Source organism: Nycticebus coucang, chromosome 17 (assembly GCF_027406575.1).
Source record: "Nycticebus coucang isolate mNycCou1 chromosome 17, mNycCou1.pri, whole genome shotgun sequence".
Lineage (NCBI taxonomy): Eukaryota > Metazoa > Chordata > Mammalia > Primates > Lorisidae > Nycticebus > Nycticebus coucang.
In genome coordinates this window covers 83574965-83719143 of record NC_069796.1, presented here as the reverse complement: position 1 = coordinate 83719143, position 144179 = coordinate 83574965, and the positions used below count along the sequence as shown (strand labels likewise).

General features: G+C 45.7%; 1 protein-coding gene and 1 pseudogene across 12 annotated transcripts; one reads left to right on the top strand and one right to left on the bottom strand.

Annotated features, from left to right (window-relative positions):
* Nucleotides 1-29432: 29432 nt before the first annotated feature.
* Nucleotides 29433-129310, bottom strand: RASGEF1C (RasGEF domain family member 1C). Of its 12 annotated transcripts, none has more exons than XR_008375215.1 (16): nt 129175-129310; nt 63720-63784; nt 62119-62301; nt 61837-61959; nt 60640-60777; nt 56977-57177; nt 55892-56236; nt 41236-41325; nt 39702-39804; nt 39169-39248; nt 38991-39086; nt 36887-36982; nt 35579-35594; nt 35356-35479; nt 30445-30517; nt 29433-29949 (listed from the first exon to the last, which is right to left on the bottom strand). XR_008375215.1 is itself a non-coding variant. In XM_053566583.1 (15 exons), exons 1-15 carry the CDS (start codon nt 129209-129211, stop codon nt 29925-29927), a joined length of 1779 nt encoding a protein of 592 aa, XP_053422558.1. In that variant the 5' UTR covers nt 129212-129310; the 3' UTR covers nt 29433-29924. The 12 variants fall into 12 exon arrangements, 4 of the variants coding, with proteins under 4 accessions (XP_053422558.1, XP_053422561.1, XP_053422560.1 ...); XR_008375213.1 differs by adding an exon at nt 77680-77825 and having other exon boundaries at nt 35356-35594; nt 63614-63784; nt 129175-129273; XR_008375216.1 differs by adding an exon at nt 77680-77825 and having other exon boundaries at nt 35356-35594; nt 129175-129273.
* On the top strand, nt 46545-47759 carry LOC128568745 (pre-mRNA-splicing factor RBM22-like; annotated as a pseudogene).
* Nucleotides 129311-144179: the final 14869 nt, after the last annotated feature.

Here is a 144179-nt window from a genome sequence, read left to right as displayed (position 1 = left end):
CGTGTCACCGGTGGCCTCCTCTGGTTGCCCAGGGAGACAGGGGGTGTGGCCTCAGAATATCCAGAAGTGAGCGTTCTGCCGTTAAAGAAAAAACGGCTGTTGATCTACCTCCAGGGAACTGCTGCTCTGGTGTGGGCACTCAGGCGACCCTTTTCTCCTCTGTCCCACGCCCCAGAGTCAGCACTGAGCGGCCGCAGTTTGTGCTGGGTCCACACCCCTTAAGAGATCCCCCAAGAATCAGAACTCTTGGGGGATGGGCCCCCAGACCCCTATTGGGAGTGGGGTGGGGGGAAGCTAGAGTTTCATTCAGTTTCACGCAATACTACGGTCCGGGGAGGGCTCCTGCACTGCACCGCAGGGAAGTGCCGCCAAGGCTTGATTTCCCCTCAGCAGAGTGCCCTCTCCTCGCTCACGTATCCCAGAGTCAGCGCTGACCTGACGCAGCTCAGGCACTGTGCTCTCCCCTTGAGAAATCACCCAGGGAGCCGAACTGCTGGGGGATAGGCCCTCAGACCCCGAGTGAGAGTAGGGGTTCTCAGCTCTCAGCGGGGAGGCCAGAGTCTGATTCAGTCTTGGGCCCCGTATGCCTGGGGAGGGTTGCTGCACTGCACCGCAGGGAAGTGCCGCGAGTCGTGACTCAGCCCGGTGCCCTCTCCTCACTTGCGCGTCTCAGAGTCAATGCTGACCAGTCGCAACTCGGGGACTGTCCACTCCCCTTGAGAAATCACCCAAGGATCCGAACTCCTGGGGGATAGGCCCTCAGACCCCGAGTGAGAGTAGGGGCTCTCAGCTCTCAGCGGGGAGGCCAGAGTCTGATTCAGTCTTGGGCCCCGTATGCCCGGGGAGGGTTGCTGCACTGCACCGCAGGGAAGTGCCGCGAGGCGTGACTCCCCCTCAGCCCGGTGCCCTCTCCTCACTCGGCGCGCCTCAGAGTCAATGCTGACCAGTCGCACTCAAGGGGACTGTCCACTCCCCTTGAGAAATCACCCAAGGATCCGAAGTCCTGGGGGACAGGCCTCCAGACCTCAGTGGGCGGGAGGGGAGCGCCGGGGATTCAGGGTTGCCAGCAGAGGATTCCCAAAGTTTTATTCAGCCCTATGTCCGGCAGGAGAATGCCACGGCACCCCAGTAGGGGAGGTAGGTCCAGTTTTTAGAAGGTCTCTCCCGTGGAGAGACCGTGGAAATTAAAGGGCTCTAATTTCTGCCCGCTTGTTCAATTTCTGCCAGCTTGTTCAATTTAGAGCCGGTCTCATGGGGGAGGGGGACTCCCGTCCGCTTGGTGGTGGATTTTTTACCTTTTGTTTGCGTCCTTGTGATCACAACTTGCCTCAGCGGTGTTGATGTGCGTTCTTCAGCCTTCTCTCTTGGTGAGGCTCAAGTCCACCAGGATACTTACTAAATTCCTGTCTCTTAACTCTCCTTCTGGACGGGAGCCTTTGTTGAAAGCTGGCTTCAGTCCGCCATCTTGTCTCCCCCTCTCTAGGTGGGTTTTGAGATAACATAAGGGTGTGTTAATCAGAGACAAACTACCAGACACATACCCAGACTCAAGTTGTTTGTCATGTATATTGAGGACCTTGCATAGCCTTAGGTTTGTTCATGAGTCAGAAAGGACATCTCTAAGAAGGCAGGGGGACATAATGAGGTATGTCTGATCTCCTTTCTCACGGCTAGCAATTAATTTTTGGGGTAACCCCTTGGCCAAGGGGGGGTTTCAGTCAGTCAGCCACGGGGATGGAGGGAGCCTTAAGATTTTATTTTAGTTTACAGTTGCTTTAGAATGTGGGCTAATTGCCAGGGGAAACAACCTTGTGATTTGAGGCTTGGAACTTTGAGTCCTATCCTCACCCTCCAAGGCAGGGAAAGGCTGGAGACTGAATTTAGTTAACAATGGCCAATAATTTGATCAATCATGCCTATATAATGAAACCTCCATGAAAACCTCCATACGACAGGGCTCAGATAGCTTCTGGGTTGGCGGACGGAGGTGTGGGGGATGTTCCCAGAGAGGCTTTGGGAGCTTAGGCCCTATCCCTACCTTTTGCCCTTTGCATGTCTTCCATCCATTTGGCTGTTTCTGAGTTTTATCCTTTATAACAAACCAGTAATAAGTGGTGGAGATAAAGATCTCAATCAATGGAGGTTCAGTAAGCCAACCTCAGGAAAAACACAAACCACAGATAAGTGTGTGACTATTTTTCCATAGGGGCATTTGGGAGCTTCAGCATTTAAGGGAAGGCTTACAGGAAAAAAATAAGTAAATAAAAAGGAGGGAGAGTAAGACAAATGATTACACTCTTGTGAGGTCCAGGAAATCTACATCTTACAAAAGATAAGGTGAATGAGCAGAAAAGGTGATAAAAGGAAGAATCAATTGTGCAGATGTCTTTGGATGGGTGGAAGAATATTTCATCCTATCTTGTGTCTGCTCTGCACCTGGAAAGATAAGCTTGAAATCAACATTATTAGCGGGGAATCAAATAGACTTTAGTTTTAGGAGCTAGGCTTAGATTACAGAACTGAAGCTATAATTGCCATGTCCTTGTTTAAAGGAGGCCAGCAAATAATTCCATTATAAATGGTCTGTGGGGGAGTCTTTTGCAAATGCTGAGTGTGAGGTCCTGGCATAGAATCAGGGTAAGGATCTGTAAAAAGGAAGAGGAGGACAGTCCAAGAACAAGGAAAGACTTTAATAGAGGGGAAAAGAAGAATGGAGACTGACCAGGTGTCAGCTCAGCTCCCACACAGTTACTAAGGGCTTTTATTAGCCTTATCAGTGTAGCTGAAATGAGGAAGAGAGCTGGAGTCCTGCCTGGGGCTTTTCTCTAGTACAGGCCAAGATATGAGCATATCCTTAGGGTCAAGATATAGGTGGAGTGTTTCCAGGAACTCTGGCCTTGAGTCACTCCAGGAGACTGGGGAAGGGATTGCTGATTTGTGACCTGCTATTCTAAAATGACTGCACTCCTGTCAGGGCTATGAGGATTCCTTTCCCACACAGAAGACTTTTACCTTTCCATGGGAATCTGGCTGATGCATAATGTTAGTAATAGCTATTCATTTGGAAGGGGTGTTGCATGACTCAACCTCCCAGCCTGACCTTCCTTTTGCATAGGGAGTTGGGAAGGGTGGTCCTGAGATTTTTATTTCCTTTTGCATACATGGTTTTCCTGAGTCCTGTAAGTCATTCTAGAAAATTATAGAATCTGGGGTGGCACCTGTGGCTCAGTCGGTGAGGCGCCGGCCCCATATACCGAGGGTGGCGGGTTAAAACCCAGCCCCGGCTGAACTGCAACCAAAAAATACCTGGGCATTGTGGTGGGCGCCTGTAGTCCCAGCTACTCAGGAGGCTGAGGCAAGAGAATCGCTTAAGCCCAGGAGTTGGAGGTTGCTGTGAGCTGTGTGATGCCACGGCACTCTACCGAGGGCCATAAAGTGAGACTCTGTCTCTACAAAAAAAAAAAAAAAAAAAAAGAAAATTATAGAATCTGAAGTAGGGAAGATTGTAGGAACCCCAACCTTGTAACCAAGTCAGGAGGAGGTGTGGGTAATGAAGGAAAGTACTACCAAATCCAAAAAGGGGGGGGGGGACCAGCCATGTAGCAGCACCTCTCGCCCCCTACCATAAGAATGTGACCTTTTGTAACTGTCCTAGGAAATAGCCCTGAGCTGAAGCAGATAACCGGTAATTGGTTCTGAGAAGAAAAAAAAAAAAAAGCTAAGCAAATGTTTAACTGCTGATCTTGTCTTAAGACAGATGAGTAATGAACCAGAGTTCTTCTTATCTGGAAAAGCCCCTGCTATGTTTGCTACCCATCCCTACTTTGTGGTTTTTGCCTTTATAAGCTTATAAAAGCTGCTGTTCAGGGCTTGACTCCTCTGCTCCTAAAAGAGTTGCGAGTTAAGCCCCAGCATGCTGGAATAAAATCCTCTTGCTGATTGCATCAAGTGCCGTCTCTTGCGGTTGATTGGGGTCGTCGTCATTCAGGACAGAGTGGGGGGGGTCCTGCCCCAAGTCTTTCAGTAACAGTGTCTGATATGTGGACTGCCTATGGAACAGGGACCTTAAAACTGTTGAGTGATCATGACTGTAAGTAGTTAATGTCAGAATTGGATAGAATTGTAGGACAGGCTGGGTGCAGTGCTCACACCTGTAATTTTAGCACTCTGGGAGGTGAGGTGGGTGGATTGCCTGAGCTCTCAGGTTCAAGACCAGCCTGAGCCACAATAAGACCCTGTCTCTAAAAAAAATAGCTGGGCATTGTAGCAGGCACCTGTAGACCCAGTTACTTGAGAGGCTGAGGCAAGAGAATCACTTAAGCCTGAGAGTTTGAGGTTGCTGTGAGCTGTGATGCCATGGCACTTTAGTGAGGGTGACACAGCCATTCACAACTCTGTCCCCCAGGCCCTCTGTTCTCATAGCTGTAAGCATGTCCGCAGCAGGAGGGAAACGTATTTCCTTGCTTCTGTAGGACAGGAAGTGAGAAAGAATTCCCTCAGTGACAGGATAAAAATCCTCATCTTCAGCCAATTTGGATAACTGCTCAACCACCCTGGACAAATAGGACCATCAAGGAATTGCCAAGACTGATCAGTTGCGGCCTGGGCCCCGACTGAGAAAGGAGGTAAGATCATGTCATAGATTGGCTGATGTGCTCCCACCAACCTCATGGAGGAAGGGGATCATGTAAGGGGCTGTGTTTCCACCCAACTGGGTTGCTTGCCTGCTGCACAGGGAAGAACTGATACACTGAGGCAGTCGGAGTTGCCATGGAGAAAGGGTTTAATTCCACAGAGTTGTTATGCAGGGAGACAGGAGGAATTTCTCAAATCCACCTCCCTGAGAATTTGGAAGATGAGATTTTCAAAGAAAATTTGGCAAGCAAAGGACTAGGCAATTGGGTGTGCTAACTGGTTAGGTTCTAGGCAAAATTTATGGGTGTATAGAAATCATTTTCTGTGTTGAGTCAGTTCCTGGGTTAGGGTCACAATTCCAGTTGAGTCTGTTTCCAGTTGAGTCCGTTTCATGGTGTGGTCTGCTGGCCTGGGCATGTCAGCCAATCCACTGGAATGTGGGGCCTGGAAGATATCTCAGAAATTATCTTTAGGTTTCAAAAGGGTGACCTTGTCTGCTGGGTGTGGTGGCTCACAGCTATAATACTAGCACTCTGGGAGGCCAAGGTGGGTGGATTGCTTGAGCTCAGGAGTTTAAGACCCACCTGAGAAAGAGTGAGGCCCTGAGCTCGGCACCTGTATCTCAAGCGGCTAAGGCGCCAGCCACATACACCAGAGCTGGTGGGTTTGAATCCAGCCCAGACCCACCAAACAATGACAACTATAACCAAGAAGTAGCCAGACATTGTGGTGGGTGGCTATAGTCCCAGCTGCTTGGGAGGCTGAGGCAAAAGGATCACTTAAGCCCAAGAGTTTGTTGGCTGCGATGCCTCTACCCAGGGCGACAGCTTGAGACTCTGTCTCAAAAAAAAAGAAAAAAAACAATGGGCGGCACCTGTGGCTCAGTGAGTAGGGCGCCAGTCCCATATACTGAGGGTGGAGGGTTCGAACCTGGCCCCTGCCAAACTGCAAGAAAAAAATAGCCTGGCGTTGTGGCGGGCACCTGTGGTCCCAGCTACTCAGGAGACTGAGGCAAAAGAATCACCTAAGCCCAAGAGCTGGAGGTTACTGTGAGCTGTGACGCAATGGCACTCTACCGAGGGCAACAAAGTAAGACTCTGTCTCTAAAAAAAAAAGAAAAAGAAAAAAAACAAAAAGAGTGAGATCCTGTCTCCAAAAATATCTGGCATTGTGGCGGCTGCCTGTAGTCCCAGCTACTCAGGAGTCTGAAACAAGAGGATCATTTGAGTCCAAGAGTTTGAGGTTGCTGTGAGCCATGATGCTCCAGTACTCTACAGAGGGCAAGGGTGACAAAGTGAGACTGTCTCAAAAAAAAAAAAAAAAAAAAGGTGATGTTATATATGGACAAGACAAAGTGAAGAATCCTCATGACCACCAGTTATGTGACTCCAGAGTAGCAATTACAGAGAAGCAAATAGACGGTGGCTGGTTATTATCAAACAGATAAGGGGACAGTGGTTGCTGCTGCTGCTGATTAGTGAGGCCCGTCCCTTTTCTGAGTTTTAGGCCCTTACTACAGTTCTCACCTTGTACCCTTTTATTGATTTGTAAAGGGTGGTTTCAGCTGCATCCTTGGGGTGGGAGTGGGGGCGGGGGTGCCCTCAGTGTTGAGCTGCCATTGCTTGGTACGATCCTGACTCACGGGAAGGAGATTCCCTTCCTTTTCTCTCCCACTTTACCGTCTCTCCTCCTCACCGTACTATTTTTCCATCTGCTGCCTCTTTGCCCTCTCCACTCCACATATGTATTCCATCAGCTAATTTAAATGGACAGAAACCTTAGCATTGGCTGTGCAGACTCAGGCAGGTGACTATAGCTTATCAAGCCTCAGGTTCTTTATCTTTAACATAAGAGGATCAACATTGGTCTTACTTGAGTAACTGAGGAGATAAAGTTATACTTATTGGTTCTGCAGCTGGTCAAGGTGGGGGTCAAACCACTGCAATCAATCTTTCTCACTGATGACAACATAACCTCTGGACAAAGTAAGCAGTAACCAGCTTCAGACTCTGGAATGGTGGCAGTAGCAGGTGGATTAGGGAGAAGAGAGGAAACTTGAAGAATGACTCCTTCAAGGGCAAGTTTCCCAGTTTCTCTTCTTTCTTGTGTTGCAGGAAAATGAGGCCCAATGGAGAGAAGGAAACACCCAAACACTTGTGTTTGAAAGAGGAAGAGCTTTATTTCAGCTCCTGGAGCCACATCAAACTAGAGCAGACTAACCCAAAATGGCTTAGCACCATGACCGCCTCTGTCCTTTCCCTTTACAGGGCTCCTTGTTCATTGGTACCTTTCTCATTGGTTGAGCCCGTGAAGGTGGGCATGGGCTTTTACAAAAGTGGGAGCAAGCATTAGTTTCAAGGTCCCAGGAAGTTAAGTTTCTACAAATTCTTAAGAGCGGAATCGCCACGGGGAGGACTTTGCAGGAGTGTCCTTGGGCTCCCCTGAGAAGCCTTTTGTTCTTTCAGATCTTACTTTTCCCAGGCATCCTCTCTCACTTGTTTCCCAGTTTGGAAGTGAGGTTGGCCCCTGTGCAGCAGGCCTGGGCAGAGAGACACCAGAGAACCATCTGTGAGTGGACCAACCCCAAATGCGTCCCTCTGCTCTCACCACGCAATCAACGCAGAAGTCTTCCATGACCAAATGTGGGAGGCAGATTCCCCTAAACGCCAGCAAGCGAGCAATTCTGCAGCGGACACTGCTGGGTGTCCTTCATGCCAATTCTGACACTACCTACCTGGAGACAATGTCAGATCCCAGTTCTGGGCTTAGTCCCCAGGACTGCCCCTCATTTCCAACGACCACCACAAGCACCAGGGTGTTTTCTCTGTGCTTCCAACCAACTGGCTACAAGTAGGGGTTTCCACAGCCTCCTCTTTGACTCGGTTCATTTGCTGGAGCAGCTCACAGAACTCAGGGAAACACTTACAGTCACTATCTATTATAAAGGTAATTAGAAAAGATATAAATGAAGAGATACAGAGGGTGAGTTATATGGGAAGGGGACGGGAACTTCCAAGCCCTCCAGAAACCTCCCCAGGGTCAGTTATCTGGAAGCTCCCGCAAATCAGTCCTTTTGGGGAGCTTCATGACATGGATATGACTGATCAAATCATTGGCTATCGAAGGTCCTCTCCTCTCCCTGAAGTAATCCTGCTTTCCTGGTGACCAGCCCTGTCCCGAAGCTGCGTAGGGACTGTCCGCCACCAGTCACTGCAGTAGCACACAAAAAGTAACACTGTGGAGAGTCTAAGGATTTTAGCCCAGTGTCCAGAAACCGGGTTGAAGCCCAAGTATGTATTTTATAGCATCACACCATTTCTTTTGCCTTGCAGAAGGGGGTCTGCAAGAAGTGTGTGTGAAAAGGAGATCTTTGGGCTCATTTTCTTTTTCCTTTTCCCTGTCCTTCCCCTACTTAGGGGACCCCAAGTACAGACCTATATTATGGTCCTAGCACCTGAAACTCCACAAGGAAACCCATATGATCATTGATTGTGGGGTGAATCCCAGAGAGGAGAGTGCTGGAGAAGGGGGTCCCTCATTCAGTGATGAGCTGATACAAATCCCCGGCTTAACTCCAAGCTCCACAGGACAGACCCAAAGCAACAGAGCAAAAATTTTTAAAAAGAACTTTATTTACAAATAATTACAAATTCCCAAGAAGTTGCAAAAACAGTGCTAAAAATCCTGTGCACCCTTCACGCAGCTTGCCCCAATGGGGATGTTGCCCTGAAAGGAAGAAACCGAAGCACAAAATATGATTTATAGAGTTTATTTGAGCGAAAGCGAGGACAGCTACCTGATGACTCAGACTCCAGTAACCATGGCGAAGAGTGCAGTTAGGCCACTGTTACAAGCAGGTTTTTAGGGGCAAATGTAAAACTCCAATAGGTGAGATGTACAGCAGAACGGAGCTGACAGAGGAAATAGTGCACTTGATGAGAGAGGAGTGGTAATGATCCAGTTTGAGAGTAGATACTCTAGTTCCTCTTCACATGGTATCAATCATTTGCGTTTTACCAATTTGAACAGTAGAGACAAAGCGACTTTGGCTTCAGGTCTGGGCTGCTCTGAGTGGCCACAGTACCTCTGCTGCAGGCTCTTTTGAGCTTCGATCTGACAGACAGAAAAAGTCACAGGGAAACCTAGGGACCCCCCCTCCCCCAGAAGCCAAGAAATGGTGTGAAGAATAAGGTTCCCCAAACTGTGGAGAAGGGGCTAGTTGGAACTGGCTGTGGTGCAATCTGGGCCTCTCCATGGTCTGCTTGGGAGTCTGCAGACCCAGGTGGCCAGAAGGTCTACAGGGTGGAGCTGGGCCGCCCTGGAACCCTGGCCCATCCATAGTCAGGGATCTTGTCCTCAGCCTGGCGCCCCAATGTCCTCAGATTTGCAGATTGTGAGGTGGGGTGTGTGTGAGAGTGGGTGTCATAGGTCATGCATTTTAACTTTAAAAAAAAAGAGTAGGGGCGGCACCTGTGGCTCAAGGAATAGGGTGCCGGTCCCATATGCTGGAGGTGGCGAGTTCAAACCCAGCCCTGGCCAAAAAGAAAAAAAGAGTAAAGAAAAGAACAGCCTTGGGAGGCGCCTGTGGCTTAAAGGGGTAGGGCGCCGGCCCCATATGCCAGAGGTGGCGGGTTCAAACCCAGCCCCTGACAAAAACTGCAAAAAAATAAAGAAAGAAAGAAAAAAAAGAACAGCCTTGAGGACAATGGGACATTATCAAAAGATTTATGATTCATCAGAAGACTGAAATTGGACCCACACCTTTCACTATTAACTAAGATAGACTCTCAGTGGATTAAAGATTTAAACTTAAGACATGAAACTATAAAAATACTAAAGGAGAGTGCAGGGAAAACCCTTGAAGAAATTGGTCGGGGCGAGTATTTTATGAGGAGAACCCCCCGGGCAATTGAAGCAGCTTCAAAAATACACTACTGGGACTTGATCAAACTAAAAAGCTTCTGCACAGCCAAGAACACAGTAAGTAAAGCAAACAAACAGCCCTCAGAATGGGAGAAGATATTTGCAGGGTATATCTCTGACAAAGGTTTAATAACCAGAATCCACAGAGAACTCAAACGCATCAGCAAGAAAAAAACAAGGGATCCCATCGCAGGCTGGGCAAGGTATTTGAAGAGAAACTTCTCTGAAGAAGACAGGCGCAAGGCCTTCAGACATATGAAAAAATGCTCATCGTCTTTAATCATCAGAGAAATGCAAATCAAAACTACTTTGAGATATCATCTAACTCCAGTGAGACTAGCCTATATCACAAAATCTCAAGACCAGAGATGTTGGCGTGGATGTGGAGAAAAGGGAACACTTCTGCACTGCTGGTGGGAATGCAAATTAATACATTCCTTTTGGAAAGATATATGGAGAACACTCAGAGATCTAAAAATAGATCTGCCATTCAATCCTGTAATTCCTCTGCTGGGCATATACCCAGAAGACCAAAAATCACAACATAACAAAGGTATTTGTACCAGAATGTTTTTTGAAGCCCAATTCATAATTGCTAAGTCATGGAAAAAGCCCAAGTGCCCATCAATCCACGAATGGATTAATAAATTGTGTTATATGTACACCATGGAATATTATGCAGCCTTAAAGAAAGATGGAGATTTTACCTCTTTCATGTTTACATGGATGGAGCTGGAACATATTCTTCTTAGTAAAGTATCTCAAGAATGGAAGTAAAAGTGCCCAATGTACTCAGCCCTACTATGAAACTAATTTGGGGCTCTCACATGAAAGCTATAACCCAGTTTTTGTTTTTTTTTTTGAGACAGGGTCTCACTATGTCACCCTAGGTAGAGAGCCCTGGTGTCACAGCTCACAGCAACCTCCAACTCTTGGGCTTAAGCGATTCTCTTGCCTCAGCCTCCCAAGTAGCTGGGACTACAGGCGCCCGCCACAGCTCCTGGCTATGTTTTTGTTCCAGTTGTCATTGTTGGCATTGGGTTCGAACCCTTCAACCTGGGTGTATGTGGCCGGCATCTTACCCACTGAGCTATGGGTGCCGCCCAAGACGGAAGATTTTAACACACGATAAAAATTGACTGATTGACTAAAGGAATGAATAAATAAATGGTTTAATGAATGAGGTCAGCCCCAGGTTTGCTGTCTAGCCAACAAGTTCAAAAGGCCTCTGGGATTTACTTTCAAATGGGTGGATCTTCTTGAGATCTTGACGCAAGGGCCCCACCGCGTTTTTGTCATGTCTTATCCCCAAGCACCCAACTCCCTCCCCTGACCCTGGCTCTGATTCAGGCCTGGAAGTGTGGCTTTAAGGAGGGGACCAGCCACAGGAGGCTGCATCCTCAACTGTGAAAGACACTTGCTGTTTCTTTGTGAGCCCCTCACTCCCTCCCTTGGCCAGGGGGCTTTGGGTGAGCCCCACCTCCTTAGGTTTAAGGGCAGCACTGGGCCTCAGCTTGGGCAAGGAAAGCACCACCCAGTCAGGGCTGACTTGTGTGCAGCAGGCACAGTGCCTGGAACCCACGAATTCTTAGGGGATCATGGAAGTATTTTAGTTTCTTTTAAAATTATAAGAAAAAAAAATCACCATTTAGGGCCAAAGAAACTTTTGACACACTTTCTTCCCTAAGATTGATCATTTCCTGCATTTAATTTAAAGCAAGCAATGTTATGTCCCTTCCTTCTCTTGAACACTTTGACGTCATTGTAGGGTTATTGATTGGCCTAATTTCAGCATTGTGATTTGTCAGGGAATAGGGAGGCCTGAAGAGAGGAGGAGAGATGGGGAATGGCCGGATGGTGGAGCGATCAGAACACACATAACACTTACAGATTTCATTCACTGTCTTTATGGGTGCAGTTTGTGGCTTTATGAACAAATTTCAATAACCCCCTATATATTTTTTTAGCAATCCTTTCCCTTGACTAACTACTTGAACTTCTGAGTTGTTTTCTGCAAGACAAAGGAGCTAGTCCTCCAAAGTGCTAGGATTATAGGCATGAGCTACCACTCCTGGAGCCTATGTGTATGTACTTTATTCATTTAGTGGTTAACTTAGAGCCTGCAACAACAAGTATTCTTGTTACGTGCAAATTGCTACTTTTTACTGTTTTCCTATTCATGCTCAATGCTTGAGACACTTTAATTTCATATACTTTTCCTGGATTTTGCATTACTTTTGGTATGTGTTTTATTTTAGAGCATTATTATTACTGTTTTGCAAAGTCCCTACTCAGTCAATATTAATTTATTTTAACCTAAATATTTACCCTTCCTGTGGTTTTCCCTCCTTTCTTTATGTCTGTAATTATCTCTGGGATCACTTTTCTTCTGTATCAAGAACTTTTTTTTTTTAGACAGAGTCTCACTGTGTCGCCCTCGGTAGAGTGCTGTGACGTCACAGCTCACAGCAATCTCAAACTCTTGGGCTTAAGCGATTCTCTTGCCTCAGCCTCCCGAGTAGCTGGGACTATAGGCGCCCGCCACAACACCCGGCTATTTTTTATTGCAGTTGTTACTGTTTGTTTTTTTTTATTAATATTAAATCATAGCTGTGTACATTAATGCGATCATGGGGCACCATACATTGGTTTTATAAACAGTTTGACACATTTTCATCACACTGGTTAATATAGCCTTCCTGGTATTTTCTTAGTTATTGTGTTAAGACAATTATATTCTACATTTACTAAGTTTCACATGTAACCTTGTAAGATGCACCGCAGGTGTGATCCCACCTATCACCCTCCCTCCGCCTGCAGTTGTTACTGTTTAGCTGGCCCGGACTGGGTCCGAACCTGCCAGCCTCGGTGTATGTGGCTGGCACTGTAACCACTGTGCTATGGCACCGAGCCTGTATCAAGAAATTTTGCTAAGCATTATGTAAGATATTCGTGTAATAAATGAATAGGGACACAAAGAAAGGAGCTTTAAGGGTAATGGGAGGAAAACCTGGCCTTCGAAACTAGGAAGTCTGGAGGGCCCGTAGGATCATTCGCCACTCAACAGTTCATCCACAAAATGGGAAAAGGATTTGGGTATGAAGTAACCTAGGTAACCCAAGACCAATAGAAAGAGACAATAATCAGGCGGCAGCCGTAGCTCAGTGGGTAGGGCACCAGCCACATACACCAAGGCTGGCGGGTTCGAACCTGGCCTGGGCCTACTACACAACAATGACAACTGCAACAACAACAACAAAAATAGCCAGGCGTTGTGGTGGGCACCTGTAGTCCCAACTACTTGGGTGGTAAAGGCAAGAGAATCACTTAAGCCTAAGAGTTGGAGGTTGCTGTGAGCTGTGATGCCGTGCCACTCTACTGAGGGCTATATAGTGAGACTCTGTCTCAAAAAAAAAAAAAAAAAGTGGGCGGCGCCTGTGGCTCAGTGAGTAGGGCGCCAGCCCCATATGCCGAGGGTGGCGGGTTCAAACCCAGCCCTGGCCAAACTGCAATAAAATAATAGCCGGGCGTTGTGGCGGGCACCTGTAGTCCCAGCTGCTCGGGAGGCTGAGGCAAGAGAATCGCGTAAGCCCAAGAGTTAGAGGTTGCTGTGAGCCGTGTGACGCCACGGCACTCTACCCGAGGGCGGTACAGTGAGACTCTGTCTCTACAAAAAAAAAAAAAAAAAAAGTGAAAAGGGCAATAATGGCCTGGAGGTGCAGAGAGGCCAATGAAAGAGTCGCAACTGATTTCAAACAGAGAGAAAGAGTATTTATACTGCTGCACAGCCTTTGGGTCTGTCTCTCTCTTCCCTCTGCCTTTCATGAGAGGGATCCACTTCCAACTCTCTTTGGAAGTGCTTTAAACTTTCTCTTTGTTCTTCCTCAATACAATTTCTCTTTGTTATCCTGAAACTTGTAAAGTTACTTTGTTCTTGACTCAGGCTGCCTGTGCCGCTGTCATTTTATTTTCTGTTTCTGTTCATTTTTGAATGGGTCTTGCTCTTGCCCAGGCTGATCTCAAACGCCTGAGCTCAAGTAATTCACCTGCCTCAGCCTTCCAGAATGCTAGGATTATAGGCGTGAGCCATCATGACTGGCCCTTCAATTTTTGTATGATTAAAAAAAGTATTTCACTTCTATTTTTGAAAGACATTTTCTGTGGGTATTAAATTCTAGGTTGGTAGTTATTATGGTTCAGTATTCTTTTTTTTTTTTTGAAGGACAGAATCTCAGGCTGTTGCCTAGGCTGAACTGCAGTGGCCTGATCATAGGCTCACTATAATCTCAACCTCCTAGACTCAAGTGACCTCCTGCCTCAGTTTCCAGAGGAGGTAGGACTACTGGGTTGTACCACCACACCTGGCTAATTTAAAGAAATGTTTTTAAGACGTGGGTTCTTACTATGTTGCCCAGGCTGATCTTGAACTCCTGGCCTTCAGCAATCCTCCCATCCTATCACAGCCTCCCAAAGAATGGGGCTTCTGTGAGCCACAGTGTTAAATGAAAAAGTAGCCAGTTTCAAAACATCCTGTGTATTAAGATGCTGTTTAATGTGTGTGTGTGTCTCCAGTGAAATGTCTGGAAATTAAAAAGAACTAAATCTGGTGCTGATGAGAATATGGGGAACAGGTTATTCTCCTATGTGGCTGGTTGAAAGGAATCTGGCAACATCAGTTAAAATTTAAAAGGCATACTCTTCAACCCAGCAGTTCTTCCTCCTAGGAATTTGTCTCATAGGAATAAATCAGCAGCATGCAATGACTGTGTATAAGAATGTTTATTAGATAATTGTTTTTGTGGCAAGAAGAAAACAACCAAAAGTGAAATGAATACTCAGGAATAGTAGGATGGCTGAGTTAATTACGATGCAGCTATGCCATGGAACATTATGCAGCCATTAAAGATAATGATTTAAACTTTTCTGTTGACACGGAGGGAGGGAATGCCAGGATGAATCAGTGAATGAGAAAAACAAGATGCAGAAAAGCATCTAAAATAGAATACTATTTTTGTGACTCAAAGCCTGTGTATGCTTGTGTGCCCTTGAATGTGTGTGTGTGTGTGTGTGTGGTGGGTGGGGTGGTGAAGATTATAGAAAAGTATGGAGAAAAACAGACGGGCAACCTCGGCAGAGGATGTGGGTGGAGAGGGGAGGAGAAGGGAGAGACCAAGTATAAAAGGAAAAGTCACATTCAGGAAATCATTAGGATTCTGTAAATTTGTAGATATACATTGTTTATGTGGAGACAGGTGTCTTAGGACAGATGTTAGTAATTTCTGGAGGTATATTTATTAAGAGCTTAACAGTGATTATTTCTGGATAGTGGGTTTTTGTTGATGTTTTTATTTTTCTTTTACATTTTTAAGTATTCTTAAAATTAATAATAATGTCGTGATGTGTTACTAATATGATTAGGAAGAACTATTTGACTTTGGAGGAAAGGAAGGAAAGAAGAAGGGAGGAGGGATGGGAAGGTTCTCTTTGAGTGGGAGCTCTGAGGGTGAAGGGCACAGCGGTGAGGGGTGCCAGCCTGAGCTCAGCCCATAGTGCGGAGGCAGCGTCTCCTCTTCCTTCAGCACCAAAGATGCCTGAGCCTCTGGTCTCTAAAACCAACGATGAGCCTTATGTGCTGCTACCCTGCCACCCCCACAGAAGCCCAGGGGTGGGTGCTTTCTTCCTGTCCCAGGAGCCACTCTGTGGGCACACAGCCCCTCCTAGAGGCCAAGTCCAGATAGAGACTCTACAGAGGGCCACGTCTGGGCTAAGTCACAGAGGTCAGGGGCAGGTGAGTCATTTCGTGGGAGGCCCTGGGCTGTCCTTTGGGCCTTGATTCCTGCCCAAGCTTGGTCCTCCCACCTTCCTCTTGACTTGTGAGCTGCCCAGTGCCCTGGCCACAAGCCTCCTTTCCATCTGGATCGTGCAGAGCTGGCTTGTGTTGTTTGTAGGTGGAGCCTTCCCCCTCAGGGAGGTGGAGAGAAAGGCCAGCTCAGTGAAGTAACCCCTGCTGTGTGCCAGCACCCTGCACCTGCAAGCCCTATGACAGATGTCACCTCCTCGGCAGGACCTCCCTGACCCCTGCCCAGGCTAGGAGGCATAAGATGCTCTTGCTAAAGGTCTCCAGTTAGCATCCCCAGGTAGAGCAGGGCTAGGTGGATTGGAGTTGTGACTGACTGGGAGACCTTCAGGGAGGAGCCAAGTGATTGTTCTCCCTGTTTCCTTCCACACCTGTCCCCTCCGGATTCCCCAGGGGCCTCTCTTTCCTTCCTCCCTAACCCCATTCCTGCCCCTTCCCTGGGGTGGAGGGGCCTTGACTGACAGGTAGTGCCCTCGCCCTAGGATGACACTGAGAAGGAGGTCTTTGCTTTTCTGCCCATGAAGGGCTGCTGGAACTGTCAGCTTCCAAGTCTAGCACCTGCAAAGTAGTGGTCATCTTCTCCCTCAGGGTCCCTGGAGTCAAACACACTCAAGTCCTCAACTGTGAGCTTCTCTGGAGACGGCTCAGGCTGCGCCACACATTCATCCTGCACCTTTCCATGGCTGTAGTCACAGGGTACCACAAGCTTGTGGCTTAAGACAGCACAAATTTATTCTCTCACAGTGCTGCAGGTCAGCATGTGTACGCTGCCACCAACTTCAAATCGCTCTGGTGCCGCCTCCATCATCACTTCTTCTACGGTCAACTCTCCCTCCTCCTCCCCCCATAGGAGCTCTTGTCATCACATTTAGGGATGACCTAGATAATGCAGGATCACTCTTATCTCCAGATCCTTAAATTTATCCTGCCTGCAAGATCCCTTTTGCTGTGCAAGGTCCCTGGGACTAGGATGTTGTGGCCTGCTGTTCAGTCCCCACGGTCACTGTGGCCTTATTATGCTCATGGAGCATCTGCCTCCTTCTGGTGTGACTTTTTCCTCTGCAAGGGGTCCCTATAGTAACCAAAACACCTCTTTCTGAGGGTCTCCATGCTCACGTGACCTCTTCAAGCCCCAGGTAAGCTCCCCAGGGGCAGTGTGCATCCGCCCTGCTTGCACACCTGTCTCAGAGCCATTCCTCACTGATCGCCTCAGCACTGACGCCTGATGTGCCTGGGGCAGGAGGCCACATCTATCTGCTGCCTGCAGTGGAAGAGGCCTGTTCCTCTGTTCTCCAAGAACAGGATGGTTGAGCCAAAATTTAGGTCCATTACTCTCCCATGTTATTGCCTGGGTCCATGGCACAGCCCTCTATCCTCCTGGAGGCAGAGAGGGAGAGCCTCTACCCGCTCCCTGGCCTTTCAAGGACCAGTCCAGCTGCTCCTCTGGAATGTGGGCAAGTGGGATTCCAGGGGCAAAGGGGAAGCCTGCGTCTCTTGGCACCTCACCCTATCTGTGCCATCTAGCCTGGCCAGCAAAGGCTCTGGCTTCACTGCTCAGAGCCCAGATATCAGGAAGGGCAGCCAGGCCCACCTGAAAGGCTAGATGTAAAAAGAAGGGGGTGGGGTGGAGGAAAAAAATACTGTATTTTAATTTTTTTTTTTTGTAGAGACAGAGTCTCACTTTATGGCCCTCGGTAGAGTGCCATGGCATCACGCAGCTCACAGCAACCTCCAACTCCTGGGCTGACGCGATTCTCTTGCCTCAGCCTCCCGAGTAGCTGGGACTACAGGCATCCGCCACAACGCCCAGCTATTTTTTGGTTGCAATTCAGCCGGGGCCGGGTTTGAACTGCCACCCTCGGTATATGGGGCTGGCGCCTTACCGACTGAGCCACAGGCGCCGCCCTGTATTTTAATTTTTAAGTGGATGGAAATTAAGCCCAGATCAGATCACACAGGGCCATAGATACCATTTTAAACCATGTGGACACTATCCTAAGGGCCCCCTCCAGGGCCCCAAACCCAGCTGCTGTAGATAGAATGTTCGTGTTCCTCCTATTCCCTCAAATTTATGTGTTGAAATGTAATCCCCAATGGGACGGTATTAGGAGATGGGTCTTGGAGGCCATTAGGTCATGAAGGTAAAGACCTTAGAATGGAATTAATTGCCTCATCCCTTTCTGCCACATGAAGACACAGTAAGAAGGCGCCTTCTACGAACCAGCGATCAGGCCCTCGCCAGACACCAAGTCTGCCAACACCTTGGTCTTGGACTTCCAGCCTCCAGAACTGTTCGAAATAAATGGCTATGATTGTATGGGTTATGCAGTCTATGGTATTCTCATATAGCTGCATGAACAACTAACTGAAGAGGCCAAGGACAGGAGCCCAGGTGTACCAAGGGAGCGTGTGAGGAGCCCCTGGGGGTGGTGTGAACTGCTGGAGGGGATGTGGCCAGAGGGGGCAGATGATGCAGATTCTCAAGGGCAGCCAGAGATCCGGATTGTGATATATAATCTCTCAATTCGAAATGTTTGTCATCAATTAACGAGATTGCAGCTACCACACAGGCTGGGCTAAGGGGCCTGGCTGGGAGCTGGGTCCACCACTTTGTGCTTTTGGACCGTCGTTGACTTTCACACTGTGGTCTGCAAAGCCCGCACTGCTGTTGTCTCAGAGTGAGGACCGCGGACCACCTATATCAGCATCACCTGGGAACACTTTACCAAGCAACTCCCAGGCCCATCCCAAATCCCTGAGTCTGAGTCTTAGGGGTGGGGCCCAGGTCGCTGGCTCTGCCACAGTGTCACAGTGCCACTGTGGTGGAGGCAGAGTCGCCTCTGCGTTTGAGAACTCTGGCCCAGGGGCATTCAGACATGCAGAGCTGTTTAGCCTCAGTGTTGTATCTGAAACTTATGTAACGTAAGAGTTCCTTTAAAAAACAACCCCACTTGGCTCGGTGCCTGTGGCAAGGTGGTTATGGCCTCAGACACATACACCAAGGCTGGTGGGTTCGAATCCAGCCTGGGCTGGCTAAACAACAGTAACAACTGCAGCAAAAAATAGCCGGGCGTTGTGGCGGGTGCCTGTAGTCCCAGCTACTTGGGAGGCTGAGGCAAGAGAATCACTTAAGCCCAAGTTTGAGGTTGCTGTGAGCTGTGATGCCACAGCACTCTATCGAGGGCAACATCGTGAGACTCTGTCTCAAAAAAAAGATGAAATCCAAAAACAACCCCACTTGCCAAACTAAGTTTGCTATCTAGCTTTGCCAATCAGGGGTCAGGGGTGCAGAATCCCTGTATCTGGAGGAACTCGATCTTTTGAAAAGGAGTCTGGCCAGATCACTTGTTTGATGACACGCTTCCCCCGGCCCCATACTCCCGTGCTCCCCAAGCCCGGCAGTCCAGGCCCCACCCTGCTATGGCCTCAGGTCCCGCTGGCTGGGCGCCTCCACCTCTTTGCTGTCATCCCCCCACTGCTCTGCTTGCTCCTTTGCTCAAATGTCACTTTCTTAGGCAGCTTCCTGGCTCCTTAATCACCACGCCCTCCACCCCACAGGCCTTCCCCTTCCCATTTGGTTTTCCTTCCCATCCTTTGCTGCTTTCCCGCCCCGATATTACATTATAGGATGTTTTCTTCCCTGCTGTACCCACCATGAATAGTACCGAGCACAGACTAGGGGTTCAATAACTATGTGAGAAGCGCATGAATGACTACACAGAGGGGGGGTCTCTGGATTGTTCTTCCTCCTCGCTGAACCCCTCGCTGGCTCCTTCTTGCCCCTCAGGTCCCATCAAGTTTGTCTTCATCTCAGAGAGCCCTTCCTAGTCACCTCGTCCTCATTCTGCTTTACTTTCTTTTTCTTTAAATGAGGATGTAATTCACCTACCATGACAGTGTATATACCTTAAAATGTATCCTCTTAAAAGTGTACAATCAGTGGTTTTGAGTATATTCAGGAGGTTGTGCGACCATCCCTACCGTCGATGCCCTAGCATGCCCACCACCCCAAAGAGAAACTTCATGCCATTAGCTGTCACTCCTCACTCTCCCTCCCCGGTCCGTGGCAATCATTAATTCTGTCCCTCATTCTAGATATTCCACGTAAGTGTAACCGTACAACATGGAACCTTTTACATCTAACTTCTTTCATTTTTTATTTTATTTTATTTTTTGGAGACAGAGCCTCAAGCTGCCGTCCTGGGTAGAGTGCTGTGGCATCACAGCTCACAGCAATCTCCAACTCCTGGGCTTAAGCGATTCTCTTGCCTCTGCCTCCCAAGTAGGTGAATACAGATGCCCGCCACAATGCCCGGCTATTTTTCGGTTGCAGCCGTCATTGTTGTTTGGCAGGCCCGGGCTGGATTCGAACCCGCCAGCTTAGGTGTATGTGGCTGGCGCCTTAGCCGCTTGAGCCACAGGTGCCGAGCCAAACTTCTTTCATTTTTGTTTTCAAGGTTCACCTGTGTAGTAGCATAAGCATGAACTGCATTCCTCCTCATGGCTGAATAATATTCCATCGTATGAATATGCCACTGAGTGTAGAAAATCTCAAACTGTTTGTTTGCCACTCTCATACCACAACAAGCAACACAGAAGGTTTCTGTGGCCAAATGTGTGTGTTTTTTCCTCACACAGCAGCAAGTAAGCTTTTGATTTTGCAGCAGTCACCAGCTGGGTGTCCTCTAATTCTATGAGGCTGAGGGAAGAGGATCACTTAAGACCAAGAGTTTGAGGACCTGGTGGTACTGGTCCATGGCCTGTTAGGAACTGGGGGCCACAGCACGAGGTGAGCCAAGGGTAAGCAAGTGAAGTTTCATCTGTATTTACAGCTGCTCCCCATCGCTGGCATTGCTGTCTGAGCTCCACCTCCTGTCAGATAAGTGACAGCATTAGGTTCTCACAGGAAGACAAACCTTACTGTAAACTGTGCATGTGGGGGGTCAAGGCTATGTGCTCCTTATAAGAATCTAATGCCTGATGATCTGTAATGTGCTTGAATCATCCCAAAGCCACAGTCCCCCCACCTCATCCATGGAAAAATTTTGTTCCATGAAACCAGCCCCTGGTGCCAAAAAGGTTGGAGACCACTGTTCTAATTCAACTCTGACCTGATCCACCTGGAGGCAGAGTCAGAGCCCATAGTAAGAGGTCATCCCCAGGACTACCCCCACGCTCAGACAGCAGTCCCAAACCAGGGTCCCTGGAACTTCTGACTGACTGGCTTCAAGTTAGGGTTCCCACAACCACCTTTTTGGGTTCCATTAATTTTCTGGAGCATTTCATTGAACTAAGGGAAATACCTACTTAACATTGTACCAGTTTATTATAAAGGATATTCTGAAGGATACAGATGAAGGGATGTGGGGGGGGGGTCAAGGCACTTCCAAGCCCTCCCTGAATGTACATCCTCCATGTGTTCAGCTGTCCAGAGGCTCTCTGAACACTGTCCTTTTGGGGTTTTATGAAGGCCTCATGACATGAGCATGACTGATCAAACCTCTGGACATTGGTGATCAACTGACCTTTGGCCCCCTTCCCTCCCTGAGGTTGGGGGGTAGGGCTAGAAGTCCCAGTCCTCTAATCCTGCCTTGGTCTTTTCTGTGACCCACACTCATCCTGAAGATGTCTAGGGGCTGCCAGCCACCTGTCATCTCATTAGTATACGGAAGACTTCTCTGTGGAGATTCCAAGGATCTTAGGAGTTGTGTGCCAGGAAACAGAGATGAAGACTAAATTTGTATTTTACAATATCACAGCCACATTTTTGCTTAACCATTCATCCATTAATGCACATTTTATTTTTTCCTACTCTTTGGCTATTATGAATAATGTTGCTTATGAACATTTGTATACAGGTTTTTTTTTGTGTGTGTGTGTGTGAGAGAGAGAGAGAGTGTGTGTGTGTGTGCGTGTATGTGAGTGTGTGTGTTTTCATTTCCTTTGGGTATATGCCAAGGAGCAGAATTGCTGGATCATATGGTAATGTTTAATCTTCTTTGGAGCTCTTATCATTTTCTGAAATTACTACCAGGATTACTTGTTTATCTCTCCTGGGGCTGGGACTGGGATGGGTGCCCAAAATCTCAGTCATTGCCATAAATAATCTTTTAATGCAATAAAAAAATCAAAGACAAGGTCAGAGTCCCGGAGCCTGAGGCAAAAACAAAAGCCTAATCCTGTCTTTATTTATTTTTTGTTCATGAACTTTTTGCATTCACTTTAGTTTTTAAGAAATACTGTATTAAACTATTACTAATCTTGATGACTGAGGCTTTTGTCCCCCCTATTACATCTTGCTAGAGAGGGGAGTGAGGCACCCTGAAGGTCTTTTGTTCAGTGGACACAACAGGCTCTCAGGAGGTTCAGGTCTGGCTGAAGGGAAAGACTGCGAGCAGGGAGTATTTAAGGTCAGCTTTGATTTTAGGGCAGGCTTTCGTGCTGTGAGGCCTGTCCGAAAATGGAAAGGTGAGAACAATCTCATGAGGTGAGAGTAGCTAAGGCCAGAGCTCGATGAGGGATACAGGATGGAAAGGAGGGAATAGATGCCAGCACACCTTGGACTAGAAATGGACACAGGCTGGTGACCAACTGATGGGAAGGCATCTGGGTGTAGGAGGCACAGTGCAGGTGGTTCCAGTCCATGTGGCCAGTACTGTGCCCCATACACTTGCGTGGCCTCCACAGTAAGCAACCTATCAGGGCTAGAACCTGGGCGCCAAAGTTTTTCATGCAGCAAGCTATTACCCACAGGCTGGCTGCATGTTTTTGTAAATAAAGTTTTATAGGAAATTGGGCAAATATTGGTGAGCAAAAGCCTCTGGTACCAGCCAAGTATCAGGGAAAAGTATGGGTGGAGGGGGCTGGGTGTCATCATAGCCTTTCCAGAAAGCAATGAGGTTTGACAATTAAGTTCGCAAATTTGTCACCTTGTTCACTGCACTTGTAGCACTGTACAAACAACTCAGTAAGGTTTCATAACCTTGGTATATCAGTGTCTCGCAGCTGTGTTTGTGTCGATGTGTGGTGGTGTCTTGCTGAGTGGTGTTCATGTTTTTGTTGCTTTGTACATGTGTTTGTGTACTGTTGGGAGAATGTCAGAGCTCAATTAGAGCAATGAACAAACATTAAATTTCTTGTTAAACTTGCCAAGAGTGGAAGTGAAATTGAGAACATAATATTCCAAGTGTATGGGGATAATGCCATGAAGAAAATGGCAGTGTACAAATGGATTAACTTTTTTTGAGGGGAGAGAAAGTATCACTGATGAAGAGAGGTCAGAAGGAACCAATAAAAACATGGAATTTTGCATCAGAATTATTAGCTGACTGTGAGAAGCATGGCAAACCAAGTAAACATTGGTAGAGTAATATGGAAATCTTTTTTTATTTTTTCTTTTTTTTTTGAGACAGAGCCTCAAGCTGTTGTCCTGGTTAGAGTGCTATGACATCACAGCTTACAGCAACCTCCAACTCCTGGGCTCAAGCGATTCTCCTGCCTCAGCCTCCCAAGTAGCTGGGACTACAGGTGCCCACCACAATGCCCAGCTATTTTTTGGTTGCAGTCATCATTGTTGTTTGACCGGCCCAGGCTGGATTCGAACCTGCCAGCTCAGGTATATGTGGCTGGCGCCTAGCCACTTGAGCCACAGGCACTGAGCCAGAGTAACAGGAAAATCTTAACTAGAAAGCTTGGCATTAGAAAGGTTTGTGTGGAAATAGTCCCAAAGGAGCTCACGGATAAACAAAAGCAAAGGAGAGTTAAAGTTTGCCAGGACCTGTTGAAGAGACACGATGATGTTTTGGTCCGTGTTATCAATGGTGATGAAACATGGCTATATCAACACAACCCTGATAGGAAACCTCACAGCGCACAATGGAAGTCAGCCAATTTGCCATGACCCAAAAATTTTCATTAGTCCAAATCAAGAGTCAAAGCTTTTTTGATATCAGAGGGATTATTCATTATGAATTTGTACCAACTGGGCAAATAGTCATGTTTACTGTTTGGAAGTGCTGAAAAGGGTGTGTGAAAAAGTGGGAAATAAAATGTTCTATGAAGATAGAAAGTACTATCTTCATGCTTCTGGTACTTTCTTCTGTCAGTTCAAATCTACTGCTGAACCCCTGCAATATGTTTTTCATTTCAGTTATTGTACTTTTAACTCATATTTCCATTCAGTTTGTTTTTATCATTTCTATCTCTCTATTGATATTTTCTGTTTGATGAGATGTTTTCATCTCGTCCTTTACTTCTCTAAGCAGAATTTCAGTTAGTTCTTAAAACATATTTATAATGACTTCTTTGAAGTCTGTTAAATCTGGTATCCTCTCTGAGTTTCTGTTTTCTGCTCCCCCCGCCCCCATGCATGGTAAAATATTCCAGTTTCTTTTCATGGCCTGTAATTCTTTTTTTTTTGGCCGGAGCTGGGTTTGAACCTACCACTTCTGGCATATGGGGTTGGCACCTGACTCCTTTGAGACACAGGTGCTGCCTTGCCTGTAATTTTTTTGTTGGAAATTGGACATTTTAGAAACTAGCATGTCCGGTCTATCAAAATTAGGTCAACTTTAGGAAGTGGTCGGGGTGGTCAACTGTGGAGGTTCTACTGTGTATTATAGCAACTTTGAGTACTGGACCCACATCTCTAAACTACTTGTTATTTTCTTGCTTATTTGTTGTTTGATGACTTAGCTGAACTATTTTTGCGAAGTCTATTTCCCTAGTGATGTGAAGCCTCATTGCTCTTCAGAGGGTGCAGCCTTGGACATGGTCACATTCCTCCTGGAATGGCCAGTTATCAGGGCTCTCTGGCTCTTTCCTTCATTTCTCTGTTAGCAGTCTGCCTTCATTGGTATCACACCCAGCCATTTGGCTCCACTAATCACTGGGTGATCATTCTACTGTTTACAGCAGTGTTTTTCAACCTTTTTAAAATCTCACGGCACACTTTAACCTATAGTTAAACTTGCACAGCGCACCTTCCTGACCTTCACCCCCTGTCTCCCGTTCTTACTGTTTTGTAAATTTAGCTCCTACCCTAAAGAAGCCTATCTTGAGTAGTTCAGGTGGACTGATTTAGGAGATTAACTCTTGAAGTAGAGTGTTGTAACAGGTCACTAAGTTACGCTAAGGGTTAATGGGATCTTTGCTTTGAACTATGCAAATTAAGAAAGAATATCACATTGAAAAGAGGGTAGCTTGGGCAGTGCCTGCGGCTCAAAGGGGTAGTGCGCCAGCCCCATATGCTGGAGGTGGCAGGTTCAAACCCAGTCCCGGCCAAAAACGGCAAAAAAAAAAAAAAAAAGAAAGAAAGAAAAGAGGGTGGCTTTGGGTATTTAAGTGGTGAGCTGTTTCTGCCACCCCTCTACTGTTAAGCCTTGTGTTAACTTTTGTAGAGCTTTTTTTAGGTCTTTCCGTAAACTCTGAACACTCTAAGGTGGCCTGTACTTTCTTACCTCCTGGTTGTCCTGTCTGCTCAGCAGGGGGTGTCAACTTAAAGTCTCTGGCCAGGGTACACCCTGGTGTGGCTTGAAGTGCCTCCCTGGAAGGAACGTGGATGGATGGATTGCCCATGAGGGTGGCAAGCAGGTTTTCTTTTTTCTGGCTCTCTTCTCACAAGGGACAGTCACCTGTCCTAGTCTGTTTTTGTGGCTCTCTGTTCATTAGTAGTATGTCTTTCAATTCTTTGTTTGACTCCCCCCCCCACCAAGAACCTGCCGTTCAACGCTCCAGCATGCTCTCAGCCTTACCCTCACCTTTGGGAGCTGCCCCCTGGGGTCATGTGGGGTCTTGCTCTGGTCGATTACTGGATTGGATGAATGGGCTTCATGGAAGGCTAGGTATAGCCAGGTTCCTGGGCTAAGTTGCTGAGCACAACGGAGAGGCCTGCTGTGGTCTGAATGTGGGTGTCCACCTCCCCCAGATTTATATGTTGAAACTTAATCCCCAATTCGATAGCATTAATAGGTGGGGTCTTTTGGGAAGTGATTAAGTCATTTGGGTTCTGCTCTCTCCATGAGAGTGCTGTCCTCATCAAAGCAGCGGGAGGGAGCTCCTCACCCCTCCTGCTCTGTGAGGACACATAGAAGGCACCACCTATGAGGAAGGGGACTCCAAATCCACAGATACCTTGTCCTGGGTCTCCCAGTTTCCAGAACTGTGAGCAATAAATTTCTGTTGTTTATAAACTACCCAGCCTAATGCTTTTTTTTTTTTTTTTTGAGACAGAGTCTTACTATGTTGCCCTGGGTAGAGTACTATGATGTCACAGCTCACAGCAACCTCAAACTGTTGGGCTTAAGTAATTCTCTTGCCTCAGCCTCCCAAGTAGCTGGGACTACAGGCGTCCACCACAATGCCCGGCTATTTTTTGTTGCAGTTGTCATTGTTGTTTGTAGCAGACCATATAGCTCATGGCAAAGAGAAGCAAGAGCTAAGCTCGGAGCATTCAGTAATCATAAGAAACACCTTGGTGACAAGGGCGTGGGGAAGGGTTTTGGCTCTCAACATGAGAACATGGGAGCTGGCAAGACGAGAGCATCAGGGATTAGCAGACTCAGCACCTGTGGTGCAAGTAGCCACAGGATTACAGCCATAAGAAGCTGCAGGAGGAGGCAGTGGGAGGGACGCTCACTCTGACTCTTTTGCTTCTCCTGCTAGTGGAACGCCTGCACGGTGTCTCTCTACCAAGACTGCTTTTCTCCCTCAAATACTGTCTCTCTCTCTCTCTCTCTTCCTTCTGCTAAAGCGAATAGCCCTCAGGCATCTGAAGGTAATTGTTCCCAAGCAAGATAACAGCTTCCGGAACCTAGATAAGCTGGGGCCAGAGACCTGGTCAATCCTGGCCCTGACAGTTATTTAGCTGGCTTGGGCTGGGTTCAAACCCACCACTCTTGGTGTATGTGGCTGGCGCTATAACTGAAAGAACCAGAGCAACGCCATCTTAGGAGGTAAGTTTTGCTCCCCCCCACCATTTCACTCAGTAAGTTTAACTTTCCAGGTAAGCCCAGGCAATTCCCCGAAATCATGAGACAACTGCCCACCAATCAGGGACCCCCCACCTGACCAATCCAGAAGCGCCCCCTTTGTTTCAAGCTGTGCACACCCACCCGCTGCACGGGACCATAAAAGCCCCCTGCTCCAGCGCTCAGGGCTCAGGGCTCCAGCGCTCAGGGCTCCTGGCTCCAATCCCTTTTAACGGAGACTCCGGGGAGCCCAAGCTTGAGCTTGCAATAAAACGGCTTTTTTGCTTTTGCATCGGCTCCTAGTGGTCTTTGTGGGGGATTTTGAGATCTGGGCACAACATAACCACTGTGCTACCGGCACTGAGCCCAGCTTAATGCTTTTTAAAATAGCAGCCTAGGGCCAGGCACAGTGACTCAGCCTATAATCCTAGCACTCTGGGAGGGTGAGGCAGGTGGATCACTTGAGTTCAGGAGTTTAAGACCAGCCTGAGCAAGAGCAAGACCCTGTCTCTAAAAATAGCTGAGTGTTGTGGCAGGTTACTGTTGTTCCAGCTACTGGGGAGGATTGCTTGAGCCCAAGAGTTTGAGGTTGCTGTGAGCTGTGACACCCTAGCACTCTACTAAGGGTGACAAAGTGAGCCTCTGTCTCAAAAAAAAAAAAAGAAAAAAATCAGCCCAATGGTCTAAGACATATTGTCTGCTAAGAAACCACTTGGGTGGGGGAAGATGAGTCCCCAGGGCTGCAGCACTGTTGGAGGCAGAGAATGCATGGATCCCTGTGTGAGAATGAACTGATTCTGGATCCCAACCAGGCCCAGGGCCTTTGAGGCAAACCCCAATTGGGGAAGAATCTGCCAGTTTTCCTGCTCCCACATCCCCCCAGCTCCTTCCCTGGAAGGATCTGAGAAGAAGTGCTAGGCAATGAAGGGCTAGGCCCATATCCAGGCCCCTCCAGTGTCCCTGAGGCGGGGCTGTGCTATGCTCAGCGTTTGCATCATCTGGCACCATGCTGGGCCTCATGGGCATCAGTCTTGGGTACCACTTGTGCTGCTGATACCTGCCCCAAGCCACAGGCCCTGCCCTGGAGAGCCCCCCTGGGGTCACTCCCACCTGGCTGCCTATATGGGCAATGGAGCCAGGACCACAGGAGGACAAATATGCCTCTGGAGGGAAGGGCCACAAGGTTTGGATGTGGCTGGGGAACAGCCTGTGTGACTATGAGCAAGGCCCTCTCTGGGCTCTGAGGGTGTACCTGGAGAAAGGGCATACTGTCCCCACTGAGGGCTGCCAGGTGGGTCCCCTGAGGGCCTGGCACCCAACATCTACTCAAGGAGGTAGTGAGCAGTGGTCCCTGGGTGATCCCCAGCTCACATCCTCCTGGGGTTGGCTGTGGGCTGCCGCCTTCTCTCTTGTCTTGGAGAGCCCAGGCTTCACCTTGGCATCCTCTTGCTGCCCGTGCTGTGCTGGTCTGCCAAGGCGCTGGCAGGCATGGAAAGCCTGTTGTCAAAAGTACTCCTGGAAAATGGGCCGTGTACCTGAGGCCGCAGCTCTGACCGGATCGACTAGGTGGGGAACAGCATGCTGGGCAGCAGGAACAGCATGTGCCAGGACACAAAGCAGGATCCTGTACCATGTTTCCTTTGCAATGGGGTCTTCCCACTGGAGTTCCAACCTGGGGACGGGTGGGGGGTGCTGTCTTGTTTATCCAACATCCTTTCTTTACGTTTCCTGTGGCCAGGGAGGAGGCTGGCCACAGCCTACATACAGTTGCACCTCTGCTGCAGCTGTGGGAGTGATGGTGGCAGCAGGGGCTGGCCCTGGATAGAGCGCTAGGAGCCTGGGCCTGTGCAAGAACTTGCATGTGGGGGCAGGGAGCAGGGGCAGGGCCATGGCCAGTCACCCCAGGCCCCCCAGAACCCACAGGTGTCAGCCTGGACCTCCTCACTCCTACGCTGCATGCCCCCAACCCAGCAGGCAGAAGGTCTTTTCTAATGTTGCCAAGGGTGTTCCAGGGACTGAGGGTGTGGGGTAGGGATAGAGGTGAGAAGGGGGCTCTAGCCAGCTCCTGGACCCTCAAGACTCCTCTGGTTTGGCCCCAAGTCCCAGGCCCCAGTCGGGAGCATGAGGAGTGAGGAGAGGCAGAGGGCTGGGGAGGCTGAAGCACCACTTGCCTCTCTGTGATATCAGACGAAGAGGGGTTGGTTTGGGTGCAGAGCAGAGCAGAGCCCACTTGACCCTCACAGGAAGCATTCCTACGCCTTTGTCAGGCTGCTTCTGGGGCCTTGATGAGGTCCTCTGTTCACCCGACAGAGTTCTGAGTTGGATGACACACCTGGGCCTGTGACTGCAGGCTGCCCTGTCTCTGCCTGTCCTTGCTGGGACCCACACCCAGGACAGGAGCTGGTCAGGATGTGTCAGTGCACCCCAACATCTCCTCCCCATCCCATTCCTGCCCAACAGGCCCTGCCCAGGACAGCGGTGTACAGTGCACTCCCTGACCTCCTGGCCCAATGACTTTGTCATGTATCATGTGGGGGGTCTCACTGCTCCTTGGCCAGTTTGCTCCCTGGCTCAGTTCATGAGGGGCTGGGAACATAGGCTGAGTGTGGCCATGGGAGGTACCCTAATTGGCTTTATCACTCACACTCTGCGCAAGGGGTGCACGGTGTAGGCAGGGCTCTCAGTATCTGTTCACTAAGGTCACTGAGCACCCACTACCCACCAGGCTCTATTAACACAAGATGGGGTCTGTGGAGGGGAAAAGGCTACTGTGTCCCATGACCAAACCGTGGCTACAACATTCCAGGGGCTGAGTTGAAAACCTGCCCAGCATCCTAGCCAAAGCTCATCTCAGGCTCGTGGGTCAGGGACACGTGTGGACACGGATGTGCCAGATGTACAAATGTGTTTATAGCAACCCTAATGCTTACAAGAGAGAAGGGCGACAGGACTGTAATGTACACGTTGTCGACTCAGGAGTCCGGTGTGTCCTGATGAGCTATTTCACAGCTGTCACCAGAAGGGGAGGATGTGTAGGGCTGCAGAAACAAGCCCCCTGGGAGGGGTAGGGGACAGGTCCACTGACAGAAGCTCAGGGCCCCTGGTGGGCACAGACACACCCCATGTCACACCGTGATGCCTGCTGCAGCTGCAGAGGCTCCAAGCCACTGGTGCCAGACTATGGGCGTTGGTCAAAGAGGCACACATCACTCACGGGGAGCACAAGACTGCAGTTGCCTGACCCTCTGGGGCAGTGCTATGTCCTCACCGAGGACGGACAGATTGACCAGCAACATGACCCCCACAGTCCTGAAGGCAGGGTGTCCTCGAGGTATCTGGAATCCCTGGGCCCTGCCAGGGCTGGGGTCCCACAAAAGATCTCCTGGGCCCATGTGGCCACTATGGTGGGTGCCGGGCCATGGGGTCTCGGTTTGCAAAACAGTGAGGCACTGCCTCTGCTTCTGCCCATGGGGCCATCTGGGGCAGGGCTGCAGAAGGCTTCTGCTGCCTCCATCTCTTCCTCTCCTTCCACTCAGCGCTTCTCATGTCTTCCCCAAAATAGAAGATCTAGGGATTTAAACATGCAGAGTGTAGTGTCAGCTTGGTGCTCGCCATCCTGCAACTGATGGCTTTCCCCAATAGATGGCCACTTGCTCAGCAAGCCCGGTGAGTCAGCCTCCTGCCCCAGGGGCATGCTGCAGGTCCCCTGAGCTCGGCTCTCAGAGCCCACTGTGATGGAATGTTTCCAAGCCCCTTTCAGCTGTATCAACATGCTGAAAAAGTGAGTGGTGTGTGTGTTTCACTGTGGTATAAAAATTTGGACTGGGAGTCCCTGGCCCTGGGGCCACAGAGGCCTCTAGCTATGGGGGCCATGGGCTCAGCCTGTTCTCCACTCCAGCCTTCAAGTTCTGCTCTCCTACCTCATGACCTTGGCTTGGTCCTGCCCCCTCCCCATGGCCTCTCTAGGCTCCCAGGAGGCAGATGACCCGGGTATCTCTGAAATCCCTCGGCCCCGTCTGGTCCCACGCAACCCCCAGACTCCGTCTTGCCACAAAGACTCACCTTAGAGATTTCCACCTCTCTTTTTCTGTCTGGTTCTCTGGGTTTTCACTTTCATAAGAAGCCAAATAAAGACCTAGACAGAAAAGGAAGTGAAATTACGCAATTATGGTTGATGATAACAACCTGTTCTACACCCAGGCCTTGATCTGCTTTCGGTATTTAAACTTTTTTTTTTTTTTTTTGAGATGAGCCCCAAGCTGTCTCCCTGAGTAGAGTGCTGTAGCATCCCAGCTCACAGCAACCTCCAACTCCTAGGCTCAAGTGATTCTCTTGTCTCTGCCTGCCTCCCAAGTAGATGGGACTACAGGCGCCTGCCACAACGCCTGGCTATTTTTTGGTTGCAGCCATCATTTTGTTTGGTGGGCCTGGGCTGGATTCAAACCCGCCAGCTCAGGTGTATGTGGCTGGCACCTTAGCCGCTTGAGCCACAGGCACCAAGCCAGTATTTAAACTGTGTTTGGAGTTAATTATAGATTCACATGCAGTTGTAAGACAGGACACAGAGATTCCCGTGGATCCTTTACCCAGTTTCCGCAATGCGTAATCCACTTGCAAAACCACAGCATGGTATAGAGTAGTGTCCAGCACAACCAGAATATTCTCTCTGCACAGTCAAGACACAGAATATTTCCACCCCCACCAAAGGATCTACCACCAGTGGATCCCAGGCCCACTTCCCTCCCCTCCCCACCCCTTGCTTAAGCCCTGGGAACCACCAATCTGTTCTCTATTTCTATCATTTTAAGAAAGTTAGGTAAATGTAAGCTTTTGAGATTGGCTTTTTTCACTCAGTGTAACTCTCTGGAGACCTACCCCTGCCCTAGCAGGTATCAGTGGTTGAACATTACATGGTATGATTGTGCCACGGTTTGTTTAATCGCTCACCCACTGAAGGACATTGGGGTTATTTCTAGTTTTTGGCCATAAAAAATACAACTGCTATAAACATTAGTGCACAGGTTCTGGGTTTTGTGTGAACATGAGTATTCGTTTCTCTAGAATAAATAAATACTTAAGAATGCAGTTATGGATTCATGTAATAGCTGCATATTTACTGTGATAAGAAACCCTCTGTCTAGTCATATATCCTATAGGTTTTCTGCTGCCTTTTCTCTTGAAAAGTTGTATAGGTTTACATTTTACCTTTCAGTGTGTGATCCATTTTTAGTTAGTTATTAGTGCAAGGTGTGAGATTTAGTTCAGAGTTTATTATTTATTTAAATATTTAGTCTTACTCTGTCACCCTTGGTAGAGTGCTGTGGCGTCACAGCTCACAGCAACCTCAAACTCTTGGGCTCAAGCGATTCTCTTGCCTCAGCCTCCCGAGTAGCCGGGACTACAGGTGCCTGCCACAACGCCCAGCTATTTTTGGAGACAGCGTCTTGCTCTAGCTCAGGCTGGTCTCAAACTCTGACCTCAAGTGACCCACCTGCCTCTCGGGCTCTCAGAGTGCTAGGATCACAGGTGTGAGCTACTGTGTCCAGTCTAGGGTTTATTTATTGGTCTGTTGATGTCCAAATGCTCTAGCAACATTTGTGGAAAGGCTGTCTTTCCTTCATTAAATTGCCTGTGCACGTTTGTCAAAAATCACCTGGCGTATTTGTGGGGGTCCATTTCCGGGTTTTCTATTCTGTCCATTGATCTCTGTGCCTATCCCCTCCGTACCTCACTGTCTCGACTGGTATAACGACAAGGTCAGCCTCACTATCAGGTAGACTGATTCCTCCCACTAACCCTCTTTTCCAAAATTGTCTTAGCTTTTCTAGTTCCTTTTCCATTCCATATAAATTTTAGGATAATCTTGTCTATGTCTCATAAAACATCTTGCTGGGGTTCTGATGGGTATTACATCAAACCTGTACTTAAATTCTGGGGCAAGAATTGACACTTGCTATGTTAGTCTTCCGCTTCATGAACGTCATGTCTCTCATTTATTTAGATCTTCTTGGATGGCTTTCATCAGCATTCGTGTAGTAGTTTTTTTTGAGACAGAGTCTCACTCTGTTGCCCTGGGTAGAGTGCCCTGGCATTGTAGGTCACAGCAACCTCAAACTCTTGGGCTCAAGTGATCCTCTTGCCTCAGCCTTCTGAGAATCAGATGCCCATCACAACGTCCAGCTAGTTTTTCTATTTTTGTAGAGATGGGGTCTCCCTCTTGTGTGGACTGGTCTCCAACCCTGAGCTCAAGCAATCCTCCCACCTCAGCCTTCCGGAGTGCTAGGATGACAGGTGTGAGCCATTGAGCCCGGCCAGCATGGTGTAGTTTTTAGTGTACACATCCTATATATGTTTTATTTACACCTACATGTTTCATTTTTTCAGTGATTGTAAGTGGCATTATATTTTAAATTTTGGTGTTCACACATTTATTGCTAGTATATAGAAATACAAATGATTTTTGCAGGTGTAACTTGTATTCTGTAACCTTGCTGAACTCACTTATTAGTTCTAGGAATTCTTACAGGTCCCCTGGGATTGTTATAATCCCACAGATGAGACTCTGTTTCTGTCTATTTCCTCTCTGTTGTTTAGCTTGCATACTTTTTAATTTTTCTAGCTTCCAGGTTGCTGATTCTTTCCTGTGTCCTATCATTCTGCTGGTGAGCCCATTGACTGGCCTCTATTTCTATTATTGTACTTTCTAGTTCTAAAACTTCCATTGGCTCTTCCTTGTAACTTCTCTGTCTTTGCTGAGACTTTCTAATATTTTCATTTGTTTCAAGGAGTCTCGTGGCTGGCCAGTTGCCAGGTGGGCCCTGCCGTGGGAACCCTGGGGCTGTCAGGGGCTGTGACCAATCCAGTTGGAGTCTAACACATCTTAAATCTCTTATCTTACTTTCCTCTACTTTCGTAAGGAGGAAGAAATGGTCAAAATAGCAGATACTTTTCTCCAGGGGAGCTCTGGGAGGGCTGTTTGATCACTACCACATTGCTGCCTGGCACACATCAGGCTCTCAAGAAATCCTGAAAGACTGAATGAAATGCCCCCTTTTTATTACCTCCCTGCCCCAAGACTCTCCTATCACTCCCCTCATGTGTCTTTGACACATATTATTGTGATCATGGGCTGACAACAATCATCATAGTAACTAGTACAGTAGGTTGAATAATGGCCTTCAGACATACCCATGTCCTCATCCCCAGGACCTTTGAATGTTACTTTTTGTGGCAAGAAGGGATTCAGCACATGGGATTAATTTAAGGATCTGGAGCTGGGGAGATGATCTTGGATTATCTGGGTGGGCCCTGAATACAACCAAAAGTGTCCTTTATAAGACTTGGGGATTGCATTTAGGGCCCCAAAGAGGGAGATTTGAGAGAGGATGATGTGATGATGGTAGTGGAGATCGAAGTGAGACATTTCGAAGATGGGGGAAGGGGTCACAAGCCTGGGAACACAGGTGGCCACTGGAAGTTCAAAAAGGCCCGGAAGTGGATTCTCCCTGCAGACCCTGCAGAAGAAACCAGCCCTGCCAACAGTTAGGCCAGCAAAACTGATTTCAGACTTCTAATCCCCACAACTATACAAGGGTCAATCTGTGTTGTTTTGAGCTGTCAAATTTGTGGTGATTTGTTACGGCACCAAATACACTAGGATGAATCAGGTATAGTCCTGTGGGCTTCACCTCTGCCAACCCAAGCAATTCTCACCCTGGGAAGGATATTCTCTCAGTCTCACTTTGCAAACGTAGCAGGTGAGACTTAGACAGGATGAGGCCTTCCTGGGCCACACAGCTCACTGCGATGGGAGCAGGTCAGGTGGGTTTATTTATCGGGTGCTGAGCTTCTTGGGGCGGGGGTACAGATATGAATGAAACCCCCTCCCAAAAGTTCCTGGCTTTAAAACGTAAGAAATAAAATGGCAAAGTTGAAAGTGTTCAAAAGCATAATCATTAAAAAATCCTTCTCTCTAATATATTATTTTTTTGGCAGCTTTTGGGTGCATGTCATTTCATAATACATTTACTGTGGTGCGGCGGAGCCAGGCCCAGGGTGAGCAGCTGACCTCAGGGCTGCACTGTCCACAGGGACGGCCAGCTCAAGCCCAGCTGGACACTTACTTCTCTACCACTTCTGCTTCCTGAAAGAGGGCAATGCTGGCACCCACCCACATAACACGTTTGCATGCAAATTTGTATCTGACAAATGATCATGTGGGAATGCTTATTTACTTGAAGAAACCAAAATTAACAGTGCTCTGGAGGAAAGAGGCCTCATCTCGTGCCAGTGTGCGTTGCACACCTCTACCTGCACAGATTTGGCCCTGTGCATGAGCCCAGGAGGGTGGTTCTTATCATCAGGCCCTCTTCAGAGCTGGATGGCTCAGATTTACAATGCCCAACTGTGTCCAAACTGTGTCCAAGGAGGAGCCTGCCCCAGGTGTCCTTGAAGTCCTAACCTGAAGCACCTTGGGCCCATCCTATGCTCCTGGGTTGGCAGTGGGCCAGCCAGGGGGAAGCAGCTTCCCCTGTTCCCTCCTGGAGCCAGCACAGGTAGGCATGGTACATCCCTACTCTGAGCAAGATGCCATGAATGGTGACTAAGAGGCCACTCAAAAGTCCTCTGACCTGGCTTGGTGCCTATAGCTCAGCAGTTAGGGCGCTGGCTACATATACCCGAGCTGGCCCACAGCTTTCTTTAAGCTGGCGGGTTTGAACCCAGCCCGGGCCTGCTAAACAACAATGACAGCTGCAATAACAACAAAAAATAGCTGGGTGTTGTGGCGGGTGCCTGTAGTCCCAGCTACTTGGGAGGCTGAGGCAAGAGAATTGCTTAAGCCCAAGAGTTTGAGGTTGCTGTGAGCTGTGATGCCATAGCACTCTACCGAGGGTGAAATCATGGAACTCTGTCTCAAAAAAAAAAAAAAAAGTCCTGTGGCCTGGGGGCAGGGAGGCTGTGGGGCCACCTTACCATCCTCACTGAAGATGGGGGCGGTGTACAGGTAGTGGGTGATGCTGGGGTCTTGCTTGAAGGGACACTCCACTTGTTTCCATGTGATGAACTCTCCAATCTGCTTGGCCAGCTCCAAAAATTTCTGCCAGGGTCACAGAGACACAGAATGGAGGCACCCCAGTGACTGGAGGTCCCTGTGAGTGTGAGTGACTGGCCCCAGGAAAGCCTCTTTCCCACCTACCAGTGATCTCGGGGATCTGTGGAGGAACATGGGGCATTAAGTGAGAGACAGAGCACCCTTGGCCCACAGCCTTCTTCTAGCAAGAGCGCATATTTTGTTTTCATTGGATTTGTTTTTGTAGTTATCCCCTATTTATGACAAGTGATTTATGTTTGTTGATCTAGGGAATAACGCAAATACATTTAAATAATTCACTTAAGTAAGATTTAAGTAAATTCATATAACTATAATATAAATACATGTATTTAAATTTTAAATAGTGTGCCAACTTTAAGAAGGATTTAAATAAATAGCAGTGCAGTTTTGTTTGGCGGGGAGCCCTACTCTGTGGTGTCCCTTGCTCTGTCCTGGCAGCTAGGCACAGTGCCCACTGCCATTTCCTTAAGCCAGGACCACCTGAGTGTTTTGCAGTCTTACCCATCCTGGGCTCCATTCTGAGGACCAGCTCAAGAAGGGCTGTGTGCTGGTGTCACCTGTGGAGGAAGCTCCCAGGCCTCATGGCCCCTGCAGTCTTGCCTAAGCCCCGTCTCATCTGTGTTACATCCAGCTTGGGCTGTCCCCAAGTTGTTCACCACCTGCTGAACTGGACTTTCCCCAGATCTGCTGGCCCTGAGGAGTAACCAGGTCTGCGAGCAGCATGTGATGGTCTGTGGGGGTGTCCGTGCAGAGGGCAGCTCCAGGCCAAAGGGCCCAGGTATGTGCTGTGACCCTGTCAGCAGGGGACACTCACAGAGCCCTGGGTGGGCCCTGCTGCATATCTACTTGTCATAGCTTCTCCATGTGGTGGGAGTTGGAGCCCCATTTTATGGAGAGACAGAGACCAAGGCTCAGACAAAGCAAGTGACCGGCTTAGGATTTACTGCCCCTTGGAGTGGGAGGCTGGGCGGGGCGCCCACATCTCTGCTGAGGGCAGCGCCCCTCCTTCCTGGAGACTGGGGGTGCTGCTGCTGCCTGGTGCACTGTCTGTCCAGTGCCTGCCCAGCCCACAGCCATTGAGATGCATGTGCAGGGTACACTGGCCCCGAGCGGCCTGTCACAGTTGCTACCTGCATTCGTGGAGCTGTCTTCTCTCCACCTGGTGCTCGCCAAGGTCTGAAAGGGTTCTGTCTCACCTGTGCTGGGCACAAAGCCTAGCCTGGAGTGGCTATTGCCCTGTGGGTGAGGCTCAAGTGGAGGGCAGGGAACAGGGGAAAGACTGATAACTGCCCTGACGTCAGCTGGGAAGTGCTGTGCTCTGCCCAGACTGGCTGAGTGTTCAGGGGCCCTGGACTAACACAGTGGGAGTCCCCTTGAGGTCCTAAACCCTACCTCAAAGTTGACATGTCCATTGGGAAGGCGGTTGGCGCAGCCCTCGTTGAGGAAGTAGATGTCTTTGATGAGCAAACTGAAGAAGGGAATGACGATCTGGAAGGGAGAGGTGCAGGTCAGCCCCAGCTGGCCTCCCATAGCACACCCCAATACTGCCACATGCATCTGTGCCCTGGGAATAGGAGGCTGCCTGGTGGAGTGCCGACCCTGCTGTGCAGAGCCAGGCAGGCAGGAGATTGGTCCTGGCTCTGCCACCTACTCAGGTGGGACTTGAACTAGTGATGTCTCTTCCTTCAGTCTTCTATCTGGGAAATGGCAGTTCTGACACCCATCCCACAGGGCAGTGGTCAGAATTAAGTGTGTGTGGGTCAAGTGGCCAGAAGGAGGTAGGTGCTCAGTGAAGTGAGCTTCCTGCCTGCTGCCCAGTTCCCTGGCCTCCACTTCTGGGATCTGGGGGCAAGCCCACATGCCTTGGGATTTGAGGTCACATCTCACTAGACACTTCTCACTGCGGCAGAGTCACTGAAGTGCTCATAGCCTGAGCAGGAAAGGCCAGCTGGACACACTGCCAGCGGTGTGGCTGGCAACTGTCTGTTGGGTGGGGTCTAGGAAGGCCTGGCTGGGGCACAGGTGTGCATACTCAGCTGGTTTCCACAAACTTGACCACCATACATCCAATACAATTCCCCAGTGACTGAGAATTTCAAGAACAGCAATTTGTCCTATTATTCCTCAAGTTGAAGACAGACCTCCACAAACCACAGCAGGGACTTGGTTCCACCAATGTTCCTGCAACAGCCCAGCTTTAAAGGTACAACAAGTCTTGGGAGTTTCTGTCTATGGAGATGAACAATTCTGATCATCAGGCTGGTGACAGGTTTTAAACCAGAGAATCATTGCAATCCCAGGGCCTATGCATGATTTGCTATATCAGGAGGCATGAGAAGAATTTGGAGGAGAAATAAAATTGATCAGGGTCAGCAAAGGTCCCCCAATGCAAATGTATAAGATTATGACTTGTGAACAGGCCGTTTGGCCAAGAATAAGCTTGATTCAGCCATTGCCAAAAACATAAATACGATCTGAGGCCACATAAATGAAGGTATTGTGTTTAGAATAGGGGAGGTGAAAGATTCTATGTACTTGGAACCACACCTGAAACAGAAGAGATTCTGACAAATGGAGCTGTTCAGAGACCAGGGGGACCCACTCAGGGAGGGGACTGGGAATCATATTAATATTATGGCATAAGATGTAGAATCAATCCAAGTGCCCAACAACTTACGAATGGATTAACAAACTGTGGCATATGTATACCATGGAACACTACTCTATGGAGTAGCATAAGAAAAGATGGAGACTTGACTTCTTTTGTGATTACCTAGATGGAGTTGAAACCCTTTCTTTTTAGTAAAGTATCTCAAGAATGGAAAAAAAGTATCTAGTGTACTCGATACTAAATGAAACCAATATATAAACAACTACATACCCACATGAAAGAAAAAACACTAGTCTAGCTAGGAGGGAGATGGAAGGACGAGGAGGGAGGGTGACTAGCAGGATCTCACCTAGTGTGCACAATGTGAGGGTGTTCAGCACACCCCTGGGTGAGGGCTCAACTACAATGTGAACATTACCTTAGAAATGAAATCAATGTAACCTAAACATTTGTACCCTCATATTAATCTGAAATTAAAAAAAAATTGTATGGCAGGATGTCTCCGGAGCTGCTGACTCAGGAGAGGAGAGGACAGGGGCATGGAGGCTCTGGAGGTCTGGGGAGCAGAAGAGGAAATAGCTTTACTCTGTGCGCTCCCCGCCCCCAGACAGGACGGCCCCAGGCAGCTGGCTTTGGCCTCTCAAGGAATAACCTCCTCTAGTCACTGCTGGAGCATGAGCTGACCTATTTTGCGAGGTGGTGAGCTCCCCACACTGAAGGCATGCAAGTGGGGCAATATGGCTATCTGTTACAGATACTGTAGGAGGCCAGGGCTGGACTGCGTGGTCCCTGAGCTAGTGCCCAGTTTGCCTGATACAGTCCACCTGGGCCAAGCTGGTCTGGAGCAGGGAAGAGATCTGAAGGCTGGGCAGGCTCCTGACCTACCTTTTCCCGGCTGCTGTGGGCGGTCAGGGAGCGGTGGGCAGCCCCTCGCAGGGCTGTCCTGTAGTTGCAAAAGTTCCCTGTTGGGTCCATCTGGTGCTGGAAGGAGACAGGGAGGCATTTGGGCAGTCCCGTGCAAGGGATGGCCAGGGGCACCTGGCAGCCCAGCTAGCTTGTTTACCTCGAGGATGAAAAACTTGGCCGTCTTCACTTTGGCCCAGGTCTTCTTCAGCCTGGAGACAGGGCTCATGTTCATGCCCGCTGGAAGAGGAAGGGCTGGGCTGGGGCTGCCCCAGGGGGCAGGAGGCCTCTGTGTAGCTGCAGGGGCCTCTAAGGCCACCCTGATCATGGCTAGGTCTACAGAAGCTCCACCCTTCAGATGGTGGGTGGGTGCAGGTGGGCACTGTGTTGAGGTGGGCACAGCTTCTGTGTGTGCAGACCCTGTCCCCACCCCCATCCTTTGGGCAGTGCTTGCTTTGGGCTTTCATTCTATGAATCTAGGACACCCTGCCATCCTTTTCCAAGCACCCTGAGGACTTGTCTCAAGAGGGGTGTCTTAGGGCCCCTGAGGCAGAGACACAGCTGTTGGCTGCCTGGGGGCTGTGGGCAGCCCACATGCACCTGCTGTGCAGAGGAGGGCCCTGGCTTGCCCCCACTCTGACCTCTCTGGGGGTCTTCACTCTGGGCGTGCCAGGCCTGGGCCGGCCCACTCACAGATGATGGCCATCAGAGAGTTGAAGTTGCCGATGTTGAAGCACTCTCGGGCCACATCAATGAAGAACTCGATCACCTGGGCCCTCTGTTTCTTCTTGGCTGGCTGTGGATAGGGCACCAGAGCCTCAGGGGTGCTGCACTGTCAGCTGGCCTGGTCATTAACTTCTCTAAACCCATTTCACAGCACAGAAGCTTGAGGCCCAGGGAAATGTCCCAGGGCTCGGGGTCTCAGAGGTCTCCACTGGCAGAGCGAGCAGGCAGCCCTCAGTCAAGGAGGGTTTGGGTGGGGCCAGTGGGATCCCAGGAACCCCTTGCAGCCAGAGAGCTGCTGAGAGGCACCACAGGAGCAGCGGGGAGGCCCTGCCTGCCCCTCCTCCCAGCCCCTGGTTTGCTCTCCCCTCCCTGAGGGCTGCGTGCTGGCCCTGAGACTTGTCCCCTGAGTAGCTCCTCCAGCACTTTCTACGGACTAACTGCATGACTGCCAAGCCCCCTCTGATGGTGCAGAGCCGCACTGCATCCTTCCCCTGTGCATCCTGCCAAGCTAATTCCCTGGCAGGCTCAGTCCTGGCTCCACTCAGGTAAACCCCATCTGTGCTGCTGGGCCAGTGACAGGAGGGTTGGGAGGGGGCTGAGCCAGCCATGCCCCTGGTCTCATTCCTTCCACACAGACAGGTTTTTCTTGTCTACTAAACATGCAGCGATGGCATTACTGCCATCAAGAAGCATGCTGTGGTACCCATAGAGACCTGTCACCAAACTGCTTTCCTGGGGCAGCCTTGGGTGCAGAGAGCTCCCCATCCAAGACCTTACCCCGTTCTTCCAAGGGCAGCCTGGGCTGCACCTGTGACAGTGATGAAGCTGGGCATGGGATAGGGGCCAACCATTTTGGCCTTGTGTGGCCATTGCAGGCCAACTGTTCCCTCAGTGCAATGCTGTCTCTTCCCTGTTCTCCCAGCTGCTGTTCCTACATGTTCATCTGCCCTCATGCCATCTCACCACCTGGCTGGGCTTCCTTTTTTGGTGAGACAGTGGGTCCAGAGAAGGCTCCCTCTGATGTAAGGATGAGAAGGGGACAGGTGAGTGTGGCCAGGTGGGACTCAGTGACCAGCACATCTGGCTCAATGTGGCTGGGTCTTCCTGCCTGCCAGGAGCCGCCAGAGATCTGGACTTTTCCCTTACCATCTTCCACTTCTTACAGGGTGGATTACTTGTACCTCTAAATCCCGAGCGAGCCTGACAAAAGCAATTGCAGGCCAGGCTGCCTAGACAGGTAGGCACAGATGTGGGGAGTGGAGCCCCTCACTCCTTCAGCAGACCAAGTCTGACACCCTCTGTGATCAGCCAGGTCTACCCAGGAAGAAATAGTTGTTGATGTCTAGTGTCTTAAAGGGTCTGCCCAGGCTGATCCTGGACTTGTAGACAGATGCGGCTCAAGAGATCTTTCTGGTTCCCTGCCTGGTAGGCTCCTCCCACCCCCTGGGCACTCTGGGTCATGCCCACCACCAGGTCACACCCACTGTGGCTTTCTACTCACCATGCAGATCTCGGTTGCCACGAGGTAGCACAATCTGTTGAACCATTTCACATAAGCCTCCAGGTTATTAGTCTTGTCACTGAAACAAGGCTGGAAAAGACACACAGGACAGCATTCTTGAATGTTTTTGTCAACACCTTTTTAGAGCATGAAGTCAGTTCATGATCCTTGCAGACAATCTCACATCAAAACCTCAAAACCAACTAGAAATACCAATGATTTGGTCTTTCTTCTATACACTTAAAGGTCTACTTGAAAATTATGTACATGCATACATGCAATCCTCATGATTCATGAAGTCTGTGTTTGCGAATTTGCCTGCTTCCTAACATTTATCGGTAACCCTACATCTTGTGTCGACTTTGCATCTGTGTGCATTAGAAGAATAGTGAAAATTTTGGAATCACTCAATGAGCGTGCACACCCCAACTGGGCTCTACGCAAGTGACACGCTTCTTGTGTCAGCTCTTATATTGTAAACAAGTGTCTTTTTATCAGACGAATAGTGTCATGTGTCTGTATTTTTGTGCTTTGTGTTGATAATTTCACCGTTTAGAAAGGTCCCGAAGCATAGTGTTGAGGTGGGGTCTGGAGTTCCTAAGTGCAAAACTGCCGTGCTGCGCCTTACAGAGAAATTGCACAATTAGGTAAGCTTCATTCAGGCATGAATTAACAGTGCTGCTGGCTGGGAGTTTACTGTTAATCAACAATATATATTAAAGAATGTATCTTCAAATGGAACAAAAAGTAAAATCATATACTGATCAGTTGATGAAAATGTTGTGATGAGGCAGTGCCTGTGGCTCAGTGAGTAGGGCGCCGGCCCCATATGCCGAGGGTGGCGGGTTCAAACCCAGCCCCGACCAAACTGCAACAAAAAAATAGCCGGGCGTTGTGGCGGGCGCCTGTAGTCCCAGCTGCTCGGGAGGCTGAGGCAAGAGAATCGCCTAAGCCCAAGAGTTAGAGGTTGCTGTGAGCCGTGTGACGCTATGGCACTCTACCGAGGGCGGTACAGTGAGACTCTGTCTCTACAAAAAAAAAAAAAAAAAGAAAAAGAAAATGTGATGAGAGAATTGTAGGAACTGAACCTTATATTTCCCTGGAGCAATGGTTTGGTATTTGCTGATTTAGTGTTGGTGATAACATTATGCAAATAGACAACTATTTTAAATTGCACATGAACTTTATGGCCACCCCATATAACACAATTATTGGGAATAACAAGAATTAACCATATATATGTGTATATTTATCTATCTATAACTATCCATCTATAATTATTTATATATATGTAGGTATTTCCATACTTTGCCATAAGAATCTTTTCCTGTGCCATAAAATATCCTTTGGAAACATAAGTCTGTTTTTTGAGACAGTCTTGCTATGTTGCCCAGACTGATCTTGAACACCTGGGCTCAAGTGACCCTCCTCCCTCAGCCTATCGAGTAGCTGGGATTACAGGCACACGCCACCACACCCAACTTGGAAACCATTTTTTAACCAACGTAGAACATTCCACTGTTTATATGTACCACAGTTTAAGAGATTAAACTGATGTTTACTTAAATGTAAATGTTAAAGCTGCTACGGTAACTCGCAATGACTAAAGTGGGAAGACAGGATAGGGGACCTATTAATCCAAAAGAAACAAGGAAAACAGAGACAGTAAGGAAGAAAACTAAACAGTACAACTGAACAAACCTTTACATATCAGTAATTACAATCATCGAAATTAAAAAGAAATTCAGCTGTTCACCATTTTCAAGAGACCCATTACAAACTCAAAGATACATGAGGCGGGCGGTGCCTGTGGCTCAGAGGGGTAAGGCGCCGGCCCCATATGCTGGAGGTGGCGGGTTCAAACCCAGCTCCGGCCAAAAACTGCAAAAAAAAAAAAAAAAAAAAGATACATGAGGCCTGACCATTATGTGTGTAAACTTGCCCCTGCGTGCTTACGTTGGCAGCACTGGGCAAACAGCTCGGTAAGATTTCATTACCTTGGTGTATCAGGGTCTTACGAGGGTGTTCTTTGTTTTTTTGGAGACCCTTTTTTTCTTTGTCGCCCTTGGTAGAGTGCTATGGCATCATAGCTCACAGCAACCTCAAACTCCTGGGCTTAAGCAATTATTGTGCCTCAGCCTCCCAAGTAGCTGGGACTACAGGCACGCGCCACAATGCCTGACTATTTTTAAAGATAAGGTTTCACTCTGGCTCAGGCTGGTCTCGAACTCATGAGCTCAGGCCATCCACCTGCCTCAGCCTCCGAAGTGCTGGGATTACAGGTGCGAGCCACCCTGGCCGGCCTTCACAGCTGTGTGCTTGTCCATGTGTGGTAGTCCCTTGTCGAGTGGAATTCATTATTGTTGTGTGTTTTTGTGTTCTCTTGAAACAATGTAAGAGCTTGAATTAGAGCAACAAATAATAAATTTCTTGTTCAACTTGGCAAGAGTGGAAGTGAAATCAGGGGCATGTTATTCTAAGTTTACAGGGATAAAGCCATGAAGAAAATGACAAATGGATTAACTGTTTTTCTGAGGGAAGAGAAAGCATCACTGATGGTGAGAGGTGAAGGCAGCTAGTAATGAGCAGAACTGATGAAAACTTTGTAAAACTTCATTGAGTTGTGCGTCAAAATTGTCAGCTGACTGTGAGAAGCATCACAGACCAAGTACATATTGATTGAGAAACAGGACAATCTTAACGGAAAATCTTGGCATAAGAAAGGTGTGTGCAAAAATGGTCCTGAGGGAGCTCACCAATGATCAAAAGCAAAGGAGAGTTGAAGTTTGCCAAGACCTTTTGGAGAGGCAAGATGGCGTTTTGGGCTGTGTTATCACTGCTGATGAAACATGGCTGTACCATACCAATACAACCCTGAAACAAAGCATCAAAGTGCACAATGGAAGTCAACCAATTCTCCATAACCAAAAATTCCTTCAGTCCAAATCAAGCATCAAAATGATGTTGCTTGTTTTGGACATCAGAGGGATTGTTGACTCTGTGCTTGTACCAACTGGGCTGAGTTTACTATTTGGAAGTGCTGAAAAGCCTGTGTGAAAAAGATAAAAATGACCTGAACTTTTTGCCAATAACTCATGGCTCTTGCATCACAACAATCCACCAGCTCACATGGCACTGTCTGTGAGGGAGTTTTTAGCCAGTAAACAAAAAACTGCATTGGAGCACCATTTCTTTTTCTTTTTTCTTTTTTTTTGAGACAGATTTGGTAGAGCCTCATGGCATCACAGCTCACAGCAATCTCAAACTCTTGGGCTCACGTGATCCTCTTGCCTCAGCCTCCTGAGTTGCTGAGATTACAGGCACCTGCCACAATACCCAGCTATTTTTTTTTTTTTTTTGAGACAGAGCCTCAAGCTGTCACCCTGGGTAGAGTGCCGTGGCATCAGAGCTCACAGCAACCTCCAACTCCTGGGCTCAAGTGATTCTCCTGCCTCCACCTCCCAAGTAGCTGGGACTACAGGCGCCTGCCACAACGCCCGGCTATTTTTTGTTTGCAGCTGTTGTTTGGTGGGCTTGGGCTGGATTCGAACCTCCAGCTCGGGTGTATGTGGCTGGTGCCTTAGCCGCTTGAGCCACAGGCACTGAGCCTGGAACACCATTTCTACCCACCTGATCTGGCCCTCAGTGACGTTTTTCTTTACCCAAAGAAAAAGGCAATATTAAAAGAAAGATCTTTTCGGGCGGCCCCTGTGGCTCAAGGAGTAGGGCGCCGGTCCCATATGCCGGAGGTGGCCGGTTCAAACCCAGCCCCGGCCAAAAACCACAAAAAAAAAAAAAAAAGAAAGATCTTTTGATGAAATTCAGGATATTAAGGGTAATATGACATCAGCTGTAATGGCCATTCCAGAAAAAGAGTTCCAAAATTCCTTTGAAGTGTGGACTAGGTGCTGGTATTGGTGCACAGCTTTCCACGGGGAGTACTTTGAAGGTGACTGTAGTGATATTCAGCAACGAGGTAAGTAGCACTTTTTCTAGGATGAGTTCATGAATTTAATTGTCAGACCTCGTAAATTAAAAAACGGAAAAATATACGTGCGATAAATATCACGTAGCTATATTGGTGAAAATAGACTTTAAGGCAAAAAAAGACTCAGGCATGAAGCACTGGGAGAGATTCCAGGATAACTACATAATGACAAAAGATTCAGTTCATCAGGAATATGCCATGAGTTGAAATTTATTTGCATCTAGTAACATAGCCTCAAAATAGGAAGGCAAAAATAATCAGAAGGGTGAAGTTGTTTGTAAGGAGAAGTTAACTCCTACAGTCACAGTGGAAGATTTTTAACACATATGGCAGCAATTAATAGGTTAGGAAGATTGAGAAAAGGAAGACAAAATCAAACCCAGGATAAATATTAATTTGAACAACATAATTTACACAATTGAGGTGATAAATATGGAAGCCTAAACTCAATTATTTGAGAACCCTAAAAATTATTTAGAAATCTAAAAATGCATTTAAAAATAATCTATGGATGAAAGATGAAACCAAGGCAAACCTCTCACAGCCCTATAAAGGCGGCGGCTGCAGCGGCAGCAGCCTCTCTCTCTATGGAGTGATGTGAGTCTGTTTTTGTTGTCCATTGCAGTGCATGGACAGTGCTCTCCGTGGATTGAATCATGGCACCCATGGCCACGCTGGCGACCTCGGGCTCGGCGCGGAAGCGGCTGCCGAAAGAGGAAGACGTGACTAAAGTGGAATCTGAGACCAGCAAGAAGTTATATGTGATCCCCACGTTCGACACCATGGGCTTGCGGGAGGACCTGTTGCACGGCATCCACACCTGCCTATGGTTTTGAAAAGCCCTCAGCAACCCAACAGTGAGCTGTTAAGCAGATAATTAAATGGAGAAACGTCATCACAGTCTCATTCTGGCACAGACAAAACAGCCACTTGCAGCTTCTCAGTCCTCCAGTGCTTGGACATACAGGTAATTTGCTCCTCCGGAGCTGCCCTTTTGGAGATGCTGTGGAGTAGATGCAGCACTCGGTAGAATGCTGTGGAGTCACAGCTCATAGCAACCTCATCTCCTGGGCGTAAGTGATTCTGTTGCCTTAGCCTCCCAAGTAGCTGGGACTACAGGCAACCGCCCCACTGCCCGGCTATTTTTAGAGATGAGGTCTTGCTCTGATTCTGGCAGGTCTCAAACTTGTGAGCTCAGGCAGTCCACCTGCCTGGACCTCCCAAGTGCTGGGAGGCGTGAGCCACCACGCCTGGCTGTTAAGAAAATCTTGGGTCTTTTCTCCCAACTCGGAAGCTATCACTGCCTCCTGACACCCCCAAGATGGCAACCTCTCTGGGTTCCAACACCTACAACAGGCAGAACTAGGAGGATGTGGACTTCCCCATTCTGTGCCAGAACTGTCTTGGAGAAAACCCATATACTCGAATGACCAAAGAAAAATATGGGAAGGAATGCAAAATCTGTGCTAGGCCATTCACAGTGTTTTGCTGGTGCCCGGGAGTCCACATGCGTTCAAGAAGACTGAAGTGTGCCAAACCTACAGTAAATTGAAGAATGTCTGTCAGACCTGCCTCTTAGACCTAGAGTATGGCCTGCCCATCCAGGTTCGGGATGCAGGATTGTCTTTTAAAGATGACATGCCAAAGTCAGATGTCAACGGAGAGTACTATACAGAGAACGTGGAGAGAGAGATTTCTAACTCATGCTGGAGAAAGCCACATCTACCAGTGACATGCTGCTCAAACTGGCCAGGACTGCACCATACTACAAAGGGAATCGGCCGCACATTTGCTCCTTCTGGGTAAAAGGAGAGTGCAGGAGAGGAGAGCAGTGTCCATACAGACATGAGAAGCCTACAGATCCACATGACCCCCTTGCTGATCAGAATATTGAAGACCGAAATTATGGAATCAATGACCCTGCAGCTGATAAGCTTCTAAAGTGGGCTTCAACCATGCCTCGTCTGGACCCACCAGAGGATAAAACTGTCACCACACTATATGTTGGTGGCCTGGGTGATACCATTACTGAGACAGATTTAAGAAGTCATTTCTACAAGTTTGGAGAGATCCGGACAATCACTGTTGTACAGAGACGGCATTGTGCTTTCATCCAGTTTGCCACAAGGCAGGCTGCAGAAGTGACAGCTGAAAAGTTCTTTAATAACTTGATTGTCAATGACCACAGACTCACTGTGAAATGTGGAAGATCCCAATCAGCAGCTAGAGGAAAAGAAAAGAAGGATGGAACCACAAACTCTGGGATCAAGCAAGAGCCTGTTCCAGGATTGCCAGGAGCTCTTCCTCCTCCTCCTGCAGCAGCAGCAGAAGCCTCTGTCAACTACTTTAACTTACCCCCAAGTGGCCCTCCAGCTGTGGTGAACACTGCCCCACCCCACCCCCAGGTTTTGGACCACACATGTTCCACCCAGTGAGACCACCCCCTCCTTTCATGAGGGCTCCAGGACCAATCCACTATCCTTCTCAGGACCCTCAGAGGATGGGAGCTCACGCAGGAAAACACAGCAGCCCCTAGCACATTATCACCACTGTGAAGCTCTATAGAAGAAAGGACACTTAAAAATCCCAGTAAATTGAATTATGTTCGTGGCCGCCACATAACATGTCCGTGTAGCTCTCGGAGCTCCAGCCGAAGGAGAAGGGGGGTAAGTAAGGAGGTCTTTATACCATGGCTGGTACAAACCAGACTGCAGCAAACACACCTATGTAAAGCACCCAGGAAGCAACTGGCTACAAAAGCCGTTTGCAAGAGTGCGCCCTCTACTGGAGGGGTGAAAAACCTCATCGCTGCAGGCCTGGTACTATGGCACTCCCTGAAATCAGATGTTATCAGAAGTCCACTGAACTTCTGATTTGCAAACTTCCTTTCCAGTGTCTGGTGTGAGAAATTGCTCAGGACTTTAAGACAGATCTGCACTTCCAGAGCACAGGTATTGGTGCTTTGCAGGAGGCAGGTGAGGCCTTTTTGAAGACACCAACCTGTGTGCTATCTATGCCAAACGTGTAACAATTATGCCAAAAGACATTCAGCTAGCATGCTGCATATGTGGAGAAAGTGCTTAAGAGTCCACTATGATGGGAAAACATTTCATTATAAAAAAAAAACATATTCTATTCCTGTTACTGGTAGTTCTGAACATTAGAATTTTTTTTTCCCCATGGTGTCAAAAGAGACTTAAGTGTATGATTGCAACCAGAAAAATAGGGGACAGAAATCAGGTATTGGCATTTTTTCCATTTTCATTTGCGTGTGAATTTTTGTTATAAATGTGGGGATGTGCAGCATTAATATGAGTCAAAATATTTCAGTGAACAAGTTTCAGCAGTTCAACTTTATAACAATTATAAATAAACCTGTTAAGTTTTTCTGGACAATGCCAGCATCAGGATTTTTTAAAAACAAGTAATTTCTTATTGGTGGCAACTAAAAAAAAAGAAAGAAAGATGAAACCAAAATGAAAGTAGTGTGTCAGTGAAGATGCTGAAAAACAAACAGTAAAGAAAGCCACAATATAGAGAGTCAACAAAGCCAAATGATCTTTATTTGAAAAAATTAATAAAATTGATGAACCTTTGGTCAGACTGATATAGAAACAAAGAAGGTCTCGGCGCCTGTAGCTCAGGGGCTAGGGCGCCAGCCACATACACCTGAGCTGGCGGGTTTGAACCCAGCCCGGGCCTGCCAAACAACAATGACAACTACAGTCAAAAAATAGCTGGGCGTTGTGGGCCAGGCACCTGTAGTCCCAGCTACTTGGAAGGCTGAGGCAAGAGAATCACTTAAGCCTGAGTTGGAGGTTGTTGTGAGCTGTGACATCATAGCACTCTACCCAGGGCGATAGCTTGAGACTTTGTCTCAATTAAAAAAAAAAAAAAAAGAGAGAAAGAAAAAGAAACAAAGAGCAAAGTAAATAGTGAAGAATAGTAGAGATGAATCAATATAGATGTGAAAAGATAGAAAAGACAACTAAGTTATTATGAATCATAAATCTATAAATGTGAAAACTTAGGGGAAATGGTCAAATTCCTGAAAAATGTAAATTACAAAATAGACTAAAGAGGAAGTAGAAAACACAAATAGTCTTATCATCATTAAAGCAACAAGAATAAACAAATAATATCTTGAACTAGTACATGAAAGTCATCCATCAAAGAAAATATCTGGCCTGCATGGTTTCACTGGCTAATTCTATCAAATTCTCTAAGAACAGGCAATTCAATCTTTCCCACATAATAGAAAATAGGGAAAGAGAAACAAAGATTATACAAAAAACGTATCAGAGAGGAAAATAACCATCTCTCTCAGAATTATATCCAAAACAAAACATTCTCAAAACAAATCCAGGGATGTGTAAAAAAGATAATGATTTTTTTATCCCAATTTCATTTATCTCAGAAGTGCAAGGTTGATTCAACGTCAATTTAAAAAAAACTAATATAAACAATCACTTAATAGTTTAAAGGAGAAGAGAACATGTGAGTAACAGATCCAGAAAAAGAACTGAATACAATTCAACAACCATTCATGGTATGAACTCGCAGAAAACTAGGAATAGGTACTTCCTAAAACTGATGAAGAGTATCTAAAAATATCCTGTAGCAAACATTATACTCCATTGTGACACATTAAAAACATTCCTTTTAAAATCAGGACAAAAGAAGAATGCCAGCTATCAACACTTCTATTTGATATTACACCAGAAGTGCAAGTTAGCACAATGAACAGGATGAAGAAACCCTATTAGTGAGACTGGGCAGGATTATCTGCAATGACTAACAATCTCAACATCTCAGAGGTTTAAAATGATGGATTCCGTCAATCATTCTCGTCCAACTCATATTAGTGGAGGGCTCTGTTCTGTGACTGACACAGAAATAAAAACAATGAGAATTTAATAGGAGGGAACAAAAACTATCATTGTTCTCAGATGATGTGAATGTCTACATGAAAAATCCCCAAGAATACAGGCCAATTATTGGAATGTATAGAGTTTACAAAATTTCATATATAAAATTGCCATAAAAAAGCAAATTACATTCCTTAAAACAGCAACAAGCAGATAGAAAATACCATAAATACACAATGGAGGTAATGGACAAATATGAGCCCATGCTCATTTATTTGGAATATACCTTCTTTTCAAACATTCAGAAATCTAAAAATAAAATTTAAAATAATCTAAGCAAATAGATTATTTTGTATACCATAACAAAAATATGCGTAAGTCATCTAGGGGGGGAAAATCTATCAAAACATATATGAGATGTTTATGGAGAAAATTATAAGACATTAGAAAGACATTATAGAGTAGACTTCAGTAAGTAGAGAGACACGCCACTTTTATGAATTGCTCAATATGATGAAAACGTAAATTCTTCCCATATTGATCCATATTTAATATAGTCTAACAAAATCTCAATAGGACTTTTCATAGAATTTTACAAATGATTCTAAAATTTAAATAGGAAAACAAAGGGTCAAAAATAACGAAGGCACTGCTAAAAAACTGAGGATTTGCTTTCCCAGACCCTGAGACTTAGCATAAGACTGTAGTAATTAAGACAATGTGTCTTGACACGGAGATAGAGAAATGGACCTGTGGAGCAGGATAGTGTCCTGGAACAGACCTGCACGCATATGGACTGAGGGACGGAACTGCCCCGGCCCATTGAAGGGTGAAGGAATATATAAAAATGGTGCGAAGGAATATATAAAAATGCTTGGAAAAGAACATAAAAGTGAACCCCCACCTAAAGCTAAATGCACAAAATGAATTTCAGATCAAAGTGTGAAAGGCAAAACTTTAATAAGACTTCCAGAGGAAACAAGAGATCATCTCTGTGATCTGAATAGGGTGTAGGGAAGGACTTTGTAACTGCCCATCGCCTATAAAAAACATAAAGGAAAAGTTTAGTGAATTTGATTAGGTGGAGCTTAAGCACACCTAATCATCGAGACAGTGTAATCAGAATGAAAAGCAAAGCAACCACCTATGAGAGATTATTTAGTATATATGTAATATAAAACAGGAACAAAAAATTTCTTTTTTTTTTTAAAGGTTTTAGGCTTTTAAAAAAAATTTTTATTTATTATTATTTTTATTTTATTTTTGCAGTTTTTGGCTGGGGATGGGTTTGAACCCGCCACCTCTGGTATATGGGGCCGGCGCCCTACTTCTCTGAGCCACAGGTGCCGCCCAGGAACAAAAAATTCTTAAAAATCCTTGAGAAAACACAAACCATCAATAGAAAACTGGGGAAAAGTAAGTGGTAGGAATCTCACAGAGGAGGAAACCAGAATGACCAAAACTCATGAAAAGATGCTCCCTTTGACAGTTTAACAAAAGCATAAAAGTCTGACAATTCTAAGTGTCTATGAGGATGTGGAGCAAGAAGAATTCCCTTTTGGGGTATAACTGGTATTTCCTTACCTGACAGTACCCGGTAGGTTGCCCATATGCATCCTGAGAAGCAGTAATTCCTTTCCTAAGCATATCCTAAAGCAACAGTTCTCAACATGTTGTCCAGGGACCTCTAGGGTGTTCCTGGGACTCTTTTGGGGAGTCCACAAGGCAAAGCTATTTTCATAATAATATGATATTATTGGCTTTTCCACTGTGTGGAGATTTACATTGATGGTACAAAAGCAATGGATGGAGGTAAAATTGTCCAGTAGAAGAAAAAAAGTGAGCATGTGAGTGTAATTTGACTTAATAATGTTGGGCGGCACCTGTGGCTCAGTGAGTAGGGCACTAGCCCCATGTACCGAGGGTGGTGGGTTCAAACCCATCCCTGGCCGAACTGCAACAAAAAAAATAGCCAGGTGTTGTGGTGGCTGCCTGTGGTCCCAGCTACTTGGGAGGCTGAGGCAAGAGAATTGCCTGAGCCCAGGAACTGGAGGTTGCAGTGACCTGTGTGACACCACGCCACTCTACTGAGGGCGATAAAGTGAGACTCTGTCTCTACCAAAAAAGAAAAAAAAAAAGAATGTCAAGTGAGGCAATACTTTTTAATTTTATTAAATCTTGACCCTTGAGTACATGTATTCCACATGACATGACCCAGCACACACAGACCTTCTGCTGTGCACAGAAATACCATGGCTGTCTTAAAGGGAAGCACTATATATATATATATAGACACATATATATATTTTTTTATTGTTGGGGATTCATTGAGGGTACAATAAACCAAGTTACATTGATTGCATTTGTTAGGTGAAGTCCCTCTTGCAATCGTGTCTTGCCCCCCAAAGGTGTGGCACACACCAAGGCCCCACCCCGCTCCCTTCTTCCCTCTCTCTGCTCTTAAAGGGAAGCACTTTTTTTTTCTTTTGCAAACAAAGTCTCACTCTGTTGCCCTAGATAGAGTGCCATGGCATCATAGCTCACAGCAAGCTCAAATTCTTGGGCTTGAGCAATCCTCTTGCCTCAGCCTCCCCAGTAGTTGGAAATACAGGCACCAGCCACTACACTTGGTTGGTTTTGTTTTTGGTAGGGAGGGCAGCTTGGTCTTGATTATGCTGGTCTCGAACTCCTGAGCTCAAGCAGTCCACCCTTCTCGGCCTCCCAGAGTGCTGGGATTAAGGTGTGAACCACAACACTGCCGGGCCAAAGAAAGCACGTGGTTGACTTGTGAGCTGAAGTGGCCACTGTTGTTGTGGAATATCATTTTTATTTGAAAGAAGGACTGCTGGACAAACCGTGCTAATTCAGACTTCAGTATTTGGTAGATATTTTCTTTATGATGAGCAAATAAATCTGTCACTTCAAAAAAACAATTGGCAGTATTTGTTGCCCATGATAAAAAATTCAAGCTTTAAAGAGAAAACTTGAAACTTGTAAAACACATTTCCTCCTCTGTGAATCTGAGAAGCTTCCTAATGCTTACAGACTTTTTTAAAAAATGGGGATTGATAATAAAGAATATGATTTTAAAAATTATTGTATAAAAATATGCCACCATTCGGAAGATCTGCCATATTTTCCAAATGAGCAATGAAGGATGTTACAAAATCATGCATTCAAGATATAAAACCAATGGATTTCAATGCCAGAGAGTACAGAAAGTTCACTGATATATATTCAGATTTCACACAGCAGTTAATCGTTAAAAGCTGGTGAGTTTTAGTGTAGTATCAAAGAAAAGTAGTCATAGGTATTTGAAAAAGCTTTTCCAATTACCTATCTGTGTGAGGTTAGATTTCCTTTAACAAAAATAGTGCATTTCAAGAGGTTGTAGAAGCAGATAAGGGAATCCTGCGGTCTTCTATTAAGTCAGACATTAAAGAGATATGGAAAAATGTAAAACACAATCATTCTTCTCAATAATTTTCTATTTCATAAAAAAGGGTCACGTTCACAAAATATTACTGTCAACATGTAATAGATTATTGTTATTTTTTTTACAGAGTCTCACTTAGTTGCCCTTGGTAGAGTGCCATGCCGTCACAGCTCACAGCAACCTCCAGCTCTTGGGCTTAGGCAATTCTCTTGCCTCAGCCTTCCGAGTAGCTGGGACTACAGGCACCCACCACAACACCTGGCTATTTTTTTGTTGCAGTTTGGCCAGGGCTGGGTTCAAACCCGCCACCTTTGGTATATGGGGCCGGCGCCCTACTCACTGAGCCACAGGCACCTCCCATAGATTATTATTGTTATTTTGAAGTAAATATTTATGAAAGTTAGTCTTAATATCATAAATATTAATAGAAATAACATAATAAACAAAAGTCCATTGGGGTCTTCAATAATTTTTTTTGAGAGAAGCTCTCATTCTATCACCTAGGTCAGAATGCAGTGATCATAGGTGACTGCAACCTTGAACTCTTGGGCTTGAGCAAACCTCCTTCATCAGCCTCCCAAGTAGCTGAGATTAAGGGGAGGGGGGTGCCACCTCACCTGGCTACTCAATAAATTTTAAGGGCGTAAAAGGGTCCTGAGACCAAAATATTTGAGAACTGATGCCCTAGTGAAAATGTGTGCTTATGTGTCCCAGGAGACACCTGCAAGAATGCCCACAGCAGTGATATTTATAATAGCAAAGAGCTGGAAACACAAATGTTAATCTATAGCATGATGGATTAAGTGAATGTTACGTACAACCTTGATGTATTTCACAATAAAAAAGTAATATTCAGGATGGGGCCGGTGACTCATGCCTGTAATCTTAGTATTCTGAGAGGCCAGGTAGGTGGATTGCTTGACTTTAGGAGTTCAAGACCAGCCTGAGCAAACACAAGACCCTCTCTTTATTAAAAATAGAAGAATAAACAAACAAACAAACAAAAACAAACAAAAAAGTAGCCCAGAACTGTGATGGCACCTGTAGTCCCAGCTACTTGGGAGACTGAGGCAAGAGGATTACTTGATCTTAAGAGTTTGAGATTGCTGTGAGCTACAATGATACCACAGCACTCTACCCAGAGCAACACAGTGAGACTCTGTCTCAAACAAAAAAACAAAAAACAAAAAAGGTAGTACTCAAAAAATGGCCAAGCAACATACACAAAACCCTCTAATAATAGCAAAGTCTCCCTCCCTCCCATTCCTGCCTCCCAGCACCACAGCTGCCCAGAATTCCCAGAGCAATAAGAATTTCTAAAGATTGTTTATGGACATGTGTGGGCATGTACGTGTCCTGCACCCTCCCTTTTTTGGGGTCCTCTTGATATTCCCATCACTGTTCTTCACTCTGTCTTTTTCTCTTGGCGATTGGATGATGTTGCTGATTGTTCTATACACACAGTTGCCCTAGTTGCCTCTAACAGTTGCACAGCATTCTATTTAGACAAGTATTAGAATTTGTCATTCAGACCTCATGGTTGATAGGGTAATTTGCCTCCGGCTTTTGCCCATAACATGTACACCTCTATCTCAGCTACCTTCGTGTGTTCATCTTTATGCACACAGATGTGTGTATCTGTAGGATAAATTCTTAGGTTTGGGAAGCTGAGGTCAAGGATGTACTTTAAAGTGTGGAAGCTATTGCCAAGCTGCCCTGCAAAATGGCTGTGCTGACTTCACCGCTCCCTACCAGACATTCAGACTGTGCTTTCCCTACACACCCACGACCATCTTGGTTTATCCGATAAGTTCAAGACCAGCCTGCAATCGCAGATTTACTTTGTACTTTTATTTATTAAGTGTGAGGGCAGAAGACAACGCTTCGGATTTAACCCGTTAGAAAGCACCAGGCACCTGCTCGTTGGGCTCCTAGAAAGGAAGGGCAGGATCGAGATCCCGGTGTGGGGGGCCAGGTCAGGAGGGTGACCCAGGCAGGGGACGTCTTACCTTTGCAGGGGAGCGCACACTGGCCCGTGCTTCCCCACGTGGCCGCTGGAGGGCACTGGCGCCCACGGAAACGCTCTAGGAGGGCGTGGGTCGGAGCGCAGGCGGGGTGGGGGGCGCCCTCCACCCGCCTCCCCAGCCAGGGCCTAGCCCGACCCGAGGCGAGCCAACCGCCCGTTCCCCGCCCACCCTGAGCCCTCCCCGCTTCCCTGGGACTCAGGGCCGTGTGGGCTGCACCAGCGCCTCCAAGCCTATCTGTCCCACTCTGGGCCGCTCAGGATCCCTCTCAGAGTGGTCAGTCCTTGGATGGGTGGGGGCGGTCCCTATTGGGACGGCCTGTCCAAGAGCGTCCTTCTACCTTTGTGCTGGCTAGAGGGTCCTTGTTCACAAAAGCCTGGACAAACTCTTCAGGCCCGATGTGTCGCAGCCGTTCCTGCAGGGGAAGGGAGAAGAGGCGAAGGGGAGGGCAGGTCTGGGGAGGGTCCTCCTGTTGGGCTCCCTGATATCCCAGGCCACCCCCCAATGTCTCTCTCCACCTACTCTGGGGCGTGGAGAACTTGTCCTGAGTTGTCACAGGGCTCAGTACCATCCCTGAAAGAGGCAGTCCTTCCTTTTGGTCCATGGGGTTGGGGAGCGCTGCATGTGGGGGCTGACGTTCAAGGGAAGCAGGCTGAACACCAGGTAACTGAAGTGACCTGCTCCCCTGGGGTCAGGTATGGTGGCCAAGAGCAGTGGATCTGGGTCAGAATTGAATCCTGGCTGTGTCCCTTTTGCTGTGTGACTTTAACTAATCACTTGCCCTTTGGGGACCTTAGTTCCTTTATCTGTGAAAAGGGAATAATAATGGCACTTCCCTGGCAGGGTGAAGGGAAGACAGAACAAGTCAGAGCACTTGAGTGTGCTGAGTAAATTGCCTGGGAGGCAGTCAGGGTGCCATAAAGGGAAGACCAGCTCCCAGCCTCCCCTTTCTCTAGGCTGGACCCACAGCCTCTGTGTCCGTAAGAAGCTGGGCGGGGGGCATCCGCTTTGCAAGCAAAAAGAGTTTGTGCTCTTGCTGCTGTGGAACGGTGGGGAGGGCACAGTGTGTCTATGAGTCCTGGACGGAGAAACTTAGGCCCTGGTGGGAAAGGCACCAGTCCTGGGAGGATCACATAGCAGGCGGTGTCAGAGGAGGAATCTGAACCCAGTTTCTCCTTCCCAGACCGGGACCCTCAGGCAGACCAGGGGCAGGCACCTGTCTCTTGTCCCAGTTCTGGGAGACTGCTGTAGGGCCCAGAGCCTCTGGAGATGCCAGCTGGCCAGCTATGCCAGGCACCTTTATCTGTGGGTTATGGGGATTATGGGGAGACCAGGTTGGGGGAGTGAGATGGAGGGGAGGGGTGGCTGCGTTCCCAGTTGCTCCCGGCTCTGGGTCTGGGTGGAAGGTGGTGCCAGCCTGCTCACCAGCTCCACGTGGGTCAGCTGCTGGGCCAGCGTGTAGGGGTCACTACAGATGCCAAGGAGCTCCCTGTGGATGGAGGCCAGCGGCTTGGTCCTGTAGGAGATGGGCTTGTCGGCGCCCATCAGACCTTCTGGGCCCTGACCCAGGACTGCTAGCCTCTGGTGCAGTGCCTGCAGGAGCTGCTGCATCCTCTTCCGGTATGCCTGGGCAGGGGAACAGGGCGTTCAGGCCTTGCCCACCTCCAAAGCAATGGCACCTGCCCCACCCTGAAATGGGACCTGACCCTAGGCAAGTGGGAGCTGGGGCTGGGGCCACAAGTCCAGGCCAGGTGGGGAGAAGGCTTCAGGAACACAAGGGAAGCTTAGAAGAGTGCACAGTAGGGAGGCTGATAAGCTGTTGTGGGGCAGCTGTCTGCATAGCAGGGCAGAGTGGTGTGGATGCTGCCAGGAAGCCAGAGGAAGGGAAAGCCAGAGGAGGGAGACAGGGAATAGGCCCTATCCCGGAAGGCTGGTCTGCTGCTTGCTTTTGATGGCCACATCTCCCAGGCTCAGCTCAGAGAGGTCTTCCTGACCAGCCCTGCCATCCTGCCATCTCCCCCGAGCAGTCCTCATGGGACTTCTATAGAACCACTATGGAGACAATCGGGTTTGTTCACATCCTTGATAGAATGACAGCTGCACAGGGCAGGGACATCTGTGTTGCCCCCTCCATGTTAGCAGAGCCGAGCCCGGCTCTGGGCACGTAGTTATTACACCAACCGGGTCCCCTCCCAGCCAGCCCAGAAGGACATGCCCTGGGCAGGGTACAGGGATGGAAGGGTATGGAGGCCCTCGAAGGGCACCTATCCTTCCACCCCTAGGGAGAAACTGGTTATTTCCCCTTAGAGACCCTTGTTTAAAGGAAATGCCATCACACTGGCTGGGGTATTAAGTAAGACATCCACATGTCTCCAAGGGTTTTGGTCTAAGCCTCAGAATAGGCCCATGAGCTCATCGGCTCATAGCAAACATCACTCCCAGTGGTGGATTCAACCCCCCAGTAGCCAAGGAGATGGCCTCAGTGCTGACAGAGGCAGTGTGGGCATCTGGGGGCCAGGCCTCTGGCAATGGCAAGCCATCAACCAGACAGCCTGTGCCCAGAGGCCTCAGCAAATAACAGGTGGGGAATAGTCTGAATTGTCAGGTGATAGAAGACAGTCAGGGTGAGTTTTTCTTCATGCTCTTTTGAAACACACACAGCCTGCAGCGTTCTGCAGGTGTGACCTCTGGCACATTAGCTGTGAGGGCCTGGGAGCCTCTGATGGGCCCAAGGGTGCTGCTGCTATCTGAGGACTGAGGACAGAGCTCTGGTGACAGAGGGGGCACCTCCTTGGCTCCTTATGGCAGTACTTCTCTGTGAAGTAACCATGGGCAGCTGCGGGAGAGCCATCAGGACACAAGGAGGAGGACAAGAGACCACTTAACCTGACGGGGTTAAGACCAGAAGGCACCCACTGGCTAGCTGGGCTGCGGTGGGTAACCCGAGGTCTGGCTTGTCCACCTCCTGCCCACTGAAGAAGTAGCCCCTCTCAGCAAGGGTCACCTGTTATCATCCAGTGTAAAGGTCTAGTGCTTGGAGGACATCCTCTTTGGGTGGGTGCTTTTTTGTGGAAGGGCAACTTGAGGATACCAAAGATACTGGGATGCACCCCTGGCCAAGGCCAGGGTAAGGGATCTCCTATTCTACTCCACACTACCCAGTGTGTGTAGGCACAGTGACAGGCCTGGAACATTCTCAAGGTCAGTGAGGAGGCACTGACTTTCCAAGGGGAACCAGCTAGGGACTTACACCCATCCCCCACCACCCAACTTCGCCAATGCCAGGCAGGCCAAATAAGGGCAGATAATCCTGTCTTGTCTTATGACTTAGACCTCACTGTTACTGAAGACCTGGGGGCAGGGAAGAGGACAAAGCAGAAGACTGGGCTCTCATCCCCTTGCATACCTTCTACCCCATCCACCTACCCGCCCACTTCCCACACCTGTCTCTTCTCCACACACGTCTATCACCAACCTCCTTTTTATATAGGGAGCCACCCACAGATCCACTAACTCACTCACCTATCTTCTTTCCCTTCTGATATCCACCCATTCACCCATCCACCCCCCCACCTATCCACCACCCACCTTCATTCATCCATCCATCATTCACTTGTACTTATCTCTCCTCCACCCATGAACAGATTCAGGAATTCACTCATCTGTCCTTCCTCCCTCCTTTCTAACACCACCCACTCACATATTTACCCACCCACTAACCTTCCCATCCATCTATTCCTCCATCCACCCATAGACCGGTCTACCTTTCCTACTTTTCTCTTTCCTCCTTCCATTCATTGTTCCACATCTGCTTACCCTGGACATCCACTTGCCTATGCAGTTATCCCAACACCTGTCCTCCCCTACATCATCCATAGAAGGAGTCAGCTATCTGCCCAGCCAGTCAGAAGCAGCCACTCTCCTGACCCCCATTCATCCAATCATCAACTCTTCCTGACCCTGTTCTGTGCTGCACCCTAAGCCAAGTGTTATGTTATGATCCTGAGATGGATCCCGGGAGTGTGGAGGAGGAGGGGGAGGTAACCCTTGTCTCACTCAGCCTCAGATCAGCTCAGTCATTTGCCTGATACGTGAAATGACCCTCTCAGCCTGTTATGCTGTAGGTATGGCTTCCGGTTACCCAGCTTTGTCTTACATGCAGCTGGTTTTGCCATGTCCAGACCTACTTTGGGGTACATCAGTAGCTACCAGCTTGCCAAGGTCAGTTTCTTCCCAGGGAAGTGGACATATCCCCCACCCATTTCTCACCCATGCAACACCAATGCTGCCCACAGCATTACTCTGGAGATGCTGATAAACCTGCTCCTTCTATCAATAAATACACCAGGAGACATCCGTCCCTGTAATCCTGGGAGCTAAGGATTTCTGTCTTCCTTTCACCCATAAAGGAAGTGGAGCCTGGAGATCTGCACCTGCTCTCCACAGAGTAGTACTGGGAGAGCACAGTGGGCACCGGTGCAGAGGCTGCTGCTGCCTCCCAAGTCTCTGGGTTTCCCAGCACAAGGGCCACATTTATCTGTGGGGTGGTTTTATGGCAGAGGCACCTGTCCCCACCTCTGCCCTCAGCCTGCAGGGCTCACAGCTTACCCCTGGAGGGCTGAGAGAATCCCATGAGAATCTAACAGACAGTGAAAGGTCCTTGTCCCCAGCACTGTGGTTCTTTTGGTTCAGCCAGGAAAGCCCTTTCCTGCCCCTGATTTGCAGGTCCTTGCTCAGGTGAGAGCACTGACCACCAGCCCAGCCCTGGACATGGTGCTGGACATGATGCTGGTCTGTGGCAAAAGGCTCAGGACCAAGGCCTAGCCATATCAAGAGCTCACCAGTGGATTTCCCCATCCCCACCATCTGATGCTTCCCGAGAGCAGTCTTGAGAGAAGTCAGCTCAAGAGCCAGGTGTGGACTCTGAGGCCTAGATTCCCTCCCAGCTCTGTAGTGCCTGCTTCTAGAGGGGCTGCAGTGTGCAGTGCAGTGATGGGGGACAAAGGCTCTGAGAGGAGGCTCCGGGAACAGGCCCAGGCCCGGGATATGAGGGTGAGGAGAGGGAAGCCCTCTGCCCAGCTTGCTCACCTCGTCACAGGGGGCAATGAGGCCCACCACGTCCTTCAGGTGCCCGATGGCCGACTCCTCCTGGAAGTCCCGTGGGAAGGTCTCTGTCCACTCGGCCAACAGCTGGAGCAGTTTGGGACCAAACTTCCGGACCCGCGCCTGCACAGCAAGGCGAGTGAGAGGTGGGCTCCTCCACCCTCATTCCTGTCCTCAGCATGGTCTGGGGTGCCCCAGTGTGTGGCTGAAGGCGACAGGGATGGACACCAGAGTGGGGTGCTGACCCTGATGGCTCCCACCCATCAGGGAAGTTGAAGGGACAGATGCATATGGAGAAGGGCCATCTGTTTCTGCCTGCCCATCTTGGTACTCCCTTTCCATGGTGATCACAGTCAATTTTCCCTTAGGGACAACCCCACCTGGGCCTATGTCAGTGCTGACCAATCAGAGCACCGCACACTTCCATCCTGCACGGTGACTGGCTCACAGATGGGCATGTGACCTAGGCTAGGCCAATGAGATTGGGACTTTTACTGGTGGAGAAAAGGGGCTTGTTCTTTCCGCATGGTTGGAGAGGGTGGAAGGTGAGCCTGGCACGCTGAAGGGTACCTGTCACTCGGGAGTCCTAGTGAGACTGGCCCAGGAGCCACAGGGAGAAAGACCAGGGTTTAAAGATGTCATCTGAGCTCCTGGAGCCAGTGATACCTGAGACCTGAAAGTTATCTGAGCTAGAAGTCCCTTTGTTTTAGGCCTGTTGAGGAGTTTCCTTCACTGCAACAATAGACCCCTACCCACAGGCCAATAAATTGTCACAGTCGCAGGATCCACCAGGAATGGAGGAAATGTTGTAAGGAACCATGGAAGGCTGGGCCATCAGTGAGCCCCACGGAGAAGGGAAGGTGGCCAGGTGTGCTGACAGCAGGAAGCCCAGGGGAGGCTGCGGGGCCTCTCAGGCCACAGATGCAGGCAGGATCTTACTGGCCCAGCTCCTGGTTCTGAGTCTAGGCTTAACGTGAGCTTAAGGGCTCCCACAGGGCATTGGAAAACTGCACTGGAGTTAAAGGTCCCTGCTGGGTCCCTTCTGGCTCTGGGCCTCAGACAAGTCAGAACACCCCTGAAGCCAACCCTGTCAGGAAAAGAGGGACAATCATTACCTCCATGGGTGCATGGCAGGGGAGTTCTGGTACACTCATAGGCCCCCTGGCCTGCCCTGCCTCTCACCTTGTCCAGCACCGGCTTGTCCAGCTGCTGCTGCTCTATGCACAGGTGGCAAACCTGGGCCAGGAGGTCCCGGGGCTCAATGAAGAGGCGAGAGCTCAACAGGAAGGTGAAGATGTAGGCTTTCTGGGGGGACACATGAGAAAGAGGGCACACTCTCAGACGGGCACTGGGCGGGCCAGGCCTCCTAGTCTGCCCATCCCCCCAGGCCCGAAGCCACTCCCAATCCTGTTGTCTTCCCCTCTGCCTTCTTACTGCCCGTCCCTCGTTGGGGGAGCCACCCACCTCGGGGTAGTAGTCAGCTGTGGGCACCAGGTGCTGGATCAGTGTTTCCAGGGAGGCTGAGGATGGAGCTCCTTGCAGGAGGGGTTGCTGGGCCTGCTCGCCATCTGTGGGCTCTGGAGGAGGTGGGCTGAGGCTGCCTGGGGTGACCATGTTGGAGGTGCTCAGGGTCTGGGGCATGCCTGCCTGTAATGGCAAGAAGTAGTGGGGGCATGCCAGAGCTGGGGCCTGCTCAGACTGGAAGGGCTCTGCCTCCCACAGGAGCTTCTGTGCCTGCCTGAGACTACCGGTCATTTCCAGGGAGGGCCACCCGCCCACTTAGCAGCACGGCCTCCATTCTCCTTCTTCTTACAGCCCTTTGACTCTCTCCTAGGAACCGTATCTCCTCTATTCTCAGCTTCTCATTTAGGGGCAGGCCTTTTCCAGAGTCTGCCTCCCTACCATCTCCCACCTCCACAAAGGCAGACTTGACAAGTCTGAATAATCAGGATATTCCCCGCTGCGGCCAGCCATAGATTGGTTCAGGGATGTGCCTGATTCAAACTGGAGGGGCTCAGGTGCAATCCTAGAACTTCTGTGACACTTAGAAGCATTCTTTCTCCTGGGGTCCCTGAACTGGTAGAATGTAAGCCCAACACTGTTGTGGCCGTCTTGGCACCATGAGGGGCCAGGAAAGTGGGCACACTCCTGAGGGCAACATTGGAGGTCCTGGATCCTGAGGTGCCTGAAGCTGCTTGGTGGATTTCTCCTGGCATCCAAGGCAACCTGTTGAACCTTGCCTCCTAACACTCCCCATCATACACTTTTGGTATTTTTACACTTGATCTTAGCCAAAAGGCCTAGAAGCGATCACTTTTGGTATTTTTAAAAAAGAGATGGGGTCTCACTATATTGTCCAGGCTGGGGTACAGTGGCCATTCACAGGTGCCATCATAGCTCACTGAAACTTTGAACTCCTGGATTCATGAAATCTTCCTGCCTCAGCCTCCCACGTAGCTGGGAACTACAGGTATGCATCACTGTGACCAGCTCCCATCATATTTATGCTCTTGGTGCCAGCCATGCACTCTCCTCCAAACACCTTCTCCAACTCTGAGCAACCACACATATTGTTCCCTCCCATAAGAAGTTTCTCCCACCATCTTGACTTCCCCATCCCCCCAGACATCGTTGAAATCCCTCCTCCTTCACTTTCCCTGCTTCCCTGCAGTGTCCTCCCCAAGGCTGCACTTGACCCCTACTGGGCATCAGCAGATTCTTCTTGTCAACTTTCCTGGGTGCCTAGGGATGCTGCTGTTGGTACCTGGTGCACAGAAAGGCCAGCTACAGCTGTTTTGGTGTCTTTTCCATTCAAACCTCTTCCAGGCAGAGGCCAGAGCATGTCCTCTGGGAGCCAGCACTGAGCACATGCGTGCACAGGGAGCCCATATCTGCTCTCTGAAGAGTATCTACTTTCTTCCCCTTATCCCTGTGGGCCATGAAAGAGTAGGGCTCTCACCTTGATGTGTCTTGGCCAAGCCTGTGACTGTTTAAACAGACCCTTGTTCTCAATCATGGTGTCATGTGGCCTCACCACAGGGTCCTCCAGGAACTCTGAGTCTCACCTGCTCACACCACCCCTGCTGCTCCTGTGGCAGAGCCTGACCCCAGCTCCCTGAGTGAGTCTGCCCTGGGAATAGAGACAGAAGGACGTGGGGGTCAGAGGGAGCCCCTCAGAGGGCTGTCCTTTGGGTATGTGGATGTGGGAGGTGCTGGGACTGGGTCACAGCCTGGGGAGGGCTCAGGTATCAGTATGGACAGCAGACTGAACAGTCCCCAGCCCTGGTGACAGACACAGCTTTATTTTTACCTCGCTGGCATGCTGTAAGTGTTCAACTTTCAGCTGGTGAAGCTGTAAAATGTCACAGAACCACCTCCTGTCCATCCCAGGGGAGACTGCCAGGCAGGGGGGCTGGCAGCAGCTCAGATGCTCAGCAGGGAGGCAAGGCCAGCCGTGGGGCGGGTGCCACTCTGCCTGACTCCAAAAGACAGAAAAGTCCAGAGTCCTCTCCTGCCAGACTCTTGTACCTGTCTACCCTGCAGCATTGGGCCTGCCCCAGATCCCAGTCCATTTTCTCAAAGACAAGCCCAGTGGCAGGGGTGAAGGTGATTCTGGGAACCTTTCTGCAGGACAAGGTGGTCTGCTAGACAGTGGGAGTGGCCACAGAGGGGTCTCTGTGAGGGAGGACCCCAGAGCACCTCGAGGCCTGGTCTGGAACCAGGTGCTGGATGTGGGGTGCTGGCACCCTGGGCAGAACAGGGCTCTGATCCAGTTCTGTAGTGATGAACTCACATTGGGGGCTCGGTGGTGGTGGTTGCAGAACCATTGTGACCCTCAGGGATGCCTGGTGGCCCTCTGACCTCCAACCACCCTTGGTGTGTCACCAGCTGGGCCCAGGCCTGGGTCTGAATGAACGGGCTTGATCTTGTGCTGCAGTCTCTGGTTTCCTCGTGCTGTCACTAAGGGTCATCCATTCATGCATGTATGCACAGCCCTGGCACTATTCCGGGCACTGGGGACAACCAAGACCTCTGGAGAGAGGGAAGGCTGCATAGAGACTGGAGGATTTGCTGATGAGGGCAATGTGATAACTCCCTGTGGCTGCATGTTCCTGGGAGACCTCCAAAGACAGGGTGGGGCTGCCACCAGGAGGTGCACTGTTCATTCAGATCCAGGCCTGGGCCCAGATGGTGACACGAAGAGTGGTTGGAGGTCAGAGGGCCACCAGCAGCCTGCCCCCGCTAGGCATCCCTTAGGGTCACCACTCCTCTTGCTCCTCCTTACAGGCATGTAGGTGCAGATGGGGTTGGTGTCCACCCCTGGCCTCTGGATGAGGACAGCTTGGGGAGCACAGAGGACCCTGCTACTCCTCCAGCCACCTTGGACAACCCATCCTCCTTCCACCAGCAGGGGCTCCGGCCGACCTGGAACACAGGGAGGGCTGGGGGCTTGAGGATCTACACTAAGGACTGAGGACAGGAAGGTGTCTGCAGAGAGACATGCCAGGGAGAGGAACGGCCACATGCAGAGAGGCTCAGTGGAGCTGGGGGTCAATGTGGTGTGGTCATAGGTGTGTGCTTAGGAGGCAGGAGCCAGGCAGTGGCTCCTGGAAGGGGAGTGGGAGTGAAGTTTCAGACCCTTTCCATAAATACCTACTTTCATTAGTTTCTGGTCTAACTTTCTTTTTTTTTTTTTTCTTTTTTTTTGTAGAGACAGGGTCTCACTTTATGGCCCTTGGTAGAGTGCTGTGGCCTCACACAGCTCACAGCAACCTCCAGCTCCTGGGCTTAAGTGATTCTCTTGCCTCAGCCTCCCAAGTAGCTGGGACTACAGGCGCCTGCCCCAACGCCCGGCTATTTTTTTGTTGCAGTTTGGCCGGGGCTGGGTTTGAACCCGCCACCCTCGGTATATGGGGCCGGTGCCTTACTGACTGAGCCACGGGCGCCGCCCTGGTCTAACTTTCTATAGCTTCTTTACACAAGGACAGGAAATATAAATATATATTCTCTCCTTCCTGTCTATATTACCAGAAAAAGTAGCAAAAATAGTCTGTACTCTGCCACACTGGGCCTTTCACTAACAATGCATTTTGGGACTCTTTCCAGGAAGGGAAGGCAGGGCAGGACTTCTTACATTCACTGTCTTGTAAACCATCTCACAGTATTTCATTGTTTGGATGTCCAGGAGTATTTTTTTTTTTTCTCTTTTTTTTTTTTTTTTTTATTGTTGGGGATTCATTGAGGGTACAATAAGCCAGGTTGTCCAGGAGTATTTTTAAAAGCTGATAATGAAGCAGGCCAATTGTCCATCAGTAAAAGAAAAGATAAGTCAAATGTGGCGTATGCATACAATGGAATATTATTCAGCCTTAAAAAGGAAGGAAATTCTGGCATATGCTACAATATGCACGGATCTTGAGCTCATTATGCTAAGTGAAAGAAGCCAGTCACAAAAGGACAAATATAGTAGAATCTCCATAGTTGACCACCTCCCTACCTTGACCACCTCCTTAAGTTGACCTAATTTGCATAGACCAGACATGCACCATGTGTACCTATTAGTACAGTAGGCCTTATTCCTTATGGGGACCTCTGTATGTTGACCAGTTTGTTACAGTGCCTTGGATGGTCAACTTACAGAGGTTCTACTGTACTCTAATTCCACTGACCTTTACCTGTCATAGAGACAGAAAGCAGAACGGTGGCTGCCAGGGGCAGGGAGGGTAGGGGGAGAGAGGAGTTAGTGTTCAGCGGGTACAGAGTTTCAGTTTTGGAAGATGAAAAAAGTTTTGAAGATAGATGCTGGTGATGGTTGCACCATCATACGTACATATATAATGTGAATGTACTTAATGGCACTGAACGGTACACTTTAAAAATAGTTAAGGTGAGGCTGGGTGCAAGTGGCTCACACCTGTAATCCTAGCACTTTGGAAGGCTGAGGGAGATGGACTGCCCCAGCTCAGGGGTTTGAGACCAGCCTGAGCAAGAGTGAGACCCCCGTCTTTACTAAAAAGAGAACAAGCTGGGTGTTGTGGTGGGTGCCTGTAGTCCCAGCTACTTGGGAGGCTAAGATAGGAGGATCACTTGAGCACAAGAGTTTGAGGTTGCTGTGAGCTAGGCGGACGCCATGGCAATCTAGCCTGGGGCAACAGAGCTCACTCTGTTGAGACTCTATCTCAAGAAAAAAATAGTGAAGATGGTTAATTTTATATTATGTACATGTTAATAAAAATTTTAAAAAGCTAGTGATGCTGTGAAAATTGTTTATTGTTAACCTCCCCTGAAAGTCCTTTAAATCATCAATAAGTATTCCAGTCAGTGTTTTTGTGAACACACTCTGCCAGATGCCATGGCAAGAGGGCTGAAGTGCTAGGGTCTGAGCATGGCTCACGGCAGGTGGGATACCCGTGGTCAGACCCTGTCTCCAGAGTCCTTTCTGTTTGTCTGCCTGGCCCAGCTGGGGGCATGTGGCTCAGTGTGTGTGGTGTGGCTCTGCTGGGTTTCTGCTTTACATCCATGAATGGACAGGTCTTAATACAATGAGTAGTGCTGGCAGGTTGCTGGGAAGCTCCTGACACACCGCTGGGCGGGGAGTGGGATGCACCATTACAGTGCCTTTAATTGTACCAGGATGCGGCTCATGGTGCTAACAGCCTTATGTTTGATAGTGTCCATTTACCCTAATCAAAGCTTTGGAAATGTATCCCAAGAAAATAATCTCAAGGGGAAAAGCAGTGGAAAGAAAGGCATTTGCTTCTGTATTAATTATCAGCGGTGAACACAGTCTAGAGCTGCAGAGATGATGAACAAAGGGAGACTGGATGAGGAAATGATCATGTACCTACTGGTGGAGCTGCCGTTGCCATTGAAATGATGGCGCTGAACACTCAATAGTAACTCAGAGAATGGTTATGGCACATGGAAAGCAAACCTGCACTTGATGCAAATGCCGTGATTCATGTGGGTAAAGACTCTCAAGTGGCTCTGAGAAACGCACCAGAGATGCGCCCTCCCTTCCCCATTGTTTTAGTGTCATTCATTCAAGCTGAGCACATTATGCTAAGTGAAACAAGCCAGTCACAAAAGGACAAATATAGGGTAAAGTTCAGTGTTAGATAAAGCCATGAGGATGACAGACCCCAGGAACACCTGAACCCCCTCCAGGCTGTGTTGGTGTGCCCACCTGTGATAAGTCTTTGATAGAACACTGGGAGGGAATGCCTTGCTCTGGCACACAAGTGCCAAGAGTGGCTGAGCCAATACCCGCCATTGCCCTAGGCATGAGATGCTGCCTCAGTTTCCCTTTCCTTGTCTCCTATTCCTGCTGCCCAATCCCAACTCTCCAGCATATTTGGGTCTCCTTGTGTTCATGGCTCCAGGCCCTGAGTCTGGAGGGTCCTGAGGCTCCTGCAGCACTGGAGAAAGCCTGGCATGGACTGTGTGAGACTGTGTGCAGGGAGACAGGTGGGCAGAGGGGAGAGGACCCTACAAGCCACAAGTCTGGGGATGTGCTGATGCCCATCAATGCCTGACCAGGCATCATTCCTTCTCTTGGCTATCTGTAGGCCCAGAGCTCACCCTGCTTAGGCCTCTGGCATTGGCAAAGTTTCTAGGACAAAGTGGCCTATGCCTAATTCCTTTCTGGGAGATGGGGAAAAATGTCTGCAAGAACAACAGCCTGGTAGTGATTGGCTTATAAGGAAAGTGCAGCCCTAGATGCAAAACACACTCAAGAGGCTGCAGAGGGTCCTGCTGCTCCTCCCCAGTGTGGGGCTGGGTGGGGATGGCCCGGCTGTGGTGATGAAAACCACAGGCTCTGCTGGGCTCTGGGTTGAAGAGCCCCCTGGACTCCTGACTTTTATGTTTCATATTCTGATTTTAAGGACAGCAATTCATTCTATTTTTTCAAAAAGTCACCATAGAGGCTACACAGTGGGCCAAAAACACCTTTGGAAATGACATCTCCAGCTCCCAGGTGGCCAGTTCACAGCCTCCACTCTGCAGGGTTCCCCACCCACTGCATTGTGTGGCTGGTGCCAAAAATCTGCAAAAACTGAAATCCATCGAACCTACAGAAGAAAAACATGTTGCTGGTCAGTGCATCTTGGGGACTGGAGAGAGATTTTCTCTGGGCCAGAGGTAGCCATGGGGACAGAGGCTCTGAGAAATGGCCTCACATGCTGAAAAGAGGAAGACAAGCCCACCTCTTCAAGTTACAGAGAGGAGCGGTGAGACGGAATGTGCAAAGCACCCAGGACAGTGCCCCCGTGGATAAGAAAGGCCACCAAGGCCAGTGTTCCCCACAACACTGACATGCCAGGCTGGAGCCACAGACTAGGTGGCCACTGCTCCAGCTGCTAACCAAGGCCCTGCACCAAGAAGACGTTCCAGCTGGATCGCCCCGGTTCACCAGGGTCTCCAGGCTGCTGTGTCCTGGACGACCCTTTGTCTCATCCAGCCCTGCAGCTGGACTTCTGAAACCAGCCTTCAACAGCTGCTGGAAAGGAGGCCCAGAACACCAAATCAGAGCCACTTTTGCCCTTGCCTTTATGTAGCAGAATTGTACACACTTATACATTCTCATCATTTGTTTCCCCTCTCCCATTATATCCTTTAAAAAATTGTGGTAAAATATACTTAATATAAACTTGCCATTTTAACCATTTTTTTAATTCACAAGTCAGCGGTATTAAGTACATTCACACCCATCACCACTATCCATCCACAGAGCTTTTCATCTTCTCTTCCAAAACCCTGGGTCCATAAACAGTAACTCCCTATTCTCTCCTCCCCCAGCCCCTGGTAACCACTGTTTTACATTCTGTTTCTACGTGGTTTCACTATTCTAGGTACCTTATATAAGTGTAATAATAAAATTTTTGTTTACTGTGTGCCTGGTTTATTTACTTAGCATAATGTCCTCAAGGTTCATCCACGTTGTAGCAAGTGTCAAAAATCCCTTCCTTTTTAAGGCTGAATAATATTCCACTGTATGTGTAAACCACCTTCCGTTTATCCATTCATCAGTAGATGTTTCTGTTGTTTCCACGGTTGCCACAACATTTTGAACAGCAGTTGCACCATTTCACATTACCATCAGCGAGGTAAAAAGGTTCCAATTTCTTCACATCCTTGCCAATACTGGTTTGCTTTTTTCTTTCTTTCTCCCCACCCCCCCATAACAGCCACGCTAATGGATGGGAAGTGGTATCTTATTGTGGTTTGGATTTGTCTTTCCCTAAAATTTAGTGACGTTGAGCATCTTTTCATGTGGTATTTGTATATATTCCTTAGAGAAATGCCTATTCAAATCTTTAGCCTTTTTTTTAAGCAAAGAAAATTTAATTCAAAGAATTGATTACACAGTAGGATATAATTACCACCCCGTCTAGGGCTTCAGGAACCAAAGAGAAAGGGTGGTGTTCCCAGATCTAGACGATCAGAGGAGAGGCTCCACGTAACTGAGCCTCAGACTTCAAGCATAGTTGCGGTTGGTACCTCTGAGTGAGCATGAGGTAGCTAGTTTTGAGAGTCCTCTTTTGCCCCTTTTTAAATTGAGTTGTTTGGAGTTTGTTGTTGAGTTTTAGGAGTTCTTTATAGAGTCTAGATTTAACCCTTCATTAGCTATGTGATTTGCAAATATTTGCTCCCACTCTGTAGGTTACCTTTTTACTTTGCTCATCATGGCCTTTGAGGCACAAAAGTTTTTCATTTTGATGAAATCTGATTTGTCTATTTTTTATTTTGTTACCAGTGCTGTGTCAGATCTAAGAAATCACCATCAAATCCCATATCATGAAAATTTCTCTTTTCCTCTAAATGTTGTATAGTTTTAGTTCTTAAATTTGTGTCTCTGATCCATTTAAACTTTTTATATAGTATTATGAATCTACCTTCTTGATTCATGTAATATGCAGTTTTCCCAGGATCATTTGTTATGAAAGATTGTCCCCATTCAATGATCTTGTTACCCTTGTAAAAAAATCATTGATAACATATGTGAAGGTTTATTTCTGGGCTCTTCATTCTGTCCCATTCCTCTATGTGTTTGTCTTTATGCCTTTAACACACTGTTTTGATACTGTAGCTTTGTAGCAAATTTTTGAAATCAGGATGTTTGAGTCCTCTAAATTTGTTCTCCTTTAAGATTGCTTTGGCTATTTGGGATCCTTTGAAATTCCATATGAATGCCAGAATAGAATTTTCTGTTTTGTAAAGAACACCATTTGGATTTGATTGGTATTGCATTAAATCTATAGATAACTTTGGGTAGTACTGGCATCTTAACAATATTAAGTCTTGCAGTCCATGGACATGGGATGGCTTTCCATTTATCTGTCTCTTCTCTAATTTCTTACATTTTGCAGTTTTCAGTGTACACGTCTTTCATCTCCTTGGTTAAGTTTATTCCTAAGTATGAGTTTCCAAGTTTTTTTTTTTTTAATGTTTTTGTAAATTGAATTATTTTCTTAATTTCCTTTATGGATTATTCATTGTTAGAATACAGAACACAATTGATTGTGTGTGTATGTGTGCTGATTTTGTATCCTGCTATTTTGCTGAATTTGTTAATTAGTTTTTAACTTTTTTGGTGGAATATTTAGAGTTTTCTACTTATCACATCATCTTTTTTTTTTTTTTTTTTTCCAATTTGGATATCTTCTATTTCTTTTTTTCTTGCCTAAATGCTCTGGCTAGAACTTCCAGTGCTATATTGAATAGAAACGGTGAGAGTAGGTATCCTTACCTTATTCTTAATCTTAGAAGAAAAGCTTTCAGTCCTGGGCTATTGAATATAATGTAAACTGTGTGTTTTTCACATATAACCTTTATTATGTTGAGGTTGCTTCCTTTTAGTCTAGCTTTTCTTTAGTGTTTTTATCATGAAAGGGTATTAAATTTTGTTTAATGTTTTATCTGCATCAATCAAGATAATCATGTATTTTCTTCATTCTGTTAATCTAGTGTATTACACGGATTGATTTGAATATTTTGAACCATCCTTGAATTTCAGGAATAAACTCCACTGGTATATAATACTTTTAGTGTGCTGTTGAATTTGGTTTGCTAGTATTTTGTTGAATACTTTTGCATCAATGTCCGAGTTCATAAGGGATGAAGTCTGTAGTTTTCTTTTCTTGTGTCTCTGTCTGGCTTTGGTATCAGGGTAACGTTGGCTTCATAGAATGAGTTATGAATTGTTCCCTACTCTTCCATTTTTGGGAAAAGTTTGAGAAGTACTGGTATTAATTCTTTAAATGTTTGGTAGAATTCACCAGTGAAGCAATCAGGTCTAGGATTTTTTTTGGGGGGGGGTGGTTTGAGAGGTTTTTGATTATTAATTCAATCTGTTTACTAGTTGTAGACCTATTTAGATTTTCTATTTCTTCATGATTCAGTCTTGGTAGGTTTTGTATTTCTAAGAATTTTTCCATTTAATTTAGGTTATTGAATATGGTGGTATACAACTGTAAATAATATCTTATAATCCTTTTAATTTCTGTAGGGTTGGTAGTGATTTTCCCACTGTCATTTCTACTTTTAATATTTCATGTTTTCTTTTTTTGTAGAGACAGAGTCTCACTGTACTGCCCTTGGGTAGAGTGCCGTGGCATCACACGGCTCACAGCAAACTCTAACTCTTGGGCTTATGTGATCTCTTGCCTCAGCCTCCTGAGCAGCTGGGACTACAGGCGCCCGCCACAACGCCCGGCTATTTTTTTTTGTTGTTGTTGTTGCAATTTGGCCAGGGCTGGGTTTGAACCCGCCACCCTCGGCATATGGGGCCAGCGCCCTACTCACTGAGCCACAGGCGCCACCCTTCATGTTTTCTTTTTTCTTTGTCAATCTAGCTAAAGGTTTGTCAATTTTGTTAATCATTTTGAAGAATTGTGATGTTTCTCTTTTTTATTCTATATTTTATTTATCTCTTCTCTAAGCTTTATAATTTCTTTCCTTCTACTAGGTTTGGGTTTAGTTTGTTACTCTTTTGCTAGTTCTTTAAATCGTAACATTAAGTTGTTGGTTTGAGATCTTTTTTTCTTTTAAAATGTGTTTACAGCTATGCATTTCCCTTTAAGCACAGCTTTTGCTATGTACCATAAGTTTAGATATACTGTGTTTTTGTTTTTCTTTATCTCTAAGTATTTTATAATTTTTCTTAGGATTTCTTTTTCAACTCATTAGTTGTTTAAGAATGTGTTGTTTAGTTTCCACAAATTTGTGAATTTTCCTTCTAATAGTTTTGATAAGAAAAAAATTAAAAGTTGACCTTCAATATACAACATAATCAATGACACTTGTTGAAATAGGTCTCAAGATTAGTGTATAATGATGGAAAGAGTATACTTTACTACTATTCTTCTTTCTTTTTCTTTATTTACAACAGTTTCACTGTGTTGCCTCAGGCTAGAATACGATGGTGTCAGCCTAACTACAGCAACCTCAAACTCCTGGGCTTAAGCAATGCTCTTGCCTCAGCCTCCCAAGTAGCTGGGGCTATAGGCTTCTGCCACAACACTTGAATAATTTTTCTATTTTTAGTAAAGATGGGGTCTCACTCCTGATAAGGCTGGTCTTGAACTCCTGAGCTCAAGCAATCCTCTCACCTCAGCTCCAAGAGTGCTAGGATTATAGGAGTGAGCCACCATGCCTGGACAATATCTATTTTTTAAAATCTGTTGAGATTTGATTTGTGGCTGAACATCTGATCTATCCTGGAGAATGTTTCATGTGCATTTCAGAATAATGTGTATGTTGTGGTTGCTGAATAGAATGTTTTCATTTATCTGTTAGATCTATTTGATTTATTGTGTTAAGTTCTTTATTTCCTTAACTTACCTTCTGTCTAGTTATTCTATCCATTACTGAGAGTGAGGTATTGGAGTCCCCAATATTATTGTAGAGCTTTTTATTTCTCTCTTCAATTTTTGCTTCATATATTTGATGGTTTGTTATTAGGTACACAAATGATTATAACTGTTATATCTTCTTGCTGTATTAAATCTTTTAGTGATATATGATGTCTTTTCTAGAGTCTGGTAACCCTTTCTTAACTTAAAGTCTCTTTTCTGTTATTAGTATAGCTACTCCCACTTTCTTTTGGTTACCATTTACATGGAATATCTTTTTCAATCCTTTCATGTTTAACCTATTTTTTTTTTGATCTAAAGTGAGTCTCTTGCAGACAATATATAGTCCAATCTTCTAAAAAATCCATTCTGCCAATCTTTATCTTTGGATTAGAGATTTTAATCCATTTACATTTTAAATAATAGATGTTAAGGAGAGATTTTCTTCTGCCATTTTGCTATTTTTTCTATATATCTTTCTGTCCCTAATTTCCTACAGCACTGTCTTCTTTTTTGGGTTAGTTAATTTTTTGTAATGAAACCTTTTCATTTCCTTTTGTGTACATTTTATAGCTATTTTCTTTGTGATTACCATGGGGATTACATTTAACATCTAAAGTTATAACACTCTAATTTGAATTTATTAGCTTAACTTCATTAGTGCATAAAAACTCTGCTCCTATACAACTCCTCGTTTCAGTTATTGACATCACAAAGTCATATCTGTATGCACTAAATATTCAAAAGCATAAACTAATAATTGCTTTCTTATTGCATTAGTTTCTTAAATCATGTAAAAAACAGAAAGTAGAGTTACAAATCATAACCAAAATATTGACTTTTATAATTAATTGCCTATGTATATATGCTTACCAGAATCTTTACTTGTTCATACAGCTTTGAGTTATTATCTAGTGTTCTTTCATTTAGACCTGAAGAATTTCCTTTAGTATTTCTTCTAGGCAGGTTTTGCAGTAATGAAGTTCTTTAGCTCTTCTTATTTATCTGGAAAAGCCATACTTTTGAAGGATAATTTTGCCATACATAGGATTCTTGGTTGACAGGGGTCATTTTGTTATTGTTTTTTAATTTTTTTTTTACTTTTATCACTTTGAATATCAACCCACTGCCTTCTGGCCCCTAAGGTTTCTGATGAGAAATTTGTGATTATGGGTGCTCACCACTGCAACTGACTAATTTTTGGTAGAGACTGGGTCTCAGGTTGGTCTACTTGACCTCAAATTGTGCTCCTGCCTTGGCCTCCCAGAGTGCTACGATTACTGGTGTGAGCCACTGTACCTAGTTTGTCTTTATATTTTGAAAATTTGATCATAATTTGTCTCATTGTGGGTCTCTTTGAATTTATCCTACTTGGAGTTTGTTGAGCTTCCTGGATGTCTATATTCATGTCTTTCATTGAACATGGGAAGTTTTCAGCCATTATTTCTTCAAATAATTCCTCTTCCCCTTTCTCTCTCTCCTCTGCTTCTTCTAGGACTCTCACAAAATGTATACTAGTCTATTTGATGGTGTCCCACAGGTCCCATTGGTTCTGTTTACTTTTCTTCAGTCTTTACCCCCACCCCTCCATCCCCCACACACACACTTTTTTAAAAATTTGAGACAGTCTCACTTTGTTGGCCTGAGTAGAGTGCCCTGGGCATAGCTCATAGCAACCTCTAACTCTTGGACTCAAGCAATTCTCTTGCCTCAGCCTTTTGAGTAGCTGGGACTATAGGCTCCGGCCACAACGCTTGTCTATATTTTAGAGATGGGGTCTCTCTGTAGCCCAGGCTTATTTCGAACTCATGAGCTCAGGTGATCTGCCCACCTTGGCCTCTCAAAGTGCTGGGATTACAGGTGTGAGTCACTGGCCCAGTCTTTTCCTTTCTATTTGTCAGATTACCCTATCTTGAAGTTTGTTGATTTTTTTCTTTTGCCTGCTCAAATCTGCCTTTGAATACCTCTAATGGATTTTTCATTTCATTTACCATATTTTTAGCTCCAATATTTATTTTTGGTTCCTTTAAATGTTTTTCTATGTCTTTATTGATATTTCCATTTTGTCCATACATCATTTTCTTGACTGCCACTTCTTTCTTTACCTCTTTGAACATCTTTAAGATAGTTGTTTTAAAGTCTTTGTCTGGTAAGTCTGTTATGTGTTCTTTCTCAGGGGCAGGTTTTGTTGATTTATTTATTTTTCCTTTAAATGGGCCATATTTTCCTGTTTCTTTATAGGCTTTGTGATTTGAATCTTAAAATGCGGTAACTCTTGACATCAGATTCTTCCCCTTCCCCAGGGTTTACTGTTTTGATTGTTTGTTTTTATGTTGCAGGGAGACTCTGTATGGGAATCAGCTTGAAGTAGAAACTTAAAATATTTTGAGGTCTTTTCTGAGCCTGTGTCTTCCCAAGAGTAATTGCTGTAACTTTCTAAATTCCTCCACATATGTTGTTACTTTTGAATATTATAGTTCTTAAATGTCTAGCTCTCAAAAGGAAAAAAGGAAGAGTAAAAGGGGGGGGGATTTAAAGAATCTGTCCCCTTAAGTCTCTTAGAAAGTTTCTTCATCAAGTGGGGTTACAACAATGGTAGCACACCTCTGTGTCTGCTGTCTGCATATCCATGTGCAGAAGTGACAATAAGCAGCAGGATACAGCTCTCTGATATTTGGAGGGCATGGTGCTTATTTCCCCACCCCTGGCTCCTACAAGCTGCTCTGGGAACACATACCAGCCACCTGCCACAGGGTTGGAGGAATGGGGGACTAGTAGTTGCTACTGCACTAAAGCTGAAATTGACCAGAATTAACCATGATTTGGTGTCCAAGATTTCCTCTGGACCTGGAAGCTTTCAAATATACACCAGAATTCCAAAACAGTTACACCACACAGATTCTGCCAGTACAACTGTTATCTAGGTGAAGAGACAGAATCCTGATGCCTCTTACTCCACCATCTTCCCTGATATCCTTCCTTACTATCTGCAAGTAGCTATTACTTGCAGGTTTTGTACATGGATTTTTATATCTTATTAGTTCTAATAGTCTTGGAGTTTGCGGAACCCAAACATATCTACAATTAATAATTTCATATTTCCCTTTCTGGACGCTAAATTCCTTTCCCTTTTCTTGTCATAATTGTATTGGACCAAACTTTCTAATATAAACAATCCTGGTGAGAATAAGTATCTTAAATTGTTCCATCTCTCTATCAGGGTCATGTATGCCATGAGAAGAGCTGACAGCCCAGCCCAACTGGGCCTCAACAGAGCCTGTGTTTCAGTCTCTGTCGGTTTTAATTGTCTCTGTGCAGAGCCCCTGGAAGCTCTGAGAAGAGGTCTGGATTCCAAGCTTTACTCACAAGGTCCAGGCCAGGCCTATTCCCTGGGAAAGTGTCTAGAGACTTAGCTGGCCCAGGGCATTGTTGAGAAGGTCAAATGGCACCGTTGCTTGGGGCTACTTCTGCTGCTTCTCCAGGAAGAGGGACATCCCCTTAGGGAACGTGGAGCTGGACTCAGGGCTGTTTCCAAGAATCCTGGATAAAGTACCTGCTCTGTCTCACCCAGTCAGGATCTAACTTCAGAGATTTTAGTTCAAAGAAGAAACAGACCCTGTATTACACCTCATACATCTTTGTTCTCATATGTCAGTGTCACTTAATACTTCACAGAGGAGTGCACCTCGGTCTTAGGGGTAAAGTGAGGTAGACAAGGATACCAGATGGTGACTAGTGGACTTTCCCTGGGCTTCTGACTCCATGCCCAGCTCCCGGCCCTGGCTCTCCCAGGGGTAATTGGTAAAGGCTGAGCAGAAGGTAGACATGGCCTGAAAGGTTAGCAGGGCAGCTGGGATCAGGGGCTGGAAGCTAAAAGTGGGCAATCTGAACACTGGAAGTCCAAACATGCTCTGGCCTCCAGGAGACAGAAAGATCCTTTAGCAGCCCCTGATGGATGCAGTTGATGGAGAGGCCTCAGTCTCCAGCCCAGGCCTTACCTACCTTGCACATGAACGTCAGGAAAGGAAGTCTCATTCTCCCCATACGGGCCTGGACCATGCCAGCTCATTCTTGGCTGCTCTGAGTAGTGCCAGCATCTTTTCTAGGCCCCCCAAACTGTGTGGTCATACTCTTCTCTCTCTCTGGAAGAGCCCAGAGCTGGGACACTCACCTCACTCTAGTTTTGGTCTCTTGTGTCCTCTGGTGTCTGAGGGGATGCTGTGAGGATGTCGGGGCTTCCTTAGGCCTGAGCTCAGAAGCTGTGCCTGTGCAGGCTATGAATGTACCCGGTCTTGCCTTTGTGGGCAACAGGCTTAGCTGTGAGGGCAGAATGAAGAGCGGCCTGAGTTATTTCAGGGCTCCATATGGCTCTCAACTCCTGCTGACAGGTCCTGCTGTTTCTGCTTCTCAGGAAGCTCTTATTTCTGAGAGCTCAGGGCCCGGCTTACAGACAATCTGTCGGGTGCAAGTTGATGTACAAGACCCATAGCAGATTGGTAACTAAAAATAGAGCTCTCCAAAGAGGGAAAAAGCACCTCTTTCCTGCTCTGCATTGCATTCAGTCTCCTGCTCTCGATCCATGTTCTTGATTATTTCCTGGAGACACATGTTTAGAGGAGAGGTGCTGCCCAGTTGCTCTCCCAAACCACAGTGAAGGGGTCTTGTCTCAGCCTCCCCACCCTCAATGCTTCCTTGCTTCCAGGAATTTCTCCCCACTGGCTGCAACCTGGGAAACTGAGTCCTGGCCAAGGAGAGTATAGTATTCCCTCCTTCATCCCTGAGCAGCCTGTCCAGCTTATCCAGAATAGAGCAGAGTCCTTGCTGAGAGACTATCATTGAGAGATGTTCTCTTGATCGCTTTTCTCTCATAAATTAAACACAAAAGAGTCTATAGGCATACCTACAACTTAAATAAGAATAGCTATGTGAACATCTGTGAACTACTACTGCCCAGGCTAATGAAAAGACCATTACCAGTACGTTAAAATATCCTGTGCACTTCCCCTAGTCAACCCCATTTCTCACCCCCAACCTCTAGGTGACAATCACCTGTCTTTTGTGCCGACTCTGCCCTTGGTTTTCCTTATGGTTCTACCTGTGTCTATCCCTGAACAATGTCCTGCCTAGTTTCTTCTTCTTCTTTTTTTTTTTTCAGAACAACTCATGATGTGTAAGATCCTGCCTAGTTTCAAAAGCAGAGGGTGAGCACACACTAGCTGTAAGGAGAAGGTGACACTGCCCCACTGGACGGAGGTGAGAGGGTCAGTCTCCAGGTTGTGGTCTGGCTTCTGCTTCTCTGGATTGATAAGGCCCCTTCCTGGGAGGTTGTCAGCAAGGTCGTAAGGAAGCCTCAGGAAACACAGTGCTGAGCATAGCTGGGCACCCAGCAGGGCTGAGGGGTAGGCCAGACACTAGATATGGAGCAGAAATACAGTCAGTGGGCAGGGCTGCCCTATATCTTCTGCTCCTAAACTTACCATGGCCACCCTCCAGCTCTCAGGGAAAGATGGAAACTTCTGTGAGTGATGTGCATGTGTGGAGAGACCCTCATTAGCATATGGTCTGGATGAGCTAAGTCCTGCCAGGAACCGACCTCTCCTGAGCATCCTGTCCTCAGGTAAAAAGGTGGCCCAATGGAGAAAAAATTTGTAGGAATGACACTACCCAGCTTCAAGACTTACTATAAAATTATACTTATATGTACTATAAAACAGGAATCAACAACGTAGTACTGGTGAAAGAATAGACAAATAGATCCATGGAACAGAACAGGGAGCTCAGAAATAGTCACATAAATACGGAAAACTGATGTCTGACAAAGGAGCAAAGGCAGATAATAACAAATCCACAAATGGAACAACTGAACATTCACATGCAAAAAATGAATGCAGATACAGACTTTTACACCCTCCACAAAAATTAACTCAAAATGGAATACCGACCTAATTGTAAAAAGCAAAACTATAAAACTCCATGAAGATAACACGGGAAAAAAATCTAGATGACCTAGGGTTTGCTGATGACTTTTTAGATGTAACACTAAAGGTATGCTCCATGAAAGAAAGACTAATAAGCTGAACTTCATTGAAATTAAAAATTTCTGCTTCTGTGAAAGACATTGTCTAGAGAAAGAGAAGCGAAGCCATAGACTTGGAGGAAATATTTGCAGAAGTCATATATCATAAAGGACTGTTACATAAAATATACAAAGAACTCTCACAACTCAACAATAATAAAACAAATAACTGGATTAAAAAATGGGCCAAAGACTTTAACAGATACCTTACTGAAGAAGATATAAGATGTCAAATAAGCATTTAAAAAGATGCTCCACATCATATGTTATCAGGGAAATACAAACTAAAACAAAAAAGATACCACTATATACCTAATAGGCTACCTAAAATGCAGGACATTGACATCACCAAATGTTGGCAAGGATGTGGAACAACAGGAACACTCATCGTTGCTGGTGTGAATGCAAAATGCTGTAGACACTTTGGAAAATAGTTTGGCAATTTCTTGCAAACAAACATACTCTTACTATATGATTCAGCAATCTCATTTTTTGGCATTTACCTAATGGAGTCGAAAACTTATGTCCACACAGAAATCTGCACACAGATATTTCTAGCAGCTTTATTGCCCAAACTTGGAAACAACCAAGATATCCTTCAGTAGGTAAATGGGTAAACAAACTATGGTACATCCAGACAATGGAGCACTATTCAGTATTAAAAAGAAATGAACTATCAAGCCAGGAAAACACAGAGGAAATGTAAATGCATATTAATAAGTGAAAGAAGCCAATGTGAAAAGGCTACATATGTTATAACCACAACTATATGATATTCCGGAAAACGCAAAGTAAAAAACTAGTGGTCTCCTGGGGTTGGGGGAAGGGAAGGATGAAAAGGTGGATCACAGAATACTTTTAGGTTGTGAAACTACTCTATATGATACTATAATGGTGGATACTTGACATTATACATTTTTAAATACCCATAGAATGTACAACATCAAGTGTGACCCCCTAAGGTGAACTGTGGACTTTGGATGATGATGATGTAGCAAAGTAGGTTTATCAGTTGTAACAAATGTACCACTCTTGTGGGCAAGATTGATAGTAGGGAAGCCTATGCCTGTGTGGGGATAGGGGATACATGGGAAATCTCTACTTTCTCCTCAATTTTGCTGTGAACCTATAAATACTCTAAAATGATAAAATCCATTTTTAAAAAAGATGGCCTGAATGAAATGAGGGTCATGGTGATGCTTGGGTCACACTGCTATAGTATGGTTCACTGCACTCTACATCTGGTGTAAAGTTGTCATGATGAGATTGCTTTTGTCCAACTAATTCCTTCTCCCTTTTGTGCTGGGTCCTATTTCCTATAGTTCATGTGTCCTTTCTTGGTTTGGTCTTTTATTTTGATGGAGCACATCCTCCAACAGCTTCTTGAGAATAGGTACTTAGGAAGTAAATATTTAAGACTTTGCATGCCTAGAAATGTTTTCATTGACCATCCCACTTGCTGGTATGATTGATAGTTCAGCAGGGTATAGAATTCTAGATTAGAAGTCATTTTTCTTCATAATTTTAAAGGTGATGTTTTCTGGTTCCTCTCTGAACTCTGCAGAATTTCCTTTGTTCTAGTAGGGTGAACAAACATTCTGGTTTGCCTAGGATTGTCCTAGTTTTAGTACTGAAAATCCCATGTCCCAAGAAATCCCTTAGTCCTAGGCAATCCAAGAGAGTTGGTCATCCCAGTCCGATGTTTGAAATTTCACAGTGATGCACCTTGGCATTGGTCTACCCATGTCCCTTGTGTGGAGCACTTTCCAGGTTCACAAGCTGGAAGCTTATGCCCTTCAGTGTTGGAAAATTTTCTTCACTGATGATTTTTTTTCCTTCATTTTCTCTGTCTAGAATTCTTGTCACTTAATGTTGGAACTCCTGGACTTGTCCTTCAATTTAGTTTTAATCTTTTATTTCCTATTTTCCATTAAAAAAATCTAAGTACTTTACTTTCTGAAGAATTTTCAATTTTATCTTCCAAATCATCTGTTGTTTATTTCTGCTGATGGATTGATAATGTCTATGAAGTCTTTTTTTTTTTTTTGTCATTGAATGTTACTTTTCAAATGTATAACATTCTATTCTTTTTCACATAGATGTAGTATCTTCTGTTACCTCTCTGAGAATATTGGTGATGTTTTATTTTAAGTTTTCTTCTTCCTGCATTGCCTTTATTTCCTTCAATTTGCCCATTTCTTCCTTTGCCTTGGTTTCCAAGGCATTCCCTTGGATGTCTGGGTATCCTTGGCCATCAGATAGAGACTAAGATGCTGATTGGACACTCTGAGGGCCAGGGTAGGGTTTATGGACACGCTCAGTGAGGAGATCTGGGTGGGTCATTTTGGGGGGAACTCTGATACCAAAGTTGGGAAAAGGAGCTATAGGTCTAAGACTCCTAATTGTATCATCCCTTTAATTGATCTGCAGGCTGGGAATTCGGCTTTCTTTTTTTCTTTTTTTGCAGTTTTTGGCCGGGGCTGGGCTTGAACCCACCACCTCCAGCATATGGGGCCAGCGCCCTACCCCTTTGAGCCACAGGTGCTGCCCATGGGAATTCGGCTGTCTAAGGTCTGCTCTGTCACTGGTAACTTACCCATATGTTTTCCAGGTTCCTAAAGTTTATTGAGATTGTTGCTATCCCTGTTCTGTCTGTTCTTGTGGGGTTTTGTTTGTTTATTAATTTTAACAAAAGTCCCATTCATGTACTTTAGAAGGTTTCAGGACCAAGTGTTCGGCTTGCCCTATTGATGCTCTTTCCAGTGGGACTGGGGGTTGAGCAGATGAAGGCCTGAGCTGCTGGTGGCCACCCAGCCTATGAGAGGCAAATGGGCTCAAGAAGAGGCAGGAAGAAAAGTTCTGAGCACATTATTTGAATCCCGAATCTAGCTCCACCCCAAGTTAGCCCTATTGGTAGACTTTTTATTTATGTGAAATAGTAAATTCCCATTCTTTTTGTTTTGGTTAGTTTGAGCTGGGCCTCTGTCACTAGAAGCAGAACAAAGCCTGATACTAAAATATTTGCCCCATATGATACTCCTGCCTGTAGGCCTCACAGCTGCCCACCTATCGCCTCATTTATCCCATGGAAGGTGGACCAGGATGCACCAGTGGGACTCTCTGGATGCCACTTCCCTGCTAACTTGGAGGTGTGTCCTGCAGATATCCTCTATTCTTGGTGATGCAGTAGAGCCACCTTTGCCCCCTGACCCCACTTACAAGAAGCCATTTGGCTCCATCTGGGCCTAAGGAGCAGACAGGTGTCATTGAGGCCTCCTGGTCCAATTGAGGCACCCACATGTGTTGTAGGTGCTGGTGGCCTCTGGCCCTCCAGACTGGACACCTCCTGCTCCCACACACTTGAGCATGCTTCTCTGTGAGCCTGGAGACCTTTGTCCAGGTTGAAGGCAAGGGGTAGGCTCCATGCTGGGAAGATGTCCCCTCTGTTATTGACATACACTGAAGCAGGACAGGCCCCTGAGTGGCCTACACCCAGATTTCTATCCTAACATAATTCTAGGATCTTCTCCATCAGTTAGCTTTGCCTGTGGAAAGGAAAATCTGGCTCCTTTTTTCAAGTAAGCCATACGCAGCATGCCTGTCACCAACAATACTTTGTTAGGAAATCTTTTTAAATGCTTTTAAAGCTAAAAAGCACAAAATGAGTCTCTAGGTAGGAGTAACGGGGTGGGGAACAAGTAGAAGAATATCTATTCCACCAAGGCTCTAACACCAGCAGTGATCCACATACGGCTGAAGACCCTCCCTATGAGAACAGGGCAGATTCCCAGTATAGATTCATAAAGGTTTCCTACAAGAGCTTGAAAACATTTTCCTTGTTTGCATCTATCTTTATAGCATCTGTCTTTACAGAACAACACAGTGTGGCAATAAAATGTGTCAACAAGGCATGACAGAAAACCAAGGAAGGGACACTCGCCTACATTTGGTGCAGCCCTGGAAGGCTGTGGGTGCTGAAGAGGAGGAGGAGGCCCGTCACTCAAAATAGGGACCAGTTCCTCATCCTTTCCCCATTCACACTCCAGCCAGCTTGTGTCAGAGCCCTGGGGAGGAAATGGCAGCAGAGAGCAGAGATAATCGGGACTCTTCTGGGCCTCTGAGTTTGATACACCTGGGAGAAAAGTCATGAGGAAGAACAAAGTTCATCCACAGCCCCCAGACTAGAAAACTTTTCCCGGCTTGGAAGAGAGGAAGAAGGTGCAGGGAGTTACAATGGGTGGTGGTGGCAGGAGAGGGTGCTCCCTCTGCCTCCGGAGGTTGGTGGGATCTGAAGCAGAGGAGGCTGAGCCTGTGTCCCAAAGGAGGTGCGTAGGGATATGGCAAGAAAAGGCCCTGGGGAGAATCTGCCTTCATCAGACCCTGGACAGAGCACTGGTGGCATGAGAGCACCAGCTGCAGGGAGCTGCTCCAGAATACAGGGCACCCTGTGAACTGCATGCGGCCATGGCACCACCCTGGGTGCCTTGAGGCCCTCTGGCATTGTGTGTCTGATTCTTGCTCCACAGTCTTGGATGCCGGGCAGTTGTCTATACTGACTGCGATTTGTCCCCAGTAGGATGGATCCTAGGAGGGTGATGCTAGGGAACAACAGCTGGAGCCAAAGCTGTGTCACTTCCTTAGTCCTTGTGTCTTCAGCCCTCTGCACGTGGCTCACTCTTTACCACACCGGCTGACAGGATGCTGTCTCCCGGAGGGGAGGGGACCTCTCAGGCCACGTCCTGCAGCCCTGCCTCTGGAGGTCCCTCCGTGTTACATCACCAGGGTTATTTTCCCACAGCCCTTGCCACCTACTGTGGTTCTGTTGTCTTTCTTCTCTGTCTCCCGAGACTAAGAGCTTTGGGACTGGGTCTCTCTTGCCAGTGGCAGCATCCCTAGTGCCTGGAATGTGAGGAGCAAAAAGTCAAGTATGAGCTGAATAAATGAGCAGGTGTAAGGGTAACTCTAAGACTGTCCTGTCTGGCCTCTGATCTGCAATGTGGCCTCTCTGGGCCTCCCGTCCTCCACAGCTGTGAGCTGTGCTGCCACGGCACTCTACCAAGGGCAACATAGTGAGATTCTGTCTCAAAAAAAAAAAAAAGGCCACATTCAAGAAACTTCAATTAGTTATACTTAAAAATGTACATTGTTTTGTAAAAACCTAACTACAATACACTTAAAAATTAAGAAAAATGAAAACTCTTAATGTTAAAGTTAACTAACCCTTTAATGACTTTGTTGTGTCTGCTTTTTATTGGAAAGCATTTGAATATTTGGTTGCAGCATGGGGGTCCATGGTTTGAGCTGGTCTTCTTGACAGGTATTAGTCATTTGTGACTTTAAGGGTTGATTTGGGTTAGGTAGGAGAATGAAAATTTGCAGTCTTAGTAAATGTAGAATGTAAATGTCTTAACACAATAACTACGAAAATGCCATGAAGGCTATGTTAACCAGTGTGATGGAAATGTGTCAAACGGTCTATAAAACCAGTGTATGGTGCCCCATGATTGCATTAATGTACACAGCTATGATTTAATAAAAAATAAAAATAAAAAAAGAAAATTTGCAGCAGTAAGTGGTTGAAAAGAAAGTATTTTTCAGGCACATTGCTGAAGGTGTGGTATTCTACTGCATTTTTCCATATTTCAATTGGATCTTAGGATCAAACAATAACTTTAAAAATGTCATCTACTGAGAGTTCAATCAATTCCATCTGTAGTTCTTTAGAGGCCTTGGTGATATCAACTGGGTATTGCTGAAATGTGAAGTTGAGTCTGATGTCATGATTCTCAAAGGCAGTGACCTTTTCACTGTATTCTCCAATTAATAGGTCCATAACAGCTGAGCGTTCTTCCAATAATTTTCATATATCATCTTGCTCATCAATAACTTTTGCTAACTGGAAAAAATGTTCATGCAAAATTTCTTTCTGAAGAAGTTTTTTGAGAAGAGTTAGCCTTTTTTCTATGTTTGAATTTTTTACTGTATATAATACATAGACTCAGTTTGTATTGTTTGATTTGACATGATATCACACAGAGATGCTGCATTCCTATAGAAATCTTGTTTCAATAATTCATATTGATTCTGTTCTTTATAACATTTAACTATCTGTTCTTCCAGAGATAAAATTTTGGCTAACACCTGTTCCTACGATAGCCAATGCACTTTAGAATGAAATGGGAAATCCACACTGAATACCTCATCTTTCAACTTTAGTATGTTATGAAACTGATGATGTGTGTTGCATTTGCAGGAATATAGGTAACAATACTTATGATTTGCTGCAAAGTGTCACTTAAAATAGCTTTACCACAAAGATAATGTTGATGCAAGATACTATGAAAAGAAATGAGAGCATCTGGATCTGTTAATACTTATGTTATCTGTGCAATAAACCTTTCATGTTTTCCTGGTGCACTGTCTGTACATAAACTTACTAAATTTACCAAATGCAGTCCAACTTCACATTTATCTTGAAAGTCATTAAAGATATATATCCCCCATATTCAATTTGTAAGAGGACTCAAAATGAATAATTTTTTTTGTTGTTGTTGCCGTTTTTGGCCGGGGCCAGGCTTGAACCCAGCATCCCCGGTATATGGGGCCGGCGCCCTACTCCTTGAGCACAGATGCCACCCACGAGTAATTTTTTGCAGCAAAGAAAATATTCTGTTATGACCTGAATGAAGCATAAGACCTGTGCCCATACTTGATTCATCCAAAGCAATTGAATAATATATATTTTCCTTTTGATGTATTGCATTAAGTTTTGTTAAGTTGGAGGTTTGCTCTTGCTACTGATCAGTTATGGTTCTCCTTGAAAGAGGCAGTTGCTCACATTTTGAAATGTTATTGGGGTCTAAGGATCCTACAACTTTCACAATTTCCATCACTGAATGGCTTCCCTTTTTTCCCTGAGTATTTAAGCTACTTTATATGTTGTTTTAGTGACATTATTTCCAAGTCTTATTGTTTTTGAAAGAATCGTCTTTTCTTTTGCTTTTCATCTTTTAATTTCTGCAATAAAACCTTTCAAGCCTCTCCCTCTAATTTAAAATATTTGTGGGCAGTGCCCGTAGCTCCATGGGTGCTGACCACATACACTGAGGCTGGCAGGTTTGAACCAGGCCCAGGCCAGCTAAAACAGCAATGACAACTGCAACAACAACAAAAAATAGCTGGGTGTTGTGGCGGGTGCCTGTGGTCCCAGCTACTTGGGAGGCTGAGGCAAGAGAATCGCTTAAGGCCAGGAGTTGTGACACAACGGCACTCTACCCAGGGCGACAGCTTGAAACTCTGTCTCAAAAAAAAAAAAAAAAAATTGTGGTCCTTCTTATAATGCTGATGAGCACTGAATTTCTTTAATGTTGATATTCCAGTATCAGAAAGCAGGCAAATCATCTTATCGTTAGCAGAAACAAGATAATATTGCAATTTCCCATCCTCATTAAAAATATCTATTTTCTTCCTTCAGCATTCTCTTGGTCTTTGATATGATGGACTGTTAAGCAGACAGAATTAAAAAATACTGTTGAGCTGTGCAACTATTCACAAATTCCACTTCAGACAAAAACACAGTACACTGCTGTCAAAAGCTGATAACAGACTGGTATACTGGACCCCGATAAACTCTCACCAACCAACCTTGTGTGGTAGTGGTGCTAGTCAGGCAGGGGAAAGTTAGAACTAAACCAAGAGCGTAGCAGCCATCGATTTCACCCACGTGCCTTACTAATGTTCTAATTGTGCTAGTCAATCTGGGAGGATTATTTCATTGAAACTTATTTTATTCTTTGGCATTTTAAATGTGTTTATTTTAAAGATAAAATAAAAATATAACAGATGAACAAAAATGTATTAATAAAAGGATTTGTTCTGTAAAATTTGGATTTAGTCAAAAGGCAGCAATTAAGGACCTAGAAGGTCACAGGTTCCCCACCCCTGATGTAGATTAATATGGGGAGAACTCATACCTTTACCATATTGAGTCAACACCCATGAACGCAATATGTCTTTCCAGTTACTTAGGTCTTCTTGATTTCCTTCATCAGGATTGCACAGTTTTCAGCATACAGATCCTGCACACAGTTTGCTAGATGTGTACCTAAATATTTAGGGGTAGCTATAGTGAAGGGCATTGTATTTTAAATTTTGGTTACTGGTTGTTCCTGGCTAGTACAGAGAAATATTATTAATTGTTGACATGGTATCCTGGGATCTTGCAAAATACATGTATTAATTCTAGTTTTTTTTTTTCCACATTGAGATTTCTATACAGAAAATCCTCCTGTTGTCTGCTTTACAATCTATATGTCTCCTTTTCTTTTTCTTGCCTCTTGTACTGTCTAGGATTTCCGGTAGGATACTGAATAGGAGGGTAGAGGGGATTCTTTCTTTCTTTTTTTTTTTTTTCATCATTGCCTGTCTTTTTGATGAAAACCATTTTAACTAGGGTTAAGATGATATCTCATTCTATTTTTGATTTGCATTTCTCTTATGAATAATGACGTTGAGCATTTTTTTCACATACCTGTTGGTCATTTGTGTGTCTTCTTTTGAGAAATGTCCATTAAGATCCTTTCCCCATTTTTTAATCAGATTATTTTATTTTTTATAATTGAGTGGGTGGAGCTCCTTGTATATTGTAGTTATTAATCCCTTGTCAGATGGGTAGTTTGCAAAGATTTGCTCTCATTCTGTGGGTTGTTTCTTCACTTTGTTGATGGTTTCCTTTGCTATGAGAAGCTTTTTAGCTTTATGTGAACCTATTTGTCCAATTTTGCTTTTGTTGCCTGTGCTTTGGGTTCTTATTCAAGAAGTCCTTGCCCAGACCAATATCTTGAAGTATTTCTCAATATTTTCTTTTAGTAGTTTTATATTTTCAGGTGTTAGATTTAAGTCTTTAGTCCATTTTGATTTTTGTATGTGGTAAGAGGTAAGGTTTCATTCTTCTGGTTTCATTCTTTGGCATATGGATATCCAGTTTGCCCAGAATTGTTTATTGAAGATACAAACTTTCTTCACTGTATTTTCTTGTACCTTTGCTGAAGATAAGTTCGGTATAGATGTGTGGGTTTATTTCTGGGTTCTATGTTCTGTTTCATTGGTCTATGTGTCTGTTTTTATACCAGTACCATGCTGTTTTGGTTACTATAGTTCTGTAGTATAATTTGAAGACAGTTTTGTTCTGTTTGCTCAGGATGGCTTTGGTTATTCTGAATCTTTTGTGGTTCCATATAAATTATAGGATTTTTTTTTTTTTGTTTCTGTGAAGAATGTCATTATTTAACTGACAAATAACAATTATGTATATTCATAGTATACAGGTACAATGTTATGTTTTGATATAAATTTCTTTTTTTTAAGCACTGCTTTTGGTATATTCCCACAAATTTTGATATGCTGTATTTTAATTCAGTTAAAACATTTCTAATTTCTTTTGAGACGTCCTTTTAGTCTATAAATTATTTAGAAATATGTTATTTAATTTCTAAGTGTATGGAAATTTTTCTGTTATTGTTCTATATTTGATTTCTAATCTAATTCCCTAGGGCCAGAGAATGTACTTTGATTCAGTTCAAGGCTTTTATAGTGGTTAAGGTGTGTTTTATGTTCCAAGATATAGTTTATCTTGGTGAATATTCCATTTGCACTTTAGAAGAATGAATATTCTGCTGTTGTGTGGAGTAGTCTATAAATGTCAATTTGATTCAGTTGGTCAATGATGCTGTTCAGTTATTCTATATCTTTACTGATTTCTATCTAATAATTATAATGATTAATGAGAGAGGAGGGTTGAAGTTTCTAACTATACTTACAGATTTGTCTGTTTTGCCTTTCAGTTCTATTAGTTTTGCTTCATGTATTTTGAAGCTCTGTTGTTAGAGCTTTTAGGATTGCTATGTTCTCTTTGTAAATGACCCCTTTACCATTATGTAATGTCCCTCTTTATCTGTAATTTTCTTTGCTCTGAAGTCTACTCTGTTATCGATGTAGTCACTCCAGGTTTTGTTTGCTTATTCTTTTAGTTGTATATCGATTTTCTATTCTTCTCTTTGAACCTATCTATGCTATTATATTTGAAATGAGTTTCTTTTTTGCAGCATAAAATTGGATCATTTAAAGAAATCCATTCTGAGAACATCTGTTTTTTTAATTGGTGGTGCTAGACTATTTACAATTAATATATTTATTGATATGTTTAGATGAGGGCTATCATTTTATTGTTAAATAGACTATTTTTAGAGTAGTTTTAGGTTCACAGTAATGATTTTATTTATTCTTTTAGTTGCCTCTATTTTAAATCTTCTGTTTCCCATTTTATGCATTCTGTTGAATTATATGAACATTTTTAGTATTCCACTAAATTTTTTGATTTTTAACTTTCTTTGTATAGTTTTTTCATGGCTGCACTAGAGATTATATACTTAATATATGTACTTAGACTTTCAAGGTCTATTTAGAATGTTTCATCCCTTCCAGTGCAACACAGAAAATTACTACCCTAGAGGAATCTTTACTCTCCCTCATTTATACTGTAGGTATCTTATGTCTTATATATTATATCCAAATGCATCAAAATCACCATCTGACAATCTTTGTTTCCAGCCATCACACATAAAGTATTTCAAAAATTCAAGAGGAAAAGAATAGTTTACTAAATTTGCACAGACAGTTACCATTTCTATTGTTCTTCCTTCATTCGTGATGTTCTAAGTATCCGTCCAGTATCATTTCTTTTCTGCCAGAATTTCCTTTAGCAATGCTTTGAGAGCAGGTCTGTTAGGAATAAATTGTCTTAGTTCCCCTTCACCTGAGTGTGTCGTATAGCACCTTCATTCCTGAAGAATTTTTTCATGGGCAGTTGATACTTCTTCTCTTTCAGCATTTTAAAAATATTGATCCATTTACTTTTGGCCTCTGTGGTTTCTAAAGAGAAATCCATAGTTACTTGCATCATTCTTCCTTTATAACCAAAATGTTATTTTTTCTCTGGCTGTTTACAAGGTTTTTTTCTTTACCTTGTCAGAAGTTTGATTATGGTATATCTAGGCATGAATTTCTCTGTTTCATCCTTTTGGGGTGTTTTTGAATATGTGAGTTTATGTCCTTCATTAAATTGGGACATTTTGAGCTCTATTTCTTCAAATACCTTTTCTGTACTGTGCCTTTTCTTCTGTCCTTCTGAGACTCTAGTCCCATAAATGTGAGACCTTTTTCTATTGTCTCACTGGTGCCCACAGGTCTGTTAATTTCTATTTAACTTCTCTTTGTTGTTTTAGAAAGGATAAAGTCTATGGAACTTTCTTCAATATCCCTGATCCTTTCCTCTCTCATTTCCTTTCTGCTGCTGACCTCATCCAGTGAGTTTTTAGATTTTGGTTACACTATTCCACAGTTCCAAAATGTTTGTTTCTTCTTTATATCTCCTATTTCTTTGCTGAGCCTTTCTAACTTTCTGTGCATTTCAAGAGCATTTGCCCTTACTTGATGAAGAATTTTTATAATAGCTGCTTTAGAGTCTCTATATGATAATTCCAACATCAGCTTCTTTTTAGTAGTGGCCTCTGTTCATTATCTTTCCTTGTGCAAATTGAAATTTTCCTATTTCTTCACATGTCCAATAATTTTGAATGGGGTTCTGCAAATTTTGAATACGATGTTATGGAGTGCTCAGTCTTGCTTAAACCCTATAGAGAATATTCATAGTTTTGATAACAGGAAATGTACCCAGCTGACCTCAGGCCAAAAGTTCTCTGACCAGGCTTCTGTGGGTTGTAGGTTCAATGTTAGTTCTGTTTTCAAAGCCATTCAGTTGGTATTCAAATTGTGTGCTCCCTAGTGGCCAGCCTGAGACCTGGGCAGTGGTTTATCTTGTACTTTGGTTATCAAAGCCTATGATGTGCTATTTACGGTTAGCCCAGGAGTTAATAAACAACTTTATGGGGTTGCTTTTCTGGGTTCCTCCCCTTGTGCAATCTTTATGGTATTTTCCAGTTTCCTAAGGCTTCCCTTTTTGGTCTTCCAGCCAGAGAGCTAGGGCTTTACTTACCCAGTTCTGTTGTGTACTTCCCATGGCTATGCCTGCATCCAGGACCAAGTGGTGGGAGGACAGAGACAGAAAGAGGAAAAGTGAGTTTGCCCTAGCCTCTTCTACTTGGAGAGGAAGGTCTCGTCTCCCCAGGAGTCTCAGGCTCCTGTAGTGTCTCTGAAATGCACCCATGAAATTATTTATAGGATGGAATATGAGACAGAAAAGATTTTTTAAATGTATTTACCCCACTCTCCTTGAGGATAAGAGACCCTTTTCTTGTTCCTTGAGCCACAGCAGAGGGTTTCTCCTGAAGCTCTTAGTGCTGACATCCCTTCCTGGTGTCATGCTGCCCTGAGTTCAGGCTGGGCAGTACCAGGGAAAAATGGTGAACCATTACCAGTTGGGTAGTTCTTCAAATTCTGTTTCTTTTCTTTTCTTTTCTTTCCTTTCCTTTTCCCCTTCCCTTCCCTTTCTTTTCTTTTCCTTTGTTTTCTCTTTCTTTCCATCTTTTCTCCTTCCTTCCTTCCTCCCTCTCTCCCTCCCTCCCTTCCTTCTTTCTTTTGAGACAGAGTCTCACTTCGTCACCCTGGTAGAGTGCTGTGGCATCATAGCTCACAGCAACCTCAAACTCTTGGGCAAATGATTCTCAGAGCCTTCTGAGTAGCTGGGACTATAGGTGCCTGTCATAACATCTGGCCGGTTTTAGAGATGGGGTCTTGCTCTGGCTCAGGCTGGTCTTGAACCAAATTCTGTTTCTCTTTGCCAATCTGCCTACTGGCAAAATTATTAGTTAGTTTTCAAAGCCCTGAAACAGCTGCTCAGTGCATTCTGTTGCTTTTAAGTTGCATTCAATGTAGAGAGAGTGGAGTATGCTCATACTATCCTAGAACCAGATGTGTTGTTTATATTTATGTTGTCATTTTATTTGTTTTAAAAATAAATAATGTTTTCTTTCATTGCATTAATTTTTATGGTCACTTTCTATTTATGGGATGTGATATTGGTGATTTAGGTAGGAATATAAAGTTTTATTACAAAATATATTTATTTTAACAAATGAGTTGATTTCACAAAGAAACAGTAAGCACAGATCTACCTCCCTACTTGCTGTGTCCCCAGCAGGAACCCACAGTGCCCCCCGAGAGCCAGGATTTTCAGTTACCTCTGTTTTAGAGCACACTTCTCCTAGTTTCCTTTGATGGTCCAGCTCCAGTATCTCCCCCAGGAAGAAGCTTTCAAAAAATGCAGCGGATGAGGCAGGAGCCAGTGCATGGGGAGTGTTGGGGCGGGGGGGCGGGCATGAGAGGAAGTGTGTGAAGACAGGGTCCTCTGAATAGTGGGGGTTACAGAAGAAGAACAGAGTGGGGATGGGTAGACATGTGCTGTCAGGGTGTGTGCAGGCTCCTCCTTGAGCCTCAGTTTTCCCCAGGCCTAATGGGGATAATAAACCTGTGTAAGTATGGACAGGCTGTGAGTATATGTGCCCAGCACAGTGCTGAGACTTGGTCAGCACCATGGTTGGCTGGAGCTCCATAGCACCTGCACCGGGCCTTGTCCTGACCCCTGAGTTCCCCCTCACTGAATTGGGCTCCACGCCCATCTTTCTGGCCCAGCCCCCACAATTCTCCCCTTGTTCTCCTTTCATACCCACTGTGCACATCCCTGGCCTAAGGCTCCATGCTTGCTGTTCTCCTATGGGAACACCCTTCCCCAAGCTCTTCATCTGGTTGTTTCCCCATCATCCTCCCTCTGGGATAGACAGTGACCCTTCCTTGACCACTGCTCCACATGGACCTTGCTGCTCAATCCCTCTCCCTACCCCAGATCTTGTGGCATTTTTCCAAAATCTAAGGCTGTGTGTCCCCTGTGGGACTAGGAGGAGCTCCTCTGGGGTACCACCTTACCTAGCCCTGCTTATGGCGGCACCCCTAGCACCTACTAAGGGCTTGGCAAACACCAGTTGGATGAATGAATGAGTGATTGAATGAATAACTGTTCCTGGGAGCTGGACAGTGGGGCATGTGCCTGCAGGCTCAGGGCCCATGAGGTTAACAGCGGTGACACGGCTGCTCCACGGGGCCATCAGCCAGGCAGCAGCTGCAGCAGGGGAGTGTGGCATGCTTTGGGAGGCGGAACAAGCGTCCTATTTACTATGAGAATGAATATCAGACTCTGTGTGAAAATCCCATTTGCCCCTGAGACGTGTAAGGAGAGCAAAGCTGGGGATGAAAGTTCTAGCTTAGCTCAGATTCTCTTTTAACTCCCCTGATCCTAGCTAAAGAACAAGGCCCTTCCAACACCCCCCGCCTCCCCACCACCACTCTGCAGACTGGTCCCCACCGAGCCACTGCCCCCGGCCAGACTCACTGCCCTCCTGCCACCTGCCAAAGTCAATACCCTGGTTCCTCTCCTGCCAAACCTTCTGAAGCTCCTATAGCCCCATGGCTGAAGTCAGGAACCTCTGCCACCCCTGGCACCCTCACCCCCGGCCTGTCCCTCCTCCTGGCGCTGCCTGCCCAGCCACCTGCCTTAGCTGCTTTTGAGCCCCTCTGTCTTACAGACAAGGCACCTGTGTCAAGGCACATCCCACCCCTTGCTCCCCTGTCCTCAGGGCCAAGGTCAGAACATTGGTGGCAGCTGTGGGTCTGCCGCTCAGGGTGGGCCCCCTGCTCTTGGCCCACTAACTTCCCTGAGGAGGGCCTTTGGGCCTGGAGAGAAGAAAGCCTGTCAGTGTGGCAGAGACTCTCCAAACTGGGATTCCTGAATTCCAGAGAGCAGGCAGGCAGCCTGGGCCAGCGGTGGGGCCTGCTCCCCTCTTCCGGGCACGTGTGGCCTCCCCCAGCCTAGGAGTGGGACTCCTACCTGCTTAACCTCTTCAGAGACAGAGGAGCCAGCAGAGCACAAGGTAGGAAAAGCCGTTCTCAACTTAGGGTCTCACACTTCTGAGCCAAAGAGCCTGGGCCTTTCAGCTTCCAGAGGCAAACAAGGAAAGAAAATCCAGGGGACCTGGAAGAATGTGTGAGCCTATGGGTGGGGGTAGCCTCAGCAGTGACCTTGTGTTCAGACCCTGATGGCTGGTGGGAAGGGCCACCAGCAAGGTCCACAGTTCTCCTTCACAGAGCACTCTGTGGAACACCACACACCCTAACACCCCCAGAGCCCTCCTCTTGGCTCAGGGGTTTGTTGCTCCAGCAAGGACCTCCAAGCACTGGGACCCCTGCCTGGGCCTGAGGCCCACCCTTCCTCCACAGGTCAGCCTGAGTCGTCCCGAGCACCAGCACCCAGCAGTGGAACCAATACTCTGCAGGGATTCTAGCATCTGGGGCAAAAATAGCCGATTCCATCTCCAGGTATCTGTATGAGTCACCCACACCTCCTGACAAGCATTCTGCTCTCAAGAACAGGGAACATTTGGCAAAAATAAACGCTTTGTTTACACCTTGAAGCTTGTGGGAGCCAAGCTTTGAGGTTGTGAGGCTCAGGGACCTGTTTTGTGGGCAACAGTGGTGTGTGGGCTTACTGGGGGTCTTCTCCACTGACTCACCTGTCTCAGCCTCGGTTTCCACATCTTTAAAGAGGGCTGCCCTGTAGGTGGGTCTATTGGGGGAGGAGCAGGGTCAGTGTTCCACTGGTGTGGTCCCACCCACTCCACCCACAGGTGGGCTGAGGAGGAACAGGGGGGCCACCTTCTCTGTGGGAAGAGCACAGTGGTCAAAAGCAATCATTGGGTGTCCCAAACCTGCCCCAGGCACTCAGGCTCCTGTCATGCCCAGATGGCACTGCCTACTCCCCTGTCCCTTAGGCACCACCTCTGGGAAGCCTCTCCTGCCTCTCCCAAGCATGAAATGCCTCCCAGCCTTCCATTGCTGCTTGTCTCTCTCCCAAGCCCAGCCTCTGGGCCCTGGCCAAGTGTGACTAGGCCCCAGAGATAATGAGGTAGCTAAGGAAATGGGGGTCAGGGGTACAGGGTCCCCAGCAGTTGGACACTGAGTGTGTGGCACACGCAACTCCTCAACACTGCCTGCCCACTGATTCCAGTCAGACCCCCCAGCCACACACACACACACACACACCCACCCCAGTCAGGCGCCGCCTGCTGAGGTGCCAGCCCCTGTCGGCAGTAGGTAGTGATCTGGATCCACGCTGCCTTTCTCCAGAATCCCTGCCTATGGCTCGCCTGCGGACTATAGTTAAAGTCTTTGCAATTGACAAGCAGTGGCCTGGGTGTCACCTGGGGTGCACAACATCCTTTTGAGCATGATTTGCTGACCTGATTTGCAGTCTGGGGGCTTTCACAGGAATCAGTGCGTCTGCCTTCCCTTGCAGGGTCAGAAGAGCTGGCCACACTGAGCCTGCATTTCTGCCCATTGGCCAGAGCTGAGTGTGTGCCCCCTACCCAGGGAATAACTTCTATCACCTGCCTGCCCCTGCAGTGCTGGAGCCTCCACAGTGGCTTCCCAGGGTGTGGGGTACAACGGGGACCTTGGAGCAGGGGAGATCAGAGCCTCCTGCTGACCACAGCTATTTAGGCAGAAGTGGCCACATGGACATCACTCCCTGGGGCCATTTTCTTCTAGTGAAAGATGTCTGGAAAAAAAAAAATTTTTTTTTGAGACAAGAGTCTCACTATGCTGCCCTGGGTAGAGTACTGTGGCATCACAGCTCACAGCAACCTCAAACTGTTGGGCTTAAGTGATTCTCTTGCTTCAGCCTCCCAAGTAGCTGGGATTACAGGCACCTGCCACCATGCTGGCTATTTTTTGGTGTTGTCATTGTTGTTTAGCTGGCCTGGGCTAGGTTCGAACCCGCCAGCCTTGGTGCATGTGGCTGATGCCATAACCACTGTGCTATAGGCACTGAGCCTGGAAAATCTTAAGTAACAAAGAAATAAAAATTAAATAAAAGATGTTATTTCTCCCTTAAATTTGGAAATTTGGAGTAATGAATTAAAACCTACACAGTTTTTTCATTAATGGTGATGTGTGACTTGAAGGTACAGGCATGGGGAGTCCAAACATGTGGGCCAGTCTACGTCAGGGAGATGTGGTTCCACTGTAGCCATGGTGGGGGGAGCTTGGGAAGCCCCACCTGTGGGGGACCCAGGGCAGGTGGCAGTGGTGATCGGAGGCTCCTTCCCTCCAGATGGAAGGCGTCAGAGAAACACTCAGTGCCCAGCTTAGAGCCTGGGGTGCATGGTGTGGGCTTGACACCAAGCAGGACCATTTACTGAAAACAACTCTGAAAAGCAAGAAGCTATTTAAATACTTCTCATTCTTGCTATAAGAGGCGGCTCACAGCTGAACTTTAACAAATTCGTCATCATCTTTTCTGGGAAGTGCAAGGGAAGATGAAGTCATTAGTGTTATAATAAAACAAAGTAACATACTGTTTTCCCTCAGAAACATCCAGCAGGCGGAGAAAAGGCCCTTGTCAGAAAAGCTGGGAAGATGGGTGTGTGAGCGCCCACGCGTGTCTGGACCCCCAGCCCAGCAGCTCCACACAGAATTCTGGGTTCAGTCCCTCCTCTGGCTGCAGCCATGACCCACACCTGACACCCAGACAGGACAAACCATGCACACGAGATCATGAATCCGGTTCCCTCTTGACTTGTTGCAAAGCAGTTTTATTGTTATCTGCATTTCACAGAAAGGGAAAATGAGGCTTGGAGAGAGGGCCTGACCTGCTCTACATCACCTGCGAGAATGTGAGGTGACAAGTCTGTCCCCACCCACTCTTATCATCTTTTGAAGTGGCCATATGATGGCTCACTTCAGACAGGGACTCTGATTCTGACTTGGAAGGGTCTCCACACAGAGGGACTCCAGGCAGCTCGGGCGGAGGCTACTCATGCCATAGGCCCTGCAGGTCAGCCCCTGCTGCCCCAGGACTCAACACTGGGGACCCAGGCAAAGCAGGACCTCCCCAGCCACACTTCTGAAAGACACAGGAGCTGATGGTATAAGAACGCGAGTCCTGTGTAAGACGTCACTTTGCTATGACCATCTGCAGAAGCCAGTGAGGCATTGCCTCTAAGGTCAGAGGCTCCTAACACTGGGTACATGTCCCTCCTGCACATATGCAGAGACTGGACATCTGTCCCTGCCCTCAGCATCCTTGGGAGGCCAGCCAAATGCCAGAGAAGCTCCTGGGAGATGTAGGTGCCTGCACCCTGCTGCAGTTCCTGGTCAGCCTCCTGGTCCTGAGACTCAGCCCTACCAGATCCTTCAACCAGAGAAGGGGTCTCAGATTTGGGGCCCCCTTGTCACACCTGCAGGAGCCTGGAGTCCCACCAAGAACTTGGCCTTGGGCTCAGGACAGTCAGGCTGTGAACTCTTCATCTAGTCAATTGTTGAGGGAGCCATTCCAGAGTCACACTTTCCAGGCCTGAGTCCACTTGTGCTGTTCATCACTCATGTTCCTCGTACCAATTCACATTTTAAAGCAAGCATTTCTCCTTGCCAATAACATCTATGAATGCATGGGTACAGTGTGCTAGCTATATGCTTTTAAAAATGTATTAAAGCTGAAGACAGCACAAACATTGCATTATTGTCTTCAATCCTCAGCCCAACTCAAAGAGGCAGCATTGCTGGCCATGAGGAGAGCAGGACATAAGACTGTTCAGTGGGGTGGATTTTGGCACCTCCTGGTTTGGGCTTCTTAGGCAAACGTCCCTTGGTCTGGGCCTTGGCAGCCACCCTCTCCCAAAGAGCAGGTGCGCCCTGGAAACAGAAGTGGAGGTCCCAGTCCTCCCTGCTCCGCAGGCTTCTGGCAGACAGAGTGGCCTCCAGAGGGTACTTGATTCAGCCACGCTAAGTGCCCACTTTAATCTTACAAAGACTCGGCCTCACCCAGGCTCATCAATCCTGTCATCAGAATAATGACTTCTGGCTAAGTCTTGCTGGTCTGTGCTCAGGCTGGGGCAGGCTCAGCCACCATCCATCATGACCTCCTGCCCCTGCCAGAACAAAGCGAGGAAGAAATGCTGCTCATGCTGGCCCGGCCATGCCGCTCGGGTGACAGACAGCCCTGGCTTTATGGAGCTAATGCTCTTTTTCAGAAAAGATTCAGTTATAGTGGAGGATATAAAAACACCGCTGTTCTGCAATGCTAGCTGGCAGGGTCATGTAGGGACCTTCCCTGCCCATGTCTCCTCCTGGCATCTGTGCAGCCTCTGGGAGGGGGCTGCAGACAAAAGGGACTTCTAAGGGATGCAACTTTTGTCAACAAGTGGGGGTGGGGCTGGGCTGGGAGGTAAGTCCCTCAGCATGATGGGGAGTGGCTGGGTGAGGGGCAGCGAGGGGAGGCTGGCCAGGACTACTTCCAGAAACATCTACCTGGGAGAGGATGCATTCAGGGCATCTGTACACCCGATCCCCTCTGGCCATAGCTTCCCACCCAGAGACGGGGCAGCCTGCCGTGCTTACCAGCAGCCTCCCCGTCTCACTGGCTCCCTTTCTAGCCTCCACTTACTCCCAAGCAGCCCTGGCAAACAAACATCTGCACAGTCCCCTGGCCAGGTGCAGCAGCCTAAGGCAGAGCAAAGCTGATGTGCTCAGGCCCTGCCAGGCTGGAAGGTGACCTGGGCTTACCTCCAGGCCCCATGCCACAGCTTGGCCATGTGGCAGCTGCCCAAGGTCATGGCCTCTGAAGCTTCTGCCTGCCCAGCATCTGTTCCTCCTCTGACAACAGAACCCATTTGTCCTTCTTTTGCCTGTGACAGGAGCACACATGCCCTAGTGCCCCTGGGGGAAGGAACTTCTTTTGTCTGTGATGGTTTGGAGTGCCTTTCATCCCCCCAGGCTCTAGGACAAATTCAAGGTCACCTGGGAGGGCCACCAGATTCAGTTCTTGGGATATTTATTTGAACTGTCAAAGCAATTTGTGTTCAAGTCAAGGCAAGGGTAAGAGGTGAGTGTACAGCTGGTGGGGCCTTCTTGTGAAAGGGACCCATGTGGAGAAAGCAGAGTCCAGAGTCAGAGAGACCAAGACCATATCCTGGATCTAGCTATGCCTGATGTCCACCCTAGGCTTTTAACTTACAGAAGCAAATACATTTTCCTTTTGTGCTTAAGCCTGTTTGTGTTGGGTTTCCGCACTTGCAATAGAAAGGGTCCTAATGTCCCAGGCTCCAGAGACCAGCTCGGCTCTGAAGGTCACCATTGCCAGCTGGCGTGGGCTGCACTGAGCTGGCCAGGGCTATGGACGGTTGTCTGGCTTCCCACACAGGCTGACCAGAGGGCAGATGTGGGCAGAGTCCTTGGCTCTGAGGCCTTGAAGGAGGTCACTTTCCTCTCTCACTTTCATCTGTAAAATGGGGCGAAGGACCCCACTTCATGGGCTGACATGTGGAGGTGACATTTAGTCTGAAATTCCACAGCAGGAAGGACTGGCTAGGTGAAGACTGTCCTGAGACTGGGGCAGGTTCTATGTGGGGCAGCAAGTGCTAAGGCCCGGAGCTGGGTGCCAGCCAAGGAAAGCACAGTCAGGACAGCTTGGGTAGGGTGAGGGTGGCCATGAGGCAGCATGGTAAGGAGGGTTTTGTCCCTTGCTGGGGGCCATCCCTGGAGGGTCTCCATTGGCTGAGAGAACTTCACTCACTGGGGTGAACAGGCTGGGATCTGGGGGTAGCTGTGCTTCTGTTTGGATGGTTGGGGGTGGTGGTGGTGGTGGCTGCTTACGAAAAAGGAGCTCTAGGCCGGGCTCAGTGGCTCACACCTATAATCCTAGCACTCTGCGAGGCCGAGGTGGGTGGATTGCTTGAGCCCAGGAGTTTGAGGTTGCTGTGAGCTATGATGCCATGGCCCACTACCCAGGGTGACAAAGTGAGAGTCTGTCTTAAAAAAAAAAAAAAAAGGAGTGCTCAGCTCTTAGGTCTTTGTGTGACCCGCCTGGGTGACTTGGCCAGGACAGGGGAGGCTGCAGGGAGAAGGGGTGTGGGGGAGGTAGAACAGCAGGAGGAAGGGGTGTCTGGGGAGTCCAGAGAGGGCAGGTTGGGTGGGAAAGGCTGATCACTGGGCCAAGGTGTGGTGGGGGCAGGGGTAGTACAAGCCGCCTCTGGTGTGTGGGCCACAGCAGCCCGTGGGTGGTGTGAAGGCAGAAGTCAGCCTGCACCGACACCTGGACCTTCGACCCAGCAAGTACCCTGAGTACCTGACCTGGAGAGAATGCAGTGACTGATCCACATCTACTGAGGACAAGGAGGCGCCCTGTGCTAAGAGATGCTGGGAATCCCAGATGCGTCCAGCAATGGGGCACCGGAAAGCAAATGGTGGTCTCTCAGTACCAAGCATGTCAAAGGGATGAAAGAGACTCAGGAAGACTGTCGGAGCTGCTGGAGGAGAAAAGGCCAACAATCTAGGTTGAGTACGAATGGATCATTGCTAAAGAAAAGCGTGCACGTCCACGTACTCGCAGGATGGGTCAGGTACATCAGATGACAGAGGGTCGTCATGTGCAAGGGGGACAGTGAGAGGTTCAGTTTCTCCTTTACCCTTTACTGCGTTTCAGACATGTTTTCTGTTCACGAGCTTGTTTTACTTTTACAAATAGAAAACGAAGGAAAGGAGAGACCCGGTGAGCAGGTGGAAAGGACGCGAGCCACTGGAGGCACCTGGTGACACTAAAAGGCAGCCACCTCCTCTCTCTCCAGCTGCTACTGGTCTGTGAAGTAGTAACATGTAGATGCATCCAGGGCCCACTGGAGTTGGACAGAGAGCAGGGATGAGAAAGCAGGGATGATTGATTCCAAGTCATCTGTCCACACAGAAGCTGGTGGAAAGGGAGGCCCAGCCACTGCCTACAGATTCATGACAGCCACAAAGCTGCCTCTTTCCTAAAGCCAGTGCCAGAGGTCCAAGATCCACAGCAGCCAGAAGACAAACTAGCATGGACGTCACACTGTAGTTTGCAGAGTTGGGCTGACGTGTTGACAGCACTTGACAGTTTGCAGAGTCCTTTTCATATATGTCATTGCTCCTGAGTCCCAGGTCATTAGCCACAGGCTCAGGGGAGCTAAGCCCCTGCCCCAGATCAGCCGCCAGTGAGGACAGCCTAGGACCCAGCTCCTATCCATGGGATGGCCACACCCATGAGCAAGGCCCCGGTGCCTCCAGTTTCTCTTTTTAGCCTTAGTTGTTAAGGTCGTTGTTTTTTCTAACTGCTTATTGAGGGACAACCTACATCCTGAAAAGCACACATATTTGAAGTGTGCAGCCAGGCAAGTTCTTCTAAAGTGAACACACCGGGGCCACCAGTACCCAGACTGAGAAACAGAACATTTCCAGTCCCCCAGAAACCCACCTGTGCCCCTACTTACTCACAACCGCAAGGAAAACACAAAGAGGGGTTGCCCTGTGGGACACCATTGCAGTTCACACCAACCCTGAAATGCATTGCGCCTGGGGGCACATGTGCTTGAGGCAGGAGAAAGAAGCCGAGAAGGGGCCCTGCTCCACACGGCTGTGGTGCGGGACACTAGCTTTCTACCCCTGTCCATGGGCAAGCAGGAAGAGGCTGCCCAGGATGTGTCAGACCTGCTAGGCTGCAAACCACCCTAGAGCTGCATGGGAGAATCAGGAAGACTGGAAGTGGCAGCTAAACCGGTAAATAAAAAGACTTTTAATTTTCTTTGTATTAAAATGTCTTTAAAACATAATTGACTGTTCAAAGCAAAAATAATGTAGCGCAGGGTTTATAAATATGTGGGAATAAAACGCATGACAACAATGGCAGTGTTACAGGTTGGATTGTGTCCTAACCCTTAGGACCTCACATTGTGACCTTATTGGGAAAGAGGGTTGCTGCAGATGTAATTAGTTAAGATGAGGCCGTGCTAGCACAGAGGGAAGTGGGCCATGCTCATAAGAAGACACAGCAGACAGAAGGACACCGTGTGACAGGGAGGGCAGAGCTTGGACTTACGCAGCTTCAAGCCAAATAATGCAAAAGATTTCTGGCAAACCACCAGAAGTTAGAAGAGGCAGGGAAGGATTCTCCTGCAGGTTTCAGGGGGAGCATGGCCCTGACGACACCTTGATTTTGGATTTCCAGCCTCCAGGACTCAGAGAGAATAAATTTCTGTTGTGTTAAGTCCCCTTGGTTTGGGATACTTTGTGAGGGCAGAGCCAGGGAGCTGACACAAGCACAAAGCCTGAGAGCAGAGAATGGGAGTGCGCTGGCAGGGGCCTTCATGCCGTGTGAGCAGCCATACAACAGTGCCCGAAGGCAGACTGCCAGGGAATTCTCAGATGTCCCCTCTCAAGTTCTGACGGAACCCCTGGTGTACACGCCTTGTGCAATCATCACTCCTCCCACGGCAGGGCTGTGAATATGGTGATGTCACCCCTATGATTAGGTTATATTCTACAGCAAAGATGGAGGGAGTGTGCAAATTTAAGGCCTCTAATCCACGGACTTTGAGTTAATCAAGAGGGAGATTATCCTGAGTGAGCATGACCTAACCAGGAGAGCTCTTTAAAAGCTCTACAGCAGTATTTTTCAATTGTTTTTTTATCTCATAGCACACTTGAACCTATAGTTAAACTTCTGTGGCACACTTAAATTACATTGATCAAAGAAAAAAGGGTAAAAAAAGAATATATTTACTGTGCTTTGAACTTCTTTTGAAAATAATTTAATTAATGATCTTAAAAAATTTTTACAGCACACCTAAGATTCTCTCATGGCACACCAGTTGAAAATCAGTGGTTTAGAGGCCAGAGACTAGCATTAGAGACTCTCCCCAAGGTCCTGAAGAAGCAGGCCACCATGAATTCTACAGCTGCAAGGGAATAAATTCTGCCACCAGCCACGTGAGCTTGGAAGGAACCTCTAAGCCTCAGATGAGACCTCAGCCCTGGACTTGTGAGAACCTCAGGGTCCAGCTAAACTTTCCATGGACACCTGACTAATGGAAACTCTAAAATAATAAATATGTGTTTTATGTTACCAAGATTGTTTTAATGTTTTAGGTAGCAACAGAAAAGCAACACAATGTTTGATGCCCTAAATCAAACACTAAATAACACAACAAACTAGTAAGTCAACCAAGCAGATAATAGAATCATAAAAAATACTTAATCCGAAAGAAGTCAGAAAAAGAAGATAAAAGGAAAAAAGAACATATGAAACAAACAGTAAACAGCAAGATGGTCAATTTAAATCCAACATCAATAATCAGGTTAAATGTAAATGGCGATCCAATTAAAAGGTAGAAATTTTCAGACTGGAGAAGAAAACAAGAATCACATAAATGCTGTCTACAAGAATCCTAGTTAACTATAAAGACACAATAGTAATGATGAAAAAATGCTGGTATATTCATATTATAATTATTATATCTATATTATTATATCATAATAGATCTCAGATCAAAGAATATTATCATAAAGAGGGCTATTTCATAGTGACGAAGGGGCCAATTCAGAAACATGACATAATTATCCTAAACCTGTTCACCTAATAACAGAGTTTCAACATACACAAAACAAGAACTGATAGAATGCAAGAATAAGCAAATCCACAACTGTAGTTGAGATTTTATCACTCCTTCAATAATGTTTAGAAGAAGCAAGCAGGAAGTCAGGAAGACTATGACACTAGAGAAAAATTGCCGAGTAATGTAACCTGACTGGTGTTTATAAAACCCTTCACATGCCGGCAGCAGACTCCATAATCATCTCAAACACACATTGAACAGGGTAGATAATATTATGGGCCATAAAACGAGTCTCAGTAAATGTAAAATCATTCAATTTTTGGACCATAAAGATATTAGACATCATAAATAAATATATCTAGAAAACCTCTTGAACCTAGAAACTAAATAATAATATACTACCAAATAAAACTTATGGATGAAAAAATACATAAAGCAAGTTAAAAATATTTTGATCTGAGTAAACATGAAAACACAACACATCAAAATATGTGAGAGGCAGCTAAAGAAGCACTTACAGAAAAAGTTATAGCAGTAAATGTTGCACTTGCCTGTAGTAGAAATAAGATAGATCTCAAATCATAAACATCAAATCAATGACCTCAGTTTCCACATTAAGAGATTAAAACAAGAAAAGCAGATGGAACCTAAAATAACAGAAGAAAGAAAATATGAGAAGATAAAAAAATTGAATAAACCTCTAGTCAGACTAATCAGGGGGGAAAAAAGGAGAATACACAAATTACCAATATCACAAATGAGAGAGGTAACATTACTACAAGCTCTAAATATATTAACAGGATAATATGAAAATATCATGGACAACTTTATTACAATCAATCAACAACTTAGATGACATGAAAAGACATTGTTTTGAAAGATACAAACTACTAAATCTCACAAAAGAAAAAGCACATAATCTGAATGGCCCTAATATATTCATCAAACAGATTAAAATTGAAGTTAAAAACCTCCTTACAAGGAACAAGACAAGGATGCCTGCTTTTATCACTGCTTTTCAACATTGTACTAGATGTTCTAACCAGAACAGTTAGGCAAGAAAAAGAAATAAATGGCATTAAATTAAAGAGAAGTAGTAAAACTATCTCTGTTCACAGGCAACAGGATTCCATATATATAAAATCCTAAAGAATTTACAAAGAATCGACTAGAGCTGATAAATAAATCAGCAAAGTTTCAGGGTACAAGATCAACACGCAAAAGTCAGTTGTGTTTCTGTATACCAGCAATTAACTCTCTGAAAAACAGAGAAAACAATACTAATTACAATAGCATCCAAAAGAATAAAATACCCAGGAATAAATATAACTAAGGAGGAGAAAGACTTGCACACTGAAAACTATGAAGTATCATTAGAGAGAAAGTAAAGAAAACCTAAGTACACATAAAGGCATTTGTGTGAATGGATCGTAAGACTTAATATGAATATAAATCACAAATTTATTTATAGATGATAATTTATAATCATCTATAAATCATCTAGTTAAAATTAGATGACAAATTATATTAAAATTAGATGATTTATAGATGATAATTCCCAGCAAAATTCCAACAGCTTTCTTTAAATAAAATGAAATACTTACCCTAAAATTCACATGGAATTCCAAGGGGCCCCAAATAGCCAAAACAAAGTAATGTAACAAAGAATGTGAAAAAGAACAAAGTTGTAGGGAGGAGTCACACTTCCCAATTTCAAAACTTACCACAAACTACAGTAATCAAAACAGTGTGCACTTGCCTAAAGACAGAGAGAGAGAATGATGGAACAGAACCCAGAATCCCAAAACAAACCCATACAACATGGCCAGTTGAGTTTTGAAAAGGGATCTAAGAAAATTCAAAGGGGAAATGAATAATCTCTTTAAGTAGTGCTGGGACAACTCTTTGCCCACATGCCAAGTAATAAAATTGGATCCTTCCTTTAAACTATACATAATTCTTCACTCTAAATGAATCCTAAGCCTATGTATAAGAGCTGAAACTAAGAAGCTCTTGGAAGAAAACACGGGGAAAAGCTTCATGACATCAGATTTGACAGTGGATTCTTAGGGATGACACCAGAAGTATGAGCGACAAAAGGAAAATTAAATGTAAGATTTAATCAAAATTAAAAATCAAAGTACATTATAAAGAAAGTGAAAAGACAAACTACAGAATGGGAGAAAATATTTGCAAATCATATATCTGTAAGAGTCTAGTATCCTGAGTAAATAAATAATACCTGTAAGTCAACAATGAAAAGACAGCACAGTTGTAAAAGATAGGGTCTTGCTCTGTTACTAGAATGCAGAGTGCAGTGGCATGATCATAGCTCACTGCCTCAAACTCATGGGCTCAAGTGATCCTCTTGCCTCAGCCTCTCGAGTAGCTGAGACTACAGCTGTATGCCACCATGCTCAGCTAATTTTTCTGATTTTTTGTAAAGACAGGGTCTCACCATGTTGCTGAGGCTGGTCTCAAAAATTCCTGGACCAAGCCCCGGATCCTCCCACCTCAGCTTGGAAAAGTGTTGAGATTATAGATGTGAGCCATGTCACCCAGCTAATAACCTAATTTTTAAAAAGCAGGGAGAGGCTTTGAATAGACATTTCTCCAAAGAAGATATACAAATGGCCCACAAGTACATGCAAAAATGTTCAACATCCTTAGTGATTAGAAAATGCAAGTCACAACCACAATGAGATGTCACTTCACACCCACTAGGAAGGCCACAGTAAGAAAACTGAAAGTAGTAAGTGTTGACAAGGATGTGGAGACACTGGAAACCTGGTATGTTGCTGGTGGGGATGTTAAATGTCAACAGGGAAACTATTTGACAGTTCCTCAGGAAGTTAACCACAGAATTGCCATATGACCCAGGGATTCCAATACTTATATACCCAACATAACCAAAAACAGGTACTCACAGAAATATTTGTACATGAATGTTCATAGCAGGAATATTTACAGTAGTCAAAAAGTGGAAACAACTCAAATGTTCATTAACAGAGGCATGGATAAATAACTGATATATACATACAATGGAATGTTAATCAGCCATGAAAAGCAATGATATATGTCACTTCATGAATGAACCTCCCAAACGGTATGCTAAGTAAAAAAAGCTTCCCACAAAAGATCATGTGCCATATGATTCCATTTATATGAAATATTCAGAATAGGTAAATACATAGAGAAAGAGCACATACTAGGGCTGTGGACGGGGTGGGGAAGAGGGATGGGTTTATTTGAGGGTGATGAAAATGTTTTGGAACTAGACAGAAGTAGTGGTTGTACAACCTTTATAAATTACCATATTAATAGACTAAAAGGAAAAACCATGTGATAATCTTATAGATGAAAATAAGCAGTGACAAGATCTAAAATCTACTCCTGATAAAACCTCTCAGCCAACCAGGAATAGAAAAGAAGTTCACCCACTAGATGAAGGCCATTCATGAAAAACCTACAGTTTACATAGCACTTGATGGTGAAATCTGGGATGTTTTCTCCCTAAGATCTGGAAAAGACCATGTTGTCCACTCACAATACTTCTCTTCGACATTATAATGAAGGCAAGAAAAAGAAACAAAAGGCATCCAAATTGAAAAGAAAGAAAGAAAATTGTTTTTATTCACAAATGATGTGATTATCTAAGTAGAAATGGTCTACAGAATCTGGAACAAGACCAGCTGTTAGTAAGTGAGTTTGTTCATCAAGATTACAGGGTATAAAGACAGTGTATGAATGTCAATTGTATTTTTATGTATCAGCAACAGAATGTTAAATTTTGATTTCTACCATTCTGTGGTTGCTATGTAAAAATACAATGGACATTTACATATTAACTTTATAGCCTGCATTAAGGCCAGGTGTGATGGCTCATGCCTATAATCTTAGCACTGAGGGAGGTAGAGTGCCTGAGCTCAGGAGTTTGACACCTGCCCGATTCAGCTTAGGAGTCACCAGACCGAGCAAGAGTGAGACTTTTTCTCTACTAAAGATAGAAAAATCACTCAAGGTAGGAGGCAGGGGAATGAGGGGGGAGGGGAAAGGAGGGGAATAGGTGTGTTCTCATTTAACAGGCACAATATTGGGGTGTATGGTACATCACTTGGGACACAGTTATAAGAGGAACTCCATCTAACAAATGCAAACATTAAAACCTATTTCTTTGTACCCGCAAATTAACCTGAAATTAGAAAAAAATAGAAAAACCAGTTGGGGTTGTGGCAGGTGCCTATAGTCCCAGCTACTTGGGAGGCTTAGGCAAGAGGATCTCTTGAGCCCAAGAGTTGGAGGTTGCTGTGAGCTGTGATGCTACAGCACTCTATGAGGGTGACAGCTTACGAGTCTTGTCTCAAAAAAAGAAAAATGGAAATAAACAAATATTATTTATGGTAGACAAAAATGGAATACTTTAGGCTAAATCTGAGAAGAGATGTGCTTTATACGGAACACTACAAAACACTGCTGATGGAAATTAAACATCTAGATAAATGTCTGTTCATGGGTCAGAAAACTCAATATGATTCAGATGTCAGTTCTCCCAAACAAATCTATGGATTTTAAGGAACTAGAGTAGCCAAAATTGTTGAAGAGAAGGAGAACAAAGCTTGAGTATTTATACCACCTGTCTTTAAGACTTATTTTAAAGCTACAATAATCAAATGGTGGAGTACTAGCATCAAAATGAACAAAAGTCTGCCAGGAGCTGTGGCTCACGCCTTTAATCCTAGCACTCTGGGAGGCCAAGGTGGGTGGATTGCTTGAGCTCAGGAGTTCAAAACCAGCCTGAGCAAGAGTGAGACCCAGCCGCTACTAAAAACAGAAAAGCTAAATGGGTGTCATGGCTGGTGACTGTAGTTCCAGCTACTTGGGAAACTGAGGCAAGAGGATCTCTTGAGCCCAGGAGTTAGAGGTTGCTGTGAGCTGATGCCATGACACTCTACCCAGGGCAACAGAGAGACTCTGTCTCAAAAAGAAAAAGACTAAACAAAGGTCAACTAAACACAGAGGATCTAGAAATACAGCCTCAAATATAGTCAGTTGATCTTTAAGAAGATGTGAATGCAATTTAGTAGAAAATAATGGTCATTTCAACTACGTGGAACAATTGGTGATCCAATGTAAAAAAAAAAAAAAAAAAACACCACCCAGTATTACTCCATTCTTCCCAGCAAAGGCAAAAAGTAACTAAAAATTGATCATAGATATAACCTATAAGGTTTCTAGAAGAAAATGTAGGGGAAAAATCTTTATAACTTTGGATTAGATAAAAATTCCTAAGATTAAACACCAACACCTGATAAAAAAATTGATAAGGTGGACTTAATCGAAATCAAGACCTTACATTCTTCAAAAAAACACTGTAAAGAGAATAAAAGGGCAGCCACAGAGTAGGGGGGAAATTTAGAAATCACTTTTCTGATAAAAGAACTTTCAGAAAATAATAAGAAAACATACCAAATTAAAAATGTGCAAAATGTTTAAACTGAGAGTTCATCAAGGAAGATTGACAGGTGGCAAACAGGCACACGGGAAGATGCCCAGTATCATAGGCCATCGGGGAAATGAAGACTAACGCCACAGTGAGATACCACTATACACCTAATAGAACAATAAAAAACCGACAATACCAAATGCAGTGAGGATGCATTTCAACTATTTTGGAAAAGAATTTGGCAGTTTCTTAAGACATAAAATGCAAACTTATCGTCTGAGCTAGCCATCCACTGGTATTTACCTGAGAAAAGTGAGTCCCTGAGGAGAGGACCCAGTTGGCAATTAGGGTATTAGATGTTTATTTGTTTGTTTTGAAACATAGTTTCACTCTGTCACCCTGGGTAGAGTGCAGTAGAGTCAGAGCTCACAGCAACCTCAGTCTCTTGGGCTCGAGCAATGCTCTTGCCTCAGCCTCCTGAGTAGCTGGGACTACAGGTGTGCAGTCCCACACATATAAATGAATTGGGATTCATTTATATACTAAGACCTGTATATAAATGCTCATAGTAGCTTTTTTTGTAATAGTCCCAAAGCATAAACAAATGTCCATCAACAGAAGCAATGGTTATATGGATTAGCTTTCTTCCTGCTGTGTAACAAATTACCACTAACTTAACAATTTTAAAACAGCATAAATTTATTATCTCTCAGTTCCTATGGATCAGGATTCTGAAACATTCTAATTGGGTCCTCTCCTCAGGGACTCATAAGTCTGAAATGATGGTGTCGGGAGGGGTTGATATCTGAGTCTTGGTGTCCTCTGCTGAGTTCACTGGTTGTTACCAGAATTCATTTCCTTATGGTTCTAAGTCCCAGGTCTTCAGCGTGAAGAGGCCACCCCCTTTGTCCACAACATGGAAGGCCAAGAGGACAATCTCTCTCTCAGGCTTCAAATCCGTCTGATTTCAGAAAGGACTCTGTTCTTTTAAGGGTTTGCCTGATTTAGTCAGGCACACGTGGGACAGTCTCCCTATTTGTTAACTCAGAGTCAACTGACTAGTGACCTTAATGACTTAGGCAAAATCTCTTCTGCATATAAGAGACCCAGGGCTGGGTGTGGTGGATCAAACCTGTAATCCTAACCCTCTGGGAGGCCGAGGCAGGTGGATTGCTTGAGCTCAGGAGTTCAAAATCAGCTTAAGCACAACGAGACCTCTGTCTCTCTACTAAAAATAGAAAAAATAGACTGGTGTGGGGTGCATTCCTCCCAGCTACTCAGGAGGCTGAGGCAAGAGGATTGCTTGAGCCCAAGAGACTGAGGTTGCTTGAGCTCTGACTCTACTGCACTCTACCCAGGGTGACAGAGTGAAACTATGTTTCAAAACAAACAAACATCTAATACCCTAATATCCCAAATTTGAAGACAACATGAAAAGAGAATGTAAAATAATAGGTCCCTGTCATACTCAGGGGAAGGGTACACACACCATGGGGCAGGAATCTTGGGACCATATTGGGATTCATGCCATGGAAGTAACACTCAGCAATGAAAAGAAACTCTTGGCACATATAACACCATGGATATATTTTTAAAAAATTATGCTGAACAAAAGCAGCTGTAGGGGTATGTTCATTATTTTCATTGTGGTGATGGTTTCATGAGTGTTTACACACATCATGTTCACTGCATATCAATTATATAGTTGTTTTAAAAAGAAGTTTATAAAACCTGATAATTGATAGTTATCAGAAAACTTTTAAGTATGTTTTTCAACTGTAATTTTTAGGAAATCTAAATACAGATCAATGATTACTGATGAAAACACTGGAACTGAGATATATTGTAAGCACAAAATACACATCTAATTTTGAAGATAGTGTGAAAAGAGAACGTAAAATAAGTCATTTGTAACTTTTGTATTGATTACACACTGGAATGAAAATATGTTGGATATATTGGGGTAAATAAGATAATTATTAATGTTCATTTCATCTTTTTTTAACATGGCTACCAGAAAATTTCAAATTACTCAGGAGTGTGCATGATATTTTGCCTGGATGGTGCTGCTACAGATCTACCTACAGTTGGGGGGAACCGAGGAGGGTAGTCAAGAAGTTAAATCATGTCATAAATCCTTAACATGGGACAAACAGCCAAATCCAGAACATGGGACACTCTACAGGACAACTGTCCCCATTCCTCTAACAAGTCAATGGAAGGAAGAGCAAAAAAAGCAAAGCAAAACAAAAAAATCAGAGACACAGGACTATTATAGAATAAAAGATAGAACACCAAATGCAAAATGTAGAACTTAGATCTTTCCCAATTTGAGAAAACCAACTGTCCAAAGATTTTTTTTGAAGTAATTGGAGCATCTGATAATGGACAGGACATTAGACGGTATGAGGCAATTATTAATTTCATGAGATGTGTCGATTGGCATGAAGGTTACTCACACCAAACCCCCATCAGTTCAGAGATGCACGTCAAAGCCATGATTGGGGAGATGACAACGCCTCTTAGATTTGCTGTAATACTATGTAACCTAACAGGGTGAGAGCGCAGATAAAGGCAGGTGGGCTGGGAATTGATAACCCTGGGAGCTGGGAGCTGGGTCTGCGGTGTTTTATGTTCATCCTATTCTTTATGTGTTCTTGAAATTTTTCACAGGAAAGTGTTGGGTGGGGGGGGCATGAGAAAAGTTTGTTACTTTCTCCCTGAAAGTCTCACCATGTCTGGATGCTGCATGACCTTGTGCTACCCTGCCTGCTTTTGGAGGGCAGGCCTACTGGGGCTTCCCTGCCATTTGAGCTAAGGGCAAGGATGGCGGCAGAAGAGATGCTGGTCTTTGTGTTTCTCTCTCTTTCTCCTTATTAAGGTAAATGGTGACACCACTGATCACATTTATTATATGAAATGTGCATCTGTCAACAACTCCACTTGTGAAATTGGTTATGGCACAATAACCTAATTTGTATCCCTTTCTTGTACTCGTTTTTCCAAAATAGAAGTACATTTTCTCTGGTGGACATTTTAGAACTGTGACATGCAGACACTTAAAGTCCTTTTCATCATCTAAAGTGCAAATACAATTTGGCTTTGCTCATGCAGAAACATCTGCTCACACTGCAGGCCACTGGGGACTGCAATCGCAGCCAGGAGCAGCTGTCACACTCTCTCATCTCGGCCTCTTTAAACCCCTTGCACAATCCACTTGCACACATTCACAAAAACCACCAAGTGTGTAAATTTTTATTCTTAAGGGGCTTGTCAGCACAGCCCAATTGTCAGTAGTGCTGAGCTGAGGAAAAGCCCTAGTGTGGTCAGGAGGTGGCTACTTCCCAGGTGACTGGTAGGTAAGCTGGTAAGCTGAACCATCTTGATGGAAACAGTTGCAGGTAGATGGCATCTCCACATGGGGGAGTTTTCCAGGTCAACCTACTCTCCCGCCCACATGTCCATCAGTCTTAGAGCTGTGGGTCCTCCTCCTGACTCCCTCACCTGCCTTTTTTGTGCTTTAAGGTTGACAAGGAAATTGGGAGAAGGCCAGTTAAGGACGCCCAGAGCCCTGCTGCACACCAGTGGGCTTGGCTCCATTCTGCGTGCAAGATGGCAGATCCCTAGTGCTGAGGCTGCTAACCCTTGCTCCTCTCTCTGTGCTTTTCCCAACCTAACTCTTGTTTGACTTTCAGGAGGAGCTGAGGCACGGTGCCCTCCTGACTGCAGCCCTCACACAGATGTGAGCACACAGACACCCTAGGCCCATTCCCAGAGCCTGGTGCAGGGAGCTGCCCCCCGAGAGGGCCACATGGTCTGAAGGACTTAGTGGTCTTCAAAGTGGAAGGGTGTACAAAGTACAGACCAACATGTATGGGAAGAAGACATTCAATGTTTTATTATTCATTGAAAATGAGTGGTCATGTAATGTTTGTTACATAAAGAGATTACCTGTAGCCTGTATGCGAGTGGTAAAGCATGACAACAAATTGGACGATGGGACATCACTAACATCTGTGCTATCCTCCCTCCCCACAGACCCTTCCTCCTATCCCCCCATCTGGAATATTTTTTAAAAATTGTATTTATTTATTTATTTATGAAGGTATAGTTGACAAACAAAAACTGTATATATTTATGGTATATAACCTGATGTCTTGATATACATATACATTGTAACGTAACTCAAGCTCATCAACATATCCATCACTTCCCATACTTACCCTTTTCTGTTGTATAGAATTTTACAGAACTCATTTAAAACCATTTTATCTCAGAAACACATATCCCTAAACAATATGCTGCATATCTTGCTTGCTTTTAAGTTTTGTGAACATGACATCACTCTATATACAGTTTTCTTTTACTTAACATGATATTTCTAAAATTTTGCTTTACGAAGAAGTGAAATCTCAGAGTGATGTCACATAATGACAGTTCAGTATGTGAACAAGCCATGATTTCTCTTTCCATTTTCTTGCCAATGGAACTTCGGTTGGTTCTAGTCATTGCTATCAAGAGCAGGGCTCCAGGAGCAAATGCCCACAGAGTTCTCCCCAGGACTCTGTAGGAGTGGAACCACTCCTTTGCAGTGTATGCAGCAAGTATCAACTTTACTAGATAATTCTACTTTTTTTTTTTTTACTAGATAATTCTAAGTTCTATCGCAACCTGGTTGTAGCAATTTATACTCCCACACAAAATTGAGGGGTTTCTATGGATCCACAACCTCACCAGCATTTGTTACTGCCAGAAAGATTGATTTCTGCTAATTGAATTAGAGTGTAATGGTTTTTCTTCCTTAAATATTTGATACCATTCACTACAAAAGCCTAACATTTTATTTTTGAGAAGGCTAAAAATTATAAATTCAATCCCCTCACCTTCCCTCCTCTTTCTCTCTCTTCCTCTCTCTCTTTCTTTCTTTTTTTTCTTTTCTTTTTTTTATTGTTAAATCATAGCTGTGTACATTAGTGCAATTGCCTGTACCCATTCTAAGATGCACCATAGATGTGGCCCCACCCATTACCCTCCTTCCACCTTAACCTCCCCCCTCCCTTCCCCTTCCTTGGCCCTTTCCTCATAGTCTTGTGCTATAGTTGGGTTATAGCCTTCATGTGAAAGCTATAATTTAGCTTCATAGTAGGGCTGAGTACATTGGATACTTTTTCTTCCATTCCTGAGATACTTTGCTAAGAAGAGTATGTTTCAGCTCCATCCATGTAAACATGAAAGAGGTAAAGTCTCCATCTTTCTTTAAGGCTGCATAGTATTCCATGGTATACATGTACCACAATTTGCTAGTCCATTCATGGGTTGATGGGCACTTGGGCTTCTTCCGTGACTTAGCAATTATGAATTGGGCTGCAATAAACATTCTGGTACAGATGTCTTTGTTATATTGTGACTTTTGACTCTCTTTCTTTCTTGACAGAGTCTTACTCTGTGCCTTGGGTAGAGTGCAGTGGTGTCATAGCTCACAGCAACCTCAAACTCCTGGGCCCTGGCGATCCTCCTGCCTCAGCCTCCTGAGTAGCTGGGACTACAGGTGCCTGCCACACACCTGGCTAGTTTTTCTATTTTTAGTAGAGACATTTTCTCACTTTTTCTCAGGCTGGTTTCAAATTTCTGAGTTCAGGTGATCCATCTCCCTTGGCCTCTCAGGGTGCTAGGTACGAGTCTCTTCACCCAGCCATAATTTTAATTTCTTTAATAGAAATAGTACTGTTCATATTTTTTATTTCTTATTATGTTAGTTTTGGTAAATTATATCTTCTAGGCATTTGCCTATTCTATCTAAAGTATCAAATGTATTGGTATAAAGCACTTCATAAAAATCCCTTGTTATTCTTTCCATATGGAGAGAATTTGTAGTGATGTCTCTTATTTCTTCCTGATATTAGTAACTTGTGTTCTCTCTCTCTTTCCATGCATATATATACACATATATAGGAGACTGTAGGTATACAGTTAATGGTACTTCTCAGGCATTTATTTAAACCATCAAAGAGAGCAGTGGTCATTTTACTATTTATATTTAGCCAGATTTCCCCCCCACCTTTTTTTTGAGACAAAGCCTCAAGCTGTCACTGTGGGTAGAGTGCTATGGCATCACAGCTCACAGCAACCTTCAACTCCTGGGCTCAAGCGATTCTCCTGCCTCTGCCTCCCAAGTAGCTGGGACTACAGGAGCCCACCACACCCCTGGCTATTTTTTTGTTGCAGCCATCATTGTTGTTTGGCGGGCCCAGGCTGGATTCGAACCTGCCAGTTCAGGTGTGTGTGGCTGGCGCCTTAGCCACTTGAGCCACAGGTGCCGAGCCTGGGATTGCCCCTTTTTGAATGCACTCTTAACCTACAAAGACTACTATGATCCCTATATCCCCACCTCCTGCTTATAGTCATCTGCTATTATCACTTCTGGCAAACAGTGACATTTCTAAGTTAATAGGTAATAACCACATAAAGCCAATATAAGGAACTAACACTCATTCTCCCCAGAATTTACAAGGGGGAAAACACGACATCTCAACTTGAATTGCCTTACATTAGAAAATAAATGTTTATATCTCCTCAAATTCACATGCTGAAGTCTAATCCCCAGTGTGATGATATCTAGGGGTGGAGACTTTGGCAGAGTCCTCATGAATAAGATAAAGTACCTTTATAAAGGAGATCCTAGGGAGATCTCCTCCTCTTTTTGCCATGTGAGATTACAGTGGGAACCAGGAAGTGAGCCCTCACCAGATGTCTAACCTGCTGGTGTCTTTCTTGTTTCTTCTAGAATTCAGAACTGCGAGAAATAAGTTCCTATTGTTTATAAACCATCAGGTTTATGGTATTTTGTTATAGTAGCCTGAATAGACTAAGACACCCTAAGAAAACATTCAGACACTTGAGAAAAAAAAACCCAAAGTTATAAATTCAAAAACTCAAAAGAATGGATTAAAAATGGGTAAATATGAAATTAGAATTGCCTCAACTCAAGGAAGAAAATAAAGAAAAAGATAAAATCATCCTAGGAATGAAGACTGAATTAGAGGATCTCTTAGGGGGAACAGATATGACTAAAAATTTGATGATGTTCATTAAGGAAATGAATAAAAGCAAGTACAAAAGTGAAATAAAGTAGCAAATATAATTATAGAGAAAATAATAGATATAGAAGACAGAGGGAAAAAAGCTCTAACATACATACTTATTATTAGAATCCCTGAAGAAGAAAAACAAAAGAATGGTACATAATTAACATTTAACACTGTAATCTAAGAAAACTTTCTAGAAATAAAAGAAGATGGCATAGTCAAACAGACCCCCATGTACCTGAGAAAATTGATTCCAAATGGGATCAATTTCATGACAAGGCCTAGTACAATAATCATACTTTGAAAGTAAAGGGAAGATTTTCAACAAAGTATAAGTGATACAACCTCTAACATTTTAACAAATTTAAGGATAGAAAGTGTAAGCCTAGTATAAAGGACATAGAAGAAATCAGGAAATACTATATTTACAAGCCTTTTTTTTTTTTTTTTGAGACAGAGCCTCAAGCTGTCTCCCTGGGTAGAGTGCCATGGCATCACAGCTCACAGCAACCTCCAACTCCTGGGCTCAAGCGATTCTCCTGCCTCAGCCTCCCAAGTAGCCGGGACTATAGGCACCCACCACAATGCCTGGCTATTTTTTGGTTGCAGCCGTCATTGTTGTTTGGCAGGCCTGGGCTGGATTAGAACCCGCCAGCTCAGGTGTATATGGCTGGCGCCTTAGCGGCTTGAGCCACAGGTGCTGAGCCTACAAGCCTTTTTTAAGGAACTGATTAGAAGCTTAGCTTTGCCCAACCAAAGAATGACTGAGGAAAATTTAGCAAAAATAAACATCAGCAATCAGAATCCAACCCTAGTGTGGCAGACAGTCTCTACATTACTCATCCACGTAGGTCAGACCTTTGACTTTCCTCTAACCAAGAGAATATGGCAAAAGTGATGGCATATCACTTCTGGGATCATGCTATGTTGTTACATGATGTATGTTGTGTAATACTAAGTTATGTTTTATTATGTTATGACTTTGTCTTGCTAGTAGAGACTCTCTCTCTTTGCTGGCTTGATGTAGTAAGCAGCCAGGCTTGGGAAGGCCACATGACAAGGAACCACAGAGGGTCCCTAGGAACTGTGGTGACCTCCAGAAGTTGAGAGTGACCCCCCAGTCAAAATTCAGTAAAAAAATTAAGCTCTGAGTCCTGTAATGACAAAGAACTAAATGCCTCCAACAACCACATGAGTAGAAAAGCAAAACCTTCTCTAGATGAGAACTCGGAAACTGGCCAATACCAGCAGAAATCCAGCTAAGTCATGCCTGGCCTCCTGATACTCAAGAACTATGAAATAATAAACATATCTTGAGGTGGCATCTGTAGCTCGGGGGAGAGGGCACCAGCCACATACACAGAGGCTAACGGATTCAAGCCTGGCCCAGGCCTGCTAAACACCAATGACAACTGCAACAATAACAACAACAAAAATAGCCAGGCATGTGGTGGGCGCTTGTAGTCTCAGCTACTTGGGAGGCTAAGGCAAGAGAACTGCTTAAGCCCAAGAGTCTGAGGTTGCTGTGAGCTATGACGCCACAGAACTCTACCAAGGATGACATAGTGAGCCTCTGTCTCAAAAACAAACAAACAAAAAATAACAACAAAACATATGTTACTTTAAACCACTAAGTGTATGGTAACTTGTTATACTGCAGTAGATAACTAACACAACTATATTAAAACATAATATATTATGTCTTAAGTGGGATTTATTTCAGGAATACAAGGATGGCTTGGTGTTAATATTCATACATTTTATTTATTATTATCTTACTCTAGTTCTAGAACAGAGTACAATGCTAATATTAGGAAATCCACTAATATGATTCATCATGTTAACAGTGCTAAGGAGAAATATTACAAAACTATCTATATATGACTTCAACAAAAGTCAACACCTTTTCCTAATTTCTAAAAAACCATGATATTAGTAATTAATAGATATTCCCTTAATATTCTATCTATCTATCTATCTATCTATCTATCTATCTATCTATTTATCTATCTATCTTTCCCCATCTTAACATCAGTGTCTTTCTTGATGGGGGAAGTACTAAGGGCCTTTTTACTAGAGTTAGGAACAAGGTAAGGATACATACTATATCCAACATTTAAGATTAAATTGGAAGTATTTAGCCAACTTAATTAGATAAAAGAAGGCAACAGACACATACAAATGAGTAAGGGAAAAATTATCTGAATTTGTAGATGACAGAATACCTGAACTATCTAAAGGGATCAAAGATAAGACTAACAATACCTATTGAGCTCCTACTAAGTTGTAGTCCTCTCTATGGCCCTGGAGACACTACTGCAAACAAGATGCACATGGTCCGTAACTTCATGGAGTTTATTGTCTACCAAGGATAAAGGACATCAAGCTCATCTTTAACTGACATGTACTGAGATTTTAAGAAATTGGGTAAGAGACAGGGGGCAAGATGGCAGCCAAGTAACAGCTTCCTAGCATCTGGGCACCGTGAATCTGGGGAGATAAGACTCCAGGCATCTCTGGCTGGTGGGATCTGCCTATAATCATCCCTTTGAGGATACAGGGAGTCAGCGAAAGACTTCTGGACCCCAAGAGGAGGACAAAAACAGTGGAAAACGGACTCATCGAAACCTTAGTCCACAGGCACGGGAACTTAAAAAGCAAGAGGAAGTGAAAGGAAAATTAGGGCAAGGAAACAGATAAAAGAAATCACTCATGAGGAAGAATCAGCAGAAAACTCCAGGCGACATGAAGAACCAGTCCAGAACAAAAGGGACCATGAGGTAGCTACTGTAGTGGATTCCACCAATGAAGAAATGTTAGGGATGACAGAAAGGGAATTTAGAATACACATGATGAAAACAATGAAGGAAATGATGGAAACAATGAAGGAAACTGCTAATAAAGTGGAAAATAACCAAAGGAAATCCAAAAACAGAATCAAATAAGAGATGAACGATATGCAGAATATAGAAAGGATATAGCAGAGCTGAAGGAACGGAAGCAGTCAATTAGGGAACTTAAAGATGCAATGGAAAGTATCAGCAACAGGTTAGACCATGCAGAAGAAAGAATTTCAGAGATAGAAGACAGTATCCTTGAGATAACTCAGATAGTAAAAGAGGCAGAAAAGAAGAGAGAGAAAGCAGAACGTTCATTGTCAGAATTATGGGACCTTATGAAGCATTCCAACATATGAGTTATAGGAATCCCAGAAGAGGAAGAAGAATGCCCCAGAGGAATGGAAGCCATACTAGAGAATACTATAAAAGAAAATTTCCCAAATATAGCTAAAGATTCTGACACACTGCTTTCAGAGGGATATCGGACCCCAGGTCACCTCAACTCTAACCGAGCTTCTCTAAGACACATTGTGATGAACTGTCCAAAGTCAAGACAAAAGAAAAGATTCTGCAAGCTGCCAGGAGTAAGCACCAGTTGACCTACAGGGGCAAATCCATCAGAGTGACTGCAGACTTCTCTAATGAAACTTTCCAAGCAAGAGAACAATGGTCATCTACCTTTAATCTACTTAAACAGAAAAATTTCCATCCCAGAATTCTGTACCCTGCTAAGCTAAGCTTTAAAATTGACAGAGAAATCAAATAATTTACAGATATACAAACATCGAGGAAATTCGCCACAACAAGACCAGCTCTACAGGAAATACTTCAACCTGTTCTACACACTGACCATCACAATGGATCAGTAAAAACTCAGAAATTAAAGGACAGAACCTAACCTCCACACTGATGTGAAAGATAAAACTAAGCAATGGACTCTCACAAAATAAGATGAATAGAACACTACCACACTTATCAATTATCTCAATAAATGTTAATGGCTTGAATTCCCCACTGAAGAGACATACATTGGCTGACTGGATTAAAAAACACAAGCCATCCATTTGCTTTCTGCAAGAAACACACCTGGCTTCAAAAGACAAATTAAAGCTCCGGGTCAAAGGTTGGAAGACAATTTTTCAGGCAAATGGAATTCAGAAGAAAAGAGGAGTTGCGATCTTATTTGCAGATACTTGTGGATTTAAAGCAACTAAAGTCAAAAAAGACAAAGATGGTCACTTTATATTGGTCAAGGGAAAAATACAACAAGAAGACGTTTCAATTCTAAATATTTATGCACCCAATTTAAATGCTCCCAGATTCTTGAAACAGACCTTACTCAGTCTAAGCAATCTGATATTCGATAATACCATAATAACAGGGGACTGTAACACTCCTCTTACAGAACTGGAGAGATCTTCTAAACAGAAATTAAACAAAGATACAAGAGATATAAATGAGACCCTAGAACAACTGTGCTTGATAGATGCATATAGAACACTCCATCCCAAAGATAAAGAATATACATTCTTCTCATCACCCCATGGAACAGTCTCCAAAATTGATCATATCCTGGGACACAAAACAAATATCAACAGAATCAAAAGAATTGAAATTTTACCTTGTATCTTCTCAGACCATAAGGCACTAAGGGTGGAACTCAACTCTAACAAAAATGTTCGACCCCACACAAAGACATGGAAATTAAACAATCTTCTGTTGAATAACAGATGGGTGCAGGAAGAAATAAAACAGGAAATCATTAACTTCCTTGAGCATAACAACAATAAAGACACAAGCTACCAAAACCTGTGGGACACTGCAAAAGCAGTTTTGAGAGGAAAATTTATCGCTTTATATGCCTACATTTGAAAAACAGAAAGAGAGTGCATCAACAAACTCACAAGCCATCTTATGGAGTTGGAAAAGGAAGAACAATCTAAGCCTAATGTCAGTAGAAGAAAAGAAATCTCCAAAATCAAATCAGAGATCAATGAAATTGAAAACAAAAGAATCATTCAGAAAATTAATGAAACAAGGAGTTGGTTTTTTGAAAAAATTAATAAAATAGATAAACTATTGGCCAGACTAACGAGAAACAGAAAAGTAAAATCTCTAAAAAAAAAAAAAAGAAAGAAAGAAAAGTAAAATCTCTAGTAACCTCAATCAGAAATGATAAAGGGGAAATAACAACTGATCCCACAGAGATACAAGAGATCATCTCTGAATACTACCAGAAACTCTATGCCCAGAAATTTGACAATGTGAAGGAAATGGATCAATATTTGGAATCACACCCTCTCCCTAGACTTAGCCAGGAAGAAATAGAGCTCCTGAACTGACCAATTTCAAGCACTGAGATTAAAGAAACAATAAAAAATCTTCCAACCAAAAAATGCCTTGGTCCAGATGGCTTCACACCAGAATTCTATCAAACCTTCAAGGAAGAGCTTATTCCTGTATTGCAGAAATTATTCCAAAAAATCGAGGAAGAAGGAATCTTCCCCAACACATTCTATGAAGCAAACATCACCCTGATACCAAAACCAGGAAAAGACCCAAACAAAAAGGAGAATTTCAGAACAATCTCACTCATGAATATAGATGCAAAAATTCTCAACAAAATCCTAGCCAATAGATTACAGCTTATCATCAAAAAAGTCATACATCATGATCAAGTAGGTTTCATCCCAGGGATGCAAGGATGGTTTAACATACGCAAGTCCATAAACATTATCCACCATATTAACAGAGGCAAAAATAAAGATCACATGATCCTCTCAATAGATGCAGAAAAAGCATTTGATAAAATCCAGCATCCTTTTCTAATTAGAACACTGAAGAGTATAGGCATAGGTGGCACATTTCTAAAACTGATTGAAGCTATCTATGACAAACCCAGAGCTAATATTTTACTGAATGGAGTAAAACTGAAAGCTTTTCCTCTTAGAACTGGAACCAGACAAGGTTGTCCTCTGTCACCTTTACTATTCAACATAGTGCTGGAAGTTCTAGCCAATACAATTAGGCAAGACAAGGAAATAAAGGGAATCCAAATGGGAGCAGAGAAGGTCAAACTCTCCCTCTTTGCTGATGACATGATCTTATAGTTAGAGAATCCCAAAGACTCAACCACAAGACTCCTAGAAGTCATCAAAAAATACAGTAATGTTTCAGGATATAAAATCAATGTCCACAAGTCAGTAGCCTTTGTATACGCCAATAACAGTCAAGATGAGAAGCTAATTAAGGACACAACTCCCTTCACCATAGTTTCAAAGAAAATGAAATACCTAGCAATATACCTAACAAAGGAGGTGAAGGACCTCTATGAAGAAAATTATGAAATTCTCAGAAAGGAAATAGCAGAGGATTTTAACAAACGGAAGAACACACCATGCTCATGGATGGGCAGAATCAATATTGTTAAAATGTCTATACTTCCCAAAGCAACCTACCTATTCAATGCCATTCCTATCAAAATACCAACATCGTACTTTCAAGATTTGCAAAAAATGATTCTGCATTTTGTATGGAACCAGAAAAAACCCCCGTGTAGCTAAGGCAGTTCTTAGTAATAAAAATAAAGCTGGGGGCATCAGCATACCAGATTTTAGTCTGTACTACAAAGCCATAGTGGTCAAGACAGCATGGTACTGGCACAAAAATAGAGACATACACTTGGAATAGAATAGAAAACCAAGAAATGAAACTAACATTTTACAACCACCTGATCTTTGATAAACCAAACAAGAACATACCTTGGGGAAAAGACTCCCTATTCAATAAATGGTGTTGGGAGAACTGGATATCCACATGTAAAAGATTGAAACTGGACCCACACCTTTCCCTACTCACAAAAATTTATTCAAGATGGATAAAGGACTTAAATTTAAGGCATGAAACAATAAAAATCCTCAAAGAAAGCATAGGAAAAACACTGGAAGATACTGGCCTGGGGAAAGACTTCATGAAGAAGACTGCCATGGCAATTGCAACAACGACAGAAATAAACAAATGGGACTTCATTAAACTGAAAAGCTTCTGTACAGCTAAGGAGACAATAACCAAAGCAAAGAGACAACCTATACAATGGGAAAGGATATTTGCATATTTTGAATCAGACAAAAGCTTGATAACTAGGATCTATAGAGAACTCAAATTAATCCACATAAAAAAGCCAACAATCCCATATATCAATGGGCAAGAGACATGAATAGAACATTCTCTAAGGAAGACAGATAGAATGGCTAACAAACACATGAAAAAATGTTCATCATCTCTATATATTAGAGAAATGCAAATCAAAACCACCCTGAGATACCATCTAACCCCAGTGAGAATGGCCCACATCACAAAATCTCAAAACTGCAGATGCTGGTATGGATGCGGAGAGAAGGGAACACTTTTACACTGCTGGTGGGACTGAAAACTAGTACAACCTTTCTGGAAGGAAGTATGGAGAAACCTCAAAGCACTCAAGCTAGAACTCCCATTTGATCCTGCAATCCCATTACTGGGCATCTACCCAGAAGGAAAAAAATCCTTTTATCATAAGGACACTTGTACTAGACTGTTTATTGCAGCTCAATTTACAATCGCCAAAATGTGGAAACAGCCTAAATGCCCACCAACCCAGGAATGGATTAACAAGCTGTGGTATATGTATACCATGGACTACTATTCAGCTATTAAAAAAAATGGAGACTTTACATACTTCGTTTTAACCTGGATGGAAGTGGAAGACATTATTCTTAGTAAAGCATCACAAGAATGGAGAAGCATGAATCCTATGTACTCAATTTTGATATGAGGACAATTAATGACAATTAAGGTCATGGTGGGGGGGAAGGAAAAGCAGAGACAGGGAAGAAGGGAGAGGTGTAGGGCCTTGGTGCGTGTAACACCTTCTTGGGGCAAGACATGATTGCAAGAGGGACTTTACCTAACAAATGCAATCAGTGTAACCTGGCTTATTGTACCCTCAATGAATCCCCAACAATAAAAAAAAAAAAAAAGAAATTGGGTAACAGTTGAAAGTCAGGCTTGCTGCAGTGAAATGTTAAGGCCAGAGGAATCTGAGTGGGATACTGACAGTATCTCCTACAATGGCATACGCCTGAGCATGTGCTAAAAGTGAATAGCTTTCTTCTTTACTCAAGAGGAAGCCTTAGATATGACATAATCTGACCTTCCCTCAGCCTCAGCCACAACTGGTAAGATGAGGAATGAATGACTGAGTCTGGACAGTCCAATCAGTTCTCTCTCCCCAAAATGCAGACTAAAGCAAAGAATTGAGTAAGGCCTGAGGAGATGGCATATTAAGTGGAAAGCTAAGGCTGCCTCTTTATAGCAGGGAAGAACCACATATTAGCTCCTGAGTGAACAAAGAATTGGATCTTGCAGGGAGTTATTCAACAGATAGATGTTTATGAAGTATCTGCTATGTGCTACATGTCAAGGTTTTGAAAATGAAGACAACCTCACACCTACCTTTGAGAAACTCAGACTGTGGAGGTGATATAAATACAAACAGATTATAGCAACAGCCTATTTTAAGAGATATCATTTGCTGAGAACAACTCTCAACCTACCTTTGTCAACTAGAAAGTCAACATTGCAAGGATCCAGTTCAAAGGTTACATCGCCCAGGTTATCTTCATCGGTTGCCTGGCATACTCCAATCTATTTCCCAATTGGAATCTCTTCATCCAATGTGATATTGACTTTATCGTGCATACTTGAGTCAGTGGAAATAACAGTCAAGACTGCACTTTCAATACTGAATGAATTTGTTTTGAAAGGAAAGATTATTAAAGTGAAAAAAAAAGATAAGACTAACAATAAAAACATTTAGTAAGATAGAAAGATATAAAATAATATACATAAACAATAACCAGTCAGAAGAGATAATGGAAGAAATGTATCATAGCAACGAACAAGGTAAATACTCACGAGTAAACTTAAAAATAAACATGAAAAACTTGTATGAGGAAAACTTCAAAACACTCCTGAAAGTAGTCAGTCTTGAACAAACAGAAAGATATATTTTGCTTTTGGATGACTCATTTTCATAAAGATGACAATTATCTTGAAGTTAGTATATAAATGTAATATGATCCCTCCCCAAACAATCATATGTTGGAATAGGTAGGAAATCCTAAAATTAAAAAGAGTGGAAGGAAATAGCTCTACCAAATAGTAAAACACAACCAAGGAGAGTTGAGTTCAGTCTCTCCTCCATATTGCAATAGTCTTGAATGAAGTCTTCCTTTAAATGCACCTTAAATGCCTTAAATGCACTCTCTTTCCTTGCTCCCACCCCTCTCTCTCTTTTTCTTTTAACACTTTCATCAGCATGTGAAGAGACAGATCTGTGAAGCACACTAGCGAGTCTAGAATAGGCCCAGTGCATGGACATTTAGTATAAGATAAAGGTGCATTTCATATCATTGGAGGAAAGATGGCCTTTTAAGTAAATAGTATTGGGATAGACATTTAGAAAAAGATTAACTGAGATCCACAAAATAAGTACAAATATAAACAAGTATTAGAAAACACAGATGGCTGCTTTGCTATTGGGCTGGAAAAGTCTTTTAACTATGATTCAAAATCTAGATGAAAAGATGTCCAATTTCATTCATAGTAATAGAAATGTAAATTTAAAATATACTGAAATACTATGAATATTTCTTAGCTCTCAATAAACCCGGTTACACTGATTGTATTTGTTAGGCAAAGTCCCTCACGCAATCATGGAAAATAGACACTGTTATACATTGGTGGTCGGAATGCAAAAGGGCATAGCCCTTTGACAGGGAATTGGGAGTTTCTAACAAAATGAACACACATCCGTTCCTGGTTCTAGGAAAAATTATAACAACATACATCTCCACAAATACAAACTGCACAGATAAAAGGGTATCCATTATGCCATTATTTTTAATAATAAAGCCTAAATATCCATCCACAGGATATAAGTTAACTAAACTATAGTTCAGACACATGATGGAGTACTATGGTGCTAGGGAAATGAATGAGGAACCAGCAAAGAAGTGATTTTCAGGATCTATTTTTATTTAAAAAAAACAAACCAAGAAAATGTATATGCTAACGTCTGTGATAACGCATAAATGTATTGTTTTGAGAAAAGAAACACAGGAAGGATAAACCAGAAACTTTCAAAAGGTTACTTACAACGTAGGAACCAGGAGGAAAACATGGGGATGGATGGAGACTTCTCAGTATAGCTTTTTAATAGTTTTGACCTTTGACCATATACATGTTTTAGATATTTAAAAGGCAAAAGTGTTAATCTATCATAATATCTAAGGGGGAAAAACCCCAAATTGAATACAGATACAAACAGAAGAAGCTAACAGTTTATCAAGTTGATAACAATCACATAGTACTTTGCACACCCAAAGAAATTCTGATGTTAACCTTGTAGGTTTTGATTGATGGTGGTTTGGATATAGTAATTCTGAAACTGCTTGGAGATTAAGCAAATTATTAAATACAGTAGAACTTCTGTAAGTTGATCACCCAAGGGACTGTAACAAACTGGTCAATATACAGAGGTGGCCCACATATAAGGAACTAGGCTTACTATACTGACACGTGTGGTGCATGTCTGGTCTATGAAAATTAGGTCAACTTAAGGTTCAGTGTAGTGAGGGCGTCAACTATAGAGGTTCTACTGTATATTGATGCTTTGGAGAACAAGGTTCTCTCTGTAGGAGAAAGGGAATGGAAATAGTAATTTTTGGTTAAAAAAAAGATGCCTTGGCTTGGCCCACTGACAAAGGTTAGAGGAGCCAAGGCTTCTTGGAGAAATGGCTGACTGCAAGTGAGAGTGAGAACTACGCTCAGAGACCTACAGGGATACGTCAGAAGGAGGCAGACACCAGCCCGAAGTGAATGGAACCCCAACACTCAGCTTCTGGTTTTATCTCTGCGAACTCTAGGCAGGCGCTCCCTCCCCCTGAGCCCGGGGAGTGGACACAGGAGTAGAGCCGCGCTGGAACTCAAGCCAGGCTTGAGCTCGCAGGAGACCAGGCCTTCCTCGCGTGTCCGCTCCTCCCAGGGCCGAGGCCTGCCTGCAGCCGCGGCCTCACAGAGTGTACCCTACATCTGACAGTCTCGCTGGTCCCTCCGCCAAACTCCGTGGCCTCCTGGACCCTGCAACCAAGGGCCGGCTCCTTCTCCGGCCCCCAGCAGTCCTCTTCGCTCGCCACTAGGGGCACCCTTTCATTTCCCAAACTCACTCTGCGGGACCGCCGGCTGCAATCAGATCCCACCCACACTGCTCCTCCCCTCTCTGACCTGTGCCTGCTTCAGAGCTTCTCCGTGGGACCCGCCCTTCCCTTCATATCCAGAGCTCGCAGCTTAGGGACTCCCTCCCTGACCAAGCCAAGGCTCTGCCCCACTGCTGTCTCTCTCCGCAAAAGTTGCCCTATTTTGTTTTTTTCCTAGCACTTATTTATTCCCTATGCTCTGACATGTCCTCCGTTTTTTCTTTGATTATTTGTTCAGCTTCCACATTGACTTCTGAGCACTTACTGGGGCAGGGAGTAGGCAGCACACAGCAGGTGCATGACGAATGCGCTGGGCGAGTGAGCGGACAAGCCTCCTCCCCTAGTCACCTGGCATAGTGGCTTTTGGAGCTAGTCCTATCAGAGTTTGGACCTTAGCTTTGCCACTTCATTGAACAACTCCTGTCACCTCTCTGAGCCTCAGTTACTTCTCCTGTCTGGCAGGTCCTAAGGCTCAGCAGAACATCCGTCTCACTCACCGCCCTGGAGGCAAGAGGCGGGGCTGGGGTAAGCCACTCCAGCACCCTAATTTGCCGGGGCTGCCTTTTCCGAACGACAGCCTCCACGCTGAGCACGGGGCAGGGTCTGGAGCACGCCTCCCCAGCACCTCCAGGCTTCCTCCTCCCTCACCTAATCACACAGAAGAGTGCACCAGGTGGCCCCTTGATCCTGTCCATTGTCACTGCGCGAGATCCCCCCATTCCTGTAGGCCTCTGACGGCAGCACTGGTCCTTTCCGCAAATCTGATCCCAGCCTCAATGACTACAACACTCTCTTCCTCCACGGACAAGGCCCTTTCCCTTCTCCTCAAGCACCTCAGACCTCGGCCTTGCTGTCCCCATTTCACAGACAGGGAAACCGAGATCTAGTACTGGTGGAGGTTTGAGGTCCAGGCTGGCTTTTCTTGCCATCCGAGTGACTGAAAGAAGCTAGCTCCTCACGCCGAGTGGCGGGGCTGGGGACACGCCGCAGCGCCGGGTCCCTCCTGAGGCGGCGAGGGGGTGTGCCCTCCGCGGGTTCCCTGCTCACCACACGAGGCGCCCACAGTCCTCGCCACCGCGCGGACCACGCCCCGCTGACCCCAGCGCACGCCTCGCGCCCCCCGGACACAGTCAGGTGCCGGCGCAGCCCCTGCCGCCCGCACCACTCCCAGGAGCGCCGGCCGCACACTCCGGCGCGCCCAGGCTGGAGACCCCGCTGGCGGCGGCTACGCGCGCCGCCACCCGCGCGTGCACCTGCGCCCTGGGTCCGGCCCGCGCGTCCCCGCCAGCAGCCGGACGCCCGCAGTCTCCGCTCGCTTCGCTGCCCGCACCCAGGCTCCCGACCTCACCCGTACCCTGTGATCCCTGCTGCACGCAGCCCCCTCCTCAGTGCCCACGAGCCCCGCGCTCTTGCCCGCAGCCCAGTGTCCCAGTGGGCCGCGCCATTACTCACCGGCTCCCTGCGCACCCGATGCCTGGGCCCGGCCCATGGGCAGCGCCCGCTGGGAGCCTTAGAGCTGCGGACCCAGGGCGCTGGCCGCCACGGCCGCCGCCGCCAGCCCGGCTCCCCGGCGCAGCCTGCCTGACCGCCTGGCGGCCCGCCCCGGAGGAGCGCGGCGCGGCGCCCCCTCGTGTCTGCTCAGGGGAGTGCGGGGCGGGAGGAGGGCGGGGAGGAGTCTCGGGAGCCCCGGCCACGCAACCTGTCCACTCCAGGGTCAGCCACCTCCCAGGGCTCAGGACCGTGCGTTCTGGACCCTCCGCTGCTCCTCGCTTCCCTATCCTGCAGCCATGTCCTACAGGTCAGATGTGCTTTACCGTGAGCATCAGACGCTGCTCCCCAGAGCGTGGTTCCTGGAGGACTCTGCACCCCCTTGCCTCCGCCCGGCGCCTCACCTGGTGCCCGGTTCATCTTCTTTCCTCAAGGCTGGACCCTGACCGCTCCTCTGGGGTCACCTCCTTCTACCATGACCATTGAACTTTGGGTTGTCTGTGTCTCTGAGTCTCATGCACAGGGTGGGCCTCTCGGGGAGACTCCCCAGCAGCCGGCGCCCACCCAAGAGGGAAGAGGGGAGAGCCACGGAAACCGGCCCACAAGAAGTGTGGACAGCCCCTCTGAAGCAGGGGTGCTAGGAGGATGGCGGTGTGTCATTTCACTTTTAGAAAGGAAGAGGGGGCCTGTCAGAGCCTCCTGAACTAGCTCCTACCGGACAGTAAACGTTTTCTGGTTTATCCCCATGCACAGGTCAGGACATCTCTCCTCTACTTCAGTTAAAACGCTCCTAATGAGGTGTGGGAGGAAACCCAATCTAAATAACATAAGCGAAAAGAATTTATTGGCTCATGGAGCACGAAAACCCGAGGTATGCTGCTTTCCGGAGTAGCTAGATCCAGGTGCTTAAACCGTATCAGTGGGAACCCACCTTCCCCATGTCCCAGTTCTTCTGTGGCAGAATGGCCCAGAACTGCTCTGGGTTGACACCCTTAGAAAGGGCATATCTGATACGTCCTGAGGCGAGCCAGGGGCTGACGCACACAGGCTCTGAGAAGCCTAGCTCAGATGTTTCTGCAGGCCTGGTGTTGCTTCGCTGGAGCTGGAGCTGGAGCTGTAGTTAGTCCTGAGGATGGAATAGGTTGGATGCCTTGAGGATTGTTTCACAGTGGATAGAGAAAAACAACAAAGTCCAGCCCATTTCTCCCAGTTGGGAGAACAGAGGCCTGGAGAGAGCAGACACCTGCCTGGTGTGTACAGAAATATTAGGATCAATTTGGGTTGGGTGATGTTGTCCAAAAGACCTCCATGATGGCTAAATAGTAGAAAGGAGAGCTTTGTTGGTGATAGCAGTTTGAAAACCAGGAAAAGATCATCTCCTGCATGGACCAAAGGTGCTTTTTCTTCAAAGAGGGGAAGGGCAGATTGGTGTTTAAGCCTTGCAGGGTCTGTGTTATGCAACAGACTCACACGTATTTAGCAGGCTTGGAGCAGGACGGTGTTCAGCAGAGCAGCTGAAACATGAGCATGGACTTGCCTGTGGCCACAGCTCAATGTCCCACATGGGTGAGTGAGGCATGGACAGGGGAGACAGCTGTGTCCCCTGATGTGTCCCTCATCCTCTTCCCGTTAGGTCTGAACTGAGGATGTGGCATGTGCTGCGGTCTCTGATCCTGTAGGTGTGACTTAGAACCAAGGGGAAGGTATACAGCTCTGCTTGGAGAGGGAGTTTTGGGGGACACTGGTAACAGGCACTGCAGCCTGACCCAGGGACATGTCGTCCCCATCACTCCTCACCACTCCCCACCTTCCTTCTTCACAACAGGATGTTGGTTCAGAGACTGAGTGTCCCAAAGGCCCCCACTGCCACCTGAAACATCCACCTGTGTACAACTATGTGTGCCAGGCACTGTGGTGCACTGGGGATGCAGCAGTGAGCAGGCCATGGGTTCCTGCCCTTAGAGCACACAGTTTAGAGAAAGGAGACTGAAAACTCACCATACCAGCAGAAGAATAAATCCACCCTGGCAGAGAGTGCCGAGTGCAGAGAAAGAAGGGCTCAGGCTGGGCCTCCTCTACCTGAGTAGTGAGGAGCCAGCCCCCAGGGGAGGGTTCTTGGGCACAAGGGGGATGCAGAGCAAGGCCTGTGGCCAGCACCGGATTTGGTGGGAAAACAAAGGAGGCTGGATTGTGCTAGGAGCCAGAGTAGAGGGAGGTGGTCAGAGCTGGATTCTGCTCTCTGGGTGTGGCCTCAGGGCAGGTATGGTAGTATCACCCCCAGAAGGAGCGGGGTGCTGTCCCAAGCTGCACAGCTAGATCCAGGTGCTTACCTACAAACCTCTCCCTGCCTTGGTTGTTCCTGGCCCAAATGGCACCTCCCAAACATGTGTGACTCTGGGAGCCCTGAGTTTGCCCCTTGCTCAGCAGTGGGTTGGTGGAGCTGGGGTCCTTGTCCACTGACAGCCACATGAAGGAGAGGCAGTGGCAGGAGCCCAGCAGGTGGTGGGCAGAAGGGCTGAAGAGAGCAAACCCAGCAGGGGTAATGTCCTGGCAGGCCTGAGGGCTGTTCGCGTGTGGCAGAAGCCACAGGACTGGGCAATGAGAGGATGAAGAGAATGTGTGGGAAGGAACAGAAGTGCTGAGGTCTGGCAGGGACAGTGGGGCGCCTTTCTCAGGGAGGGCCAGGTGCCCCTGCACAGCAGACAGTACCTGCTGAGGCTGTGGGGTTGGGGGGACAGATTGGGGGCCTCTGCAGGTGGCTGGACTTGCTGGTGCAGAGTATGGCACAGGCCTTGGAGGGGAGCCTTGGTTCTGGCAGTGGCAGACATAGGCAGGGCTGGGAGCCTGTCAGAACACGTCTGCACCCTGCTGTTGGCACAGCCTCTGCAGATGGCTCAGGAAGGAGGCTGACAGCATGAGGCTCCTGAGCAGGATCACCAGTAAAATCAGAGAACAGTGAGGACAGACTCAGCAAATGCATTTTACTAGCACAACCCATAAATTGTCCATTCTTGGGTCTGGTGAACACTCCAACGTCACAAGGGCAAACCTCCAGGAGAAAGTCATCCAATAGCCAGCTGCTGGTGGCGGTCACATTTAATTGTCCCTCATAGGATGGGGCCCTGCCTGTCCCCCTGGACAGGACAGAGACTAGGGAGGAGGAAGAGTGTGTGTGTGTGCCTGTGCTTACGTATGTGCGCATGTGTGCATGGTGTGTCCCCTGTGTGTGTGTTGCAGTGTGTGTAGTGGTGTGTTCTATACATGTGCATGGGGTATGTGTGTGCATTACATATGTGTATACGTGTGTGGTGCTGTGTGCAAGTGTGTAGTGTTATGTGCATGTATGTGTGGTGGTGTGTGGTGTGCATATGTATGGTGGTATGCGCATGTGTAGTATTATGTGCATGTGTGTGTGGTCCTGTGTGCATGTGTGTGGTGTTGTGTGCACATGTGTGTAGAGCTGTGTGCATGTGTGTGGTGCTGTGTGCACACGTATATAGTGCTGTGTGCACGTGTGTGGTGCTGTGTGCACATGTGTGCAGTGCTGTGTGCACACATGTGGTTCTGTGCCACATGTGGTGCTGTGCGTGTGTGTGGTGCTGTGTGCGTGTGTGGTGCTATGCATGTGTGTGGTGGTGTGTGCATGTGTGTGGTATTGTGTGCACGCATGTGCTGTGCACGTGTGTGGAGCTGGGTGCATTTGTGCGTTGTTGTGGCAATGAGTGCTTGGTGTAATGCATATATGCCATGAGTGCATATATGTGTGGTCTGGTCCCAATCTGTCCCCAGCACCCATCACAAGACTGCAAACAGAGCTGGCCTGAAGCCACGGATGGGATCCCCAGAAACAGAGCCTGAGATGCAGTGCAGATTGCTAATATGGGAGGGATCCCAGGGGTCTGGGGAAGGAGCCAGGAGATTAAAACAGGGAAGGAGGGGCAGTCCATAAAGAGCACATTATTAGGATGGTCACCATCACGGCCAAAAAAGACTATGCCTACTGGGGAGACCTTTCAGGGAACTGAGAAGAAAGTGCCTCAGAATTCTCCTGGGGGGCACAGCACTTCCCCACACAACCTGTGCTTTCAGGTTGCTCCTGCATAAAGGCTGAGCAGATGTTTACCACTCCAGGAACATTTCTGAGGCAGAAAGGCATGAACTCAAGGCAGGCCCCTGCCAGGCGTGGGCACAGAGCTGCCACCCACTGTGTCAACACAGGCAGGTGGAATTCCAGCACAGGAGACAAAACTTGCCTGCTATGACCACCCCTTGGAACACTCAGATTCCCTTAGGTTCCATAATAAATCCACGAGGTTACATACCTCCTGCACTGTCCCCCTGTGGTCCCTTCACCTGGAGGCAGTATTTATACCAGCCTCAGTGTTGTGCCCAGGGTGACCTGCAGGGCTGGAGCCCTGGTTACAGGGTTGCCAGGCCCTCACTGGGCCTGGGATGCTCATTGCCTGTCTTAATGGGAGATGAAAGCACAGAGGTCCTCATGGCCTGAGTCCAAGACATAGTCCCCTCACCAAACACTCATTGCCATGAGGAGACAGTCTGAGCATCCTGCTGGCACAGGGACTCCTCTCAATGTCTTCCCAGTCGCTGGCATGAGGAGCGCAAAGTCTCCTGAAGTATAGATCTAGGCCCAGGGGAGCCCTCAGTTGGTCCTGGAGGGAAGCTTCCACCAGAGCTAAGTCTTCAGGTATGGGAGGCTTCTCCTCAGGACCTCCGCCCCAATGCTTGGGGAGGTTATGATATGTCCCTCCCACTGGGTTCCTCTCCCCTGCCTGGTGCCCCTAGGCCCTGCCACACATGAGGACCCACTTTCCCATGATTGCAGATGTCAATGTATATGGGAGTCACCTGGGACGCTTAGTAAAAGGCAGCACCGCAAGACTCAAGCTTACATTCTGGTGGCCCCAAACTCTGTATTTGGAACTAGTGGCCCAGGTGATGCTGCTGACAAACTTCAGGAAACGCCTACTTGAAGGGATACCATGTATAGAGTTATCAGCTCCACTGTGGTAGGCAGCATAAGGCCCTCAAAGAAATCCATCTAATCCCCAGAACCTCACAAAATCCTTGATTTCCAAGTGAGCTCAATGTAATCACATGGGTCATTACGGGTAGAAGAGGGAGGCGGAACAATGAGGTGGAAGAAGAAAGTCAGAAAGAGATGTGGTGATAGAGGGAGGGTCTAAAAGGTGCTGTGCCTCCGGCTTTTAAGGATAGAAGAAGGGGCCAGCAGCCTAGGACTGTGGGCGGCTTCTAAGAGCTGGAAAGTGCAAAGAAAGGGATTCTCCTCTAGAGCCTCCAGAAGGAACCGGCCCTGATAACATCTTGCTTTAAGCTTTAAGCCCAGTGAGACCCATGTTGGACTCCTGACCTACAGAACTGTGAGGTGATACAACGGTATTATTTTGAGCTACCAAGTCTGTGGTAATTTGCCACAGCAGCAACAAGAAACTAATATACTGTTATAAGAGAGGCTGAGAAGAACCCAGTGATGTGTGCAGGGGCCCAACAGAACCGGGGCTCACAGCCTGCTCGTGCCCAAACCCTGCTTATTCAACATCCTGGTTATATTATATAGCAGAATTTATTTTCTCCCAGTTCAGGAGGCTGGGAGTCTGAGCTCGGGGTGCCAGTGTGGTTGGGCTCTGGTGAGGCCCTCCTCCTGGCTTGCAGACGGCTGCCTTCTCACTGTGGCCTCCTATAAGGGTCTTTCCTCAGTGTGTGCACATGGAAACATCCATCTCTTTTCTTCTTGCAAAGCCACCAATCCTATGGAATTAGGGCCTCACGCTCACCTTCCTGACCAGCTGGGGCCCACCTGTTACGATGCTTCCCAGCGCCATCCTTCTCAGCACTCTCTCCTAGTGGAGACTCAGATTTATGTTACTTGATTACACCCACTAATGCTGGATTAACTATTTGCATCATGGAGTGTTAAGGTCCCCAAAGGCAGGGGCTGTGCGTCCTATTTATGGCTCTACCTCCCACTCACAACCTGGATCAGAAGTGGTGCTCAGCGGGTGACTGGGTGAGGGGCTGTGGGGAAGGGTGGGGCCCAGCTGAGAAGTCACAGAAGTGGTTCTGCAAAGGACCCGTCTGACTTCTGCAGAGAAGGCAGGGTGTGCTGGGGTGCCATCTCTGCCTCTAGCTGGGCTACTTCTGGACTTGGGGGATGTGCAGACCAAAGAAACTTCCCTTTCCATGAGTGTCATGGTCAAATCCTTGCAGTCTTCTTCTTATGCCTCACCAGAGTATACACACACATACAAACATGCATGCACACACGGGTGTGCAGAGAACCATGACTGCCTTGCTCCTCACTTTTATTTTTTGCCCTCTACCAGGATGACTCGTAAGACTGCAGGATTGTATGAGATAAGGGAAGAGTCGTCTTCCCTTCCTGGTCTCTGTGGAAGGAGGGTCCCCTGCACTAAGCTAGCATATGAGGCCTCCTCCTGCCATTTGTTCTTTTCTACTCAGTTTTCTGAAAAAAAAAAAAAAGAAAAGAAAATTTTTTTTTTAAAACAAGAATAATTATCTATTGGAACAGCGGACTCACCCTTGTATTCTGGAATAAGCCATAAAATGTTGGGTTCAGTTAGCATCTCTAGGAAAAGGGCATATAAATCTTCCTGACCTGTCTTTATATGATTTTGGAGTCGAGACTATAATTGGCCTCATAAACAAGTTGGGCCACTTTGAAAATCTTTGGTAAGATAGGGTTTATTCGGTTTTTGAAAGTTTGGTAAGAACTGACCTGTTAGAATTTGTTCTGGTGAGTATGTGGGTGTGTGTGGCCTGTGATTACATTTCACTTCCTCCGATAGTCACTGGTCCCTCCCAGCCTTTTGGAGGCTATTCAGAACACGCAGTCACTGGAGCATGAACCGGGCACTTGCAGCAGCCTCAGATCCCAGCTTTGCTCTGCTGTGGGAACTCAGATTCTCTTCCTGCCTCTGTTTCCCCAACTTTAAGAGAGAACTAACAAAACTAACCTCATAAACTGCTGAGATTAAATAAAATGTCTAACATGCTTAGCTATTCGCCTTTTTGAACCAGTTTTGGTACTTTGTATTTCTACAGAAATCTATCTGCTTCATGTAGATTAACATATTAGAACACTGTGAAAGTTTTCTTTTATGCCCATCGTTATTTCTCTTTTCCATTTTGTATGTTATTTGCAGTCTTTTTTGTGTGTGTTTAGTATTACTAGAGAATTGTCTACCTTATTAATCTTTTGGATTAATCTATTAGTAAAGATTGATCTATTAATCTCTATCAATCTATTAATCTTTACTAATTCTTTTCTTTCATTTTTGTTTTCTAGTTTCTTGATTCCTTCCCTGTCTCTTCTGTTTCTTTAGGACAGGGGCTTGCTCTGTTGCTCTTTTGTCAATCTCCTAAATTAAATGCTGAACTCATTTTTTAAAAAATGTCTTGTTTTTGATAAACAAAACATTTGAGCCTTAGCTGAGTCCAAATTAGGCATGTCGTGTTTTTTGAGGCCATGCACTTTTAGGAATTTCAACATTTTTCATATGATTTCCTCTCACCTAGATTGCTTAGTCACCAGATGTGTGAGATCTTTAAAAATTTATTCTGGGAGGCAGAGCATGATGGCAGATGGGAAGGACGTTTAGTTCAGCTCTCCTGGAACAATAGGTGAAAGTGAGTGGGCTGGATCATTCCCAGTGTGGAATATTGGTGTGGAGTGGCAGTTTGCTGGACTTGAATTATAATGCGCAGCTGCAGAGACTGCCAGGAAAAGGTTCTGCCCCGTGACTGCGGGTGGCAGCAGAGGCAACCAGCCCCACCACTGAGGATTGCAGTTCCCAGTTTGTAGGGAAACTAGGTATTGTGTGGAAAGACTGGTGAAGTGTGGATTCCCGAGCAGAATTAGGCGGCCAGAGTAGGGTGCCGTTGGATGCAGCACCACCTCAGATAGGTGGCAGGAGAGACACTCAGAAGGAAAAGATCCTGGATAGGAAGAGGCCACTGTTTTGGAATTTAGGAGATGGTGGTCACCGCAGGCACCTTTCTGGGTGGGCCAGGTGCAGTGATTTGAGTCTCACCGCTAACAGTCATCCCATACTTGGCACTGGCCCAGGACATCCCGCACTTCACGGGAACTGTTGCAGGGACAATTTGGGAAACCTGCCTGTGAAGATTTTTTTGAGATCAGTGGAATCAGCAGTTTGGCAGGGTCTAGGTGCCAAACGGGTAATCAGGCAAACACCAAGCACATTTAAGTGGTGAGACAGGTATAAGACTGGGAACCACTCACGGCGCCACCTGGTGTCCAGAAAGTATATTGTAACATAAATATATTTCTACTAAAGTTGATCTCTACAGCATATATAGTCATATGTTTTTTAAATATATATAAATAAATATATATAAATAATTTTGTTGCCTTTTTTCTCTTTCTTCGTTCTTTTTTATCTTTTTTTCCTCTCTTTTTTTAATTAAATCATAGCTGTGTACATTAATGCAATCATGGGGTACCATGTGCTGGTTTTATATACAATCTGAAATATTTTCATCACACTGGTTAACATAGCCTTCCTGGCATTTTCTTAGTTATTGCGTTAAGACATTTATATTCTACATTTAGTAAGTTTCACATGTACCCTTGTAAGATGTACCGTAGGTATGGTCCCACCAATTACCCTCCCTCCACTTATTCTCCCCTTCCTTTCCCCATATTCTTAGGCTATAATTGGGTTATAGCTTTCATAAGAAAGCTATAAATTAGTTTCATAGTAGGGCTGAGTACATTGGATACTTTTTCTTCCATTCTTAAGATACTTTGCTAAGAAGAATATGTTCCAGCTCCCCTTTTTTCTTAGGAGTTATTGTTAATTTTTTTCTTTAATTATTGTTGTTTTTTGTTTGTTTTCCCTGCTTCCCCCCCACCCCCGCCTTGTTTTTGTTTGTTTTTGACAAGAGTCTCACTATGTCGCCCTCGGTGGAGTGCTGTGGTGTCACAGCTCACGGCAACCTCTAACTCTCTTGGGCTGTGCGGTTCTCTTGCCTCAGCCTCCCAGGTGGGGAGCAGGTGCCTGCCACAGTACCTGGCTGTTTTTTGGTTGTGGTTGTTGTTATTTGGCAGGCCCTGGGCATTCTCCTGTCTGGCATGAAGGTTGAACAAATAATTTCCCTGCCACTTTGAACTCCCAGTCCACCCTGCCCCCTGGCCTGGTGGTCTAAAAGCCCAACACTTGCAGCGACCATAATGTTCATGGTTCTTTGTTAAAACTGGGCATTGCATGGTCTGGGGTAGCACAGCTACACTGTAACTGTGAATCTGGTAACAGTGCAGAAAGGCACAGGGGGGAAGGTATCTGGCTTGGCTCTGGGAAAGAACAACTCAGCAGTGGGTCTCCATACGATGGGGACAGGCTCCGGAACCGCTGAGGCGTGGGAACCTGAGTGGAAACACCTCCCACCTAGCAGCAGCATTAATAGAGCAATCCTGCCAGGGTCAAATTATGGAGAGACACCTCCCCAATTTTGTGGGCTGCTGGAGGGAGCTAGATCTTGCATTGCAGAGATACCAGAGGAGCACAGCGGCAGGGGCGGAGGCATAATCTCTGAGAGCAAAAAACATTTGCTGTGTTGTTAACTTCTGGTTTGGAACAAGCTCAGGTAGAACACTCCCCAGTTTCCATTGAGCATCTGAGGTAATCAGACTTCAACTCCCCCAGCTGGCTGGTGGCACAGTGTGGCCGCTTGGCCAATGAGGCATTGGCCAGTCTCTCTTGACTCTAGCAGGCCCAAATCCCTGGTGCATTTGCTCATTGGAGGGAACTGGGCCACAGCCCCTTGGGGTTACCAGTGCCTGGGTATAATGGAGGTGCAAGGTGGGGAAGAAGGCATCCGCCCCCTTGGACTATTTTGCTGGGCGGGTCTTTCTGACTCCACAGAGCCCTGGAGTGAGTTACACTTGAGCTGCCAGTGGAGCCCCGCTGCCTAGATGCTGAAGACCTTTTGAACTCTCCCACCTGATCGGTTTTTGTGTTGACTGGGACAATTGGTTTGGAACTCTTGACCTGGGCCAATCACCAGGGGACCCACCAAGGTTGTTGGGGGAGTGGTGGGATTCTCCTCTTCCAGTGGTCGCCTGTGGGGGAGGGGCGGGGTATCTTAGTTACTGATATATCTCCACAGCTGAGATTTCAGCCCAAAGCCACTGATTCACTAGGATTGGACAGAAACTAGCCGAATACAGGTCAGAGCCATCTAGTGCCACCACACCCAGCAGGTCCCCAGAGTTTCAGGTTGTAGTACTGAATGGGACCTTTGTAAAGCTCTAGGATAAAAGCCGCAATCACCAGTCCCAGTTCTTTGGTAAAGGGCTGGTTAATTACAATTCCAGGAGCTCTCAATTCAGTTTCACCTTGCCAGTTTCTCTAGCCAAACGGTGAAAAATAATCATGGGGCGGAATCAGCGGAAAAACTCTGGCAACATGAATATTCAGAGTAGATCAGGTCCCCCAAGGAATGACAAAGGAGACACAACAGAAGATCCCATTCATAAACAAATGGTTGAGATGTCAGAAATCGAGAAATCAGAATTTGGATCGCAAATAAGATTAAGAGAATGGAGGTGAAGATGGAATTAGAAATTCAAGGAGCAATTCAAAAGTTCTCTCAAGAATTCAATGAATTCAAAGACAAAAATCACCAAAGATTTTGACACATTGAGGCAAGAACTCACAGCCCTCAAAGATCTGAGAAATACAGCAGAATCCCTCGGTAACATCTTGTACATTGTATCTTGTATCTCTTGTAATGCAGAAGTCAAATGTGACTTAAGTATTACAATTTTAATAGTTTTTCCTTTCAAATGTTTATGTACTTTTTGGTACTTTATGTGTGTGTGTGATTTATATTTATTTAAATTACCAGTATATTTATACTTGTATTTCATTTTTTCTATTTACCATAGTTTTTACTAAGAACAGACATACACTTGATCTTATCCAAAGGCCAAAAAGCAATGGCAGGAATTTTTCTCCCCTTTTCATGACTGACTTTCTCCTGCTTGAAGTAATGAGTTTTAATCGTCTCTATCGATTTTAACAATTTCCTAAAGTTGACAGAAAACCTACGTGCGTCCTTAGCATCCTCTCACATCCCTCTGTCTCTTAACCCTTTTCATTTCCACCCCAATTAGAGAAGTTGGTATCATTCTGGAGCTTTGCTTGTAAAGTCTTGTGTCCCAGAAATATATCCAAAAGTTTATGAGTAATCCTCAGATTTCTCATAACTGTTTAGTAGGTTTCTCTGAAGTTAACATGGACATACATTTATCTGCATAAATGCTGCTCTTTGCAAACACTATTAAGATGTCCACATCTAATGTACAAGTATATACATACATGTCTAGGTACACTGTGTCTTTTGTCTATAAAAATACAGGCCTATACCTCCTGTATACATGAATTTACAGACATTAAAAAAATCAGTGGGGGAAATTAACGACTATCAGTATAAATGCATGTGCTTACATATTTATGCACGCATGCATGCGGGGAGACAGAAAAGGATGAACGCATGTGGTAAAATGTTAATATCTGGGGAATTTGGTTGAGGAAGGGCATACAGGAATTCTTTGTACTATTTTTGCAACTTTTCTATCTGTAGTTATTTCAAAATTAAAATCTAAAAACATAGTAAGGACGGTCAACAGGACACAGTAATCAGCTTTGAGGAACTGCCCTTGGCCATAGTGATGGCAACTTGAGTCTCCAAAGTGTAATTAAGTACTCAAAGAAAGAGAAAGCCAGAAAGATAAACCCTCCTGTGATACCACTTGAGGCAGCTATTAAAGAAACACCCCATTTTGGACACTGGTCACTCCAGGGGGAGAACAGGGCAGGGAGGCTGCCCTTTAGTCAGAGCTTACCTCAAGGCCCCCAAATAGCCAGGCTGACACAAGGAAGCTCTCTAACAGCAGAGTGCCAGTGAGTGCCAAAGAACTGATGAATTTAGATCACTCCTCCAAAAGCCTTCATGGCAAGGATTATCAACTGAGGTTAACAGCATGAGACGTGCGGTGGAGGGGGCACCCCACAGTTGATTCTCATCACCAGGAGGAAGACATAACTGTGTGATGGAGCACTGGACTGACCCAATAGTCAGCTTTAGCATCACTGTTTTGACAGAGAGTCAAACACATAAAATGTCTTTTGTTGTGACAATATCACCTAATGAATTATAGCTGAAAGATATAGGTGAATCTATCAAAGCTTTAGATGTACCTTTCAGATCTCAGGGAATTCTGGAGAAGGGGAGCAGGGGGAGGCAAGCTTGTGGAGCTGCCCCACAGAGTCTGAGGGTGGACACCCCACAGGGCAACCTGCCTATACCATGAAGGTACTGAAGAACATGACAGCAAGAAACCAGACAGCAGGAACGCATAGGTTTTGACTGAGTCCGGCAAAACAGGCAAGGTATGCTCAAGGTGATAAATTTGAAGCTCTGCTCTGCCTGACAGAGGCATTTTTGCAGTCATGGGACAACAGGAACGCTGCTTAGCACAAAGTGCATGGTCCCTTCTGGAATCACAGTCACACAACCTTCAAAGCACATCCCTCCTCTATTCAAGGTGAAACAGAATAATGCCAGTGAGTGCCCTGCTCCCCTACCCACTGTCTGACCTGCAGACACTGGGACAAAACTAGTTGTGTTCTCTAAGTGGCCACAGGATATCGAAAGTATAGACATCAAAGGGGAGACTGGTGCTCACCACCTGCTCCTCCCAAGTGAAAATGATTGGAGGAGTTCGGAAATCCAGTGCAAGGCGCCACACTCATTTCTTTTCTTGAAATGTGACCAGTAAGTGGAGCAGAGAATGCTATTGATTTGCATTCATGACTTCTACAAGGTAGCCATCCTAAGTGGGCTCCATGTGGGCTGACTGGCCTTGCTGACAAGGAAGCCTACATTGGCTCAAGGGGCCCTGTCTTGACAACCGTGGGGTCTGTGTAAGCTCCATGCTGCTATTCAAGGTGCTCATCACCCTGTGGATGAGCACATGGATGCCATAAAACTGACAGATGTCAGGCTGGCAGACAGAATGCTATGACAGATGACAGAACTGGGGATTAACTGCATCATCACAAAATCCAGGAATTTTGACAGTCACGGGCTCAGAGTGTGATGGGGCTATTATGAAAAGCCACTGAAAGTATGTTAATTAATGGGGGGCCTTACAGGGTGCACTGCCCTGGTTTGTCTGCAACACTATGTCCACTTCTGGCGCCATATTTTAAGAGAACAGCTGACGAGTAGGCTCTAGGTATGTGGGGGTGGGTGAGGCCCTGGGGCCTTTTTCACAGGGGAGAGGGTCGAATGAACTTTGAATTTAATCTAGAGGAGGGAAAGACTTGGAGCTTAACTTTCCAACTAACATGAAAGCCTATTATTAAAAAAGGGTCAGAATCGCTCTATTTCATTCAAAGGAAAAGTCTAGGACCCATTGGTGGAAGTTAGAGGGCAGATTCATTTAAAATGTAATATTCTAGGCCAGGGGTGGTGGCTCACGCCTGTTATCCTAGCACCTTGGGAGGCTGAGGTGGGTGGATTGCTTGAGCTTAGGAGTTCGAGACCAGTCTGAGCAAGAGTGAGACCCATCTCTACAAACAGTTGGGTATTGTGCTGGGCCCCTGTAGTCCAGCTACTGGGGAAGCTGAGGCAAGAGAATCACCTGAGCCCAAGAGTTTGAAGTTGCTGTGAGCTAAGCCATGGCACTCAACCCCAGAGTGACAGAGTAAGACTCGGAAGGAAGAAAGAAGGAAAGAAAGAAAGAACATTCTAACAGTCACACTACAAAGCTCCGGTGAAAAGGGAATTCCCTTCATGAAAACCATGTGAGCAGAGGGCGGGTGGCCAGCTGTAAGAACTCTTCAGGTTGACTTCTACCCTGAACAGGGGCAAGAACTAGAGACCTCTGTCCACTCCCACTGTACACATAAATGAAATTAATTTTAGAGCATACTGACAAAAATTATAAGAAAATCACAGGGATTGGGGAGGAGGAGAGAAAATATTTCTGGGGAATCAACAATTTATAATAGGGTTTTAGGTGAAAGAATTTCTTTCAAAGCTCAGCACAGAATTATTACTTTGAGATTAAGAGATGCATTTAATGGTATCTGTTTCCATACCGTTCCCATTTTGTACCCGGTTTCCATATGGAAGGAATGATGGGAACATTCCAGTTCACTGGAATTAAGTCCCTATCTTCTCTCTCTCTTTTTTCTTTTTTTGCAGTTTTTAGCTGGGGCTGGGTTTGAACCCGCCACCTCCAGCATATGGGGCCGGCGCCCTACTTCTTTGAGCCACAGGCACCGTCCCCGTATCTTCTCTTTTTCCCATAGGATAAGAACACTAACCAGTGTCAGGCTCAGGGTAAAGATTTCCGTCTCTTACAACTAAGACTTGTGTACAAAAGAATCAGAGGCCATTCAGCTGCAAGGAGCTGTGACTGAATGCTCTGTTACTGTTATTACTGATTCTGTCACCAACTTTCTTCATTAAAACAAAAAATATCAAAAAACAGCCTTGTTGTCAAAGGTAATCGTATGCTTAAATTCACTGAAGTAGCTATAGAATGTTCAGCACAACATCAAGTAGCTAACTACAGAGTTATTTTGAAATATTAGCACCTTCCCTCCTCCCCAAACCCCCCACCCCATCTATGTGCACTATTTTATTCAATAAATAAAAGTACTTCAGTGCTGTCTACAGTTAAATAGGGAATGGGGTAAGATGGAGAAATGGAACCCAGCCTAGTATCAAGAGAAGCATCTTTCTTGTCCAGAGACCTTTAAAAATAAGACTGAAATCATCTAGCTGAAAAGATTCTAGTCCTTTTATAACAGAGAAAAGACAGTGAGCCATTTATAGCCCTTCTACTCCTATAGTTTTTTTTTTTTTTTTTT

Bases quoted from the DNA above. Each gene is read 5' to 3' on its own strand.
- RASGEF1C (XM_053566583.1), bottom strand. From the start codon at position 129,211: ATGGGCCGGGCCCAGGCATCGGGTGCGCAGGGAGCCG. The intron at 56,237-56,976 runs GTGAGCAGGCTG...ACCTGACCCCAG, and splicing joins AGCTGACCCACGTGGAGCTG to GGGAGCAGGTCACTTCAGTT. The intron at 39,249-39,701 runs GTGAGTGGGCCG...TTCCTCTTCCAG, and splicing joins CTCTCTGATGGCCATCATCT to CGGGCATGAACATGAGCCCT.